The following is a 133,371-nucleotide window of genomic DNA, read 5'->3' as shown; positions in this document are numbered from 1 at the left end:
GTCTTGGGGCGCCGACCAGCGGCGCATTGTTCTCCACGCCGCCGGCCGCCGTCGCGTGCCGCCGGCCGGCGCCGACGCCGAAAATCCGTCGGAAATCCGTTCCTTGTGGTTGGGCCTTTATGCTAATAATTCTAGTCATAAGGTTGTGTTCAGATATTAGACAGTTTTTAGTTTAGCGTGGTTACCGGAATAGCGGGCGTACCGGAATAGCGGGATCGAAGTGCGCATGCGCAGAACGCTAACCGACCTATACCGTTTACCGTGCGCACGCTATTAGAGAGTTTTAGCTTGTCCGGTAATCGGGTAAACGCGAGCGGGCCGGGCGTTGGGGCGGTTTGCCGGAACCGTAAACGTGAGCGGCCTGCATGGTGCTACCACCTGGTGGCGCAGAAATCAAACAGACAAAAACAGCTAATATTGCAGTAACCAAGTGTATTCTACTTCGCTGCTGGTGTAAATGTTCGACAGTGGCGTAATCGTGTTGCCGCCGAACCTTTACACCAGCAGAGAAGTAGAATACACATGGTTACTGCAATATTAGCTGTTTTTTTGTCTGTTTGATTTCTGCGCCACCAGGTGGTAGCACCATGCAGGCCGCTCACGTTTACGGTTCCGGCAAACCGCCCCAACGCCCGGCCCGCTCGCGTTTACCCGATTACCGGACAAGCTAATCTCAGAGTTAACGTTACCGTGTTAGCGTGGTGCACGTAGTGTACGTAAAACATGGCGGCGGTCCCGGTCGCCCGCTTCGAACTGAATTTGGCATTGTTTTTGTAGAATTCACTTCGTTCGTAGCAAATGACTGCGTAAACGGCTTTTGCTTAGTCTCATGCCGCTTCGACGAGAGAGTGTTATGGCTAATCTTGAGGAATTTTCGAGATCGCTTCTCGTTTCGAACGCGCCTAAGCCTAACGAGAGAAATTTTTTCTGAGATGCGAGCGCCATCTGTCGCTAAAGTTGGGAGATAGGCGCGACGACGACATATGGCCTCTGAGATGGGAGGATTTCGGAGGCTATGATAGACAGCTTGTACTGCTTGTCTGTTTCGTTGCAGATCGACGGACATGGGAAGTAAAAATACAACGCGCTCCTGGCTTCCATTGCGCTGCCTATCGCACTTTCCGGACGCACACACACATAGAATTAGGTGCCCTGTGTATGCGAAATTCAAAGCGTAATGGAATAGCATCCCGCACGTAAACTACGCTATCACGCTATACTAAAACTCTCTTTCTGCAAAGTTCGTTTGCGGAACGGTAACGCTATTTCCCGTAACCCCGCTATTACGCTAACGCTAAACTAAAACTGTCTATTGTTATATATCGTTTAATCTTTATGTATGTTATGTCTTCTCAATAACTGACCTTTCGTCAGGAAAAGATTTCTTGATTGTATCTTTTGTAGTAAATCTTTTACACGGCGTTACATTGCTTTTTCTTAGATGAGTACTTATGCGACGTAATACGCACAAAACACATGTATCTCCCTAACGTGTTTAACTGAATCCGCTTGTCGCTTGGCTCAACCAAGAGACGCCAGTCTCTTGGCGGTGCGAGGGGACTCAGACTGTAAAACTTGCAAATGCAACAAGCTTTTGAGGTCACACGAAGTTCCCAGTGTAATTGGAGATCACAGGAAGAGGCCTTCGTCCTGCAGTGGACATAAATATAGGCTGATAATATATATATATATATATATATATATATCATATTGTCACGTTTAATGAAGAGGCCACTTCTAAAAGAGGCCGTTAGGTATGTCCGAGTCGCCAAAGGGGCAGCGCAGCACCGACAAAAGACCAAGGCGCTAGCTCGTGCACAAGACTGTCCTCGTCTTCTTCTGGGAGCAAGTGGCACAAGCGCGTGGCATTACCCCTCCTCCCAGAAGAGCATCGACTCGATGCTAAACAAAACATGGACGGGCAGAAAGACTTGTCCCAGGAGAAACGTAATGGTCCGGAAACCACGACTATTGTGGTGTGCGATATGGTTTTAACCGCACTACGTGCACAATCTCGGGCCGCGGTTGTCGGCGTCGTGCTGGCTGGGTGCCGTCAGGAAGGACTTCACAATTGAGGTCACTCACTCGCCGAAGCACTTTGTAAGGGTCGAAGTACCGACTGAGAAGTTTTTCCGAAAGGCCTTTACGGCGGACGGGGGTCCAAACTAGCACTTGGTCACCCGGTTGGTACTCAACTTGTCGGTGGCGAAGGTTGTAGTGTCGCACGTCAATACACTGTTGTTTCCTGATGTTCACGCGAGGCAGTTGGCGTGCTTCCTCGGCACGTTGCACGAAACGCTCAGTGTCTTCATCAAGATTGTCAGAAGTGTCACATGGTAACATGGCTTCTAACATCGTCTGCACTTCACGACCGTAAACAAGAGCAAAAGGCGTGAAGCGTGTGGTCTCTTGCGTAGCGCTGTTGTACGCAAACGTGACGTATGGTAGTACTTCGTCCCACGTCTTATGCTGCATGTCTATGTACATCGACAGCATGTCGGTCATTGTTTTGTTAAGCCTTTCAGTCAAGCCATTTGCTTGAGGGTGATAGGCAGTCGTCTTTCGATCGGTGCGTGGTGTAACTCAGCTGAAAAACTTCTTCAAGCAGCCTTGCCGTAAACGCCGCTCCTCGATCCGTGATGACACAGGATGGGGCGCCATGACGTAGTACAATGTTCTGTACGAAAAACTGTGCAACCTCAGAAGCTGTGCCTTTAGGAAGAGCCTTTGTTTCAGCATAGCGGGTTAAATAGTCCGTGGCGATAATTATCCACTTGTTTCCGGAAGTAGACAACGGAAACGGGCCCAGGAGGTCCATGCCGACTTGATCGAAGGGCCCTCGAGGCGGTTCGATAGGATTCAGCAATCCCGCAGGCTTCACATTCGGCGACTTTCGGCGTTGGCATTCACGGCAGGTTTGGACGTATCGTTTAACACAAGTGGCGAGTTTCGGCCAGTATTACGATTTTCGTACCCTGGCAAGGGTTCGAGTGAAACCCAAGTGGCCAGAAGCAGGCTCGTCGTGGCATGCGAACAGGATTTCATCACGAAGCTCTGCGGGTACGACCAAAAGATAGGCGTTGTTGCTGGCAGCAGAATTCTTCTTGTGTAGGATGCCCTGCCGTAAACAAAACGACGACAAACCGCGAGCAATTTGCGGGGGCAGAGTGACGTTGCGGCCTTCTAGATGTTCAATTATGGGGCGCAATTCACAGTCTGCTCGCTGCCCTGTCGATACGTCTGTCCCGCTTATGGCGCCAAGAAAAGCTCTGTCGTCTTCGATGTGTTGATCGGCAGATTCAACAGGTGCGCGCGACAATGTGTCGGCATCGTCGTGTGTGCGGCCGGACTTGTACACGATGGTCACGTCGTATTCCTGCAGGCGCAGGCTCCACCGTGCCAGTCGTCCAGAAGGGTCTCTTAGGTTTGCCAGCCAGCATAAGGAGTGATGATCCGTCAGGACCTTGAATGGGCGGCCATAGAGGTAAGGTCGAAACTTGGCAAGTGCCCATACGACGGCAAGACACTCTTTCTCCGTGGTAGTGTAATTGGACTCGGGTCGTGATAGGGTGCGACTGGCGTAAGCTATGACCCTTTCGTCGTTCGCCTGCCGCTGTACGAGAACCGCACCCAGACCGACGTTACTGGCGTCGGTATGAATTTGTGTTTCGGCGTCCTCGTCGAAATATCCAAGAACCGGGGGTGATGCCAGGCGATGTCGAAGCTCGGCGAAAGCTGCTTCTTGTTCAGAGCTCCAGAGGAACGGCGTGTCGTCTCTAGTGAGACGAGTAAGTGGTGCAGCAATTTTAGAGAAATTGCGTATAAAGCGCCGGTAGTATGCGCACAATCCCAGGAAGCGTCGAACGCTTTTCTTGTCTGTAGGAGTCAGAAAAGCAGCTACAGCGGCAGTTTTCTCGGGATCGGGACGGACGCCTTCCGCGCTCACGACATGACCAAGGAACTTCAATTCTTCATAACCGAAGTGACATTTCTGAGGCTTTAACGTGAGGTTAGCCGATCGGATTGCCTCGAGCACTTGCCGCAGTCGCTTAAGATGTCCGGAGAAGCTGCCTGAAAATACGACCACATCGTCCAGGTAGACGAGACAGGTTTGCCATTTTAGGTCAGCGAGCACCGTGTCCATCATCCATTGGAAGGTTGCCGGAGCAGAGCACAACCCGAACGGAAGTACTCGGAACTCGTAAATTCCATCCGGAGTGACAAAGGCTGTTTTCTCCCGGTCACGCTCGTCTACCTCTATTTGCCAGTACCCGCTTTTCAAGTCAAGGGAGGAAAAATACTTGGCTCACCGTAGCCGGTCAAGAGAGTCATCTATGCGCGGCAACGGATAAACGTCCTTCTTTGTGACGTTGTTGAGTTTTCTGTAATCAACACAGAAGCGGAGAGTGCCGTCCTTCTTCTTCACCAGGACAACCGGTGACGACCCCGGACTGTTTGAAGGCTTCGATGACGCCATCGTCAATCATTTCCTTGACTTGTTGAATTGCTTCTCGTTCTTTCTGCGAAACACGATATGGCTGCTGGTGAATAGGACGTGCATCCTCGTAAGTAATTATCCTATGCTGCGTGATGGGTGTCTGACTGATTTTCGACGATCGAGCAAAGCAGTCCTTGAATTCACGCAACAGTCCCCGCAGTGCCGTCTTATTGTCTTCCGACAGCTCGTTATTGATGTCGATATCTGGGACGCATTCTTCATCGCTGTCGCTTTCTCGACACGCGAAACACTCAATGACGTCCTCCCAGGCTTCAGCGTAAGCGACGGCAGTGCCCCGGAAGAGGTGTCGGTGCTCATTTGTGAAATTGGTGATCAAGACGTCAGCTTGGCCATCCCTAACGTCAATGATTCCTCGAGCCACGCTAATTCCGAGTGTAAGTAGAAGGGAGACGTTACACTCTGCGAGGACTTCGCCTTCACGTATGCCCTAGGACGTTACCGCAATCATTTCACTAGCACGAGGTGGTATCGTGACGCTGTCGTCGGAAATTCGAAGAGCGGCTGTGCGGCGGCTGGCATCTCGTGTCGTCGCTTTCTTTGTAGAGATCGAAAGACATATACATACATATATATACATATATATACATATATACATATAATATATGTATATCATATATATATATATATATATATATATATATTGTCACGTACGAGTTTGTACCGCTGTGGACAAAATGACGTTGGTTGGGGAAGAGGCTGAAGTGTCTCGGAGCTTTTACGTATATTTCATTTTCTAGTGCCTGCCCACATAAATTTAATTAGATTGCTTTGGGTGCCTGGACATAAAGGATTAGTCATGAACGAAATGGCTGACAGTCTCGCGAGAGCGGCCCTCAGTGGCCCTGTATTACGATTACTTCCTACAATAGCTTACCTAACGACTACTAGATTCAGGAGATATTCAATTATTCAAGACTTCTTGAACCCGGCTGTAGCTAATTTCTCAGAATATCGACACCTCCTATTCCCTTGGCCCAAAAATTCCTTTCACACCAGAAAAACTGAAGTCATCTTTACCCGATTACGTTGTCGGGTACCAATATTAAACTTCTATCGTCACAGGGCTGGTCTGGTGCCCTCCCCTCTGTGCCCATTCTGTGGAGAAGATGAAACAATACATCATTTTTTTCATATTCTGCCGACGTTTTTCTTCTTTAAGGAAAAATATTCTAGAATCAAAATTTGCACAGCTTGGTTTAAGCTTTTCTATTCTAAACATCCTTTCTTTAGGAGCCTCCTCTCTTGGAAAGTGCCACAGGGATATTTGCTCAGCCGTGGAGGAATTTATAAATGCTTCAAATAGATTTTCTTGAATTCTTAAATATTTTATTTTTGTTCATTTTCTCCATTTAGCTTTACCGATTTTAGTATTAAAAAAGATTGCCTAATCCCACCCAAATCTTGGCCAATCCCCCGCAGTGGGTATGCGCCATCAGATAAGGCATACCACACCATACCATACCATACTCGGTAGATAAGGCATACCATACCATACCATACCTCGGTAGATCCACGGCGTTCGTGCTGCGTGTTCGGCTCTAGGGGTTGCGGCCACGAATTGAGTAGTTACTGACTCTTTTTTGCTTGTTACCTGTTTTTGTAGCATATTTGTTATTTAATAAGCTCTTTTTGGCTAAGCAGACCAGACAGATGCCCTTTTCGTCACCAGGGCCCGGGGCTTTCCCCTGGTCCGCCTCTATTCCCTCGCAGGATTTACCTGTGGACTTGTTTCTGCGTAACGGCGTCAAATCAGTGCCCGTGGCTATCGTCCCAACCAATGATGGCATCATACGGATGAAGAACCCGAAAGCGATTCAGGCGGAACTGCAATCGGCGACAGCCCATTTCCTGAATATTACAGAGGTCCGCCAGTTCGGCAGAGGAGGTATTCTTTGCTTTTCTCCAGACCAGCCCTGTGTACAAGACCTTCTAAAGTGTTCCACGTTTGCCTCCAATCCGGTAAGGGCATTCATCCCACCTCACTTGGCGTGTGTGAAAGGGCTTGTGCGTGGCGTTGATGTCAACATGTCACCAACAGAAATATTAGAGTTGTTTTCACCAGCAGGTGCTATTTCAATTTATCGGTGTGGACGTGTCGTAGACAAAAACAAAATTCCTACTGAATCGGTCATTGTAACATTTACAGGGACAGATAGGCTAACAGAAATCAAGGCATGGCCCCTAATCTATCGAGTGGAACCTTTATCCCCTCGTCCTCTCCAATGTGTAAAGTGCTGGCGCTACGGACACACAATGAAAGGATGTAGGTCTGCTCCTAGATGCCGAGTTTGTGGTGAGGAACATAATTCCAGCGAATGCACCAACAAAGAAGAAAAGTGCTGCCTCTGCAGTGAAGGCCACTCTGCTGATTATTTGAATTGCTCAGCAAGGGCACGAGAACTACAGATTCTAGAAATCGTTGAGCGAAGACGTTGTTCTCGTCAAGAAGCCATAGCTGAAATGCAGGCTAGAACACAGGGGTACGCAGCTGTCACAGCCCGTCATACAATGTCCACGGAAGCGTCTCTTTCAATTTCAATTGCCGATGCTGTCGAAAGGGCAATGGAGAAGGCCATGGAGCGCCTAGCTGGAAACCTTTGTGAGTCCTTGTCACAAATCTTAGCTACCCAGATGGCGCAGATATTCGGCACAACAGCACCTATCAGTATAACTTCGCAAACTACTGAGTGTTCACGACCATCAAATGAAGAGGTAGCTCCTAAACTCATATCCCAAGATGATCAAATTGCTGGTCAATCTGTTGATGCAAACAAAAATCACAGTGAAAGCATCAATGAGGAGGCACAAAGCTCAGAGGAAATGGACATGGACCCCCGATCGCTAAAACGTTCAAGATCCCCTTTGTCGAAAACAGCCACTACACTTAATTATTCACTCAAAGACCAAAAAATACATGAAAGAAAACCTTACAAAGAACGATTTCTTAAAAGACAACATTTTAAGCAAGGCAGTTACTGAGTCAATCCTTTCGCAACCATAGGATTCCTCAAAATTCTTCATTGGAATTGCCGATCCATTCACTCTTCCGTAACAGATTTATAGTATTTGGCATCGAAATTCTCCCCGGATATTATTGCACTACAAGAAACATGGCTTTCAACACATCAACCTTTTCATATAAATAACTTCCGATCTTTCCGATTGGACCGTCCTACGAAAGGCGGCGCCTTAGCCTTCTTCATTAGTAATAGAGTTAGTCTTAAGGTGAAGATTTCATACAAACATATGTCCCCTGAAAGTGAAATTTTTGCCTTAGATGTAACCTTACCGGGCTGCCTACCATTCTCTTTAGTAAAAGTATACTTTCCTGCGGGTGTGCTCGATCTTTGGATTCCGCGTTGACGTCATGGTGCAAGGATAAAATCCTTGTGGGAGATTTCAACTCCCATCACACGTGTTGGGGTTTTCGAACAGACCAATGTGGAAAACGCTTGTGGAATTGGTCAACAGATGATAATATGACTTGTCTCAACACTAGAACTCCTACATTTGTTTGTAATCGATCGCACTCAGCCTTAGATTTAAGTTTCATAAGTTCATCTCTCACTAGTTCATCTTGGGCAGCCTTGGACTGTGCCACCAACAGTGATCACTGTCCAATAATATTTGAAATTGCTTGCCCGTTAATACCATCGTGCTCTCAGATCCGAGTATTCGTGAACTACAATAAATTTAAAAATGATTTAAAAGCACATTTGGCCCACCATTCTGAAGAGCGCGAAGAATCCAAACCTATGAAAAGTTGTGCTGTTATCAAACGATCATACAAAGAGGCTGAATTTATTATTGAGTCTGCCAAGAGAGCCTCTCATAGTCCTTGGTGGAATCCAGACTGTACACGAGACTACAGACGAAGAAAAGCAGCTTGGAAGCTACTCTATAACCAGTCCCCCAAAAATTGGGCTGATTACAAATTTTACGCCGCTATATTTAAACGCACAGTCGCTCAATCAAAAGAAGATTATGATAGGAAACACTTTGATTTCCTTTCAAATCCCAAAAACAAAAAAGCGCTGTTTAGATATATGCGAAATCGCAAAATTCTGCCACCACCAATTAATATTGATTATGTAACTCTGTCATCTGATGAAATGACAAAATCCCTAGAACAGATTGCGAAAGGCCTTGAGCGTAGATTCATGTCATCTATGTCACAAAACTTGCAAAAACCAGCCCTAACGTCAGACTTTAATGAAGTTACTTTGCCTGAATTAGCTCAAGTAATTCGAAACTTACCCGTGTCAGCTCCAGGTCCTGATGGAATTACAGTGCATATGATAAAAATTTTATTCGAACTATCTCCTTCTGATCTCCTCAGCATTATAAAATATTCTCTAAACAACGCCTGGATACCATACGATTGGAAACTAGCTAAAGTAATCCCGATACCTAAAAAACAAGGATTAGGTTACTCCATAGAAAATATCAGACCTATCTCTCTTACTTCTAATATAGTTAAACTCATAGAGAGTGTTCTACATTACAGAATTACTGTCTGGATGTCGGATAATTTAATATTAAATCCAAATCAAATAGGCTTCAGAGCTGACTGCTCTATATGGTGTGCCCATGCTGATTTAGAGAGCCGCATACAACTCGCTAGAAAAAGAAGACAATATGCCGCTTTAGTGACATTAGACATAGCTAAAGCATATGACTCCGTAGAACATTCAGTTTTACTGAATGTACTACGGAATCATAATGTCCCAAATTATATAATTGCGTGATTGGCTGAATTTTTGAGATCAAGAGAATTTCATTGCTTTAAGGATGGCTGCTTTTCGTCTAAGTTCAAACAGACTCGTGGTGTCCCCCAAGGAGCAGTCCTATCTCCAATATTATTTAACATATTAATGAGTTCTATTCCAGCCAGTCAGGACGTGCAAGTTTACGTTTATGCAGACGATATTGCATTCTTCGCCGCCGACAACTACATATATTCTTTATACCAAAAATTGCAGAGATACTTGAGTATGCTTGAGGTATGGCTTCAATCAATTGGCATATGTCATTAAACGTAAGTAAAAGCGCAATATTGGTGTTCCCACTTATGCATCCGGTTTCTATATCCATATTTTACAATCAAGAAAACATTCCGCAGGTTGAGTCTCTTAAATATTTGGTATCATTTATGACGGAAAACTCAACTGGAGTCCACATATAGAAAACGTGGCATCTAATGCTCAGCGTGCTTTAGGTTTACTACGCAGACTGAGCAACCGAAAATATGGGCTACGTAGGCAAGCCCTCTTAATGATATACAAAATGTACATGCGTCCAATATTGGAATTCGGCTGTGTATTGTTCTCGGGAAGCCCTGCTTATAAAACTAAGCCTCTGGTTCTATTGGAGCGTGAAGCCCTGCGCCTGTGCCTCGGACTCCCTAGGTTTGTAGCAAACAATGTTCTTTATCAGGAAGCGCGCCTACCAACATTGCCCTGCAGATTCCGCATCTTAACGATACAAACATTTCTCAAATTTTACAGTTCTCCAATTAGACGATCTGAATATGTATTTATAAACGATCCAAACTCCTTCTTTCTTGCTAATTGGCCACGTTTTCACACCCCACAGGTTATTTTTGTACAAAAGCAATTAGACAGTTTGAATGTAAAAATTCGAGACGTTATTCCATCATATGATTCAAATCAGAATTTAAAGATTGAATTAGATGAAATTTTCGCACAGAACCCTAAGTTTCATTCAGTCCGGTTATTAAATAATATGTTGCAAGATTACCTTGCACACGTACACACAATTAACATAATAGCCACTGACGCTTCCGTGAATGACGAAAAGGCGGGCGTAGGCATTTTCTCGCTTTCGCTTGGCTAGTCATTCTCCTTCAGACTACCAGATTTCACTCCTGTATTTGAAGCTGAGCTCCTAGCAATGATTCTAGCTTTGCGGAAACTCCCTTTAAATGAATCCAGCGCGTTAATTTTAACAGATTCCCTTTCTGTCTGTACTGCGCTTACAGCTTCAACAAATTCACCGGCTCTAAAGACGTTTCTAACATTAGTCCCCCCCCCCCCCCCCCCCAGATGAATCTTATGAAATTATTATGGGTACCAGGACACTGCGGATTACATTTAAATGAAATGGCCGATTCATTAGCGAGAGCATCCCTGAATGCAGGGGCGGATCCAGGTTTTTTCTGAGGGGGGGGGGGGGGGGTCAGCTTCTGTCAATGATGATGATGATGATAGTAGCCTTTATCATTTACTGAAATTCACCGTTTCTGCTCACGATAAACCCGCGTTTTATACGGCTAGAGCAACACGTGTAGCCCGCCGTGGTGGCTCAGTCAGTTCAGGCATTGCGCCGCTGAGCACGAGATCGCGCGATCGCATCGCGGCCGCGGCGGCCGCATTTCGATGGAGGCGAAATGCAAAAACGCCCGTGTTCTAGCGTTGTAGTGCAGGTTAAAGAACCCCAGGTGGTCAAAATTAATCCGGAGCCTTCCACTATGGCGTGCCTCATAATCAGAATTGGTTTTGGCACGTAAAACCCCAGAAAGAGGAAGAAGACCTGTAGCGAAGCCAGACATCGGTTTCTCCGAGCTTATAGGAAAAGGACGTTACCCAATACAGCCACGTGCTTGGCGGCTGTGCCTGATAATGCAGGTTGTTCAAAACTAAGCTTTATGGTTTTCTTAAAATTAGGCACTGGGAGGCACGCGAAGACCACCTGTGCAAATAAGTTATGTGGCCAGGGGGCACAAAGTGAGATGATAATTATCGCTGTGAGCAGCCCAATTAACTAAAATTGAACATTTATTTTTGTCGACTGCAGTAAGTGGGTATGTTTGTATTGAAAACTTAGAGGCAGTCGTGTTTCTACACAGTATCAGTCGGAAGAATTATTCTAGCGTGTTCGTGCTCCGAGATATCCGACTCCAAATTTCAATTGCACTGCGCAGAGTTATCGACTCGACGCGAGAGCGGTTTATGCTTTGCGTTGCTGTGGAAGGGAGGCATTTTGAACATTTTTAGGGCATTGACATTCTGATGGGTGAAGTGTTGTCATGAGATTTGTGCATGACAACACCAAAGTTAAAGCGGCAGTATGAAATATTCGTTAGCATAGCTAAAAAAGTTTCTGCTGTTGATGGTGCAGTTGTTGCTTTTGATTTCAATAAAACTTACGATACTTGGAAATCAGCAGTCACTTTATTTGCGTAGCCCAAACAAGGACCATGCCCGGTCGTCTAGTCACCATTACGCACGCGCACTGCCCTCCGGCTTCTCCGCTCGCGCCATTGTCTCGGCATGGCAGCTGCCGCCATCTTTACAAGCTGCGCGGTCGCATGTTACGACAGCGGTTACGGGTTCTTCGATTTCTTTTTATTTCGCCAGCCGTGAGGGGAATGGGGGCAGTTATTATCTTTGACAAAGCCTTCTGCTCTGCGCCCAATACCCTCTACCACATGATATGGGAATGTCAACAAAACCCATCGACACCACCCATCACCGGACCAACCGTCGAGCAGTGGGAGGCCCAGCTGACAAGCCCGAGCCCTGAAGACCAGCATCGCCTGGTGAGCAGGGCCAAGATATCGGCTCAGGCCCACGGCATCCTGGACTAGGGACGCCGCCCACCTCGGACGATTTTAGCGTCTGCTCATTTCCCTAAATAAAGTTTATTCCTCCTCCTGCCTCCGCCGCGTTGTCAGACCAAACGCTGCACCCAACAGCCGCGCCACATCAGGGAGGAGCTTTGCGCTGATCCTCACTCTCTTGCATGCGTAATCATGCGAACGACAATTAAAATTTGGAGTTGGATATATCGGAGCAAAGACATGCTAGAAGAATTCTTCCAAGTGAAACTGTGCAGAAACACGACTGCCTCTAACTTTTGAATACAAACATACACACTTATACTGCAGTCAATAAAAAGTTAATTATTCAATTTTAGTTAATTCGGTTGCTGACAGCGATAATTATCATCTCACTTTGTGTCCCCCTGGCCACACAACTTATTTGCGCAGGTGGTCTTCACGTGCCTCCCAGTGCCTAATTTTAAGAAAACCATAAAGCTTAATTTTGAACACCCGGTATATCAGCCTGTATTGTTTCTTAAAACAAAATTTGGGATGGTCTGTCGCAGGTTCGTTATAAATGCGTAAGCACGGGTCCGTCTTTGGAGTTCTGTTGGAACACCTTGATTTCCTTAAGAAGATTCTTTGTGTTCGGCTGAGACACCTCCGTTTCAACGCGGCAACCACTACGCTGGTTGTTTACGATATGCGAATCTCCGCGTATGAAGACTCAAGACGCCACCTACAAGAAGAACGATGTGGCGTAGTAGCCGTGAGCGCGAGCCAGCGTCTTCATGTTATGTTTCCCACGCGACGTCATCCTTTTACACAAGGCGCGCATCTGCTCCCGTTTCTCTAACCACGCGACGCCATCCTTATAGGCCCGCGCGCTGGCGTTGGCCGCTGACGTCACTCTCCCCCACTTCGCAGCCCCTGCTCGAGGCTTCGCCCCGCTCCGCGAGAACGCCCACTCAGATAAACGGATCCGGTGGGCTTGAGCATCCTATGCTTACTGTACGACGATAAAACTGCGAAGTTACAATGAAAAACTTGTAGCGTACGAACGGTACTATATGCTTCTATTGGATGTTGTCAACGTGTAACTGTGATCACAATGAGTGCTACAGTTAAAAAAAAAGTTGTCTATGCGTAGTTCTTAGTTTAGCTGTTAGTTGTTATTATTTATATATGAACAGTTCAGCAAGAGATCTTTCATTAAGCAGGTTGGTCGCGGAACCGATGACAGCAAATGAGCCAACCGACCACACCCGAATGGGGAACTAAGTTGATCAGGCGCGAAGGCGCTCGCGCGGACATCGGCGTGCTTGGCAAAAGGGACGTCCCCTCGTTCATTCGACGCCACCGACGGGACGAGTAAGGCACGGCCGGCGCCAGGAGGTCCAAGGTGGTCATGAGAAAAATTGACTACGGCAACTTCGCGACACCACACCCCTACGGAGTGCAACTAAGCTTGTGAGCGAGCTACCTTTACTTATACGTGGCTGATACCACTGGTACTCACGAAAAATAATTTTGAAGAATTCTGGTGGCCATATTTTTTTTTTGACAGGGCCATCCCCCTATCAGCGAGGGGGCGATACAGAAATCTGAGGGGGGGGGGGGGGTCAGGACATCCGGACATCCCCCCTGGATCCGCGCCTGCCTGAATGGACCGATACTATCGGTCCTTCCAGTGGTGGCACAAATAACAGCGATCAGATATCGGAAATATGCAATTCGTAGAGATATCATGGAAACAATAACATCATGGACTGAATTTCAGCACCTAAAATTTCCGTGGAAAATTCATTGGTGTCCATCAAGACAATCGGAAGTCATCCTTACAAAATTACGTTGCCGTGTCCCACCATTAAATTTATATTTACACAGGGCTGGTCTGGCGATATCGCCGCTGTGCCAATTCTGCCTAGAAATAGAAACCGTAGAACACTATTTTTTAATCTGTCGTCAGTATAAATTACAAAGAAAAAGACTTCTTGAAATACCGCTTGCTAAATTAGGGTTAAATTTAACATCAGAATCAGTACTCACTTTCGGTGCCTCGGTATTGGGCTTAAGCCACAGGAATGTATTTGATGCTGTTTGTGGTTTCATTCAATCAACAAAACGAATAAAATTTTAAATTCCCACTTTTACAGTTCTCTGAGAGATATTTCAGTTTTAATTTATGGCATTAGTATTATAAATTATGCAGTTCAGAAAAATTAATCTGTCTGTTGTTCTGATTACTAAAATGCACATTAACTGTAGTTTCAGAATGCATATCTAAAAGTTCAGATGCTCAATTCTTGGCCAATCCCCCGAAGTGGGTACGAGCCATGTGCTGAGGACATCATCATCATCATCATCATCATCTCGGTAGATGGTGTCACCCTGGCCACAGAGCTATAACCCTCCGTATATATTGTAAATACGTATATTTTCTCCCCGTAACATTTTGGTGGAAGTGCGGGGCAATCTCGCCACAAGCCGGCCCTGGATCTTCGCAGCGGGCGTCACATCGGTTCCGCTGTTATGGCTACTGACGCTGCCTCCGACGCTGACGCTGCCTCCGCCGCTCAGACACCGGCGGAAGTGGTACTAAGCCAGCTACGTCACCCGGGAATCTTCACTGGCACTGGCAAGGTCGACGTCGAAGACTGGCTGACGTCATATGAGCGCGTCGGTAAGCACAACATGTGGAATGCCACACATTTGCTGGCCAACCTGATCTTTTACTTGGGAGGAACCGCGAAGGTATGGTTCGAGACGCATGAAACCGAAATTACAAGCTGGGACTCCTGCAAGGAAAAGCTACGCGATCTTTTCGGAAGGCCTGTGGGACGTCAAATGGAGGCCAAGCAAGAGCTAGCGTCTCGTGTCCAGACACCAACCAAATCATACGTCGCGTATATTCAAGACGTTCTGGCTCTCTGCCGTAAAGCGGACGCGGACATGCTAGAGGCCGATAGGGTTGGACACATCTTGAAGGGCATCGCAGACGATGCGTTCAACCTCCTGCTTTGCAGGAACTGCTCAACGGTTGAATCCATCATAAAGGAATGCAGGAATTTTGAGCAAGCGAAGAGCAAACGCATCGTACAACGCTTCGACCGACTTCCCAATACGGCTGCCACTTCCTCCTGCAACGACCCTCCGGCATCACATCCGCCTGCCACGCCAAGCTTGACACAGGTCATCCGCCGCGAACTTGAGGCTATGGCTCCAAGTTCTCACTGTCCCTATACGCACGACAACATGACCATCTCGCTCATTCAAGCTGTTGTCCGCCAAGAAATTGCCAACATGGACATCCAGTCTGCCGTCCGCCCACGTCCCACCCCTACCACTCCTGTCATTGCCTCTGCTGCACCTCGCCAGTCGTTCCCGAGTCGATATCGGAACCCATCTGAGTGGCGAACACCGGATGACAGGCCGATTTGCTTTGCTTGCTCCCGGGTCGGTCACATCTCCCGCCACTGCCGCAGTAGCCGCTGGTACTCCTCGCCTCGACCATACGCTGATCGCCGCTTCAACCGAGACCCTCGGTCTCTGTCGCCCCTTTCTGAACCATACCATGCCGGCCTGCCCTCTCGGGGAAACACCACTAGCCGCTCGCCCTCGCCGCAACGCCGTCAGTCCCGCTCGCCTACACCTCGACGCCCCTCGTCCCCGTCCTACGCGGGCCGCTTCTCGAGAAACTAAGCAATGCAGCCCCCGGAGGTGAGGCTGCGTTGACGACTCGGACTGCAAAACCTCTGCTGACCTTTGCTGCTCGACCGAACCTTGTTGAAATTTTTGTTGATGATGTACCCGTTCAAGCCCTCATCGATACTGGCGCTCAGGCTTCGGTTATGCGATCAGATCTTCGTAGCCGTCTCCGTAAAGTCCTGACACCTGCCGAGTCGCCTGCCGTCCGAGTGGCTACTGGCAGTACAACAACCGTGATGGGAATGTGCGCCGCCCATGTTACCATTGCCGGTCGTCCTGTGTTAGTCCTGTTCACTGTACTGGCCGAGTGTCCCCACGAAGTGATTCTTGGAATCGACTTCCTGACTGCTCATTCAGCACTTATCGACTGTGCAACCGGCACCCTTCGCCTTGAACTGCCCCATTACTTTGCCGACCCGACCGAAGACCACAAGTCCCGACTTCGTTCTGCTGAATTTGTTCGCCTGCAACCTGGTGCTGCGACCTACGTCCTCATGTCGCCTTCTCCTCCACTTCAAGATGGTCCTTACGTGGTGTCCCCACTTTGCGACGTTCTCCTGGCACGCCAAATCGCACTACCCAGCTCCATTGTCACTCTTGTTAACAATCGAGCGTGGCTTCCCCTTCTGAACTTTGGTTCGTGTCTGCAAGTACTTCCTGAGGGTGTATCTCTCGCTTTGCTGTCCCCTTTGGAAGAATGTGGAGTAGCTGCTCTTACGCCCGAACCACGATTCGACACTGCTGCAGCTTCCGACCGTCCTACTTCAAGCAACGACAAGTTTACGCCCATGATTGCTACTGACCTACGGCCTGCTTACGCCGACGCCCTTCGCCGTATTCTGATGACCTACGAAGACATCTTTGATTTTGGAAATCGCCCGCTAGGTCGCACCCGTGTCGTCACCCATCCCATCCTCACTGGTGACGCTCCTCCTATACACCAGAGGCCCTACCGTGTGTCAGCAGCTGAACGCCAGGTGATCCGAACGGAGGTGGACAAAATGCTCTCCTAAGATATTATCGAGCCTTCCTGCAGTCCGTGGGCGTCACCTGTCGTTTTGGTTAAAAAGAAGGACAATACCTGGAGATTTTGTATCGATTACCGTCACCTGAATAAGATTCCGAAAAAGGGCGTGTATCCGCTTCCGCGTATTGATGACGCGCTGGACTGCTTACACGGTGCCAGTTATTTTTCATCGATTGATTTGCGCTCCGGCTACTGGCAAATCGCAGTGGATGAACGAGATCGCGAAAAGACCGCCTTCGTCACCCCAGATGGTCTCTACCAATTTAAAGTGATGCCTTTTGGACTGTGTAATGCCCCTGCTACCTTCGAGCGCATGATGGACTCTCTTCTGCGCGGATTCAAATGGACCACATGCCTCTGCTACCTTGATGACGTCATAGTTTTTTCACCGACGTTTGAGAGCCACCTTCACCGACTCTCAGCTATCCTTGATGTTTTTAGACGTGCCGGCCTACAACTCAATTCTGCAAAATGCCATTTCGGCCGCCGCCAAATACGAGTACTTGGTCACTTGGTTGACGCTTCTGGCGTCCAGCCTGATCCTGACAAAGTTCGTGCCGTTGGGGAGTTTCCCCTTCCGCGTTCTCCTACCGATGTCCGCAGTTTTCTAGGGCTGTGTTCCTATTTTCGGCGATTTATCCAGAACTTTGCCGAAAACGCTCGTCCTCTCACAGACCTTCTGAAAAAGGACACCACTTTTCGTTGGGGACCCGACCAGGCTGAAGCATTTTCAACGCTTATCAGTCGCCTTACCAATCCACCCGTGTTGGGTCATTTTGATCCGCATGCCTACACTGAAGTTCGCACTGATGCAAGCGGCCATGGCATTGGCGCTATCTTGTCCCAACGACAGCGGGACACCAATCGCGTGATCGCGTATGCTAGCCGTCTTCTTTCTGCACCAGAGCGAAACTACTCGATAACAGAACGTGAATGCTTGGCCCTTGTTTGGTCCATTGCTAAGTTCCGCCCTTACCTGTTCGGTCGACATTTCACCGTCGTGACATATCATCATGCCTTATGTTGGCTATCCTCACTCAGAGACCCGACAGGCCGTCTTGGCCGCTGGGCTTTACGCCTTCAAGAGTACACGTTTTCCGTGTCCTACACATCTGGGCGGTTACATAAGGACGCCGACTGCCTCTCCCGCTACCTTGTCGACCCACCGGATGGCATCGAAACCGATACAGATACCTGCGTTTTGTCGATCTCCGACTTCTCACGCATCGCCGACGAGCAGCGTCGTGACTCATATTCGCGATCCATCATCGAACGCATTACCTCGGAGCAACAGGACGCTTCTCTCCGTATGTTTGTTCTCCAGGACGGGACCTTATATCGACGCAATGTGAATCCTCTGCTGAACTGCTCCTCGTCGTTCCCCAGCATCTGCGCTCGACAATTCTCTCGCAGTTACACGATGCGCCTACCGCTGGTCATTTGGGTGTCTCCCGTACATATGACCGTGTGCGCAGACGATTTTTCTGGCCTGGGCTATATCGCTCTGTTCGAAGCTACGTCGCTGCCTGCGAACTTTGCCAACGCCGCAAGAAGCCTCCATTGTCTCCCGCTGGCCACCTTCAGCCTATAGATATCCCCAGTGAGCCATTTTTCCGCGTCGGCCTGGACCTCCTTGGCCCATTTCCTACCTCATCCTCGGGCGACAAGTGGGTGGCTGTTGCGACGGACTATACCACGCGTTATGCCATAACGCGGGCCCTCCCTACAAGCTGCGCAACTGATGTGGCTGATTTTCTCCTCCATGAAGTCATCCTACATCATGGTGCCCCACGTCAGCTACTCACCGATAGAGGCCCCTGTTTTCTTTCTAAGGTTGTCGACGACCTTCTTCGTTCTTGCTCAACGTCCCACAAGTTCACGACGGCTTACCACCCACAGACAAACGGACTTACCGAGCGTCTCAACCGTACACTTACGGACATGATCTCCATGTACGTGAGTGATGATCACCGGGATTGGGACTGCACCTTACCTTTCGTGACGTTTGCATACAATTCGTCGCGTCACGATATTACTGGTTATTCCCCGTTCTATCTACTATATGGCCGTCACCCTCTCCTGCCTCTTGACTCACTGCTCCCTTCTGACGCCACCACTATACCACGTTCTATGCTCACGACACCATTGTTCGCGCGGCCGCAGCACGTCGTATTGCCCGTGACCGTCTTCTGGTATCTCAGACTATCCAGAAGCACCGTTACGACAGTCATCGTCGGGACGCTCATTTCAGCCCTGGGTCCCTTGTTCTGCTTTGGGTACCCTCCCGTCGCGTCGGCCTTTGCGAAAAACTGCTGCCACGATACGTCGGGCCATACCGAGTTCTTCGCCAAGTCACCAGCCTCACATATGAGATCTCACCTGTGAATTCAAAGTCCTCTACCACCCCAGGAACTGATATCGTGCACGTTTCGCGACTAAAGCCCTATAACTCGCACGCTGATTCGACACGGTCCCTAAGAAGCATCGAGACGATGCTTCTGCCGCCGGGGGGTTCATGTCACGTACGAGTTTGTACCGCTGTGGACAAAATGACGTTGTTGGGGAAGAAGAGGCTGAAGTGTCTCGGAGCTCGGTAGATGGTGTCACCCTGGCCACAGAGCTACAACCCTCTGTATATATTGTAAATACATATATTTTCTCCCCGTAACAATATATATATATATATATATATATATATATATATTGTAAGCACATTTCACGTACTTCATCGTTCTCATTTGTATATAGCCATCATCATCCCTGTTTCTCTTCTTCTTCGTGTTTGAGCCTCGGCCGTGCCGGTGGAATAAACGGGTCTGCCAGTGCTGCCTGTCCTGGTCGTCTTCCGTCTTTCAAAGTGGTGGAGGCGCGTCAAGATCCCTACCCTCCTGCGTTCCTATATATATATATATATATATATATATATATATATATATATATATATATATATATATATATATATATATATATAGGTGAGGTTCAGAAAAGTGATCAGGCCCCAGACACCCCCCGGAAAAATGAAAACTTTCCGCCCATGTCTTCTGCGGCTCTTACTGAAACATGAAAACATTCAGCTGGCGCTGAATGTTTTCATTTTGCTATAGTTTTGTTCGGGACTCTTTAACAAATATTTTGGGTCCCGGAGAGTGTCTACGGTGCATTGCACTTTTCAAGAAAGTCTATCAATCTGCGACAAAATTCCTAGGCCCAGTGTGCAAGTCTGGGCACCATCAACTTCGCAATCTTCAAACTTTCGTTGAAGATTAGTGGTGCATCTGCTTGCACCAATTCATGACTTGCCGTTCTTTGACAGGCTTTGCGACACGCGTAATGTATACGACTGAGGAGTGCTTATTTAATTACTGCATAAAATTCGACGCGCACAACGTTCCATTTCCTTTTTGCTGATTACATGCTGCTCGCTTTTGGTACGGCAGGCGCCGCACGTGCACCTAGGGTACAATGGGTAGAAGTATTGAAAGCAGTACATCTTGTCGGTATGTCATATTTTGGCCCAAAACCATCTCAAGTGAAGTAAAGGCTATATCCTTGCAATCTGAACTTGATTGTAGGGATTTCAGGCCGTTAAACGATGAGACGAATAAATAATGAAGACGTACGCGATAAGCCACCAACGGTAATGAAGTTTTTTTTTTTTTTCTGCGGCGCAACTTATTTGCAGGAATGTTTGTTGCAAAATATTTCGTGCTGCCCTTGCCTCGCATGCTCGCAATGCAAATTTGATAACGGTGGCGAAGGTATTCGGGAAATACCACTAAGTGATAATAAATGTGCGGGCACATCTCTCTAATCATAGAACACCTACGTATAACAATTTAAGGCATGTAGCTGCATTTTCGGCAAGCCAAATAACGCTAGGGCAGTGTCACTTTTTCAAGAAACTGCATGCCTTGATAAATTTTTTCACACAGGTGCGTAAAGCAGGAACTCAATGTAAGGCGTATGCCAGGCGTCTTACCTCGCCGTGACGTACACAAAGTCACGTAGCAGTGCGGCATTATTTTTATTTTGCTCAATCAACGTACTTTTGCTCCTTTTCTTAGTCGTACAAAGTGCATACCCACGCAAACATCGCAGCTTGGCGCGAGCAGACGACAGCAAAAGTGCGGTGCAGATGAGGTAACTAGTAGCGCCATAAGGCTCGTAGTGGCATAAATATGAGTTAGAACAGGCGCGCTGGCGTTGGTCAGGTCAGTAGTACTATAGTGCCTAGAATATACATATAGTAGTACGAGTAGTACAGTAGGTCGTGGTCCGAACTCTGGGACTGAATAATCGGACAGGCCAAGTGTCAGCAAAAGGCGCCAAGCAGTGCGGCAATCGAAGAAGCCCAATGTAATGAGCGCGTCCGACTTGCACATCATGCGTCCGACGGAGCGCGTTGACAGGTGGAAAAAGTTTTGGCAAAGTTGCTAGCCAAAGTTCTAACCATCACCGTAGTTGCGGCTAAGCCCTCCTAACGGACGGCGTGTTGTTTGGTACGCTCGTTGTGCGACGAGATCCAATGGGACGCCCTCACTCCGTGGACATGCTGGGCGCTGTGTGCCAAGTGCTCTGCGGTTGAGTTCAAGACGGCGTAGCGTCTTTTCGGGCAATGGCATCTACCGCGGTCGAGGAGGCTGCAGCGCCTGGCTCTTCCAAAGCCCGCGGCTGCACCGACCTGCCTTGGCTATTCGCCCTCGCCGCCGTCCTGGGAGCCGCTGTGTTTGTGGCGTCGTTCGCCCTGGCGCTCGGCGACCCCCGCCGTCTCGTGAACGGCTGTGACAGTTTCGGCAACGTGTGTGGCGCGCGCAACGCTCCCATGGGACGCTTGGCCTTTTCCGGCATGGACGCGACCGACAGGCCGTACCTCTTCTACCTGGATCTCGCCGACCCGCGCAGCTCGCTCAAGATATGCGTCAGCCGCTGTCCGTTCCGCGCGCTCCGCACCATGGACGAGGTACGATGGGCGCGCGCGCGCATTCTTCGATTAAGAGATGATGAATGGGCGGACTCGACTTCACATGTAGTTGAGTTGTTATGGATCATATAAGTGTTCTGCAGCGAAGGGTCTTGCGACGTGTGTATCCTAAGCACGCACGCACACGCTTATGGGCGCAGTATGCACTGGGTTTAGAAATCCGCAGGTGCCTAGGGCGGATCGAGCGAGCGCTATTCCAGTGACGTGCATGTAAGAAACATATTGCAACACGGGAACAGCACTTGATAACAGAAAGAAAAATGAGTGTTTCACCATGCCACTACAAGCTTTCTTCGTGTTCCTTCTCGTTGTGTGTCTGTTTCCCATCTCGTGCAATAAGTATCAGCCACCAATGAAGACACTGCAGTTAAGCACATGGATGTAAAGAATATATAACTGAAGACATGAAATGCGTATTCTGGGAGCTACCCGAGCAGACTGGAACCGCACTTGAGCAGGCACTCGCACTATTATAACCTCAAACCTAGAGCAAGGGTGCCCAGCCCTTGAGGCAAAGCAGCTTCTCAACAGGCGCATTGATGTCATGGTTCATTATGCAGTTCTCCGCACTATCTTTCAGGGCACCACGATTTAAACTTAATTCGGGGAGAAGTGATGTAGATGACTATCCAAACCGCATTATTTTTCTCTTTACTGGCCTTTTTGCAAAAGAGGCCAGATACATGACAAAAACAGGGTTGACTAGCACAAAAATGCTTCGCATTAAAAAGGAAAAATGAGATAAATACAGTCAGTACAACTGAAATGCTCATGATGAGCAGGCAAGGACAGTGTCAGTTGAAGGGATCGAGAAAATCTGTTCGTCTTGTCAGTTCATAACAGAAGTGATCCATGGAATGCAGCATCTGCTATTCCAGATGCACCCAAAGGTTCTTGACAGAAAATAATAATTGAATAAGCATTACAAGCAAAAGACATATACTTATCAAGGGTGCTGGTTTGGGCAAGTTGGTAGCAATCCATAATAAATCGTTGCGCACAACCTGAAAGACGAAGGACTAAGGATTTGACGAACACAAGTGCAGACTTTCAACTGTATTTTATTTGCAAAATAAGATGTATTATGTACATGGGCGAGACCCGCCACGGTTGCTTAGTGGTATGGTATTGGGCTGCTAAGCACATGGTCGTGGGATCGAATCCCAGCCACGGCGGCCGCATTTCGATGAAGCCGAAATGCGAAAACACTCGTGTACATGGCGTGCCTCATAATCAAACAGTGGTTTTGGCACGTAAAACCCTATAATTAAATTTGTTTAATTATGTACATGGGTGATGTGCGTAAGCAGGGATAGACATCCAAAAACGAGACAACACCAGGATCTTTAAACAGGCGTGATGAAAAGGAAAAAAGCAGAAACAGAAAGGGATACTGTAACACGTGCAGCATGCTCCAACAGTTTCAGACTACCACTGATCTGGAAGGAAACAGTAGATCAGTGGTGGTTTGGGACTGACAGAGCATGACGCTAGTGTTACAGTATCTTTCTGTTTCTTCTTTGCGTTTTTTTCTTTTTCATCACGCCTGTTTAAAGATCCTGGTGTTGTTTTGTTCTTGGGTGTTCATCCCTCCTTAGGCACGCCATACATCGCCCACGTATGTAATACATCCAATTTCACAAATAAAATTTAGTTGAATGTTTGCGTTTGTGTTCGTCAAATCCCTAGACCCTCCATGGCGGCGTATTGACTTTGGTGTTGCGCTGCTAAGCCTGAGGTCGCGGGATCGAATTCCGGCTGCGGCAGCCACATTTTGATGTGGGCGAACTCCAAAAACAGCTGTGTACCGTGCATTGGGTGCACGTTAAAGAACCCCAGGTGGTCAACATTAACCCCAAGCACTATGGCGTGCTTCATAATCATATCGTGGTTTTGGCACATAAAACGTCAATTTAATTTTTCAAATCCCTAGTCCTTCATGAAGTTCGTGCCCAACAACATGTATTTAATTTTCGTGATAGTAGCAGGTTCATGTGAGCAAAGAAATTAATGGGGCTAGTTGGTTCACATTGATTTTGAGAATGTGCTGACTTAAAATACTAGTAACACAAATAACTGAGACAGACACACAGGTTCCCAGGACAAAGTGCAACTCTAGTTGCTAGTGGCGCCTTGTCCTTTGTGTTCGTCTCAGTTATTTATGTTGTTCTTTTAAGTATGTGCATTCTCAAAATCAAGTAGCAGATGTCAGTGCATGGTTGGACCTTACTGAATTAGCGGTTCATGCTAGGCTAATTTTTAATGCATTGGGTGTGTGGGAAGCCTGTCAAATTTTCAGATATTATTCTTCATATTTCAAAATTCAGCTTAACCAGGTTTGTCTGAACGGGAGTCTACTATAGTTTTTGTGGTTTTTTTTTCGCTGTCTGCTAGTTTGCACTTAATGGTTTGCAATGGCAAAGCAGCGCAAAACAAGACATGGGTCTTGCACAGTGTATCTTGTTATGGGTGCATCGCACACTGGTGCAGTGGACACCTGTGGCAGTTGTTGGTTATCTTAAATGCAACATCTTGCACCGAGGGAGTGATGACGTGAATCTCGTGAACAGTCAAGAGCAGCAGGCGTGGAATAAAGTAAACAGCTGAGTGCAAATACATCCGTATTTAAAGATTATGCAGGTCCATGCACATGTTAGAACCTATTTGAAGTGAAGCTTTCGTGCGATAGTTAATGAAATGCAACAATTTTGCCCATTTCGTTCCAGCGTATTTGGCATAAAGAAAAGTGGCAGGCGAATCTGCGCTAAGCAATGTGACAAATATTATGTTGACTTCTGTTTTTTATTTATTTTATATGTGCCAGACACTTGGCTGATTGCCTGTTGTGGGTATGGTGCCAGTTGACAATGGCACGACCGCCCACTTCTTAGTCCATTGTGGGTATGTGCCAATGTATGGAAACCATCATCATAATCAAGACCATCTGAAAGAGCTGGTTAAGTACACGTGTTTGTGGCTTAATGGGTAGAGCACAGGGCTGCTACGATGGCGGACCAATGTTTGAATCGCACCGCCGGACACGCTTCTCTCTCTCCTTGTTTTAAAGAGTGAGGTTCAATTTACTCAGCGAGAACTTGACCAGCGACCGAATGACCGACCGACCGGCCAACTCAATACCATGATATGGCAGGCAAAGAAAGGTTCACGTTAATAGATTACACATTCGTCTGGGCACTGCCAAGGGCTCTAAAAACGCTCTCGTAGTGCAGTTTACATTCGGTTGGACGAAATCGAGTGCTCGGAACACATTTGTCAGTTTCGTTCGGCAATGCTGTCCTCCTGATCGGAGCGCTTGGAGGCACCTTCAAGTTGGGAGCGTGACCGAGATGTGACAGAAACTTAGTCACGTGGCTGCTCCGAGAGCAACTTCAATGATGAAGATGCCACTGTAAAAGCAGAAATATGTACAATTTTAACAACCAAAAAGTTTATAAATCAGATAGAAAAATCATCATTAAAGCAAAGTGTGGCAAAGCATTCAGACATTTTGTGGTACAAAATGGGCTGGAAAAAAGAGATGGTTGGGAAACACCTGTGCACTATGAGAAAGAAAGATGTGTGCTATAGTAGTAGTATAAAATTTATTTTGTCCGAGATGGAGTTTAGGGAGGAAAGGAGTGGGAGGGCCGTCCTCTTCTTCCTCAGGCGGCAGCCAGGCCTTGCGCATTGGTGGCGTTTTCGGCCATCTGGACGACCCGGAGTTGGAGATCCAGGTCTGAGCTGAGCAGTGCAGTCTCCCACTGCTCTAGGGTAGTGATGGGAAGGGGAGGCAATAAGCTAGTGGGTTTTCTGGTCCTTATCAGGGGACATGCCAACATGATGTGATTAAGATCGGCTCTACCTGCGCATAATTTGCAATCTGCTGTATATAGCCCAGGATAGAGGTGACTGTACGTCACTGGGTTTGGGAAAGTGTGCGTCTGTAAGAGGCACCAGGTAACTGATTGCTTTTTATCTAAATTTTTGTGAGTGGCAGGGTAATGCCCCCTGCCCTGGTGGTAGAATAGTAGAATTTCCTAGTAGGATACCATCCGGTCCCTGCCTGAAAGGTGGAGGGATTTGAACTGCTCATCGCAAGAGGTTGTCGTGTGGCTGCGGATGGCCAGTTCTCGCGCCACACTGTGAGCAGCTTCATTTCCCGGAAGACCGGAGTGCACCAGTGCCCACACGAGTTGCATCCATCTGCGCCGGGTCTCGGGTACCCTGGCCAGAATTTTAAGGGCTTCAGGCGAAATGCGCCCTTTCACGAAATTTCGTATAGCTGTCTTTGAGTCGCTGACTATGAATTTCGGCTGCAGAGGAAGCGCACGCCAAGGCCATTGCGACTTCCTCCCCGACCTCCAGCGAGGTTGTAATAACTGAGTTTGCAGCAATGATTTGATTTTGCTGATCTAGTACAGTTGCTGTCATAGCGTCTCGGTCACGATACTCGGCAGCGTCTACATAGGCCACGTCCTGAGAGTTTGCGAAGCGTTTTTTGTAAGGATTTGGCTCGTTCCTGCCTGCGCTCTTGGTTGTGCAGAGGGTGAGTGTTCTTAGGTAATGGTGGGACGTGTATGTGTTTTCTTAACTCTGTGGGAATGTCCCGCTTTGGTCCAAATTGGGCGTTGAATGTAATCCCGAGTGATTGGAGAATGTGTTGTCGGAGAACACAAGTCTCTCCAGTTGGGCAATTCTTTGGGCTTCCATGAGCTCGTGAATGTGTACTCCTGTAGCCTCAAACTTTTCGTTTCCGGTTGTAATTGGTAGGTGTAGAGAGCCTGCTTGGGTATGCTCTCTTGATCATGAGGTTAATTTTGGAGCGGTCATCACTCTTTAGTTGCAGGAATGGGGTAGCGTACACTATTCTGCTTATGACAAAAGCTTGTACCAATCTGAGTAAATTAGTTTCTTTCATGCCTTGGTGTCTGTTGGTGAAGCGCGAAATGAGTCTTGTTGTTTGATGTACGTGCGAGTCTAGTGCCTTTATCACTTCGTTGTTGTGTTCATTGGCCTGTATTCTGAGTCGAAGGATCCTGATGCTCGGCACTATTGGGATGTCCTGGTCGTTAGCTTTGAGCATGTTTTGAGGGGGTGTGGTGACAGTTTTCCTGCCTCTGCACGTGGGTCTATACAGAAGTAACTGACTTTTGCAGGGAGCAGGAGAGTTCTTTAGGTGTTACGTATTCTGTGACAACTTCGATCGCGCTTTGCAAAGTTTCTTGGATTTCTCCGTCACTCCCTCCGGTTACCCAGAGTGTCACATCGTCTGCATATAAGCTGTGCTGTAGTTTAGTGATTTTAGCTAGCTTGCTTGGCAATCCTAGCATGGCCATATTAAAGAGGTAGGGAAACAGGACCGAGCCTTGGGGTGTCCCTCGATTCCTGAGCGAAATGCTCTCCGAGGTTACCCCACCGGTGATTGCGGCTGTCCTGTCTGTAAGAAAGACTTTTATTGCGATAGCAATTATATGGACACTCAAAGAGGATTTCTGCCGTCGGCATCGCCGTCGCCGTGAGGTTCCGTATGACGTCAGCGGTGATAAAATAGTCGCCGCACGCCGGATGCTTTATGTGCGAGTCAAAGGGTGCGAGGGACGTGCGCTTTCACGGGGAGCAAACGCACGGCGGAGAACAAATGCGCCTTCTGCGCCGTGCTCCCTGAAGGGCTGCAGAATTGAGTGTCTCTTTCCTCCTTTACAATCACCATATTTATAGAGCAAACGCGACTTCCGTCGCACGAAAGGCCGTAGGGGAATGGAGGGAGGGGAGACGACGTTTAGCTGCAGCACCAAATGCGTATTTATATGAAAACAATGCGAGGCGAGAAGGTGGTAAAGACTTGCGACGCTGCTCGACGAGTTTCCCATTCTGATCTCGTCGAAAACCTCCCAGCCACCCCCAGAGGCCCTGGCAGCGGTCACCAACGCCGTGCACGTTCGGTGCGAATGCTGGCAAAACGGAGACGGCGTTGACAACAGTTCTGCGCATTGCTGGTGCTGCTTCATGTCCTAGTTTATACAGCTGATAAAACTACTATCCTTACTCCGTATAGCTCTCTGCTAAGTTGCTATCGCAATTGATGCTTCACCTTTCGGGTGAAACTGCGACATTTTTTATATAATTGTATGCTCTGGAGCTAACATGGTTCGTGGTGAACATTGTCGAAGGCTTTGGTTAGATCAAGGCCAAGAATGGCCCGGGTATCAAGTTCTGAGCTGTGATCACCGTCTATTATTTGGTGCTTAATTTGAAGCATAATGTCCTGCGTGGAAAGCGTGGGCCTGAATCCAATCATCGTGTGAGGGTACATGTCGTGCGCTTCCATGTGTTTGTTTAGGTGAGTAAGGATGATGTGTTCAAGAAGTTTGCCTAGGCAGGAGGTGAGCGAGATGGGTCTTAGGTTCTGTAGCTGCAACCTCTTGCCCGACTTTGGTATCATGACAATTTTAGCTTCCTTCTACTGTTGAGGGATGTGGCCAGTCTCCCAACACTTATTGAGATAGTTAGTGCTTCTATGGAGTCATTGTCCAGGTTCCGTATAGTTTTGTTTGTTACACCGTTCGGACCCAGAGTGGAGTGCATTCGTAGACCCTGTATGGCCTCGTGGACTTCAGCTTCTGTGATCGGTTCGTCGATTATTGGGTTTGGATCTCCCGTGTATGCGGGTAAGGGCATTTTGGAATGGTTTCCGATGTATAGATTCTTGAGTTTGTTAATTAGGTCTGTGTCTGATCTCGGGTAATTATGGATTATTTTGCTGAGATTATGCCCCTGCATAGTTTTACTGCTCTCCGGATGAAGTAGACATCTAAGTATGCGCCATGTTTTGGCCATGCCTATTTGTGCTTCCATTCCATCACATGCACTGTGCCAGTTTTGGCGGGTTAGCTGGTGAGCATAGTCTTCAATTTGTTTGTTTAAGATCGATATGCGTTTACGTAGGGATCTATTCAGTTTGTGTTGTTTTAGTCGTCTTTCCAAGCTAGCTTTTGCTTCTAACGTGTGGAGGAGCTTGGCATCTGCCGCCTGGATATTAGCTTCTTCTGGTATGGTTATGGTCGCCTGCTTAACATTTTGTTGTAAGCTGTCAACCCATGCCTTAATGTCTATAATCTCAGGAACGGCAGGTTCATTTTTGTTTGTTTGTAATTGCCTAAAATTGGCCCAGTCCGTGATGTGGATTCGTTTGCCAATAGGTTTGGCGGGTCCCGTTCGGATTGCGGTGGCCACTATGAAGTGGTCACTGCCCAAGTTTTCTTCGTGTTGAACCATGTGGCGTGTGACATGTTTTTGGTGAAGGTTAGGTCTTGTGTAGTGTCCACGCAGACGCTATTTCCTGTGCGGGTGGGTTGTGCCGGATCTGTGAGCAGCGTGAGTTGCTCCTGCTGCGCGTCTAGCCACAATTGACGGCCTTTGTGGTGATCGGTGCAATAGCCCCATACAAAGTAGTGTGCATTGAAGTCGCCTAGTATGACAAGTGGTTGTTCGTTTGCAATTTGTGCTGCTTTCCGGAATAGATTGAGGAATCTGTTGCTGTTTGGGCTTGCTGTATACGTTGAGCACAAACAGGCCGCCAGTTCCTCGCTTTGCCGTAGGAATAATTTCCACTAGGACGTATTCTACCGACACAATGCCGGTCTCGTGTACGAGTGCCGGTATGTTTCGTTTGATTAGCGTAGCGATTGGTGCTTTGCCTGTGCCCAATACATCGGCACAGAAGGACGCATAGCCTGATAATTTGGCCTGTCTCTTGGAGGGCAATTATGTCTGGAGCTTCGGAATCCTTAGTTTGTAGGAACTGCTGAAGATTCCCTCGCTTGCGGCAGAATCCCCGGCAGTTCCATTGCCATATGACGTACATAGTGCTTTTACCGCTATTCCAGGCTATCGTTGGTCGGGCGGTTGTAAGGCTTAGTTACATTATTGGGCCCTACGCTGGGCCTCTGTTGGGCGTTTTCGAGGACCGCGATTCTGGCATTGTAATTTTTGGCAAGGTTTGTTATAGTGTAGAATGTTTTATGCATTAAGTATAAACCGCATTCACGCGATCTTGCGCGCGACAGCGACAAGCGACGCGATGGAGATGGCTGTCGCGGTCGCTCGTCGCCTACAAGTCGCACTGCATGCGAGCGACGACTTTGAGCGACGTCTCCCCGGTGTTGCCGGTATGAGGGCAGCAAATACTCGCCGAAACTGGCGTGACGCTTGCTTTATTAATTTAAGTTGATGTGTTTTAGAGTAAAGAGCAGCATAAATATTTCTAAAGGTCTTGCACTACGTTATTATCCTTGCACGTATCAAAATCTAGTCGTTTGCTCATTCCGTGCGACAATCGGTAGTACTTGACTGATGTATATCCAGTTCCGGCTTCGCGCTATTGGCTAGTCGCTTATAGCACTTCCGGGCGACGAGCGACGAATTCTAGATTTCTAGAACCGAGCGATTGAGCGAAAAGACCAAGCGATCTGTTAGCGCGACGGCCCGTTTCGTCGCTCGAAGCCGTCGCTCGTCGCCGTCGCGCACAAAATCGCGTGAATGCGGTTTGGGCTTTATCTCGAATTTGATATCAATGGCCCTGGTGATTTCCTCTATGATCGTGTCTTCCCTGATGTTATGCTTAGAGGTGCCAGGGTGGGCGGTTGTCCCTTGGGAAGGAGCGGATTGTTCTACCGCTCTGCGTTTCGCGGGTAGGCTCTTGGTATCGGAATCTGGTTGCGCGTATTGTGTGGTAGGTTCTGCAACTGCCGGAGGTGCATCTATCTCTATATGGGTAGTTTGTGGTTCTGCGGGTACAGCTGCTTTTGGCAGTGTTGCCTTCAGTTGGGCTACCTCGGCCATGAGGGCCTTATTCTCCGCTAGTAGAATTTCGAGCATTTGTTTGATTTTAGTGAGCTCGCTGATGTGAGATGAGGGGAGCGTGGGGTTTTCTTAGTGGGTTCAGACTGGGAGACTACATTTGCTCAGCTCACCTTGTTGTTATTGGTTGAGGTCTTGCTTTCTTGTTTAGCTTGGGGTCTATGTCCCGATGGGGATCTTGATCTGGGTGCCTTGCGATCGGCGGCAGGGATGGGCATTGGTCCGCCGTTGTCTGCTTGCCGCCTTGAGGTGGCAACGATGGGTCTCTACCACCGCCGCTGTGGTTGTGCAAGGTTTGTTGTTGTTGCCACTGTTTTTCCCACTGGCGCTGTTTGATGAGGAAAGGCATCTGAAAGCGTCTCTGGCAGCTCTTGTCTCCCGTGGGGTGATCTTTACCGCACACCGCGCACTTAGGGTTGCAGTTGTGACTGTCCGCGGGGTTGTGGGCACCAGTCTTTGCACTGTTTCTTGTCGGGAGTAGGGCACACGTCCGCGCGATGACCGATCCGGCCGCAGGCTCCGCACACTTCGACTTTTTCTTGTGGAGGTAGCAGCGGTACTCGGCACCTCTGTAGTAGACGTAGAAGGGTACCTTTGGGCCTTCAAAGATGATGATAAGTTGGTGTTGTCCATGCGCCGGGCCTGCAGGATGGTGGGGTTTTTCTTGCAGATGAGACTTTTGGTGATGTCCTCCGCAGTGTCGTAGTCCGGAATGTTGTGGATTATGCCTTTGTAGGTGTCTGCCGGTGGCGCAGTGTAGGCTGTGGCTTCGTAGTGCGTGTCTCCAATTTGGAGTTCCCTGATGCGGTTGTATTTCTCAGCATTTGCCATTCGCAGAGTGGTGATTGCTATGACATTTTTTTCCACGCAGGAGCGATATATGTAATCTTCGGCCTCTGCAATCGGTACTGCTGCAGCTTGCAGTACTTCATCTCGAATTTGCGCATCACTTAGTTTTGAGACATTTAGCCCATCGCGGGGCCGTACGATGATCTTTATATCTTCCGTTGGCAGTTGTGGCTGTTGTGGCGGCTTCGGTTTCTTGGTGGTACGCACTGACACGCGCTTCGCCAGCGCCAGTTGTTTTGCTTGTTTTATCAGCCATTAGGCTGAACTGTGCTCTATAGCTCTACGGCTCCTATTGCGGTGGCTGGTAAGCCATCCCGCTTCTTTAGTTACTTCTTCAGGTGCAATAGTTTCTCCCTCTACTTCAACGACGTCCATGCCTTAAAATGAGCTTACCCGGTAGGTTGGTGGGGTGGTTGACCCGCCCTCGGTGCGGCCTTGAGGCGTCCGGCATCGTGCAGCTGCGGCGAGGCGATGATGCCGCAGTCTTGGTCAGGGCTGGCTGTCGTTCGGTGTGCCCGAACGGGTTTTCGGCCATAACGGCCCTCCAGGTGGGCCGATGATGATGAAACTGGTGTCCAGTGAGAGCCTATAGCTTCAGGGACCTGACGCCGTAGGAATTTTGGTTGGAACGTAGTTTGCACACCACGAAAATTGGTTGTTCACGGATCTCATGCGAGGTACGTTCGCTCTGGTTCGCCCCATGTGTGGTATACTATAAATTATTAATACCAAGGTTCTACAGTGGCAATCCGGCTACTTGTAAAGCCAGTACATCACTATCAACTAGAGGTGGACGAATATTCCAAGTTTCGGATAATATTACAGACTCACTATTAGTATTTGCGTTTGAAAAACTATTTGATATTTTTTGAATACTTAGAACCAGCCAGATATTTCGTAAAGGCCAACTGGTAAAATCTTGTTACTGTTCCCTGTGTGCTAAACAGTTTCGTAAATTATCAAAAATCAAACAACAACAAAACCTTTTGAAGCAATGCAGAAGCAAAATTGGTAATGCAAGCTTTGTTTTCGATTTCGTAGTGGTAGCCTACATGGAAACCCATCATTTTTTTTTTCTTTTCATCTGTCATTTAATGTTCTTGGCAGTCTAGTCGGGTAATAGTTTTAGAATCAGTGATTCTTTCCTTCTAACAGGTCTTTTTACATATGTTTACGACACATAAGTCCTTCACAGCGTTTCCTTTTCTTTTGTTTTTTTCACAACTTCATTTTTTTTTTTGCAACCAGTCGTTTAGCATTTTTGAAAAGCTAGTTATACAGCAGCCATTCATTCTTATTGAAATCTTGTTTGCAGCCAGGCCCTAAAGATGTTGAGAGGTTACTTGTGCAGTTTCTTAAATGACAATGAGTAATCTCTTGTTTAAAAGTGATCCTAAGTGTCCTTGATGGTTAGCCGCCTTTTTTTTTCACTTCTCACTTATATCAAAATAAATATTCCTGCGGCAAATGTATGCATCTCCGTTTGACTATTCAATATTTGATTCGGCATTCAATACTCGCTATTCAATTCACATTCAAATAATTTGATATTCGCCCACTTCTGCTTTCAACCATTGAAGCAAGATTTCTCAGTGATGATCTGTTAGCAACAGTGGAATTCACTTAGATCCACTTTCTAATTGCAAAAGGAAAAAAACAAATATTTGCAGTAGTAGAATTGGTGCTATATTTTTTAAACTGCTGCAAAAGGCTAATCTTGCTACATGCTGCTGCAAAAGCCTCATTTTGGCAACAAATGCTGCATGTCTGCTGCCAATACTCTTGCTGGTGTTCTGGTGGTAATGATTGTGGTGTGGAGGTGTATTGTAGCTACAGGCCTGGTTATCGACGCCGGCAATTGCTACGCCTGATCATCTCTTGCAGTGTCACTGGCATACACATCTGGCAAATGCACGTCTCTGAGACATTGAAGGAGGCTTTATAGTGAACACTTCCTGAAACACAAGGTGTTGCAGGCAAATCTTCTGTAGGCTCCAAAGAAGAGCATCTCTACACCACCATAGCTTTGGCACAATGGCAGTGTGTGTTTGATTCTCATTGCATCAAGTACAGAGTGGTGAATCGGTATATCCCGTCTTGAATAACCATGCTGACAGATCCTGTTCTTATCTGATGCAGTATTGAGGCTTCCTTTCAATGAAACTGCATGGTTACGCAGGGCACGTGTGGTAAGAATTCAAAGTGACAGAAAGTGTTTGATTTTATGACTCAATTGCTCTCTGGGACTTTGTGAGAGTTGTGCACATGCACTAGCTTTGCCATTTCCAGCAATCCCAATGCAAGAGGAGATCCACTGAAACTTGAGTGGATAAGTGAAGTTGTTGAGGATGAATGGTAAACAGAAACTTAGTTGCTTTCATAGGGCAGCAGCTGTTGCCATGCCCCCCATAACTGTCGATGAGACCAAGCAGCTCTCGGGGAGGATATGCGGCTGAGCAGTGGTCTGGCATCTGCTTTGACAGCTTGGTACACTCGGAGGCAATTTGGGCAAGTTGAGCGACTGCTTCTCCAATCGGAATAGAGTCCTTTGAATGCAGCCTTGTTATGCCTCAGCTGCAGGTATCTGCGAATGTCCAAGGTGGGTCCTGTTCAGCGCTGCATTAAAATGTCAACGTGGCCTCATGGAGAAGAAAACAAATAAGAATCTCTGGGATAATATAAAATCATATACATCCTGATCTCCTAAGCCCCAAATTGTTCCTCTGACATCCAGAGTGGTGAGACACTCTTGAAGGAGAGCCAGGAGAGGTAGCACTTGCAAGCTCTCTCCGATATAAGGAGTAAAACTACATGTATATATCCTTCTAAGACCCCTTGTACAGTACCTTGCACAGTGCCTTCAACATATTTTTTCGAAATCCACTCGGAAGTGAATACGCAAAATATTCACTCTAGGTATGAAGTATGGTGCATGTGTAACTGTAAAGAAATGGTTTACTCATATTCTTGCCATCCTCTTTCGAGAAATTTGAAAATAAATTGGTCTAGGCCTCTGTGTATTCCCAGGCGGACGAAAGCAACCTCAAGGTGTGTTTCCAAGTCACTGGGATTGCGTGAAAATACCGGATGCAGTAGCAACATGGGAATATGCTACTCATCGTTCCATCTTCATTTCAGCGTTTAAGCAATGATAATTCATTTTTACCACAGCAAACATAGGAGATCATGGAGATAGTTATTTTTTTCTTGTGCAAGCTTTTGACATCTAACCGCACTATTCAAATTTTAAATACTGTTTTTAAAGTTCATAACACTACTTATGTCCCATAAGATATCCATAGGATAGTCTCAGGAGGATATTAATGTAGCATGCAGGGTGAGGTTCCACCTTCTGTGCACAATCTCCCATTTTACTATTGCCACAGTTTTGTGAAAATGTTTTTTTTTTTTTTTTTTCACTCCAGAGCAACACTGACAGGAAAAAATAATGGTTCAGGTTAGCCACCTTTTCTGGAACTTTTCATCCATGCATTGCCTGCACTTCTGGCTGAACTATGCTGTTTCATTTGCAAATACACACCACCATCTTCCCATGATTTTAAAAGCAGCCGCACCATTAGTACGGTGTTCAGCATATTGCGTCAGGGGGCATGTTGTGTTAAGGCGACATTATTTGCCCCGAGTTGTTTGAGTGACGCCCCCTCGCATGTGACGTCAATGGGGGGGACTCCGCTGCCGCACTGTGCGCACGCTCGCTACCTGAAGGTAACTTGAAGCTGTCGGCCATCCTACACAAGTTCTTGAAAAGGAAGTCTGCAGGTTTTTTAACCAGTATGTACGGAATGTTCCGGGACACTATTCCCTGCGAAATCTAGCCGAGTAGTCATCACCATGCTCAGTGTGGATTGCTCTTGGTGTCGTCTGCTAGTCATCAGTGTGTATACGTGCGTGTACGGCGTTGGCTTCTCGCCATTGCTGTTCTGTTTTCATGGCGCTCTCACAACTATTTCTCGGCCCTTTCTTGACAATCAACTGCGGGATTTCGCCTTCAGCTACGGCGCTTGCGCTGTAATAGCATGTTTGTTCAGCGCGTGCTGCGTATTCGGTCGCCCACTCTGTTTGCCACAGACATTCCGATTTTTTTGCTGCTGAACGCGTCAAGCATATCATGAAAGAAGTTTGGTGCCATTCTCAAGAAACTACGTGGTCACTGCGTTACGTTAATGCATGCACTGCTTTAGCGGCATTGCAGCAAAATGTGATCTGGAGCATCTGATACAAGGGCAGACAAAATTAGTGGGTCAAGCAAAGTCTTGTGCTGCAGTACTGACTTTTCCATAATTTCTAATTAAAATGGATTACGTTGCACATCTTGGCTCTGCATGTTAGTTGGCGCAGCGTAACCCTTTGCTTCCTTGCTCCTACAGTGGGCGTACACATTCCCCCAACTAGATTCATCCAGCAATGATAATTAGTGCTAACACAGACAGGCGTCAACCTTTTCTTAGGTCCAATATATCTCGCCCTGTAAGCGGGTCATACCTATTTGAAACTAAAACAAGAAAATTTATAAGTTTAGGTTTGCTGGGAACTATACCAAATAAATTGCTGGAGCGCTAAACACACAAAGAAAAAGAAGGAAGAGGGGGAGAGACAGACGTATAAAGGCGAAATGTTTACAAGCCTTTCTGCGTTTCTTTAACATATTTTTATTATTACGCTGATAAAATAATGTTTTCCGAGTGGTTCCGGTAGTCTGAAAGTGCACTGAACAGAAATAGTATTATGCTAATCTAAACAAACATATATATTCTTTTTCTGCATTAACAATTGGTGATGATTTATTTGCAAGAAAATAGTGCAAAGCATGCTTGACACTTGAGAACGATAATGCGTGATGCCCCAGTAATATTCAAGGTGAACTGTTTCTCAGTGAAATAACAAGACTTTTGTTGTCAGAAAAAGTTTACAGCGAGCAAAATGTGAAATTCGCATTCAACTACAACGCCGCATTGTCATGCTTGTGAGCCCTGCGATCGTGCTTCTTTTCCGAAGCTGCATAGACTCTCATTTACTGGCTCGGCGCCATGTTTTGTGACTGAGTCACGAAATCGTGTCCCTGCCTGCGAGAGATGGGTGTATGAAAAATAAAAACATATATAACAAATAGATTCTGAGATTTTACGCGCCAAACCCATCACATGATTATCAGGCACGTAGTGTAAGGACCCCCTTCCCCAGTGCAGGGTAGCATACTGGGCTCAGCCTGGTTAACCTCCCTGCCTTTTCCTTATGACTTTTCTCTCTCTCTGGAATAAATTTGACAACCTGGGGTTCTTTACCATGCAGACACACGAGCGTGTTTGCAATTCGCCCCCATTTAAGTACGCAGCCACGGAAGAGTTCAAATCAGCGACCTCGAGCTAAGCAGAGCAACGCCAGATCCACTGAGTGATCACATCGGGCGGTTATATGGAAGATACATTTAATATACAAGGTGTCTTTGTCTTCATAATGCTGGCACTAATACAACTAACACTAAATATAAATACTGATGGTAATTGGAGAGCGTCGATCGTGCTACGCGAGCACACAGTTAGAGCATGAGCAAACACAGGAAATTGAAGCTGTTGTAGTTGGAGCACAGCAGATGACAAAGGCGAGTCCCCCATCTGACGTCACGAGAGCGCTGTTCACAGCACCCCCATCGGTAGCGCACGAGGCCAATTGCATCGCATGCGATGTGCAGACTTGCCAGAATGTGATGTGCTCAAAGTACCTGAGACAATGGAAAACATATACTTGTTGCTTGTCCCCAGTATGATTGTGAATGGTGGATATTGATTGCTTCGTTAGTGCGAATTAACAACAGGTCGTTCAGTAAAAAAGTGTTACTGGGTCATTGACCAGACATATCAGTGAACCGAGCCGTCAAGGCTCTCTCGAATGTTTGGTTAAAGAGACACAAACTATTTTGACGATTTTGTACAAATGCATTGAGTTGTTAGGGTAGTCCTTGTTATCATTAAGTGACGCATTTAACGCTCTACGTAATGCTTGTAATTTACTATAAGCTTTTAAAAATGGACATGGCTACCGATCACAGTGCCGCCACTCCCGAGTTTTCAGCGACCCTGTCATGTAGTGAGTGCATGTGATGTCAGTCAGACGAGCTATCTGATTACCCGCCGTGGTTGCTCAGTGGCTATGGCGTTGGGCTGCTGAGCACGAGGTCGTGGGATCAAGTCCCAGCAACAGCAGCCGCTTTTCGATGGAGCCGAAATGCCCATGTTGTATTCCACGTTGAAGAACCCCAGGTGGTCAAAATTAATCCAGAGCCCTCCTCTATGGCGTACCTCATAATCAGAACTGGTTTTGGCACATAAAACCCCAGAAACAACAAGAACCTGTGTACGTACTTAGGTTTAGGTGCACGTTAAAGAACCCCAGGTGGTCCAAATTATTCCGGAGGCCCCCACTATAGCATGCCTCATAATCAGATTGTGGTTTTGGCACGTGAAACCCCATAATTTCATTACCAGCTATCTGATTACCTACCCATATTGCATCATTGATAATTTTTCCAACTTTATGGTGAACAACTGTTGTTTGTAATAGTTGGAATGTTGGTTATTTGTCTCTATAAAAAGAGAATATGCAACGACAATTTATCACTACACTCAAGCACTTTCGGCACACAGTAAGTGTCGCCTGCTTAATTGTGTTACAATGTTCTGCGTGTTGGCACGAGCTTCGTCATTGTTGGTCTCAAGCTTTCTTTTCGTGAGCACCATGGTTCGCCCAGGGTACATAGTGGGCTGCTGGTCTGCAACATGTCAAGCTGCAACATCGTCTCCCTCTGCAAGGCGAGCCGAGTAGTTTGAGCGAATCGGGCTGTTGGTATCCAATTGGCGTCGGAATCCATGCGTTTGTGGCCAAACGCCGGAGGATTACTACCACAATAGAGAGATTTAGCATCTCCAGTATACCAGTAAGTGCAGGCGAACTGGGGGTTGTGCCTGATAGGTAGAGGCAGAAACGTGAGCGGCCTGCAGGGTGCAAAGCTGAACCAGACTAACCCAGAGCAGTAACCAAGTGTATTCTACTTTGCTGCTGGTGTAAATTTTAGGCGGGAGCGTAACCGTGAACTCGTTGTCTCTTTAAATGTTATGTTTTACACTTGTCTTGGTTACAGCAATATTAGCTCTGTGTTTGGCTGGTCGAGTGCTGCACCACCAGGTGGCTACACCTTGTTGGCCGCCGACGTTTACACCTCTGCTCATCTGTCAAAATGCCCAGCTCGCCTCCATTTACCAGAATACCGAACATGCTCGGCACTGCGACAGAATGCTCGCAATGCATGCTGCCCGAATAGCTCTCGCTGGTTAGTGGAGAAGTCGGAGAGGCTTCGCGCGCCGACTCCAAGACACCGGAAGTAGACAACATGACGTCACATCATTACACAGAGTCAGTGAAGGCGGAGCTTAGGCCCGATCGCTCGGCGAACTAGTTGAGGAGGAAAAGCATGGCTAGGGAGGAGGGTAACTCGTAATTGTCGTAGCTCTCTTAATAAGAGATGTTTCATTTAAATTGTGGCGCATCTGTTTTAATGTAGCTGTACTCTACGGGTCTGCAAAATTTGTCCAAACCGTTTCAGGGACCGTTTAACTCAGGCCTAGATTCAAGGCTGTGAAGAGGCCCGTCGAGCACGATCGTGTATGTAATTGCGTCCTACTGCCTGTCCTCCTTGGTCCCCTATTTATCTCCTCTTCCCTTTCCCACTGAGCAGAGCTGCAGGTCCTCTCTGCGTTTTCTCAATATAGTCTCCCCACTCAATCCCTCGGTAAATTCACATAGATTCCAGCATTGATGTTGGATCTGCATAATTATTTTGAAAACTACATGCAGCCTGAACAAACAGGCTTTCAGGGCAGCTTAGCAGCAGTGTCAAATTTTTTGTACAAAAGAAACTCATACTGCTTTTCTGTAATCATTCTTTGGTTATACAAATGAACTTGAACCAGCTCGAATCATTATTTATTTCTCTTTGGAGTTTAACTAGAACTCAACTATTGTTGGTGAACCGAAATGTAAAGTGGAACAAGAAAAGTTTCGGTTAGACCCTCTGGATGAAACGCAGTTGATGTCCATGTCATGACGGCTTACGTGGGTATGCTGTATATCTGGGGCAAGGTAACATTGTGAGACAACTGCGTTCTTTTTTCCATCTTCCCAGCAATGTGCAAATGCATGTATGAAATTCTCGGTCTGTATGATAACCAGATCAAAATGTGCTCAAAGCAATGTAGAGTGTGTTCCAATCCTGGCCAGCATTGGGGACTGCCTATGTCCACAGCTATGAAGACAGTTATTGGACCATAGCGCTTAGGTGACCCAGGCAAGCATGGACGGAAGAACGGCTGTTCTTGTCGTTCTTCCTTGTCTGCGTCACCTAAGCGCTATGATCCCAATAACTGTATCAAGCCAACTAGCCCAAAAGTGTGTAAGAAGACAGCTTTGAGCCCAAGTAATGGAACAGATCAGGAACTGCATGAAAGATGTCTCCGCTACATGACGCCACCTCGCGTTAACATTAAAAACCTAAGAAATGCACATGTCACTATAATTAACACTTCATGTGCGAACGTCTGAAAAACACAAGATAGGTTATATTAAGCGCATTAGGAAAGCGAGACTACATTTTGCTGTGAGCGGACATCCTTCCCGTCGAGTTTGCAGACCTTCTGCTCAGCTGCGATCTTGTTTACACAGAGCAAACTAGCCTGCATCGATTCTGACTTTGACACTGTTTTCGTGAAGCTGTCACTTTTGCTGGCTTAGTCAGAATTGGAACGAGACTTAAGATGGCCGCTGTTCACATAGCTGTCTATTTAGCCAACTATGGCAAATATTGGAACACAGCCAATGTGATGAAAAGCAAATAACGTGCAGCAACGTTTTATCCTGAAAGACCCCATTTTTCTCATGCAGGTGCGTCGTTTTGGTGAAGAGACGGGCTCGTCTCTGTGCCGTTATGATGTGGCAGCCAACAACCACTCTGCGTTGTCCAATGCAACAGTGCTGGACCTCTTCAACAAGGAGCAGCAGAGCACGGGGCTCGGCCCCTGTCCGAGACTTCCGGTACCATCGAGCAAGCCTATGCGTAACCGCTGTGTTCCGTACGGCGCCAGTTTGGATATCTTCCACAGTATCTATGGATATCTCAACAGTGCCGACAACCTTCAGCAGATTGTCAGCGATTTGTTTGCTGCATGGCGCGAGGTATGCTCTATGCTGTCCTTTGCCTGTGTCCTATCGTTTGCAGCGGTCTTTGTACTTCAACGATTTACAGAATTGGCTGCGAAAGTCATCCTTATTTTGTCTGTGCTATCCGTGATTGCCGCAGCAGCTGTGCTCTGGTGGACTTACGTTGACATCAAGTTCCATCTGGACATGACGCCATTTGAACGCCTTCTCGAAGAAGCTGCTAAAAATGAGCGCGCATTCCTCATTTTTGCCGTTGGAGTGACGCTGTTGGCCACAGGATTGCTGGCTGTTGCAGTAACAATGCACAAGCGTGCTCGGCTGGCAGGAGCGTTGTTCCACGAAGCTGGAGACTGTATTCGTCACATGCCCTTTCTTTTAGCACAGCCTGTGTGGACTCTGTCTTCTCTGGTGGCTCTCTTTGCAACGTGGACGGTTGTCTTCCTCCACCTGGCCACTGCAGACCATGCGAGCCGTGAAAATCGTCCCATTGCAGCTTTTGCTGGTGGCCCTATCGATGCATCGAATCTGACTCGTGTTGCCGAGCTGCGACACTTCACTGTGGTTGCCTATGACCAGCCCTCGTGGGTTCGCTTTGCCTGGTGGTTCCAGCTGTTGTTCCTCCTCTGGGCGGCCGAGTTTATGCTCGCCTGTCAGCAAACCGTCATTGCCGGGGCTGTTGCGTCCTGGTACTTCTGCAAGGACCGCAGAGCACTAGTGTGGCCCCTGGGGCGTTCTGCGGCTCGCTTGGTCCTCTACCACCTTGGATCCATTGCCCTGGGCTCACTCCTTATACCAGTGTGCAGGATACCGAGACTTGCACTGCTGGCCTTTCAGCACTGGACTCGCGGGCGACGAGGCCGCTGCAGTGGGACTGAGCTGCGGTGCTTCAACCGTTTCAGCCACAATGTGTACACCGTGGTTGCCATTCGTGGAACATCTTTCTGCTCGGCTGGTCACACAGCCTGCTCCGTGCTTTCTGAGAGCTCTCTCGGTCCCTTGGTTCTCAATGGCTCGGGTGACTTCTTGCTGTTCCTTGCCAAGTGCCTGATAACATCTGTCGTCGGGCTGCTGGCCGTGGTGCTTCTTCGCGACAACCCCGAGCTTCAGCTGTGTGCTGTGCCTGTGCTAGCCGTGGCAGTGTTCTCGTGCTTTGTGGCTCACTGTGTGCTGTCCCTCTACGGAATGGTCATGGACACACTTCTGCTGTGCTTCTGCGAGGATGTGCTCTCCTGGGAACTCGATCATCGAGAGTTGTATGCTCCCGACAGTCTTCACAGACTGCTGCTGGGCGACACTGCATTGCTGCGTCCTCTCCCTGCACAAATGTCGTGTTAGATGATCATTCTAACTTAATGCAGAGAACGCACTGGTCTAAACTTGATGGCATTTTTCTTTTTCACTGTTTTCATTCAGAAAGAACAGGGTCAAACTTACTCAACTTGTACTCTCATAGGCATACTTGCACCTACATACAGTTGAACCTGCTTATAATGAACATGCTTACGCTGAAAATAGTTTGATATACCAGGGAATTCAATATATCTAAACTTGCCTATAATGAACATAAGCAAACTTCTATGATGCGTTTTTTATATACTCAACTACCAATTTTGCGGATGTGCCCAGTAATTTGGATGGCTCGCAGCAACCCCACCCACGTACTCCATTGAGCCAATGTATAAAAATGTCTGAAATTTTGGGTGCTGCAGCCCTTCGCTGCCAGATATCGCGGACCGCAGGTCCAAAACAACAATAATTGAAACCACAAGCACCGCCATTTTTATTTTCTCACAGCATCGTACTTGCACTCTCGCACGCTGATCCGCTAGGAGCCCTAGCCACTGCGGCAACTCTAGGGCTACGTTCACTACCAAGTGTCTGGTTGTTCAGCGTTATGTTTTTCATTGAAAGAATTTGCTGCAGTCAGCATTAGCCCCAGCTCCTTCTTTGTCATTCTCACTGTCAGCTTCGTAGCACGGAAAGTGCAGCAAGGGTGAAGTATTGCATAATTCTAGTTCCAGAAAGTCAGTTTCGCCGCAATACAGTGTTGTTATACGGTCAAGCATACTCAATATATTGCGGTGAAGCATACTAAGAGCTGAAAGGGGCCGTACGTGCACCCGCCGTCACCTGTCACAATACAAGCAGCCATACGCATAAGTGTTACTGGCAGGCCTTCAGAGCTATTTGGGATGTGCCTGGGATGATTTGAGCTCTTGGGGGCAGTAAAACGCATGCATTCATTTTTTTCGTACTGCCTGATTTTTCAGACGCTTTTGCAGCCTCTAGGGAGTCTGAAAAAATGGACATTGACTGTATATGGATTTGTTATCTCCTGAGGAGGAGGAGTCCTTTTATTGAAAACAACTGTGCAATGATTTTTGCCCGTGCATCCTACTGTTTTTTATCTTCACTTAAGATCTCGGTGCGCGAGATAGCGTTGACCTGCTCCAATCCAGTTCCCTTAGTGTCAGCACAGTATTAATGCACACCAGAAAGTGTGGTGTACTACCTCTAGGCCTACAGCGGCTTTAATTATTGCTAACTTATTGCTGCTTTCTGTAAGTTAGCTTCTGCTTGTGTGCCAAGTCCACGTGTGTATGTATCTCTTAATCCGTAGTGTTTAGACGCAACCAAAGATGGAAAAAAAAGAATCGGGACAGGAATTCCTGTCCTGATTCTCTTTTTTTTTTTTCCTTCCTTGGTTGCGTCTAAACACTATGGAATAAGATGAACCAACTAGCCCAGCAACAAGCCCTGATATCTATCTCTTAAAAGTCGCGCTCAGAGCAAGCATAAAGAAAAAAAACTCGGTGCAACTACATCTGCTGCCCTTTCCCTCATTGGAGTCATGTCCAGAGATTTTACAAATTTCACAAGTTCACAGGTTGGCTGGTAGGCTGCATCAGGCATTTCTTGGCATCAGTGGTGGTCTTCAGTAGCAACGACCCTATGCAGTACATTGCAGCTGCAGTGTGGCTTCATTGCACCTGCACAGTGTGCTGACTTGGAAGCTGGAATACATTACGAGGCACCTGGGCTGTCTGCCAGTCTCGTGTAAAATTACAATTTACAAAATTTATGTGAACTTAGTGCTGCATATTGTTGGTTCTCTCTGAAATTTACAATATGCCCACGCATCGCATGCTGAGATTACCATAATATCCCGGGTCATCGCCCGCGCCCCCCCCCCCCCCCCCCCGCCTCCGCCTCCTGAAATTCATAGAAAAAGTCGAGTGGACCTTGTCTCGGGGACCAAACAAAAAAATTGGAAAAAGCTAGAAAATATGCATTTTTGTTTGCATCTACGCAGCTTCACAAGAGATAGGCTCAACTTTTATCATGGGATGTTATCTTGCTCGCAAGACTCGTGAAACAATGTTTTACTGTCTGTAAAATCCACTGCTTGCGTCACGCAAGGGCAGCTGCAGTTGAGCACAATTCGAAGCCGTGACTGCGATCAGCCTGTGCCCAAAAGCGAATGCAGTACGAAAACAAAACAAAAAGGAAAACATCGACTAAAAATTAGAAAGGAAAAAAAACGAATGAGTAAATGGGCAAAAGCCGAGGGAGAAAGGCATCCAAGTTACAAGCTAGCAAAGTGACGAGCACCAAAAGCAGACAAGGAAGCGAGTTGTAAGCAAGCAAAACTGTATGCATGCGTGCTTGCGATGTGTACACAGTGGTGGCCGACTGGGTGTCTGGGCGGTGTGGATTGCACACCGCTCTACCTAAACCAAGCGTGACAAACCACGAACGGCTGTCGTAGAAGAAATGGAAGAAAAGGTTTGTGTTTGGTGTTTGAGAAAACCTTTATTTACTCGTCTTCCTCGTCAAAACCATCAAAGGCAACATTGCTTTTTGAATCAAGAAGAATGCTGAGGGTTTCGTTCTCCAACTCCTCTCGGTGCTCCGGCTCCAGCATTGAAGCTAGGGGTGGACGATGACTCGGTGGTTTTGACAATTGATTTTTTGCCTAAAGGGGAGTGGGCGATGACTTGGGGATATTATGATAGGCGTCCAAGCTGCACATTAAGTTGTGCAAAGTCTTAGGCACAACGTGAGATTACTCATTGGGTAATTTGCCTATTCCTCTCACAATTGTTATTAAGATTTAGAAAGCTGAAGCTCCGCAACATGCTGAATTTTTGACAGACGGTTCTCACATATCATGTAAAACTGGTTTGGGAATTGATATTTTTCTCTTTCTTTGTTCAGTTGCACAGAATATAAATTTGTTGTTTCAAAAGCTAAATTTGTACCAAGAAAGGTTGAGCAGTATGATTGAGTTGTAAATTTCTTACCGCTTATTAGTTTTCCTGCAGCATTTCGCAGCAGTCGGGCAACCTTCCCTGGGCCGGATGTCAACTGTTACGCACCACATCGATACTGGCTCCCAATCGCCATTGCGGCAACGCCCATATCGTGTGTCGGCTACGGAACGTCGCGTGATTAATGAACAAGTGGCCGATATGCTCCGCCGCGAAGTGATCCGACCTTCCCACAGTCCATGGGCATCTCCCGTCGTCCTTGTTACGAAGAAAGACTGTTCTGTACTGTTCTGTAGAAAGACTATCGGCGCCTCAACAAGATCGCTCGTAAGGACGTTTACCCACTTCAGCGAATCGACGACGCTATTGACAGCCTACAAGGAGCAGAATTTTTTTCATCTCTCGATCTGCACTCAGGGTATTGGCAAGTACCTATGCCAGTTGATGATCGACCGAAGACAGCCTTTGTCACGCCCTACGGCTTATACGAATTTAACGTCATGCCATTTGGACTTTGTAATGCGCCCGCAACTTTTGAGCGTATGATGGATACCGTTCTGCGCGGCTTGAAATGGCACACGTGCTTGTGCTACCTTGATGACGTCGTCGTTTTTGCTCTGGACTTCTCCACGCATCTTCAACACCTCCGGCGTGTTTTGACGTGTTTGAGAAATGCCGGCCTACAACTGAATTTAAAGAAGTGCCGATTTGCAGCGCGGCAGCTGACGATACTGGGTTACGTCGTTTTCAAGGATGGAATTCTCCCCGATCCAGCCAAGCTTCGTGCCGTCGCCAAATTCCCTAAATCTACGTCCATCAAAGAACTGTGAATGTTCGTAGGTTTATGTTCTTACTTCCGACGCTTCATTCAAAATTTCGCCGCCATCATATCACCTCTGACAAAGCTTCTGGATGCAACGGACCCTTCATTCGTGGTCGTCAGAGTGCGAGGAAGCGTTCGCAAATCTCCGTCGTTTGCTGATGACTCCCCCAATTTTGCGTCACTACGATCTGACGGCCCCTACAGAGGTACACACAGATGCCAGCGGTGTTGGCCTCGGCGCTGTCCTTGCGCAGCGCAAACCTGGCTTTCCTGAATATGTCGTGGCCTATGCCAGTCGCACCCTTACGAAAGCCGAGACCAAATACACTGTCACGGAAAAAGAATGTCTGGCAATCATCTGGGCTCTTACTAAGTTCCGGCCTTATTTGTATGGCCGCCCATTTGATGTCGTCACCGACCACCATGCACACTATGTTGGCTGTCATCGTTGAAGGATCCTTCAGGTCGTCTTGCCCGCTGGGCACTTCGCCTGCAGGACTACGATATCTGCGTGCTGTACCGTAACGGATGCCAACATTCTGATGCCGACGCCCTATCACGCTCTCCCTTGCCTGACGACAATAACTGCTGCTCACTATCCCAGCTAGCTGTTTCTACAATCGACCTTGAGGCTATCGCTTCCGAGCAGCGCCAAGACCCGTGGATTGCCTCGATTATAGACTTGCTTGCTGACCCATCACCACAGTCAACCACTCGTACTTTGCGTGACCGTCAGGCTCGCCATCTCGCGGTTCGCGACAACCTGCTTCACCGACGCAGTTATGCCACAGACGGGCGCCAGTGGTTGTTAGTAGTTCCTCGCAGTCTGCGCTCCGAAATCTGTGCATCCTTTCACACCGATCCACAGTGCGCACACTCGGGAGCTTTCTAAACCTACCAGCACCTTCGACAGTGCTACTACTGGCGGGGAATGTACAAGTACGTTCAACAGTTTGTTCGCTCCTGCCCCGACTGCCAGCGCCGGAAATCTTCACCCCAGCTCTCGCCGGCTGGTCTGCAGCCTCTACGCTGCCCTACCCGGCTGTTCGGGCGCGTTGGAATTGATTTGTATGGGCCACTTCCCTTGACGTCGGCTGGTAACCGCTGGGCTATTGTGGCAGTAGATCACCTCACACGATACGCCGAAACCGCCGCTCTCCCAGCAGCTACAGCGCGCGATGTTGCTCATTCCTGCTTCGCCGATTCATCCTGCGGCATGGTCCACCCCAGGAATTGCTCAGTGATCGCGGACGTGTCTTCCTGTCGGAAGTGGTTGAAGCCATCCTTAAAGAGTGCCACGTTATTCATCGCACAACTACGGCGTACCACCCTAACCAATGGCCTCACAGAACGCTTCAACCGCATGCTTGGCGACGTGCTTTCAATGTACATCGCCTCCGAGCACACGAACTGGGACGCCATTCTGCCCTTCGTCACCTACGCGTACAACACCGCTACTCAGAGCACCACTGGCTTTTCACCCTTTTTCTTAGTATACGGTCGGCAGCCGTCGCATACCATCAACACAATTTTACCTTACCGGCCGGATGCATCCGAGGGCTCACCTATTTCTGCCACGTCACGGCATGCTGAAGAATGCTGTGACCTCGCACGTGCCTTTACTTCCAACGACCAAGAGCACCAGAAGAGCACTTGCGGCGACTCCACTTCCGCGGTCACCTTGCTTCCTGGCGCGCTTGTGTGGCTCTTTGTCCCGTTCACCGCCCCTGGCCTCTCATCGTAACTACCCCCGAAGTATGAAGGCCCTTACCACGTCGTCGAACACGCATCTCCCGTGAATTTTGTTATCGAACCAGCGCCGTCGTGGACGAGACATTGTCCACAACGACCGCCTCAAGCCATACTACGATCCTGTCATCCTGACAAGCTGTTAGGTCGCCGGACGGCTCCCTTATCACTCCCAGGGGGAATTGTAGCGAAGAGAGACGCTAGTGGGCCCAGCGCTTTGCCTCGCAACGGCGCTCGTGCTTGAAAGCTGTGGTTCGTTTGACTGTCGACGCTGCGCTGCTCCAATCTCTAATATTAAACCCTTTATAAAGACTAATTATGTAATTCGGGCGGCAAAAAATAATGGGAGTATCTCCAAGGGACGGCAAACAACATTGGCTTGGTTCTGTCCAGCTACGTGACATTTGCATATTTTTAAATCTTTGTGCACCCTGTATAATACTGCTGTTCTCTCTGCAGATGTGTGCCTGATTTTCAAATTTGTTCCATCCTGGCTACCGAATTTTTTTTACAATGCGCGTGCGGTGTATATTACACGCTTGCATGTTTTTATTCGTCTTTGCATTGTGGGAGTGTATGAGAGCGTAAGCTTCTGGGATGGTTATCCCCTATTAAAATTAATCGAGCTGCTCCATGCACAATTTTTTTATTGTGTCTTTGCAAAATAAAAAATAAGAAGTCTATGAGATTACTGTGTGGTGGGTGTAAGTGTATTTATGGACAGGCTGTACATTGTGCAATACGCTTACATTGGCAGATTCTCATATGCTATTTAAGAAAAAAGAAAGTCACCTTTTTTTTAGATCCTACAATTAAGAGTCACTCAGTCCTCAATGGACGAAAGCCAAATGAATAATATACACGGTCTATGTTAAGTGTAATTGGAATAAAAAAGACATTTCCTCAGGTTTTCATCAGTAAACTGTAGTGATGCCGTAATCCAAGATGCCTGCCTTCGTCCCGCCTAATAAATTCCCATTTGAAAGAGTTTTTACATAGCTATGTGCATTCTCATCATAAGTTCTAGCCATGAACAGCTACTTTGCTCTAGTGCGTTGCATATCGCAAGCTTGCGCAGTTTCATTTCTTCATTTATATCGCGGTCACACCGAATTCCCGCAACGATGCTTGAACGGTTTTCCGAGTGTAAATGGAAGCAGCGATAGGCATGAAATACAACATTTTCCGGTGCTGTCACTATTTTCTTCTGATCGAGGGGTAGCACGTGGGCTAACGCTTTTTTATATATGCTTGGATGAACGGCTAGACCAGACGAAACCAATTGTGCGTGCGAGGGTAACTTCAGTGGGCTTTGAGTGCTGCCTGATCGATCCGTGTTCACATCATCCAGGCCCTGCACAAGGAACCTTCATGTTAGTGAAGCATTAAGCCTGGTACACTTATCACTTTAATGTGAAATAACAAATTTTTTTCGCGCTTTGAGTTTTACTCACTCCAATATGAACGAAATTTAGGTGAGGCAGAGCAATGTCAAGCCACCAGCGCCGCTAAGCTGGGACCGCTGACCGCAGCGCCATCCTATCGGCTCGCAGCAGAGCTACTTGGTGCGCCTGCGCGCTGCTGAACATAATCTGGACGCTCGCAGTGTCAACACCTAAATGTTCTTACACCGTGGTGTGAAACGATTCATGGCTCTCGGTTCCAGACCTTGGTGCGAATTCTTTTACGCAACTTATTTTAGATTTTCACTTGTACCGCTTTTTGCTCAAGGACCATTTTCTGTATCCAAGTTGAAAGGGTGGCACAGGCCTGGTTGGTTTCTTGCAAATTTGACAAGCTCCTTCTGGGCCAGGCATGTAGCAAGTGAAATATCTTCAGTGACCGGCAACATTTATTAAGCCTTAGATAGCTCATGGGACGAAAATTTCACCGACCAGCGTTATGGCACCAAAATTGATGGTACCACCCACGACTATTAGTGGGACTCGAACCCAAGAACTTTGGTGTTCATTATAGCAAAGTTAATTAGGCACTTGAACCCACAACCTTTGGTGGGAGCAGAACCCACGACGTGTGGTGTTAAGGCACAGTTCATTAAGGCATTCGTACTTACGACCTTTGGTGGGAGTCGAACCCACTTGGATATGGGCGAATCAGCCGTAACTCCAAGTCGGATTCCAACTGACATCGTGAAGGCTGAGTCAAACCCACTACCTTTGGTGTTAAGGCAAACTTAATTAAGATACAGTGAATTAAGGTAGAGTTAATTAAAGCACTCGAACCCACTACCTTTGGTGTTAACTAAGGTAGATCAAATTAAGGCACTCGAACCTTGTTGGGGGAAAAGTAATAGGAAGTAACAATGCATATAGAATGAAAATGTGCAACCAGGACCTGAGCAGGCTGCGCTACAAACGTCCTGGGCATGTGCCACTCTTCTCTGAGCGTGCGGCAAGCAAGCGAACAATTCTCAGCGTTCACAGGCACCGGTGCACCACGATTCTTGCCTCGGCAGTGCCACTCTACGACTCGGCGCCAAGAGAGGAGCCGCGTTTCTCAGCGTTGGCACAGCATGCATTTCGGAAGCCAGAAGAAGGCCTCACTGCGCTAGATGGTACCGAGCATTCTTAGGAAGTGCGAAAGAGTCCCGCTGCAGCACACGCCTCATACATGACTCGTTTCGATGATGGCAATACGTTGCGTCGCTATATTAATTCAATGCATTACCACTGACAGTCGTCGTGAGATGGGTTCTGCCACAATTTTTCCGGCTCCACATAAGCCTGACAAAGGGCAGCTGTCCCACTAAAACAGGAAAGCAACAATGCGAAGGTAAGTGTCAATGCAAAAATAAGCGTCGTACATGGTGTGCCGACTACATGTGGGAAGTTATTTACAAAATGACCTTTTCCTGTGAGGCCTGCTACGTAGGTTAGAGTGGCAGGTGTTGGAACTCCAGACTGAGAAAGCACCATAACAATGTACAAGATGGGAAGGAAGTGCTTGAGTGTTGCTGCAGCAACATCACTGCAGCAACACTCATGACATGGGAGGAGGACCGTATCATAGCACTGTCAAACAAGATGTTTCTTGGGCATGCACATGCAGTGATGGATGCTCCTTGCCATCATGCTTTCTCGTTTCTTTTTGTAGTTTTTCTGTATTTTGGCGGTTTTGGGAAATTTTTCGGGGTTCTCGGGACTCTCAATAAAGTTGTTCAATCAAATAAAAAATTCTGTATATATAAGTGCCGTCTCGAAGTAAGGAACAGTTGTTATAAAACAGCGCTCACCCTCGTGCCTTCATTAAACGTTACGCTTCATAGAAAAATGATGCAGCACCAACTAGCGCAATCAGGCAGAACAAGCGCTCATTACAAACCACACTAAAACCCACGCAAGGACACAGGTTGTGCACTGGCGCAGGACTGGCGTAGTAGTCTATCTTGCAAGCAACACAGTCACCTTAGGGAAGGAATCAACACTGCTAGGGCCAACTTAACAGGAAGTTGAGAAAAGTCACGTAGAACTGCTACTTTTAATGATTCTGAAGATGCAAGAAATGAGGTGACACTCTCAATGAACAACTGGCGCCCGACGTCAACCGACGGCCGTCCTCTCGGCGACACGGAGCTTGGCCGAGCGGCTCCGTGGGTTGCGTTCCAGCTCTGTTCTCGACGGCAGCTGGAGTGGACCCAATGGCTGCCAGTGGCACTGCCGCTCGGACACCATCTCCTCCGCACTGTGCCACACGGCCGCATTGCGCAGCCGCTGGGCTACGTCCACTGGCTCACTCACATCCACACCCTGGACACAGAACAGCACACGTGAGAAGCCTCAAACACCTCAAAATACTGGCTTAATGCCTTTCCTAGCCAACTCCAGATATCATGGAACTCTGATGGACTGTACAAGCTGCACGTGTGAACCTTAACATCTCACACATCACCCACATGAAAAAAGAATGAGTAAAAACAGCTCTGAATTCAAGGGAAAATAACAGCGCCGTGTTGATGAAAGAGCCTTGCCCACGCTTGTATGTGTGCTCCTTGCATTTTGTCATCCCAGTTAGCCAATGATGAAATACCAACTATCCATCGTGATACAGGACTCTACAATTCAGTATGTGACAGTGAACAATGGACATCTCCTCGGAACTTTTTGCAAAAAAGGGTCCTTAATGTCGAGCATCTTCCCTGAAGATACTAGAGCAGTTTCTGGAAGCTGCTCTGTCCACGAGACATGAAACAAGCATTCTGAAGATGCTACGTGCAAAATGGCTGCATCATAAAATGGCCATGTGCCAGGCAAGGTTTCCACCTTTGTCGGGGAAAAAAATTTGGCAGGCAACTGTAGTGTAAATGTGAAGCATTGTGTGAATCAATGCAGCACGAGATGTCGACGTGTGCTCGGCAGGTGGATCCCAAGTAGTCCAGAGATGAGCTTTGTTGTTTTGTTGCTCGCCACCTAGCAGCCACGCCGAGAACCAGCCAATCCAGGTTCAGGCTTGAAGCAAAAGAGGGCCTCCTATCACGGCATGCCCGGAATGCCTCGTAGTTCTCAAATCGTGATGCCACGGTGCACAAGCCCGAAAAATAAAAAAAATAGATGTCTAAAAGACTTTTGCTGTGTACCATTATTCATGTCATCACGGTGGAAAGACTGCAATGTATCTTCACCTTTATTCCCTTAAACATAACGGGTGGGGTTTACAAATCTTGATTGTTCTAATTAGTAGCCACATGTGTTCAATGAAGAACGCTAGTATGAAGCTTATCAGCAAATGCCGCTGAACAGGTGATTTCGGCGATGTGACGGGGCAGGCCGTTCCAGTCGGTTGATGATAGGCAAAAGAAAGATGCAGAGAAGGTTGTGGTACGGCTGCGTGGAGGCGTTACTTGCAAGTGGTGTCCAGTACGCAGGGAATGGTGAGGGGCCAACAAATACGGTGCATGATGAAGCGAGCTGCAATAAAACTTATGAAAAAGGATTAACGAATCAATGCGATGCCAGGATTATAGCGTGTTTTATACAGCCTGTGCTTTTAGTAGTGATACGCCGGTGTTATAAGAATACAATGAATGAATTAACCTTGCCACACGATTCGGAATTCTTGCGAGGGCATTGATAAGGTAAGTTTGATGTGACGACCAGATGGGGATGCATGTTCAAGCTTCGGACGTACGAGTGTCTTGAATGCTAGTAGTTTAACGTGATGCGGTGCGTGACACAGACGGTGTTTTAGGAATCCCAATGTTTGGTTTGTGGAAGCAGTAATGCGCATTACATGAGCAGACCAGTCTACCGTAAAAACCGGACTATAGGTCGACCCCCAACGAACCAATTCTAAAAATGAAAAAAATCTTTTTCAATGGCAAAAGTACCGAAAGACACCCTTACCTTTAAACAAATGCGACTCAGCCGGTTGCACAATGGTGACAGTATTTATTTAAATGCTGCTCCGTACCGTGATGATAAGGTGCTGACAAACACGCGGGTCGATGGTCACACGATACGAAGCCCACGGCAACCTGGCGGGTTGCCGTGGGCTTCCGCGTACTCAATCGCCTTTTTCTTCAAGGCGACGGTGAATTGCTGTCGGCTTCCGCTCATTTTGAAACAAAATGTGAAAAGCAGCCTGAATGCAATGGCGAAGGTGGCTGTTTACTTCATCTGCCCATTGTTGCAAGACTTCCGTAGTTTTTCCGCCAATGTCCGGCATATAAGACGAGGGTCGACTTTTCGCAATGGTTTCTTGAAAATAAGTTCGACCTATATTCCGGTTTTTACGGTAAGTCATATGAAAGGGTGACACCGATATATTTAAATGTGTCCACTTTTTCTAAGGTGGTATTAGTAATGTACGGTAGGTATAAGGTCTCATGGCGGCGAGTGAAGCACATTATTTATTGGGGTTAAGGGTCATTAACCAGTCGTTGAACCAGTCTTGCACTTTGTTAAGGTCATCTTGTAAAACATTGTGGTCAGAGTCGTTAGTAATTATACGGTAGATAACACAATTGTCAGCGAACATATGGATTTGAGAGGAAACATGGAGAGGAAGGTCATTAATATAAATAATAAAAAGTAGGGGGGCCTATAACGCTACCTTGTGGGAGGCCAGATGTTATAAGGAGGGGCGCGGAAGTGTAATTATTGACATCTACTGACTGTCATCAGTTAGTGAGAAATTCAATAATCCAATTTAAGATGTCAGGGTGCAGGTTCAGCTGGTAGAGTTTCAGTAATAGGTGTTGGTGGGGTAACCTGTCAAATGCTTTAGCATAATCTAGAAATATAGCATTGATTTGGGTGTTAGCATCGAAGTTAACATTTAAGTCATGGACGAACATAGAAAGTTGCGTTTTGCATGAAAGGCCCTTACAGAAGCCATGCTAGGATGGATGGAAGAAGTTGTTAAGAAAGTGCATTATTTGGGTGAAAATGACATGCTCCATTATCTTGCAAGGTACGCTAGTTAGGGAAATTGGTCGGTAGTTAAGAGGTGAGTTTTTATCACCTGATTTGTAGATTGGAACGACCTGCCCTTTCTTCCAGGTGACGGGGATGCTTCTTCTTTCTGGGCTTTTACATGCCAAAACCAGTTCCGGTTATAAGGCACGCTGTAGTGGAGGGCTCCGGGTGAATTTGACCACCTGGGGTTCCTTAACGTGCACTACAACGCAAGCACACGGGCGTTTTTGCATTTCGCTTCCATCGAAATGCGGCCACTGCGGCCGAGATTCGATCCCGCCAGACAGGGATGCTAAATGAGGATAAAGACTGCGTGAAGATTAATTTGAAGTATGCTGCACAGATGTGTTTAGTATTTGTCATGGCTTGTCACCCGTTCGCCATCGGCGTGATGTCATCGACGGGGTAACAAGCCGGTTGGTCGTTCAGTACTCAAGCGAACACAGTGAAAGGGTCAGAGTCGGGAGTAAACAAAAAAATAAACCAAGATATTTATCGACTGACAACAATAAACAAATTAATAAAATAAAATAACAAAAGAAATGACACAAGAAAACTAACACACCTGAACTTAATATAGCTTAGTGATGACGACAAAGAAATATGACGAGCAATTAACAGTAGATATAAAAATGAAACGGTGCAGATCAAATATACAAGAATACATTTAACAGTAGTTCACTCAAAGTTCAAAAGAAAACAAACGATGTCACCCGCGTGACCGGGCAACAGCAGCAAGTCCATAAAATGTGAAGTCGGTGAGCAGAGCTTTCCCAAAGAATGCTAGCGAGCTGATCTTGTTGAGCTGGATGCGATTGCTTGGCTGGGTTTCCCGGGAGTCTAGATCTGACGACTTCCCTGAAGCAGGTTGAGCTAACTTGAGAACTACCGTGAGCTTCATTGCAGACATTGTTTTGTCATCTTGTACGTCAACTAGGTACTTAGACTTTCGACGTGGCTAGGCGGCCCAGGCGATACTGGACGGCACTAGCCCCTCGACTGCTTCTCAGCAGATTACAGGCTCAGCTTCTAAACTTCTTAGCAGGGACTAAAACCTGCACTTAAATAGCCTCTCCTTTCCCTAGTTGCCTAGGTCAGGGAGCGGTACATAGGGGTGACGGTTCACCTAATTATTTCATGACTCCTCCCAAAGATCTTGGCCGCGCCCCTTTTAATCAGGGGTGAGGAAACGGGTGATTCCCCTCACTGTCAGAGGTCATGCCACACAGACACACACACACACCACACCCTTGGGTCCGTTGACAAGCACCAGAAGCAACAGCGGCAGCCGCCCACATGGCGCCATATTCTCGGACAATACATACGCTGCTAGCAATTTGTGGGCACAGTACAGAGACATTGCGTATTTTGGGGATTCCGGAAATAACTTGACCTCTCCCATTTCAGCAACCCACTCAAGGCACGAGCGGGGAAGACACAGGGTTTTGTAGAAAGGACTCTCGAGACATGCGTCAAGGTTGTGGCAAAAAAACAAACTAACTAAATCCCCCTTTTTTCAGCCGCTTGGCCGAGTGACTGGCAATACCCATCTTGCTCGGCCGTTCCTACACCCACAACGTTCTGGCGCCCATTAATCGGCGCGTCGCTAACTCGAAACCATGCTGCACCATGACAGTATTTTTTAACAGTTTAGAGTTGATGCCGCCCACCCCTGATGACAAAAGCTTTAGCTTATCAATTATTACAGTTATGCCATGTTCAGGGGATTCGATGGGTGACATAACAGATTGCACAGGAAATGGTGGTATAGGTAATGGAGCGTCAGGTTCAGTGGTGAATACCGATGAAAACGCAAGGCACTCTCTGGTTCAGGGATCGCTATATCGTTGTGGTAGGCGATAATGATAGCGTCCGGTAGCTTGGGGTTTAGCAACTGCTAGAATTTCTGAGGGTTACTGCTTAGTACTCGAGGCAACATATCATGGAAAAAGGAGTGCTTTCCGTAGCGTATAGCTGAGAGATAAACTTTCTCTGCCTCGTAATATTTGCCCCCATGCCACAGGACAGTTGTGTTGCTTTGCGCAACGAAAAAAAATGTTTTTTCTTGTTTTCTAGGGCTGTTAATTTTTTTGTAAACCAAGGTTTATTGCTGTTAGTCCATACTGGAATAACTGGAATGTCGTTAGTAGCAAGCTCAGCGATTTTTTGTTGGAAGATCGACCAATTTGTGCGGTTGTGGAATTCAGCATCGAAAGCAGGGTAGAAAGAAATAAGTTCGTTGTTAATCGCATCGTAGTTGCCTTTACCATATAAGCTTATTGTTTTATTCGATTATTCTTGTTTTGGAAAGGTAAAGTTAAAGACAGTGTGAATTACTTTGTTTGCTAATTTCTTGGAGATAAGACATCGCAGGCAGGCTAGACGGATTGCTAGTTAATATAAGATCTAAAATGCTGGCAGAGTCCAGCACCATGCATGTTGGTTCTAAAACTAGCTGGGTTAAGTTCATGTTACGGCACAGTATCATTTCATTGTTTCCCGAAAGAAGCAGACGACGCACCATCAGCGAGCGACATGTATAAGAAACTTGTGCATTGGGAAAAGATGACGAACACTATGCTGGTTTGTTTGAAACATTTCACTCGGGACGAAGTCTTCGTTCACGGTGAGTAGACCAATGCTTTCCTCTTATATATCTTAAAGATCATTGCAAAGTTTACTTTCGTTTAGGCAGTCGCTTTAATAAATTATAGTGAAGTACACTTAAGCTTCATTTGGTTTTGTTAGCTTAGTTTTCTGCCCCAGCATCAGTGTTACTAAGGCTATAGGTAGCAGGAATACTCTCGCTAATCTACTTTTGTCTGCAGACACGGTGGCAGAAATGACAACTAGCTTGGGGGGGGGGGGTCTGAGCTTGATCATGACACACATTATGCCGCGAGGAGAAGTACCGTTTCGATAGCATGCTTTATTTAGTGGTGCAAGCTGTTTTCTCATTCAACATGGTGGGTTGTCAGTTTATTAGCTCCCAATAAATTTAGAAACAACTGCAAATAGCGGTTGTTCCAGCTTTGGAGCATTCGACTTGTGCACAGTGCTGCCAGTTTGCTTCCCGACACTGACCACAAAGCTAAATTCCATTACAACTGGCTCAATACGTTTCAAAGTTATGCATTTACACAAATACAAGTGACCTTGCTCAAAAGGAAACCCTCGCTAAATTTCGGACACCTGCTGGGAGAAATGCAACTTCGCCCGATTGCTTATTATTGTCTTCTCCCGTTTCACTAGGGTTTGCAGTTCTCTGCTGTGTTCCCAGGCCCTACCGCGAACACTGCGTACTGTGAGCACGAACAAGCGCCAGTCATCAGACACAAACCACCTCAGCGCAGAGATCAGCTAACTATAAGAAGAGAGGAGCACCCTGCCTCACAAACAGAAACTCTCGTTTGTGTTTATCCCAAGACCAGGTAATTACAGTTTTTAGTTTTGTTCGATCAATGCACAATATGCGTATTTAGCTCCTGAAAGCACAACAGACGTTTCTGCCAATATATATCGGCATGAGTCGCAGTAGGGAGTTGTTTTTATGAAGGTCGAAAACTGCCACATGTCATACCTGGAGCAATGCTGTGAACAATTGCTTGTACCTTTTTGGAGAGGCCCGCTAAGCACAAACATTTTCCTTCTTTAGCCTCCAGCTAGCTTGAAAGGCTTTTTTTGTCCTTAAAGAAATCTGATGCAGCTTGCTAGGCAGGCCGGACATTTGCATGCACAGCACAACTATTTCTGTAGTTTTGTTGCTGAAATCCTTGAGATCGATCAAAATGGTGTGATCGGTAGCAAGGACAACAAGGCACCTAGATTCGACGACACCAATGAGAAACTTGAACACAGCACCAAGCAAAAGAGCTGCCATGACCGTGAATGTCATAGCCATTTTTGTTTATTTGGACAGTGTTGGCATCACAAGTGACCGATTCTGAAGTTGCCAATTGCCTAGCGTTATAAGATCAACCGCAATGGCATACAAAGAACAAATTTAAGTTGTATTTGGGGGCAATATCCTCGTGCAATCATTTCTGGTTATTCATCGTCTTCCGAGAGACCTTATGCATCTCATCAAAAGGCCATCTGTCAGCTGGAACCGTGTGCTGCAATTGTCAACACAACGTGGTGGCCATGGTGTAGGTGCTGGCACCTCGAAGGAAGAAAGTGGTTGTGCCGATGGGAAACCAGCCAGGTGGCAACCCTAGTAGCAGAAGTTCTTTGTCTGGCTGATGACACGAGTCGGCTCTTGATACGCAGATGGCATCATCATAGTCATTATACCAAAGGCTCTAAAAGGCACATTCAGGACACGCTACAACGGTCCCTGGATGCGGTTACGTAATCCATGTGCTTCGCGTGCTCCTTGGAAGAGGGCAAGTTATTTCTGTGCACAATAGGTGGTGAAAGCCGTACTGTGCTCCGCAATGAAGAACAGTGCACGTCCCAACCATGTGGGCCCTTCCCATGCATTGCAGAAGACGCCTTCCGAAACAAGGTGCTCCACACGGCGGAGCGCATATCCATCGTGGGGAGGACATGCAGCAACAACACAATGCTTTGCAGGTGTTTAGGCTCAGACAGGGGGGGGGCCTAGGGGCCCGGGCTCCCCCGAAATTATCATCTTTCAGTGCTTTACCGAAGATAATTACTGGAAAGTAGGTGCCTTCCTCAAATAGTCAAGGCCTTCAGCAAGTGGGCCCCCTCCCCCCTCCGAAAATAATTCCTGGCTACGGGCCTGGGCTCAAATATCACATTCCGTATAGTATCGAGAAAAACGGGCAAAATCAGCTTGACACAATCGTACGTAAAAGCCACCGGGTCCTATTAATGCATGGCATGCAACTGCTCAGACAAATGAGAAGGTGTTGTACATTAGAGGAGCTCATCGGCGTGCACAGAAGACAGGCTCATGGGAATAAATCGGGCAAGAGAAATCATTCACTCTCTAAGCTTCGTATGCACAGCCAGCACAACTGTGCACTACACCACCAAAAACAGCAGCACTCCTAAAGCACTGCACCCATTCTGGAGCATATGTAGCCACAGAAACACGCCACATGCCATAGGCAAATGGTGCAATGCTCACAAGACCAACGTATAGCTCACTTACACACCAATACCAATGATTTGGCCTCGGCAATAGCTGTTGGAGACAGCAGTGGCACAGACCTTCTTATTGAGTGTGAGTCACCCACTGGGGCATCCCCACAGCAGTCAGAACCAATGAATGTGCGTCTAAACGAGCCACTCACACATCTATATTTACAGACCTCAGTATGCATGCAAGATCAAGACCGAATTCCCAACGCACAAGCGCTGGGTACCAACAGGCGCCTAGGCCACAATAGACTGTCGGGAGCCAGCCAGTTTGCTCACACTACACAACACTGGGCACCTGGCCCACACCAGGCTACAACTCTTGTTACGTATTTACCTAAAGGATAGAAGGACCTTTCCCAACATCAGTGCCAAATGGATTCGGTTGAGGACTTGACTCTTCTATAGCCAAGCTGTTATCATCAAAAACCTATGCTTCACCAGTCAAGTTCCCTTTTCCCTCGAGGATCTCTTCACTTCAATGAATCTTAGCTTTAACATGCACCTTTTGTATGACTCACATCTGTACTTGAAATTCTCACTATTTCTAGCTCAAGTTCTTAAAACCATCTTTTTCTCTGCGGCCCCAATACCTGTCACCCAGACTCGTGACATTTCACTCCCCTTTCACAAAACTTACTACACGAAAGCATGCACTCGCCATTACTGACTCTTATGTGTTGGACTCTGCCAAAGCGGCACAAATGTAACTGGTTTGATTGTTGACATCCAGGTCTGATCCCAGCTGCAGATGATTTTTTCGTGCATGGATGCCTGCATTACATCAATCAAGAATCGATTGAAGGAAAAAAGTGACTAATCGGATACGATCCTTGGTTCAGGTTCAGTCCAACACCCTGATTTGAACATCATACCATTAAAGATGCAGGGAGTCTTATGTGAATTCTTAAAGGCAAGCCAGCCTCACAAGACTGACACGAGCAGAGACAGTGCTACCTCACATACAACTCTACTTCAGAAGATTGCAGAATGCACTACATACACTGTACACAGATATGAAAAAAACACCACAAAATTGGAGAAATGCAAAAAAAGCATAAATTGACAGACAAAATGTCGCGCGATTTTCTGCAGGACCAGTCAGTTTGTTTAAGCATTGTTTCTCCTGAATCTTTTGCCTACCCGAACACACTCGCATGTCACTCAGTGTGGAGACAGTGGCACAACAAGCAAAAGGCACTGTGGCATTTCCAAATACCTGGAAATGCCTCTTGACGATGCGGTCCTCGAGCGAGTGAAAGGCGAGCACTGCCAGGCGTCCACCAGGCCGGCGCAGCCATCGCCGCAGCAGGCACAGGGCCCAGTGCAGCTCGTTGAGCTCGTTGTTGACCAGGATACGCAGCGCCATGAACGTCTTGGTCGCCAGGTGGCTGGGACGCCCCAGGGAGTCCACACTGCGAACGCTGCACAACACAATTCCCTGGCACCGAGCTTGCTCCACAATTTTCACACAACAGTGGCCCCTCGCAGTGCACTCATGACAATTTGTAACACCCTCCGGGCCAATGGCATTACAGAGGGCTATAAAATTGGCACTAAAATGTACAAGTTATGAAAAGTTCCTGTTGGTACAACTCTAGCTAAAGATACATGTTTTACGGCAATAGTGTACATAATATAGTTTCTGTTAACTTCATTCGTTCAATAACCGATAAAGGTTAGGCAGCAAATGCACAGCAGATGAAAGGGAAAATTTGTCATCCACCAGACAGTGGCTGAAGCTACAAAGGGTTCCTTTCATGTGTGGCAATATTGCCGAGTCTGACTAAAATAAAAATTATTTGAAAGTTTGTGCAAGTGCGTGTGCCTCTGCCCTCTCGTTCTTGTCTGTTTTGTGCAGTATCTTTTTCCTCAGCATTATGAACCAACTCGCCCAGCAACAAGTGTTGTGGGGTTTCCCTTTCAGTATTCTCCCTACACCTCGTGGACTTGTGCCGAACAGAAGACAAACAACAACAGGTGATGTGTCGCCTGGGTGGTTGGCTGGGGCTGCAACCGGTTCAGGAAGGTGGTTCCAGTCGAGGTATGCGAGATGTTTGATCTCCTAGTGAGACAGCAATTGGGCCGATCATCACAGGTGCTGGCATGTAGTGGCCGAGTCTGTGGAAGTTGTGCCACCTGGTAAGAGTGGTTCCAGAGTGGCACGTGCCTGCACATGAGTCTCTTCTTACCCGGCACAGAACAAATTTGACAGACTCAATTAAAGGCCAAGTGCAACAAAATTTGGACCGCACAAAGATTCAGCGACCATGCAGAGAGCAGCCTCCGTGCGAAACAGCACATTTAAAATACAAGTGAATGTGCAGCTGCTTGACATGACCACAGCTGTGCATTGAAAAATCTCAGAGGTGTCACACTGGCACCACCGACCATCAGGTTTGTTTAATGGCTGCTAATAATAAATTACCAGCTCTGCAGTTTTGCCAACATTCAGGGGTGGGACTGCCCAAAGTAATTTCGGAGAAATTTTTGGAGCAAGTAAAATTGCATTTTGGAGCAACTTGGACCAGAGTAAATTTCATTTTGGAGCAGTTTGGAGCAGGCCAATCTGAATTTCGGTGGAATAATGGAATATGGCAGCACACTTCGAAACCACGATGAAACAGACAAAATCAACACAACACAGTGGCGGCACAGTGTTTGGTTTCCTTTAAAACCGAAAACATCGGTGGAACAACAATCGAACTATATATACCCGCGCCGACATTCATGATGATAGCGGAAAATTTTTTCAAATTATGCGGTCCAATCGACGCGCTAACATAATTTCTTGGTCACCATTTGTCACCGCAGACCCGGAGAGCCGCAGTCAACCCTGGGTTGGTATAACGTAAAACTATTCCAATCTGTCTTTATTGCGATATCAATTATATATCACTGGGCATGGCAAAAGCACCAGGACAATGCATCTGAACAATCCGTTCTTATTTTTCATCCAGGCCGTGCTTCTGATGAGCGCCGGCCAAGAATTGTCCGTGGCTTACTATCAACTTGCTGCTCTTCAAGGGACGACATTGCAGCATGGGCACCATCGCAACAACTCGGTACAATCTCTGGCTATCGACACTTCGGGCCTGCGCACAACGGCGACGTGGTTCGAAGGACAGGAAGCGCCCCTATCGGCTACATCACTTCTGCTGGGCTACATAAAAGCAGCCAAGAGGTGGCAACTGTTCAGTGGCATGGCGAAAGCACCAGGACAATGCATCTGAACAATCCGTTCTTATTTTTCATCCAGGCCGTGCTTCTGATGAGCGCCGGTCAAGAATTGTCCGTGGCTTACTATCAACTTGCTGCTCTTCAAGGGACGACATTGCAGCATGGGCACCATCGCAACATCTCGGTACAATCTCTGGCTATCGACACTTCGGGCCTGCGCACAACGACGACGTGGTTCGAAGGACAGGAAGCGCCCCTATCGGCTACATCACTTCTGCTGGGCTACATAAAAGCAGCCAAGAGGTGGCAACCGTTCAGTGGCATGGCAAAAGCACCAGGACAATGCATCTGAACAATCCGTTCTTATTTTTCATCCAGGCCGTGCTTCTGATGAGCGCCGGTCAAGAATTGTCCGTGGCTTACTATCAACTTGCTGCTCTTTAAGGGACGACATTGCAGCATGGGCACCATCGCAACATCTCGGTACAATCTCTGGCTATCGGCACTTCGGGCCTGCGCACAACGACGACGTGGTTCGAAGGACAGGAAGCGCCCCTATCGGCTACATCACTTCTGCTGGGCTACATAAAAGCAGCCAAGAGGTGGCAACCGTTCAGTGGCATGGCGAAAGCACCAGGACAATGCATCTGAACAATCCGTTCTTATTTTTCATCCAGGTGAGCGACTATCGCCAGATTCACAGCTACCGTAGTACCAACCCATGTCTGTTAATTTTGCCGTGCCCACGGCCGCTGCTCGCAGTGTTGACAAATGTGTATTTATATTTTGTAGATCTTATCTCATGTTGCGGGGATATTGAATCTAATCCGGGGCCGTCTACGGATGAAATGCTTAAGAACATAATGCATGAAATACGTGAGATCAAGGTAACCATGAGCTCTTCCAAGTCAGCGGCTTGAAGATAAATTGAATTCTATTGATAAGAAAGTGGACGATATCGCAGTCACTGTCACCGAATACACGTGTAAAGTTGATAAACTACAAACAACCATTGATCATCAGAGTCTTAAAGTGGACGAGTTAGAAAACAGAAGCAGACGGAAAAATTTAATTCTTTATGGGCTACAAGAAAAGAAGGGTGAACAACACCAGGCTCTTGAACAGGAAGTTTCTAAGAAGATCCTTGAGAATGTACTAAACGTTCCAAATGCTAATATAGAGCGTATACATAGGCTTGGGAGGCCATGCGAAAACAAGTGCCGCCCAGTCATATTTAAATTAGCTGATGGGAGGGACAAGATAAAGATTCTTAATAACTGTGGCAGTCTGAAATGGACCCCTTTCAGTATTTCTGAGGATTTTTCGCCTCGTGTCCAGTTATTGAGAAAAAAGTTGTGGGAATACACAAAGCAAAACAGGAACAATCACGACAAAGTGATTGTGAACTTATGATAAGGTAAAAATTAACGGCAAGCTACTCAGGTGGGATGACACACTCAACAAGGCAGTCCCCTTGAATGGCAAGTGACCAGGTGCCGTAAACACAACGTGCAACATATCAAAGTGAAAACAGAACAAGAAATCATTGGGAATGCTCCTGCCTCCACGAGAGCTCACTATGCTATGTGCTGATGCTAGGAGTATAACGAATAAAACTGTAGAACTAGAAAGTTTACTCTTGGCCTTTCGTCTGGATGTAACACTCCTAACTGAAACATGGCTAAGCGAAAACATCTCGGATGCAGGCATAGTACCAAGCTCTCACATAATGGTCAGGGGGGTGGCGTAGCAATTATCTTAAAAAAGGGAATTGACTTCACTGTTATTCCTCATGAGACGAGTGTTGAAATGGTCTGAATTCTTGTTCATTTGTGTGAATGCAGCCTACTAGTCGGTGTAGTCTACAGGCCTCCCAGCGCTGACTTTTCGACACTTCAGTCACTGCACAAATTTCTTCAAATAAACACCAAACGCTACAACAAGCTTATCATGTGCAGCGACTTTAATCTACCTACAATAAACTGGGAAAAACTGTGCTCACTACCGCCTTGTGCGCAGTCTGAAATGTTGCTTGAAATTGCGTGCTGCTTTAATCTCACACAGCTTGTGCAGATACCAACACGTATCACTTCCAGTTCCAACACCACACTTGACCTTGCTTTTGTTTCTCAAGCCATTCATGAAACGGGCCCTTCTGTGGATGTTTTACCGGGAATATCCGATCACAAGATAATTCTCTTCAAATGCAACTTTACGATAGCAAGATCGCATGAACCTATGAAAGAATTCTTAGATTTCAATAACGCCGAAGACGAAAGCATTCTCGACTACTTAGAACAAGATTTTGACATTTTCTGCCAAAAACAAAGACAAGGTTTCCTAGGCGTCAATGAGCTGTGGCTGCACTTTAAGAGCGCTGTGCACGAATGCATCAAAAAATATGTTCCTAAAAAGCGAAAAAAGATCAACCGAAAAAGCCCATGGATTACTCGTAAAATCTTGCACTTAAAGCGTCAATTAAAACGATTATCATTGTCACCTTTTTACTTGCTAGGGAGCCGGAGAGTTGCGTACATGCACTACTCTCGATGGAGGAGACACGACTGGCAGCACAGCAAACAAGGATTTAATATGTACAAGGACGGCAAAAGCACAAGGCACACAAAACTCAAATCATAACTCAACAAAAATGCTCGCTCAGTGAAAAATACAAAGCTTAGGCTAAATACAACACTACCGGCAAATATTCTGTTTCGGTTTCGGAGCCTAACTCCGCCTTATAAGTCTCTAGGTCAGTCCTAGCACCGACTCGTCAAAGTCTGACCACCCTGGCCCCAGCCTAATTGCGTCGCAAAGCAGAAACGTGGGCTCTTACAGACCGTCGACTTGAAGGTCCTCTCGTCGGGTCCAAGTCGTATCCATTCGTGGCGTCGTTGCTGCCGTAGATACCGACGACTCGCGGTTCCGTTGACCTGGCCGAGTACGTGGCTGGAGCTCTGGTAGCTGCCGCTGACGTGGCACTTGTCGGGTTAGGCCTCGCATTTTGTTCGTTCGGGTTGTCGTTGATGCCGTAAATTGCCGACGACTTGCAGTTCCGTTGACCTGGCCGAGTGCGTGGCTAGAGCTCCGGTAGCCGCCACTGACGTGTCACTTGCCTACTGAAGTGTTCTTCACCCTCCGACGATCTACGTGGCGGCTCGGTGCCCCGGTGATTATCGGTTGAACGGGCTTGGCCGAGGAAGAGGGATTCTCGAGAAGAAGACCGGAACCACCATGAGCAGCAGTGGCCGGTCCCAGGAGCTTCGCCCGGACGTCTCCGAGGACTACAGCTACGCCTGGGCCTTGCCAGCCTCACGACTTCGTGGCCGGGTCCTCCGCTCTCCCGTCGTCAGAGCATGGCTGACGAGGCGACCTTCCAGCTCAAGAGCCACGTCGATAATACCGCTTCGATGCTTCTCCCTCGCGGATTACATCTCGGTTCGTGTGCCTCGAGCGCTCGCGCCGTTCGGAATGCTCCGTGAACTTCTTCGTCCTCTTCTCTCGCCACGGGCAACCTCTTACATATGACAATCATGCTATCGGTCAAGCCATTCTGTCCTGGCATCACTCAGAGCAAATCTTAGAACCGAGTTAAAATCAAGTAAATACCATTTCTTAAATGTCAGAATGCACAGCTTTCTAAAAAAACAACTCAAGGAAGTTTTGGATGCCTATGTCGAAGTGGAACAGTCTTGTAGACAAGATAAAATTGAATGATGTCAAAGTTACCGGCACTCAGCGCATTGCGGAAGCTTCTAACAAGTTTTTTTCGTCGGTATTTTTACGTGAACCCACCCAGGAAGATGATGCTCACTGCGTTGGTCTCAAGCTTCCAGATCTTGTCATATCTGAGGAAGGCATATTTTCCTCACTCCTAAACTTAGATCCAAAAAAATCTGCAGGTCCCGACGACGTACCTAATGCTTTTCTTAATCGGTTCACCGAATGGTCCGCAAAATACCTGTTCATAATATTTAACGCAAGCTTAAACGAAGGGGATCTACCGAATGACTGGAAAGTTGCCAAAGTAGTCCCAGTCCACAAAAAGGGAGACAAGCTTAATGTATAAAATTACAGACCTATCTCTCTACTCTGCACCTCTTCTAAGGTAATGGAACACTTTATTTCTAAGCATTTCAGTTCCTTTTTAGAAAATAACGACTTCTTTAGTGAGAGTCAGCACGGATTCAGGCGTGGCTTTTCGACCACTACACAGTTACTTCACATGACTAACGAAATACTGGCAATCTTGGGCCGAGGTGGGCAGGTAGACATTTTTTTTAGATTTTGAGAAAGCGTTAGATCGGGTCTCACACAAAAAAATGATGATGCAGCTAAAAAGCATCATATGCAGCGAACAAACTTTGCGTTGGCTTGATTCGTACTTGACGCATCGAAAACAATTTGTCAGCATAGGTGCTTCGAATTCATCGCTTGCCTCTGTGCTTTCGGGGGTTCCACAGGGCTCGGTATTAGGGCCACTTCTTTTTCTTATTTACCTAAATGACCTGGCTTGCAAATTTGCCGTGTGGTGCCGCTTTTTTGCAGACGACTGTATTGTTTACTCGAGCATCCGATCTGTGGATGACCAATCAAGCTTAACTGACTATTTAATATCAATACACGACTGGTGTATCCAGTGGCATATGACTCTAAACATCTCGAAATGCGCGCACGTGGTTATTACACGTAAAGAAAATCCGCTAATTTGCACCTACCAGATAAATCATATGGATATTAAACAAGTAGAGGAATTCACATATCTTGGAATTACAATTGACTCTAAGATGAGCTATAACGCTCAGGTTCGGTATGTTTCCTCGGCAGCAACGAAAAAGCTATGGTTATTAAAGCACCGTTTAAAAAACTGCACCAGTGCTACCAAATTAACCGCATATAAGACAGTTATTAGGCTAATACTCGAGTATGCAGATATTGTCTGGGACCCTCACACAAAGACTGGCATAGACATTATCGAAAGCGTTCAAAAAAGAGCTCTTCGATTTATATACAATGCTTATGATTGGCGCATTTCAGTCACCGATTTAAGATCTGGGCTTCAGACACTAGAAACTCGTCGCAAAATGCACCGTCTACAAACAATGTATAACATAGCTAACAACCACACTAAAATTAGATTTCACAACTACATGCAATTTATTACATCGCGACTGACCAGAGGTAAGCACAATCAAACAATCTTAGTGCCACATGCTAGAACAAACGCATATATTTCATCTTCCTGCCCAAAACAATTCGCGAATGGAACGTCCTTCCGCAAAGTGTGGTCAATTCAACCACTCCCAATTCCTTCTTATCTGCCGTACAGACGTACTTGTAATGTCATGCGTTGATCATTTCTTTTTTGCTTGTGTTGGATATTCTGATGTCTCTTTTATTACGCCTTTTCTATTGGCAGCAAATGTGATGGCGTCATCGTATTTCTTTGCACTGTATATTACAATATGTTTGCCTTGCCTATTGGGCTGTTTTTTTGTTTGCTTGTTCCCTTTAGGAAAAAGAGTTTGAAATCACGATGTTTGTACCACTCCTGCCTGGGCTTCCAAATGGAAGCCGGCAGTATTGTGAAATAATAATAAATAATACGGACACTCTAGGCGCATTTCTGCCGTCGTCGTCGCCGTGATGTTCCGTACGAAGTCCAGGGGCGATAAAATCGTCACCGCGCACCGTATGCTGTATGTGTGAAAGCATGCGAGGGTGAACGGACGATGGTGGCTCAGTCTTGCGCACGCAAGGGAGGACGGTCGCGTTTGCGCGCGAGGCACCGTGGGGGGCGTTCTCCGGTGGCTGCTGCGTATGGCGCAGCAGCGCGGGCCGTCTTGGAAGCGATCTGGGGTGGGGACAGAGTGCGAGTGCTCATAGCTTTGTGCGCGCTCTGTTTTCGCCGCTTAGCTCGAGTTGAAGCGAGAGGCAGGTCAATTCGCTCCCTGCTGCTGACACGCTTCCTCACTCCAGCGTACAGTTTCCTTGGTCATCGAGTGAGACGTGTTAATGTTTGCTTGCGTTCGCGTGACACCATGCCTGTTAATTTAGTAAGCGAATGTTTACAAGTTTACACGGCCGATAAAACTACTGTCCTTACTTTGTATAGCTGTCTACTAATTTGCTATCGCAATCGCTGCTTCGCCTTTCGGATAAAACTGACTTTTTATTCCAAATCCTCTATTACCCCTTCGTGATATGTCAAAATGTCCCATACGTCGCCGACGTGGGCACAACAACAGATTGGAATACTTTTAAGGTATACTGGCCCTGGGGACAGAGACGGCCATCCGCTGAACCCGCGGCAGCGTGCGCCACCCTAATGCCCTAAGCCTACTTTTCGATATTTTGCATCTCAGCTAGGGAGCGCCGCTCGGCCCACTCAACCGTATTCTACTACACTCTAAATACAGCCGCCCTGGCCGTTCCGACAGCAGTGACGACAGCAGCGACAACAGCTGAGAGTGGTCGTGCACGCGCCGGCCACTTGCCGGAAGCGCCGAGAAGTCCAATGTGAAAAGCACTGAAATCACAAGAAACTGCAGGAAGCGCCGTCGCGCAGTCTGCGGAATGTGAACGGCCGCACTCTTTTTTGGAGAACGAATCCGCTGGCTGTTCGTGGCCACTGCTGGAATACACGTGCCGAAGCCGCTCTGGCGCAGCGTGGCACAATCTTCTGTGTTTGGCGCAGTTTGGTGCAGAAATCTACGTTTGTATCAAAATGGTGCAATTGGCACAGGAGTCCCACCCCTGAACATTGCTTCAGTAGACTACTCATCTTCAAAACTAATTAGCCTAACGGAGATATCACTGCAGGTGGCCTTTCTAAAGCTGTGGCCAAGTTTGTGCGGCCGCCTCGCTCCTTTCACCTAGCTGCAACAATAATTGCTTTTCCCACTATCCTCAACTAACAATTGGCTCTGCTTAGAGCACAGGGCACTAGCATTTCTGTGTCAAGAGCATAGTGTTTGCTTCCACTGTGAGCAAATGTCATCAGCGTTTTTTACGTTATCTTAATGATTCCATGTTTATATGTATTTTATTTGTGCCGCTGATTACACAATGTACATTTTCATTGGACCTGAAACTAGCCTCGGCTATTGGTTAAAACATTTTTATGCATACCTTGCAAATGTTAATGCGGAAATAAAAAAAGTTGTCGCAGTTTCACCTGAAAGGCGAAGCATCAATTGCGATAGCAAATTTGTAGAGAGCTATACGGAGTAATGATATTAGCTTTATCAGCTGTATAAACTTGGACATGCAGCCGCACCGGCAACACGCAGAACTGTTGTCGACGCCGTCGGCGTTTTGCCCGCGTTCGCTCAAAATGCGTGCGGCGTTGGTGACTGTTGCCGCAGGCTCTGATATAAATAGGCACTTGGTGCCACAGCTAAACGTCGCCTCCCTTCCCTCCCCCTCGCCCACAGCCTTTCGCGCGTCGGAGGAAGGCGCGTTTGCTCTACATATATGGTGATTGTAAAGGAGAAAAGAGACGCCTACTTCTGCAGCCCTTAAGGGAGCACGGCGCAGAACGCGCGTTTGTTCTCCGCCGTGCGTTCACTCCCCGTGAAAGCGCGCGCCCCTCGCGCCCTTTCACTCGCACATACAGCGTTCGGCGCGCGGGGACGATTTCATCTCCATTGACGTCATACGGAACCTCACGGCGACGGCAGAAATCTGCTTTTGAGTGTCCATATAATTGCTATCGCAATAAAATTCAATTCAAACTGCAAAGGAGAAGTGCTCACGTGTCATCCAGGGCCACCTCAACAATGCGTGCCAGCTCAGTGGTGGTACGTAGGCTCTTCATCAAGAAGCGAGAGTCCACTATGGCCTGTGCCACCTGAAGGGAAGAGAAGGTGGCATCAGCAAGAACAGAATCCCTTGTTCGGAAAGAAGAAGCGATGGTACGCATTACAATCAATTTTGGTTACTCGCTCTCGTGTCGCCCCTTGATCCTGCCAACTTGCTGAAATTTGTGTGATGTAAGGCAAAGGAACATTGCATAATTCAGTGACAAATTGCTGCCTGTTCTAGATCTCGCACATTGCAGGCAACTGTTGATGCAGCATGCTGTTTGGTCTACATAGAGGCGACTGCAGAATGTGGGGACCTTGCTTGCCACACCAATCTCGTGCGAAATGAAGTGGTGTTGCTTGGGGACTGCTGAGTACTTGACAATATGGTTGTCTCGCTCGAGTGATGACAGACATTGTGGAGGGTGCACTGCCTGCCTGCTTCCGTCCCCTTGGAGCTTCTCTTGCACAGCAATGACTCGACAAGACCTACAGAAACAAGTCTGGAAAACCAGCACAGTTGTTTGCATTGCTTCATGTGCACTGGTGATGCAGAATAGCACTGCTCCAGTCTGCCAGGCCATGCAACACCGTTTAGGTGCCCCGATGTCAAAGGTTGGAGTTCAATGCAGCTCCAGGTTACATGCTTTTTAATTTGGCGTCGGCTGCCTTAGGCTTAGTAATAAAAAATAAATTATTCAGATCAGATTGGAATCTTTAGTGAAGGGGTTAAGTAAAAGCTTTACAGTCAATGGCGTTACATACTGTCGTGTTTACTTTCATTCTATGCAATGTGTAATCTCATGCTTGTGTTAAAGGGGCCCTGAACCAGTTTTTATCCAAGTAATGCATTTGACATTAAAGTACACTATTTCAGAAGTACTTTGCAGTAAAATGTACTTCAATGTGTTCAATGCCTTGCACTGCGAAGGCTACAGCAAAGCAGGGTGGTGCCCACAACGCTACGCCCACTGAACGTCACCGTGGTGCGCAGTTCAAATTTGATTTTGGATGTTCAGATGCAAGCCACTACTTTCGATTTTGGGTGCCTATGACGCCCTAAACTCAGATGCTATCCTTCAGCTTACGGTTTAGTTCATGGTGTCTCATCCCTTTGCTGTGCTAGTGTACTAGATAGCCACGCGCAGCTATTCTCGCACCGAGTGCCTTTTGCACTTATCTCTACAACAATAACACAATTTCCGAGGGTCAAACAAACTTCATCTTCACTTGTGTGACTACGTTGGCAGCGCGCACATCGGCTAAGCAATGGATGCCGGGCTCACGTTAAATGGATTCCTAATGTAACGAGCTTCGACCACGATGGCGACACACCTCGAGGGTGTGCAACTTAGAAAGCAGACGACCCGTTCGTCAAATGCTGGGGCTCGATGCTCGAGTCACGTCACCCACAGATCAGTGCACGCTGTTGACGTCAGCGAGCGGGCTTGTGGTGGCACCTCGCGGCAGCCGCGGTATCTACGCTACGCTGCAGACACAGCTACATGCAACTGTAGTGGCTAACTATGAGCACAAGAAGAAAGGAAACCGAGGATCTCATTTTTTATTAGTCCATATCATAAGAAGCCAACAAACAAAGACAGCATAGGGAAAATTGCACGTACATGCAATGCGAAGACGTGGGTTCGTGCCCCGACTGCTGCCAGGGGTCTTTTCATGCACTTTCATTTCCATTAATTTATTATTTCTTTAATTCAATTAATAAGTACATGTAATTTCCCCTATGCTGTCTTTGGTGTCTTTCTTTGTTGGCTTCTTACATGACTAGGTGCACAACAGGCAAGTGGACGTTCATACTCATATGCTCCGGTCTGGCCGCGCTGTGTGGTGCGGACTGGTTTGCCCTGCACCAGCTTGACCGACGGATAGTAGCCACATACAAATTGCGCATTTTAAGCAATAGCTCAATACGAAGTGAAGTCTGCCAAGGCGTCTAGCCAGGAGTAGCCGGAGCACACGATGGCAAGCATACATATGGTCTGACCTTAAGTTTCACATGTTTCGAGGCTAGTTGAGTGTTCAAAGCTAATCGAAGTTAGTGAAACCCGACGGCTATGACACTGATAAGCAGTGTGGCCAAAGTTTCGTTCCTGCGCAGGCGGGCACGGCTTAGCGTTAGCAGACGATAGTGTGAAAGTCGTACTTCCAGAAGTACATCATTTTTCATTGAAATTTCGCGCTCCACTTGAAAGCTCCACACGCCATGCACTACTGCAAAATTTGGCTGAGATGTTCACAGCAGTGTATGCCATCCGTGGGCTGTGTTTTTCCACCAAGCCCGACGGGTGGTTCACGACCCTTTTACTGCACTCAAGCTATGACGGAACGCGAACACCAAATCAGGTGGGTGCACATGTGTCAGAAGGCTACGCAGTGATGTCACGGGGACGAAGGCAATGCTAGTCAAGTGATGAATGGATGCGACGATAGGTGTGTGCACAGAGAATCTGGCCATATTTAAGGACGCTGTGCCTCGCGGTGCCACACATCCACTCTGGAGGACAGGCTGGTGTGCTTGAGAGAAACCGACATTATATGTGGACAATGTAGGTCTTTTTTTTTCTTGTGGTAACCAGAGGTGCAGTCATTGGTACTATGTCGGTCAGCATGCAGGTGTTATAAAACTCCGTTTTCTGGTATACTTGTACTCGGCGCTTGCACTTGTAACATTCATATATACAGAAATATATCCGCCAAGATATCAACTCATCGACCCAGCAGCAGACGGCAGCAATGCTAAACTTGGGAGGTTAGGCAAAGAATACTTTGCTATAATATGCAACCCCACATTGCACAGGAAGTCTAGCAATGCTCTGTGATAGTAGTAATCTTGAATTTACATGCAGAAGTCACTGACGAGGCCAGGAGGGACATATGTTGTGTGCCTGGACATAGCAGGTTGTACACACTGGCAACTTGAGCCAGGGTTGGGACAAGTGGCATCATCACTGATCAATTCTCGCAGGCGACAGCAGGGGTAAGGGCCACGTATCCTCCACCCTTGTGAGTTTACGGAGAAGGCAATTTTATAGGCCTAGGCAAATGGAGTCTGGCACAAGCGGCGGGTATGCGCCTCATGTGCCGAGTCCTTGTACACAGTGTAGGTGTGTCATTCTGATACGTGGTGGCTACACAGGTGCAAAATAAGGTCAAGGAACTTGCTTTGCCCTTTCATTGAGAGATCCTTGGTGCAAGGAGCGAGAGGAGAGTGTTCCACTGTGCCGTCATCATCCGAGGTTGCAATGAACACCGAGGAGTCATCCAAATGACAGACGACCCAGCACTTCTTGCAATGCAGAGAGAGTGGTGTCTCACAACTGCGCAGTTTCACATTCACGTACCTTCCGGTTTGAGCAATTACAGCACCTCTCTTTGGAACAGGCTTTTCTGATCTCTCATAGCTACGGCCTTATTCTTAATGCAAAGACGTTTATTCACAGGGAAGTACGTTGGACTCTTGGTGCAACTGTTGATGCCAAGCATGTGCTGTGGTCTTGTGGCATCACGATCTTCCATTGCATTTGTCCCAGCTGGAAAGCAGAGCCATGACACAGAGTCCTCCAGGCGAGATGAGAAGTAGTGTGTGCTGAGTCGACCGAAGCAAACGGTTTCACAAGCTTAGCATTGCAGGTCATGAGGTACAGTGAGAGATTCCGTGATGCATAGGCGACCAGCAAACATGAAAAAGGGCTGTGCTGTTTCACCTGAACTCGGGACAGGAAGCAGCTGAGAGTGCGTTGGCAGACTCAAGATGATGACACTCATCAGCATATTTGGTGGCCATTGAAACTGGTGTGTACTCAGAGGCATTGGGTTGGTAGGGGAGCAGGGTGCAAGATGGCATGATGGAAAGCCCATGGTGGCTATGTTGCAGGTGAGAAGTGGGAGGACCAAGCTTGCGTGATTTAAAGCCACAGACATACTTAGCACGTCACTAAAAGTGTAGCTCAAGCATTTGATTCAAACCATTCTTCAAACCTTTTGAATGCATGTCACAATAAGTTCGATCCTGCAAAGACCGTGCAGTTTACATTTTGTTTGTAATTTTGAACACAGTACTTACTGCAAACTGCCTCCCAGTTTTTCTTGTTGGCCTTACACGCAAGCATCTTGCATCGCAGCTCGATGTGCGTCGTGCAACCGGGCCCAAACAGCAATCGCCACAGAGAGCGATAAATCAACCGTGGTGCAACAAGCGAGTGAGTGGAGCTACCGCATACTTTGATTTGGGCTTGTTCTGCTAGGGGCACTCAACGAGGCAGTGAAATCTCGATATAAACAACTTCAGGAAACCCCAGCAAATTGTTCCCAATTCTGAAAGGTCCTCGTAGTGGAAGCCCCAAAATTAACCATTTCACCCATCAGCTGTCACCGTATCCACAAAAACGTCGCTGTTGGCTCTTTGCCCACGCTTTTGCAATTTGCCTAGATTCCACCATCACGCATCATCGCATACAGAGTGGCTGGCCCAAAAGACGCTGAGAAAACCACCTACAAAGAAGAAGCTCTGCGTTGTCTATAAAGCACACTGTTTCTTTTTGTTTGTTTGTTTTTCGTATTGCTAGCCATCGACACTGCAACTGTCTCATTCGAGGCGCACACCTCAACTACAGTTAAACCTGCTTATAACGAACCTCCATATAACGAAGTTTTTCGATTCCCCGCCGTTACTCCATAAAAGCACATGCATTTGAGACCTCTATGTAACGAAGTGGCAACGGGAGACCTCCTCGATATAACAAATTTTCCCCTCCGACCACCTAGAGATTTCGCCCCAAATTTTGTCATTTTTGCGCGAGCAGCAACCGCAAGCACCTTCTCCTCCGCGATGGAAAAGTCAAAATGGCCGCTCGGGCCGGCGCGGGGTGGCAGTTCGCAACGTATGATGCGGAGACGGTCCCACAGTTGCGACGCAATGGCGGGTTACCAATGCATTGAGTTCTAAGGGAGCTGTGCCGGGACCGGTCGAAAACGACGTAACAGCCGGGAAAACGCAGCCCCCGGGAACGTAACAGCGAGGTTCTACTATAACACTATACGACGCTACACCGCCATCGTGACGCTCGCTCTTCATTTCCGATGCCTCGCGCTTGTGCGAAACGACACGCGTCCACGCATCCGGTACCTGGTGTCACATTCCGAGGATGAGTGCTTTGACGAAAACGGGTGCGTGTTAGAATCGAGTAAATACGGTAAACGTTTATTTTTCGAATTTTCGTGCCGAGCCTGCATATAACGAAATCCTCTTTATAACGAAGTTTTTCGGGAATTTGTCAATTTCGTTATATCCAGGTTTAACTATTCCAAAGTGTAAATGACACCGCGAGAATACTGTGACCATGTGACATCTCCGCATGCATAGCTAGTACGGCCACAGAAAGAAGCAGGAAAGAAGGAAGAGATGGGCCTCCATTGTTAGGAGCAGGGTGTCGGAACGAAACGTTTTTCCTTCTGGTTTTAGTTTCATTCCACTGAAAAAGTTCCGTTTCAGTTCTGCTCCAGAACGAAAAAAACAAATGATCCATAACGGTTTAAAACAGTGTTGGTTCGCATGGAAAAGCTTTTGAAGCAAGTAACAAAAAACATGGTCTTAACTTTTCTCAATAAGTGAATTCTGAATAGTAAAAACCAGTCAAAAGACGAAGGACAGAGAAATAGACGTGGCACACACGACGAATTCTGAATTCTGAGATCATGCTCAGTGCCTTCAGTCAAGGCACTGAGTATCACCTCAGAAGCAGCACGTCATCGAGTGTACTCGTCGTAATTCGAGACCGCTGTTCCAATCAAACGAACTTAAACGAACACAAACGAAGTATAAAACTTTGGTAACAAAGCGTGGTACCCGTAGAAAATGAAACGATAAGCTCTTAGCGCGTGAGCCCTGGGTTTTCCTACGATTCCAATCTGCTAGTGCACCGAGTGGCAGGCTTAGATTAGTGGAGCGCTCGATTGGCTATCGCTCGCACTATGCCTGCCTAAGCAATACGCACTTATACGGACCCCTGAGATACGCTCCAATTCTGACATTGCCCGACGTCGGTTGTTTTGGATTGCTGGCTTGCCCCCCCTTGAACTGAAAATCCATGAAAAATATTTTGGTTTCACTCCAAAACATAATAAATAACACTCCGGTCAAAACTATCGTTTTGTTTCCTTTTTAGTTTTTGCTTTCGTTCCGTTCTGACACACTGGCTAGGAGGCTGGGCAGAGCATACGCTCGCAAAACCTGATGCATCGTGGCCTCTGCATAAGTCCCCTTCCGGCGTTGACACGGAAATGAAATAATCATCGTTATTCCGAAATGTTCGTAATACTGAAATATTTTTAGATTAAAACTATAAGCAGTCAGCAGGGGATTTCTATAAAGATTGTTAATTTCAAAAGTTTGTTATTGTGGTGTTAGTAGTAACGAGGTTTCAGTGTATCTATAAGTGTAATTTGTTATTTGTGACAAACATAGTTAACATGTCATTTTTTTACAAAATTAGTAGGCCATTGTTTTTATTCGACTTTTGTTGTTAAAGTCTGTACTTTATTACTTGAATAAAGGTTTTGAGACCCCACTGATGCACAATGAGTAGCAGCCCATTGGTATCGATTGCAGTCTGGGATGTTTATTGATTCAAATTGTACAGCGGCGATATTTGCAAACGAGGCGGTCGTTTCCTTTAGGCAGCATCGTGCCAGTTCGTTTTAAAGCAGTTTTCTTTTGATAACAATAATAATTCAGTCAGTTTATGGGTTCGTCGTTCAATAGGCACCACCAAGAAATGTGTTTAAAAATGGTGAACTTTATCAGCTGTGCCGTTTCACTGGCATAGGCACCGGGCGGCCGTTGTAAGGCGCCAGCAGCGCGCCGGCGATATGCTGGGGAACAGCGCCGCGAACGGCAGCTGTAGGAGCACTGGCATGTGAAGCGGACGACGGGACGAAGGCGCTCGGTGCTTCCAGTGATTTGGTACTGCGGGGGTTCTAAGGGCTGACGCACCGGAAAACGCATGTTCGTGTGTCTGCTCTTGAGAAAAGTCGTCACTTGTACGAGGCAGATCACATTCGTGGCATCAAGTAGTATATAAAGCAGAAAACGAGCGCAAATTGCGATGCAAATGCACCACGCGAACGGAGCTCCGCGGCAAGCTAAGACGTGGAACTCCAGCAGTTATATTCCAGATGTTATTTTGCTGCGCGCGTTAACATTCTCGCGTATTTAATCATGTAAATAGGCGAAGAACACAAAAATTATGGACAAAAAAAAAAAAGAGACGTGCGTCTTCCTTATTCTGTTTCTTGAGCTGCTTCGCCGATCGCACATGTGTCAGTACGTTCCCGTTCTCTGTCCGTTGTAGTTCTTTTATCTTTGCAATGCTTCCCCATTCTTAATTGCTTATAATGTAGGCTCCCTAATTTTATATAGCTTAGCGCGACGGGAACCGTCAGTGGTGGCAAGTGTGAACACGCCACTGCGTTGGCGTTCGCTGTCGATGCGCAGCACAGTCGTGTGCTAGACGCAACCAGAGTTGAGAATTGCTAGGAAGGAAAATGTACATTAAAGGAAGACTGATACACTGAGAAGACGGCAAAATGACTACAAATCTGAGTGTTTGCCTTCGGTGCCCAAGCTCCGGAACAGTTACACTGTGGAGGCGAAGACAGGCAAGTGGGACACGAAGCTCTTGCGTATGAACGGCTCTTTTATTAACGTTAGAACAACTAGACCATAGCAAATTAGGGTCGGAAATGTACAGTGCCCAGCGATTGAAGCGCTGGCAGCGCGCGGCTGCCACCGTTTTTTTTTTTTTTTTTCTTTTAGCGCCACAGCTAGGTGAGCGCCGTGGGACCAAATGCAGTCATAATGCGTTACGAAGGTTCTCGCTTTCACTCTGCACCACAATGCATCAGTTTGGCGTCCCCAGCGCTTACAGCCAGTGCAAAAAGCGCTGGCGACCATGCGATTCGAGTATCGCGTTTCAATTGCTGAGCACTGTACGCGCAGTTGGCTACAGACCGCACATATACAGACTTTCCGCCTGAAAAACGCGATGCCGCGATGAACAACGATTGAATTGAATGGCCTAACCAGCTTCAGTGATGTTTCAGTAACTGTTGGTGCACCTAAAAACGCAACATGTTTGATCAGACTTGGTTTCACGGCAGCGCCTGCTGCGCGTGGCCCGGCCGCCACATGCCATTACATGGGCGGCGCCGCCGCATGAAGGCGCCACCGGTCCAAATTCATCCCGCGCCCGGTGCCTATAACGGCTGCACGGCTTCCATCGTTAATGATGTGCGTCTGGCCGCGTAATGATAAGTTGCTTGAAAAAATTTGCTAGCCAGCGCGAAAATTCATCGCTGGTACCGAGCACAGTCTGCTTGAAGACTACCCACGAAAGCTGATTAACCTTGCAGCCTCTGGGAATGTGCACCAGTGAGTAAAAAAGCAGTGCTTCGCATTTTCAACTTTGAATTCCTTTGCGTGCGAGGCGGATAAGGCAGATTCCTGCAGTCATTTCTTAAAAATGAAAAATAATAATTGTGCGTTTATTGCTCTTCGAAGGGAATTCAAATGAGGCTCTTGTTATTTTCCCACACTGCTAAAATTCCTAACATGGAGTACAGTATAATTAATAGTTTTGGCTGTTCCTGCATAAACGATCCAGACGTGATAAATTCACTGCACATTAGTGGCAAATGTACTTCCGGTGATAGATTTAGATTAACTGCATTTGCGACATGATAAAATGACTGTTTTTATTACTAGTATCTGACAAGAACAATTGTCATCTAATTGAGGCTTGACTAAGCACAGCACACACGAGGACACTGTTGAAAGAGATGCACATGCAAAAAAGTGTTGTGTGTGTGTGTGTGTGTGCGCTTTTCTGTCATGGAGTGTTTTGTGCGCTGTTCTTAGTCACACATGAATCACAAACTCACCCACACTTCCACCATAGTAATTGAGGGTCTTCTTTCTTTCAACTCCAGCCTGCAAGACACTGCTCATATTTGTTCATCCCTTTGGACAAGGGCCAGGACAGGGCGTGTTTCTGAACACTTCAACTAGAACCATGATTTGTTCATTTATTGGACTAACTTGAGTTTCACCATTTTTTGCTTGCACGTTCGTCACAGCTTCGTCATTTCTCTTTTCAGGAAGACGGACAAAAGAGAGATTATTGTTCTACAAGCTGCCCATGCCAAGCCATAAGAAACTCCACGGTCCTCATAATGCCAACAGGTCTTCTTGAACTGTGTGCCTCACCATGAAATGCTTGCAAGTTTACCAGAGAGAGAAGCGTGAGCCCTATTAGGAAAGCAGCAGTCTACAGTTTTGTATCATGTCGAGCGGGAATGCTAAAATTTGACATACAACCTTAGTTGCTTTTAAGGGCGTTTAATGGCAATCGGAGAAGTAACATGTTGAGTCCCAACTTTTTTTTTTAGTCATTACAGCCATGACGACCAGAAAAGAAACAATGTAGCAAGCTCCTACTTGCTAATGCACAAACTCTGTCATCTGCTCTTTGCAAATCAGCTTGGCGGGCATTACCACCTAGTATCACATGTTCCCTCACAACGATAATTTGTTATATTTAAATGCAAAAGAATTTTAGAACGATCAAAATCACTCAATGCAATTTTGAGAAAATGATTCCTCATGTTGAATGAATCTCTGGCAGTCACTCTTTTGTGGTTTAAAAAATCAATAACCAGGCTAGCAATGCACCGTAAGGTAAGAAATACCTAGAAAAGGCAAGCTCACAAAATCGGCCTTTTCCACATTTCACAAATATGACAAATCACTAAAAACTATTTTTCTTTCTCTTCAAATTGCAGATGACAAACCTGAGCCCAGTGTGTTCCCAAAGAGACTTCGAAATATACTCAGAGTAAGTTTGGCTTAAGCATTCAGCCAATCAACAGTGGACGAGCAAGGGAAGCCTCAATGTGGGAACTTGTCAAGGCCCTCACAAAAATCTTTGCTTCTTGAAGCTCCAGGCTTCCCTTGCTCACCTCTGTTACTCAATTGAAGTGTTCATCTCCTTGCAACCTCTCTGCTTTGTTTGAATATAAACGGATACTTTTTTTTCTAACTTGAAACCGTAAATTGAATTTTCCAAGGATCCGCGAGCATTAACTGGGCTTGCTTGTATGTTTATTTAGTGTCCTTGCTTATTCACACAATATTTGCGGAAGTCCTTATAAGCACCGTTGTCTCCAAAACGTTCCTTGCTTTCTATCAGTACTCGACTTGTGTCAAAGCCTTTACTGCCGCACCTGAACACTAAATGTGCAGCAGAAATATCAAGAGCAGACAATATGTGATGTAAAATTTAGCATAACGTTTATTTTTTTTCCTGTACTACGTCCCTCTCGCCAACGTATATTGAAAAGAATGGGACACTGCAGCTTGAGCTTATCTTGCTGACACTACAACGTTTTATGTTACTTTTTTATTCTAGATCAAATCGTTGAATGCACACAATATACGCAATACAAGTATGAGCGTAGCCCAGCATAAATATTCTTGTCTGAAGCTTCGTTCTCCCTGCTTTAGCAGCACGCCAAACACGATGAGACATCTTCGCTCTATTTCACCTTTCGGTCCCATTAAATACTACATGGCTATCTGTGTTTCTGTAGGTTGTACACTCAGTGACTGGAAGCATTAACTCTTTCCCAACCATGGGGAAAATAGGTGTTTTTTGTATGTTACGGCAGATGCTTTCTTCTGAAGGAACTGTTGCACTCAATATTTAATGTAATAGTATGTACATAAACAGAAAGCAACATGAATGCACTTTTCACGAATAAAAGTTTTATTAACGAGATGTATGTCATAAAAAAGATATAAATTGTGAAAATGAAGATTGTGCGATAAAATTGAACAAAGTGTGTAATGACACACTTGTATCTACTAAGAAAGAAATCTAATGAAAATTATGAGATATACAAAATGTATTGTCGTCTATTAGACACTATCTCCGAAAAAATCAACATTTTTTATTGAACAGGTATCTCGCTTCAAAAATTTAACTGCAAGCACTACAGTTGGGCGTGCCGGGCTGCGGCCGCCGATGTTCCGGGCTGGTTTGCGTCGTCGTCGCTTTCAGACTCAAAGTCCGACGAAAAGTCAGCGTCCTCTGACTCGCTGCTATTCGATGTATCGATAAGATCAGCCGCAGAGGCAGCAGAATCGCGATATCTGCGATCTCCTGAAGCGCGCACTCCGTTTCCGGAGCCGGACATTTTGCGTTCTGCATTGACGATCGGAAAACTTCGAAGCGCGTTTAAAAATCACCGCTTGGCGGGAAAAAAAAGAGAACTCCTTAGAAAACAAAAATATAGCGGCGCAGAAGGTCTCGAAAGTGGCGTTTCAAACCATCAATAGTGGGCGGCCATTTTTTTTTTCTCCTTTGACGATCGCGAAACTTCGGAGCGCATTTAAATATCACCGCCTCGTGGGAAAAAGGCGAACTGCTTAGAAAACTAAAATCTAGTTCTCCTCCTTTACGTCCGATAGCGCAGTATGTCCGTGAGCGGCGCGGAAGGTCTCGAAAGCGGCGTTACAAATCATCGATAGAGGGCTAACCATGCCCAATGGGCACGGTACAGGAAGAGTTAATTTGACCTCTACGAAATTTGTGGGCACCTACTGCTTCATTCATCTTTAACAATAAACAATGTAAGCTTACTTGTCTGAAGTGCTTTTTGCCAGTTGAGGCCTCTCGGTCACCTAGCGACATAATAAAGATATCTGTAGTCATGTTATAGTACCGTACACACGAACACCGTTTCGACAGCGGTAACAGAACGGCTAAAATGAGCAAGCCAAGAGGTTGACCAGCCGCTTTGCTACAGCGGCCATATTGCTCACTACGTAATGATGATATTAGTTTTGATCTTGACAGTGCCATCTCTCAATCGCATACTTTAGTTCGGGACACCACCACTACTCTTTATTTCCGTTGCACTGTGGAAAGTACACTTTCCGTTCTCTAAGCCTACATAGGTGTTCTGTGCCACACTCCACTGTGTAAGGCATTCCAATTACACTGTGATGTGCCAATTCAGTTTGGAGCTTTCTGCGTACCCATAACCTTTCGCCACCCTGTCTAGTTAGTAAGATCAAGAACAAACTTCGCGAAAGCATTCACGGTAGTTGCCAGCATGTCAACCCTAGACCCAATCATGGCTTTTAGTCACCTGTCCAGCCTGTGATGTCGCTCACGATCACCGATACAGAATAGTAGCTTGCTGGGCTAGTTCGTTCATTGCAACTTGTGTAACAGTGCGAAAAATAACAAGAAAGGGACAGCGCTCTTTTCACTCTGTCTTTATCGTCGTCCCTTTCTTGTTATTTTTCACGCTGTTACACAAGTCACCGATACAGTTGACTGGTCCGAACATAATGGAGGCCAACTTACCACGACGACTACTACGTCGGCTGGCTGCAAACTTCTGTCATGGCCATACCATGCAGCTCGGCCTAAACAGCAGCGCTTCACGAGGATCCAGTTGCAAAAGTTGCTGCTTGGTGCAGAGTCAACCAAAATCTCAGTAGTGGCCGTACGCCGTTTTAAAAGCCGTGAAATTGCTTCGCCAACAAAAGTGGGAGATAGGCGACATATTTAACAGTGGAACGTTTGTTCATGGCCGCCATGTCTGCAACATCTTGTGCATTACGTTTGAAAAATCGAGCAAGACACCATACAGCATCCGAAATTTCAGTCACCATTTTACACTGTTCATAGAGGACAGCAGCCTGCAGTCTTGTAGGCGCCAGCGCGATCACTCGCTGCCGCTTGAAAAGTGATGCTGTCCCGTTGCCTAAGCAACCAGCAGGCGGTGGAAGGTACTGAAAACAGACAGAAGCCACGGAAGAAACAGCGGTTGGAGAGGCTTCGCTCAGTCCACCACTGAGCGAAGTGGAAAGCACCATGGCGCTTTCGATGGTGCAGAGAAACGGCGCTTTAGGACTTGGTTCTGTTGTCGAAAGCCCGAGGAACTCCTTTGGCGCAGGGTGGGTGCACATTTTGCTGAAATGTAGCAGGACGTAGCAGCCTCTTGGTGCTACACGCAAGCCCAACAACATGCAAGTATGCACCATTTTCTTCAGCATGCCTGTGACCTTCTTGCGTTCCACTGTCTTCACCAGCGCACTACTCGATTGTCTCCAATTCTGTGCACATTGCCACACTCTTTCTTGTGTGGAGCCATTGCTTGTTGCAAGAATGCCACAACATTCACGAGGAGAAACCAATGTGGTGCTCTCAACTTACTCATCAGTGACACAATACCATCGTTACTAAATTATTTAGTACAGTTTCAAGTTTGCCTAATCTGTGCTCCAATTGTGCTAAACAAACAAAACGGCACAGATGTGAGCTTGAGGAGGTCATTCTATCTCAAGCATTTGAGCAAAACTCATTCTATTACGACTTCTTTTTTTTCGCATAAACAGATAGTGATGAGCAGTGCAATAGCACCTTTTCTGCACTCGGTTGCTGGAACCAGTCGGCTGTGACACATGCACAGCTGTGTACACAAAACAATCTTTCTGCATGCATTGCATTATCCACAAGGAGAATCAGCCGATTCAAAACATGCGTTCATACTATACCTTTTTGGCACGCTTCTCCTCTCCATACAACTTGAGTACCTGCACCAGTGAGTCGTAGTCGAGGGAGTTGACGACATCAGCGGCGGTCGGTTCGTCGGGAAACCTGCTGGGACACAGGCAGAGCAGGTGCTCACACACGAGAAGCTGTGAGCATGCCAAAAACCAAGAACACAGCAGTCAAGTGCAGCTGAAACTGGCATAATTGCGCAGAAACAAAACACCACCACACAAGGACGCATTATCAGGACAGGCACACTCCTATCCTGTCAATGTGTGCCCTGTGCAGGCGTGCTTGTCTCGTGCAGAAAATGGTGCTAACAGAGATGCACCAACCAGCTCACCAAGATGTCCTTGTGAACTGCACCTGTCTGCAAACATGAGGAGGACTCCAATGTTTCTCTTCACCCAGAAAGCAAAACAGTGCAATTCATTCAAAAAACAGACGTGCTTCAGAATGAAGAGATCCTGCAGCACTCTTCAAACAAGACAAACAGACCTGTCCAGTAGCTGGACACAAGCTTACGAGTCAAATGTTGTTCTCACACTTCTATTTCCCTGGAAGCGCTGCCTGCCCTCTATACTGAAATCCCTGCAGCCCCTTATTGCGATGGTCAATGATGGTCATTGACCATCTTTTGACATCCCAACAAACTTGTGGCGCTGTCAAAAGCAGAAATGTGTCCCGCGACCTTAGCTCAACAAAAAAGACCCATCTTAAAAGCAGGGGCCGTATTCTGAAACGTTCCACTTCGGCGATAGTTCGCCTTTCGCCTTCAGGCGCGCGCTGACTGGCTGGTTGAGCAAAATTGGACGTCGGGCTCAATGAGCAAATCAGCTCATCCAATTTTGCTGAAACAGCCAATCAGCACATGCCTGAAGGCAAAAGGCAAACTATCATCGAACGTTTCCGAATACGGCCCCAGAATAGACCACTCGAGATGTGCATTCCCGGTCACCTGCTCTCTCCTGAGCTGTATCCTATGCTGGTGTGTCTGCATTTGGTTCCGTTTCCCCCCCGATAGGACCCACATGTACCGCTCTGATAGTGCCTGTGCGCATACAGTGCTCTTACAATGAATACGCCGTTGTTTTGTTTTCATTTTATATTTAGTACTTTCTCAATGGTAAGTGCTACATAGACATCAACTGCATTTAATGCATCAAAGATTATTTCTCGTTGAATGTTCACAGCAGGTTAGAGGTTTTATCCCTGATAACCATTCAATGGGCAAAGTTCTTTCAGTTGACACAGAGGAGTTGTTTTATACCATGCCTCCTATTATTTCTCGGCAATTTGTATTTTTTTCTCACTTTGCAGTATATGTGTATGCAAAATTTATATCACATTACGAAGATGTGGTACTACCACTTGGTAAGCTGCGGAGTCAAGGTCAGTCTTTCATCTGTGATGAGGATGGCAAAAATAGATATTTTGGGCAACAAAAAGCTTGCTTTTTTTGCCAACCAGTCAAAGATGTTTCAACCAGAACTTGCAGTAGTAGTTCTACAACTACTGGAACTACCGTAACAGTAATTAGTGTCGCTCACAGTGGGATGATGCTTGCATGAAGAGCATAGGCAGAGGGGAGCTTCGTTTGCCTCTCACTTGAACGCGTCTGTGAAACTCGCCTCTGGGACACGCAGGAAGACAGCGTGCACGAAGCCGTGCATGGCCACCTTCGCGTTGCACCTGCAACATTGGGTGCATATGTGCTCAGCCAAGCCGACAGCTGTGGCTGGCCGGGCTAGGAGACCCCTTACCGCAGGAAGACAGTGCAGTCACCATTCTTTACCCTCACACCCACAGGATACTGTGTGAGGGAATCTCATCACACTTCATACGAAACAGGACGACGAGAGGCTCTCATTGCTAGACTGCTTCGCTTCGGTGGAGCACGATTTGGGAGGTGCGTGCACAAGCTGCAACGTGTAATTCAACCAGTTGACCACCTGTGCCTGCGGCAGTCGACATTCATTGCCTCTGTCAACCTTCGCGGCGGCAGCGAAATTTTGTTACGTTGAAACTGTGCATAAGCACACTTCGTTATATGTACCTTTTGCGGTCGTGTGTCGGGCCCACGCCGCCATGCGAAAATATTGGCTCCAGTCACATGTCGGGAAGCACCCGACACGCGCGTTTGCTCACATTCTCCGTTTATTTTAGTTTATTTGGGTAGGTTGCGCCATCTCTCGAGAGTGTTTTCAATTACAAATTGCAGTTTTTTGTTGTCAACAGTAGAGGGGAGCACTTTTTGCAAGAGACTTGAAGAGATTTTTGCCCGCAAATTGTAGCACGTACTGCTGACCGGATGGCAACGTTTTCTATGCGGGCATTTTATGGATGGGACTTGTGCAGCCACACTTCAAATATAAGAATGCGAATGGCAACAGCAAAGACTGTGCTGTGTGCAGTGATAGAAAGACGAAAGGAAGGAGACTGTCTTCTACTGCAAGACATGCAGTGCAAATCCTAGCCGCCACCCCGGCGACTGCTTCGAGCGATACCGTACTAAGCTCAAGTACCACTGACAGCCAAGGGTATAGAGAAATGTTTCTCAAATAAATCCCCTAACATGTATTTGTGTACTAGAACATTTCTTCTGCATGGCTAGAGCATTTCTTCTGCATGGTGCCCAGAATGCGCAGAATGGCTTCTGACCGGAACGCAAACTGGGTAAAAGGCAAAGGGTTAAAAGGACTGACAGCTGGCCAGAATGTGTCGTGAGACATTGATGGAAATGAAATGACCATGATTTATAGTGATAGAACCCAGCACACTGTTCGTGATTTAAGTACAAATTATAATTTTAATTTAGCAAAAGAAAGTCTCAAAACCCGGTAAGTAGTGTGACCTGGCGGTGAAATCAATTGTTACTTGGGATGTAGTATACAAGATTACTGTCGGCTGCCATTAAGCATACTTATTGCTTAAAACTGCAGTTGGTATATTATTAGATTGTCATGAGTCAGACGTTGGCGGTATACGAAAAAGACCACGACGAAGTTCGCGGAGCGTTCCGAACGGCGCAAGCGCTCGAGGCACGCGAACCGAGGCGTAATCCGCAAGGGAGATGCGATGGAACATTATTATTGACGTGGCTCTTGAGCTGGAAGGTCGTCTAGTCAGCCATGCTCTGACGACGGGAGAGCGGAGGACCCGGCCACGAAGTCATGACGCTAGCAAGGCCCAGGCGTAGCTGTAGTCCTCGGAGACGTCCGGGCGAAGCTCCTGGGACCGGCTGCTGCTGCTCACGGTGATTCCGGTCTTCTTCTCGAGAATCCCTCTTCCTCGGCCAAGCCCGTTAACTGATAATCACCGTGCTACCTGGTCGCCATGCCGAACGACGTAAGGCGAAGAACGCTTCGCGAGGCCTAACTCGGCGAGTGACACGTCAGCGGCGGCTACCGGGGCACCAGCCACGTTCTCGACCAGGTCGACGGAACCGCGAGGCGTCGGCAATTATGGCACCCGCAACGCTTCGAATGAGATCTACGTGGACGCTACAAGAACTTCAAACCGACGTAAGAATCCGCACTTCCCTGATTGCGACGCAGTTAGGCCTAATCCAGGGTGGCCAGACTCTGACGAGTCAGCGTTAGGACTGACTGAGAGACTTTAAGGTGGAGCTAGGCTTCGAAACTGAGATAGTTCTGTTTATGTAGTTTGTAGTTAATCTGAGTTTGTTGTTTGAGTTCGAGTGAAGACTTTTGTTGAATTATAATTTTAGTTTTGTGCGCCGCGTGCTTTTACCGTACCTATTAAATCCTTGTTTGCTGTGCTGCCAGTCGTGTCTCCTCCATCGAAAGTAGCGCATGTACGCAACTCTCTGCCTCCCAAGCGAGTAGATAGGTGACAAAATATTGGTGAGCCTGCCAGGATTGATACGGCCCAGTCACCGATACTCGGGAGTTGCAAAGATGGAGTGGGAATGCTTGGCGGCGATAGCGAAGGATTTAAACCTGTCAAAAGACGAGACAATGACATTTTTCGAATACACTCGACAAGAAAAAGAAAAGGAGCATGAACGAGCACGCGTGGAGCATGAACGAGTGTGCGAACAGCACAAAAGCGAGAAAGAAATTTTAGAGTTAAAGATTCGACTGGCAGAGATGAACGCCAGGTCTCGCGAGGGGTCGATTTCCCCCAGGTCGGCGTCATCCGACTCGACTTCGCCCAGGCCAAAGCAGATTTGCCCAAGGAAATTAATGGCTCCGTTTGATGAGCATAGAGATCATTTGGATGCGTATTTGCATCGCTTTGAGAGAATAGCGGTCGGGACGTCTCGCCCGGACGTCTCCGAGGACTACAGCTACGCCTGGGCCTTGCTAGCATCACGACGTGGCCGGGTCCTCCGCTCTCCCGTCATCAGAGCATGGCTGACGAGACGATCTTCCAGCTCAAGAGCCACGTCGATAATAATGTTCCGTCGCTTCTCCCTCACGGATTACGCCTCGGTTCGCGTGCCTCGAGCGCTCGCGCTGTTCGGAACGCTCCGCGAACTTCGTCGTCGTCTTTTTCGTATACCGCCGACGTCCGACTCATGACATAGATGCATATTATGAAGTAAAGAAAGTCCACACTAACGAGCAGGTCCCACAGTGCATAGCACGTGCGAGTAAATGCCCAGAGTCTTCTTGTGAAATGCCATCGAATAGTTGTACCGTAAATGAGCGCCAATATTAGCACATGCATGGCTATGGCAACACGCTGAACTGCGTGTACCGTGTAAAAGTATCATCTCGCTTTCGAAAACTTGGCTTGGCACTCTTGACTGGTTAATGACCAAAGCAGTTGGACAGGAAACCATGAAAACAGGTAGCTATTATTATAGAGATAACCCTTTGGAAAACATGAATCGCAAGAACATGGGCTTTATAAGTAGACTAATACTTGCTCACAGCTACGGCCGCACTTGCAGTCTGCTGCCCACCAATCTGGATATAACCAACTCTAGGGGGCCATGCCAAATCGTTTGTTATTCTGAAAGGTCGTTATAGTGAAAGCCCCAAAATGAACCATTTTGCCCATCGACCCATCAGTTGTCACCGCATGAGTTATATCTGAAAATGTCGCTGTTGGCTCGGCTGTGGTGGTGGTGCTGCCACGCACCACCACAGTACCGTATATAGAGCGGCGCACGCAAAAGAGACGTTGAGGCCGAGAAAGACATGGACGAAGAAGCTCCATGTCACCTATAAAGCGTACCGTTTCTTGTTTGTTTGTTTTTGATAGTCCTTGCCATGGACACCACAATGGTTTCGCTTGAAACAGACACCTAAACTATTCCAAAGTGCAAGCACGTGCAAGTGGCACCGTCCGGAAAGTGTGGCCTTGTGGCATCCCTGCGAACATGGAGGTTATATTTCTCCACGCACGTAGCTGGTACAAGAAGCGTGAAAGAAAGAAGAGGCATGCACAGAAACAATGGTGAAAGAAAGAAGGAAAGCTTGTCTGGCATGCGCTGGCAAAACCTGATGCCTCCGCAATAGAAAAAATATATCCCTCCCTTTCTGGCGTTTTTTTTTTTTTTTGCCTTCGGTGCCGTCTCGGTTTCACGAACAGTGGTGTCCGCTCTCTGCTCCTTGTCTGCTAGCCTACTGTTCTGGCTGCCATAAAGGATACACGGAAAATTAAGAATCCCCTTATTTCTGAATATTAGTTCACACTACTGAGGCGTCGCTCACGTGACATGAAAATTGAATAATGATGGTTATTCTGAAAACTTTGGTATTCTGAGATTCGTTGTACTGAAATATTTTTAAGTTGCAACTATAATCAGTGAGCAGGGGAATTCTGAAAAGTTTGTTAATGTGGTGTTTGTAGTGGCGAGGTTTCACTGCATATGCATCTTCAGCTACAAATGGCACAGTTTGCACACTACTACAGAGCATGCATGCTTTTAGGATCCAAGAATGTATTTAGTGTTAGGAAGCCCCCCCCCATGTTCTCTCGTCAAGTCTAACATATCTCACGAAATAATCACCTGCTCTCTCTGCTTTTCTTTTGATAAGCGCAAGCCACTACAACTGTGCCACCGCAATGCAACTCAAGTGTTCAAGCAATTGTAGTTGAATCAACAGGTCCTCCCTTGCGATGTCTTAGCTCAGCCAATGTTGCCATTTCTACTCCAATCTCGGCGCAATCCATCTTCGCATTTGAGAAGTGCAGTCTCGGCCTGTTTCCAAACACATTACAGTGGAATCTCGTTGACACGATTCTGCATAATATGTTGTTCGGGATAATATGCTTCTTTTCTTTTTCCCGGATATGTCCCACAGTAGCAATCTATTTTCGTATGGTTATGGCGATCACGTTTTCACCTGAAATTGGATAACACGACTGCAGAAGGTCTTTTACTTGTATTTTTAAAACTCGGAGCTTTATGTTCCAATTAACTTAAGCAACGTTCCAATGACCCACGAATGTGTTGAGCCCCAGCCACACTGAAAGAAAAATGTACGCGGCACGCTGCCGGCGGTAAAACGCTGCTGCGGCAGTGCGGCCCCACAGAATAGCGGTGGACTGCTGCTCAGCTCCTTAAGGAAACAGTGCCTTCCTTTGTAGCGTGAGCTGCACTGGCTGAGGTTGAGCAGTTTCACGTGGCTCCTGTTCTTATTTCTGGGGTTTTACGTGCCAAAACCAGTTATGATTATGAGGCACGCCGTAGTGGAGGGCTCCGGATTAATTTTGACTGCCTGGGGTTCTTAAACGAGCACTACAACGCAAGCACACGGGCGTTTTTGCATTTCGCCTCCATCGAAATGCAGCCGCCGCGGCGTCATGCTCGGCAGCGCCATGCCTTAGCTGACTAAGCCACTGCAGCGGGTCCTGGAGAGCCATGTTGCACATGCGCGAGGAGCAGTGACGTCACACAGCGCACAGCTGGTGCGCCGGGCGTTTGCTCTGGGCCCGGCGTATGCGCTGGGCGTTTGCCAGTGTGGTATAACCATGGAGAAGGAGAGCGAAATTGCTGCTCAGCGGCGCAGAAGAGCGGAGAAGCTTAACTCATCGGATCCCGAAGTAGTTGCCTGGCAATTAGCGATTGAGCGTAGGAAGAACGAACAGAAGAAGGCTAAACGTGCTGCGGAGACACCGGAGCAAAGGGCGAGGTATCAAAAGCCTTCCTAGAAAATGGGAGAAGTGCATTCGTGTGAGGGGAGATTATGTTGAAAAACAATTTTTTTTTCAAGTTCTGGCAGTTTTCCTGACATACGAGTTGCAACACTTTTTGATCACCCCTCGTACAACTTTTGTGCCCCTGCAATATGATGGGAATGAAGCTAAATCATTCCTAGAACAATGACAAAGGCGACGCAGCTCCGTGAATGCCTACAACAACCTAACGCCTGCAGGCTTGTCTCGTGCGTGTCAAGTACTCGTGCACAAGGCCCGCACCGGTGCTGCTCTGACGCCGGATGTACTTGTACGCTGGCGTGCACACAAGGAAAGAAGACGCCTTCCAGGCAACACTACGGAAGAGCTACCCCCAATACAGACAAGTTGCCCAGCGTGTAAAACAGCAGCTGCGCCAACCATCTGGCACTTGCTGTGAGAGTGCCCAAATATATGCTGCCCTCCGACGAAAGCACCAGGGGCAAGTGGCCAGCTTCGTGTCCTGCGAAGCTGGTCCTGTGACCAGTGTCCTGCGAGTGCTGTTTGCCTTTGCTGCGGAATCGAGAATTCTCCACATGGTGTAACCATGCGGGGAGGCATTTTTCGGTGGCTGGCCCTGTCCTCATCTCCCAATTCCCCAACTCCATCCCTCTCTAAATAAAGCTTTACAGCTTTACCATTACCATTGTCAGGTTTGGCGTTATTTGCCAATTATCAGATTCTGAAATCTACAGAGTCACTCTCTTTCAGTAGTTCAGTACAGCAGAGCCAAGGCTACGCAACCCGCGACAGCAGATTCTTGCACAGCAAGATGTAGTGCCACAGTTTGGAACCCGCTGGGCAACTAAATGGCCTTGACAAGTGACCTTGTCGGCAGGTGTTTACTTGGAAGCTTCTCTGCAGGTCGCAAGGTGGTTTACTGCGAGATTTCACCTTGCTCTTTATTGAACTATTTGTCGAGGCTCTGTGATACTGAAAATAAGTTCTCCACTTGTTCATATGAATACTTGCAAATAACAAAGACATTAATGCAACGCTGCCGTACAGACATTCATTTGCATTTGAAAAGCAGAAAAAATTTATTGATTTGGCAGTGGCTACGTTCATACTACAGTCAGCACCAGCCACAACACCACAAAGGATTCCCTCCTGAGTAGTGCTTCATCCTTCGCAAAAAATTTTGTCCGCAGACTTTCTTGTGTGGTATCGTTTCAAGCTGCCCTTTTACGCGAAAAGAACGAATAAGTTGGCGTTGAACATGCTTAGAACAATGCAGGAGTGCAAATTTTAATAAGGGAAGTGTCAGCGAGTGCACCGTGTACAAGATGATGTTTACAAGAAGGGTCAAGAGATGACGCCACCATCCCGTGCGAAGAGCTGGCTGAGTGCTCCACCTGAACCCTCCCCTTCTGTCGTCTCTGCAACCCTCCTTCTCTTCTGTATCTCGAAATATCTGGAAGACGCACGCCTTTTTGGCGTCAGTGAAAATATGGAATAAATTTTCTGCTGCTGCTATCACAACAACATACAGTGCAGACCGTTTATAACGTAAGTCGCCGGGGTCGCGAATATCCGCACTATAAGCGGTACCGCACTATAACCAAAGCAACAATTTTCAAGGCCCACACATATGCAAAACATGTGCACCAAGCCGTCACGCGTGTGCGACAGTCGAGGAATGCGGCTAGAACGTTTGCATTCAATTTACAGTCGAATCTTGTTAATTCGAACCAAATCACGCGGCTGCGCCTCCAACCGGCATTGCGCCGGCACCGCCATAGAGTAAAAGCTTACGAGAGACTCCTCAATGTCACGTGCGAAAAAAAAAAAAAAAACGAAAGAAAAAACGCGGCGGAAATTTCACCCTCTCTCAAATGGCAAGGTCGCCGATTCTGCGTTGCGCCGGAACATGCGTGTACGTGCCGACGTCTCAGCCACGCTACCGTAGCCACGCATAGAAAAAGGCAGTGAGCCCTTCTTTCTCCTTTATGCTTCCTCTACTTTCTAGTCATGTGTTGACCTTGCACGCTGCGGCTGGCTACGGCACAGAGGGAAGCAGCGGCGCTGTCCCTGGCCGGCCAACGCCCGCTTCCCGATAACGGCAGAAAACGAAACTTCGGAGAGCTGGCGCCGGGCCAGCTGTAGCGGCGGCGCCTGCACAGCGGCGGGCGCGCACGGTGACAGTCGAAAGTGAGGGAGGGCGAGAAGGGCCACCGAAGCGGCGGAGTTGCCGAGGCGAAATCCGCTTCCCTGCAGCCCTCCTCCCACACATTCCGCGGTCTCTGCGTGCGCCCTTCCCCGTGCCGTGCCGGCGCCGCCCGCTCCCTGAAGTTTCATTTACTGCCGTTATCGTGAAGCGAGCTAGGCCTGCCTTGGCAATTTCATGGCCCTCGCTCGCTATGCGCGCCGTGATACAGTTAAACCTGCTTAAACGAACCTCCATATAACCAATTCCTGGATATAACGAAGTTTTTCTATTCCCCGCTGTTACTCCATAGAAGCACATGTATTTGAGACCTCTACGTAACGAAGTGGCAGCGGTTGACCTCCTCGATATAACGAATTTTCCCCTCCGACAACCTAGACATTTCGCCCCAATTTTGTCATTTTTGCGCGAGCAGCAACCGGAAGCACCTTCTCCGCCGCGATGGAATGCAAAGCGAGCGCACGTGTGCGTGCGTGTGCGACGCGGGCCTGCATCCCTCGACCCGGCGATCTTGCCATCGCCGGCGTGACCTTTCCCCCTCCCTTCATTCAAACCTGATCCTGCCGCTTGCTGCAGCTGGCCTAGCCCGCCAAGCCGGCACTCTCTCCTTTTTCAGTTGATGTTTCCGATGCGCTGGTACACGCTGTGACACATCACACTCGATGAGCGCGGACACCCGCTGTCAAACGCTGGCGGCGTGTGGAAGCGCCGCTGGGGAAGCGAGCGAAGTGGCCTTCGTGCTGTTGTCTATCGCTTCAACGCAAACTAAGTGCCGAGAACACACAGCACGCACAAAGCTATGAGCCGCCGACGCACCTACACTGCTAGACTATGCCCCAACGCAGATCGCTTTTAAGATACGGCCCGCGCGACCGCGCGCCGCCCCGTTATCCCTCCCCCCTCGCTCCCTCGCCGGTGCCTCGAGCGCAACGAAAGAAGGCGCGCTTCCTCCCTGCTTTTCTTGCGCGGGAGAGATTTAGACGCGGTCGTCGGCTCCCCTCGCACGTTTTCACCCGCACATACAGCATACGGCGTGCGGCGACTGCATTATTGGCGCTGAGCCGTGCTCCCTCAAGGGCTGCAGAAGATAGCGTCAACCTTTCCCTTTCCACACGAACCACTCACTGCATTATCGTCCTTGGACTTTATACGGAATATCTATGAGCCAAAACCAATTTTAGGGCCACAACGCATCATAGACACCATCTTTATGTAGCAAATACGGATCTCAAGGGCCATACTTTTGCTAGTGGAAATCGAAAATACGTCATAGTCGTCGCCCCCGGCACTTTGGGTGGCCAATGCCATCGTCAAGCTACCAAGCCAAGCGACATGAAAAGTCAAAATGGCCGTTCGGGCCGGCGCGGGATGGCAGTTCGCAACGATGATGCGGGAACGGTTCCACAGTTGCGACGCAACAGAGGGGCTACCAATGCATTGGGTTATATGGGAGCTGTGCCGGGACTGGCCGAAAACGACTAACAGCCGAGAAAACGCAGCCCCCGCAGCTCCGCTGTTACGAAAACGTAACAGCGGAGTTCTACTGTAACACTATACGACGCTATGACGCCATCGTGACGCTCGCTCTTTGTTTCCGATGCCTCGCGCTTGTGTGAAACGACACGCGTCCACGCATCCGGTACCTGGTGTGAAATTCCAAGGATGAGTGCTTCAACGAAAACGGAAAACGGGTGCGCGTTACATTTGAGGGTGCGTTAGAATTGAGTAAATACGGTAAGCGTTTTTTTTTTCTCGAATTTTCGTGCCGTACCTGCATATAACGAAATCCTCTTTATAACGAAGTTTGTCGAGAATTTGTCAATTTCGTTATATCCAGGTTTAACTGTATTTCACGACTCGCACTCAAGATTCTGGTTTCAGCCTCACTGGCTTTTCGTTCGCACCACGTGCCTTTCTCCACTTCGTCTCTCTTTCTTCCTCGAGCACTCCTTGGGGCGCCCGTTTGAGGGGAGCATTCGCCGTCTCCGCTGACTTCTGTACTCCCACTGTAACCGGTATTTCGTTTCCCGCAACTGCACTATAAGCGATACGTGTATACAGAGAGTGCTATAGGAAAATTAACGGGAGTCTGAAAAGACCGCACTATATCCGGTCCTGCACTATAAGCGGTTACGTTATACGTGGTCTATACTGTATCTCGCTGCGCAGTTGCTGTCTTAGTAGATGCTGCCGCCACCTGTGCTGCAATGCTCGCCATGCCATGATTCAGTTTCGGTTTGGCCGGTGACGTGTACCGAAGAGCTGAAAGAAAGATTGCCGCTTTACGGTCGGGTGCTTGCGGCTTCGAACGCTTGCGGCCACACTTCTGTGAAAAGCTTCCGTCGCAAGCACCTACGGCGTGCCTACTTGCAAGTCCTGGATGACCAAATCAACATGTTGCCCGGTGCCTGTGTTCGTCGCAACGGCATGAGTGAGTGGTCGACGACTTCGGAAGCCTTCCACGTTTCCTCTAGGGTGCGTTGAGCTGTGAAAGACACTTAGGATGAAGGACGCCATTAGTGTAAAACTGAGACTAACATAATCGATTTGTTCATCGACCGTGATGCTTAGGTCATTTGCCTCTGTCATTTATATGTCTGCATGTAAGCTTGTGCCCTGTCCATTGTTATAAAGTAGTTTTCTACGTGTACTGTCTTTCCCTCTGTACATCTGAGACCTTGGGCCCACAAACCACCATCCCAGCCGCTAGTAGATGACAGGACGCATAAGGGCAACTTTAATCCCCCTGATTGGTCGAAGAGCTTCCACAGTGCTGCATGGAACTACTGAAATAGAGTATAGTCTTGCGACGGGTTGCTCGGTACTACAAGAAGAGACCGATGTGCGTCAACGAACAGCATCGGCAACGAGGCCGCCGTACGGTGTGTCTCAAAGATAGCGGCCTTGAACAACTTTGTTGCTATCCCGTGCATTCGCTTTCGTCTGCAAGGCACTTTGTTGGCTTTCGGGCTGCTGTGAATACATCTGTGTCGATTTGGTACCAAACCATAATTTTAGTCGCCAACACCCGATGAAGCAGTGCCAATTAAGTCTAATGGCGTAGGCAGTGTAGCCGTTGTGATAATGGGATGTAAGCCATCGCGAAATGCTTGCTGCTAATACGTTCGTATGGGTGAGTCATCAGTGATCGGTCTCAAGATCACGTGTGTGGGTTGGATTGACGGCTGCTGAAGCGGCGCGAAGTTTGTCGCCGGATATTCAACACAATCCGCTTGCCTATCAGCGGCCAACTGGCCTGATCTTCACGCATGCTTTCGCACTTTAAGAAATGCGCGCTGCTATTGTTGCTGTCTCCTCTGTCTGCATCGCATCATCATTTCGATCGGCCCTATCGACCCGAACAAGCCTTGTGCTGACAGAGGCAGCCACGGCTGACGCGGCACCATTCTGCTGATTGCGTTGTTTGGGCGCTGTGTGTGCAATCCCACATCAGGCGGATGTCGAGGAGTGCTCGCAGTGACAAAGTCCGCTACCATGTCAGCAGGGGCGGCTTGTCCGTGGTGTTCTTTTTGCGCCGAAAACAAAGTGAAACACTTGCTTGGGTGGCATCAAGCACGAGGGGCTCTGCAGCGCACGTGACCTGTGCAGGTCTCCACATCGAATAGTAGATCTTCGATTCGCGAATCGAATTATTCGAATGTTCTCTATTCGTTACTTTCAGATATAGCGCAGAAAGGTACACATACACACGAAAAAAACACAACAGATGCGGACGTCTGTCAAACGTATGTGTAATTTTTTGCGCTATATATCTGGAAGTAAATATGTTAGACCAACTAGCCCAACAGACCGGTCCTTCTGAAGTATGTTCCCTATTCGATTTGGTAATATTCGGGTATTCGCACACCCCTAGACTGTTTTATCATTGCTGTACAAAATAAGAAAGCAACCAGAAGGTTCAATGCTGGGCTTGCAGTCTTAAGATCACTGTTAATACCCTGTCATTATGACATGCATGCAGCGGGGCATTTAAAAAGTAAACGATGAGAGTGGACACCGGTAGTGGGCATCAGCTGGGCTTTGTTCACCCTCATCAAAGTATGGCCGCCATAACCCCGAATCCACCACAGCAGCTGCACCGTGGAGCGAGGAGGCCTAGACTCCGCTGCAATCTCATTTGTGCAGTTTCATGAACAGTCTGCAAAAACATTCACAGACGAGCAGGGTGTCTTGCAGAATGCCGTATTCAAATTATTTCGAAATTTTGACAGTGAACTAAATTACAATAAATGAGGCGACAAAATGCATCCTGCATGGTTTAGTTCATCCGATGTTATCTTGCACTGTACAAACTTGAGCAGTCGCCGAACAATGAATGTCACTGAAGCCAATAAGTTTCCACAAGGGGACTGACTGGTCCTTGGTCAGGATGACTGCTCACCTTTTCAAGTTTCCATCTATATTTGAACTTGTGTCTTGTTTGGAACGCTACAAACTTGCCAGCTAACCGAGTTGCCACTGTATAATTGTTATCGTTAACACCCAGAACAATATGTTGCATTGGAATCTTTTGGTACTACATAGTGATGCTCGTTTGGTGACCACATTAATAGCTTGGCTAGTTTGTCCCGCTAGTCTGAGGCTCGCCTCGAGAAACCAGAGCCCACGCTCAGAAGACCCGAGGTGGTTCCCTCGCACGACAGCACCTCAGTGTCACGTAAGCTGTGCCCACAACTTGACGACCAAGGAAGAAGCCATTGTGTGTGGTGGGGATTTTTGAGCACTTGTATAGGACAAACAGGCAGCTGCAGCGATGATCAACCCCATCGAGTCACATTTACCAGCACAGTGAGACTGTTGAAGCGGAGAGGTGGCCATTATCAATGGACCGTTTTAGATGGAAATGAATGAGAAGGCTCGCCTTAGTGACAGGTCTGTAGTGAACGAAGGTTTCTAGGGAAAATGTTGCAATACTGCTCAAATGCAAAACAATCTGTGTACTCTCCTTCATATGCATGCTGCGCAAACTTGAGCATTTGCTTTTCATCAATGCAAGGGATACAAAGACTGCCACTTGTGTGATAGCACGCATTTTAACGTGACAGCGTTAAGGGCCCCGTGTCCGGCATGCGATGCAGGTGGTGGAGCGAATCCCCAACCACCCCGACCGCACAGGCCCTCCACGTGGTGCAAGGTGTTGGTGAACAAAAATTGAATTTCTCACAGTGAAATCCGTCAGGAAAATGGTTAAGTACGACTTTACCATTCGGCGTCGGATTTGCCGTCGGACTGTTTACCAATCGACGTCGAATTGCAATTTGAATGTACGAGAAAACCTAATTCTGCTACGAGGAAACTCCAACACAAACCCCTTTTCCAGCATTTCTACCAGACCTACAGCCATGCGTTGCAATGTGAACTGATCCCGATAACGCTATCACGTTCTACTCTTAAAGGCGAAGCTTAAGCGTCCTTTTGTTTTTAGTTCTTTTTCATTTTGTCATATGCACAGCAAAACCACAATAATTCGCAGCAGCCCAACATCGTGACCCGTGATCAGGCCTTCCGTAGACATGCTTCACATGTTTGTATAGCTCCGATGACAATGCTAAACTTAAATGTGCATTTCTATCATAAGGAGTGATATCCAAGGTGGTTTTCCAAGTACAGCCGAATCTCAATAATTCGAACTCGAAGGGGCCCGAAAATATTTTTGAATTAAAGGAAGGACTTTTGAAGTATTCGTACACCATAGCACGACGTACGAACGGTGTGAGTCGTGAAATATCGCGGAGTGCAAGCACATAGCGAGTGAGGGCCACAAAACTACCCATGTCGGCCAACGCTCGCTACCCGATAACGGCAGAAAACGAAACTTCAGGGAGCGGGCGGTGCCGGCACGGCGATAATCGCGTGCGGGGACCGTCGAAGGTGAGGGAGGAGGGTGGCAGGGAAGCGGATTTGGCCTCTGCAACCCCATCGCTTCGATGGCAGTGGATTCAATGGCTCCCCTCGCGCTCCCTCTCAACCTCCTCACCTTCGACTGTCTCCGTGCACGCCCACCGCCGTGGTGGCGCCGCCCGCTCCCTGAAGTTTCGTTTTCTGCTGTTGAAGTGAGCGCGTTAGCCAGCGTGGGCAGTTTCGTTGCCCAAACTGGGCCTCCACCGTTGCTTCCCTCTGCGCCACAGCGTTGGCTGAGACGTCGGTACATACATGCGTGTTCCAGCGTGACGCAGAAACAGCGACCTTGCCATTTGAGAGAGTGAAATTTCCGCCGCGGTTCTTTTTCTCCCTTTCTTTTTTTTTCTCCGCGCAGCGTTGAGGGGTCTCGCCTAAGCTTTTCAGAGCAATGCCGATTGGAGGTGCTGTCATGTGATTTGGCCCGCTGCCGAGAGCATTGTCGGTGCGCATGTTTGAATTAACCATCGCAAATGCTTTCGCGTTGGAATTACCGGGCGTTTTCACCCATTGGAATACACATAATTTTGACGGGACCACAGCGTCAGTTCGAATAAACCAGAAGTTCAAATTAAGCGTGTTCGAATTAACGAGATTCGACTGTATCTGGTACGGCATGCACTCTCTGCGTCAATGGCAGTGTGATGCAATAGTGATTTTTCTTGATTTCTTGATTCTGCTAAGACTAGAATATGAAAGCTTGTGATGAGCATCTAGGTATAATTCCTCTGCACTCGGTTTGCACCGACAGTCTCTCACAGATGAGGACATCTTCTCGAGAAAATGCGCACAGAGTCACCCGACCCACTACGGTGCTGCCTGTTGTGGGCTCCAAAATACAGTAAAACCTCGTTGCTACGAACACCACATTAACAAACTTTTCAGAAATCCCCTGTTGATTGCTTATAGCTTCAATGTAAAAATTTTTCAGTACTACAAACTTCAGAATACCAAGCATTTCAATATAACGATCATTATTCACTTTCCATGCCATGTTAACACCTCAGTACAATGAATTAATGTTCTGAAATCTGGGGATTCTTAGATTTTTGTGTATCCTTTATGGCAGCGAGAACAGTAGGCTAGCAGATGACAAGGAGCAGAAAGCGGACACTGTGGCGCATGGGTTCGGAAAACCCGAGGTGGCTTTGGAGAAAAAAAATTTGCGAGACAACTTTTTTTTTTAATTGCGGAGGTGAGGATGCATCAGGTTTTGCGAGTGCATGCTCTGCCCAGACGAGCTTTCCTTCCTTCTTTCAACATTTTTTCTGCGCACACCTCTTCCTTCTTTCGCGCTTGTTTCTGTGGCCATACCAGCTACACGAGCGGAGAAATGTAACCTCTGTGTTTGCTCCACATACAGTAGCCGGCGGATTTTTCGGACTCCAAAAATTCGGACTTGTTGGATATTCCAGACTTCATGGATGTACCGTCAGGATTCCCATAGAGCTAATGCATTTTCGCGACTGATTTTTCGGACGAATCTAAGTGCCAATGTTCTATTTTCCAGACTAAATCGCTCGCTCCGAGCCACGCTACCCGATCTTGGGGACCGCCATGTTGGATTTTCCGCTTGTGTGGCCGGGCTTGGCTTCCAGTGCCCCCTGTATAGCCTTCAAGATTAGTAGACGCATGCTATCCTCTGGCCTCTGCGCGGCCATGCCCGCTCTTCCTTGACCGACAAAACGTTCCAAAAAGCGGCACTTGCTTTTTTTTTTCCGGTCAGCTTAGCACTATCGTCATAATCACCTTAGCGGAATCCATTTTTTTTTAGTTTCGGTTGCACCGTACGCTGTGCGAGGGTGAAAGTTGTGAGGGTCTGCCGGCAACCGCAATTTAATTTCGCGCACGTGAGAGAGGAAGGCGGCCAGAGGCGCACGTAAAGCCCCTATATATAAAAAGTAGCGACACTTTCCTCCTCCGCTTTCCCTCCTCCTCGTTTCTCCTCTCTTTCGCGCTCCTTTTTGACCGTTGCGCCGCCTACACCGCTTGAAACACGTGCACTTGTTTATCTTTCACTGCTGATCAGATTCGACGATCGCCGACTGTGTTCGCCACTATCGTTGTGCTCCTCGCCAGTCGGTAGACGCTTCTCGAGCGAAAATGATGATGGAGCGTGATCGTAAACAAACGCAGCCAGCGCCCGGCGGCGCGACGGTCCACATGATGCCATTAGGCCAATACCGACGCGGCGTCGGCTGTGCGAGGAGGTGGCAGCATTCTTCAAAGCGTGACGCTACATTTTATATATAGGGGCTCTAGGCGCGCGGACTTCGTTCCTCGCGGTGCACGGGGAGAAGGTGACGGAGACAGTTGCGTGCAGCTCTTGCGGTTGCTGCCGACGGAGCTGGTACGAGCTGCCGCGCAGGCACCGTATCTTGAAAGAGATCTGCGATGGGTACAAAGGGCGTGCGCCGAGTGCCAGTAGCTTCGTATGCGCTGTTTTGTTTTTTTCTTTTTTTCGACGTTCGCATTGAAGCGAGAGAATAGACAGCGCGAAGGTCAATTTGCCCGCGGTAATCGAGCGAGATGTATTCATGTAACCTGTGCGCGCGTGACACCGTGCTTATTTAGTTAGTAAGCGCAGATAAAAGTAAAATCCTTAATTCGTATCGCTGTCTATTAGTTTGCTATCGCAATTGATGCTCCGCCTTTTGGGCGAAACTGCGACATTGTTCTTAAGCTGCTCTAAGCCTCACAATTTTTTTTTCTCGGGGGGGGGGGGGGGGGGGGGGCAAGTTTTTCAGGCTGTTCGGTTTTTTGGACTGCTCGATTTTTCGGACTATCTTTCAGTCCCCACAAAGTCCGGAAAATCGGTCGGCTACTGTAGTCACATATTCTGGACGGTGTCGTTTATGTGTGCTTGGACTTTGAAATAGTTTAGGTGCCCACCTTGAGCGAGACAACTGCAGTGTCCACGGCAAGGACTGCAAAAAACAAACAAACAAAAGAAACACTGCGCTTCGGAGGTGACCTGGAGCCTTCTCAGTGTTAGCGTATCTTTTGTGCACGCCACTCTTTCTATACGGTGCTTCGGTGATGCGTGGCAGCAGAATCTAGGAAAAATAGCAACAGTGTGGGCCGAGAGCCAACAGCGACGTTGTCATGGGTAGCTCGTACGGTGACAACTGATAAACTGATGGGCGCAATGGTTAATTTTGGGGCTATAGCAACCTTTCAGAATAAGAAACAACTTGCCGCAGTCCACTGAAGTTCAAGATTTCACTGCACAGATGCCTCCAATCTGAGAGTCTGCGTGACATGCATACATGGGATTCTTTATCAGCTACAGCAGTGGCCTTTGAAAGACACACACACGTGCTGCCCCAATATTATGGCAAAGCAGGGCAGCCATTACTAGCTACCAACTGCACCTTGTGGCAGCTTTGAAACTACGCCTGATGACATAGCACAACTGCATCTTTTAACTCTAGTAATAGTATTGCATACGGTTATGTAAACATGTGTCCTGCATGTGTCACACCTAAACGGGCATTCTTGTGGATGACTAACTCATATGGAGAGAGGTAAGCTGTGCTTTGCAACCATTTTCTATGCACTCGGGCTTAATTTCAGTGTGCTTATATAAGCAAGTTAGAAGGGTGGGACACATTCAACTAGATTCTGTTCCCCTATTTTTGTCGCAAAGGCACACATGACAAAGGAGTAAACATTTACCACATTACACAGGCAACTGAGTGCTTGCAACAGAAATAGTACGGGCTTTGCGAGTTGTATCACAGTGAAACTTGGAGCAGCCTCTGACTTGCGTGACCTGCCTCTCTGTAAATGCGAGCGAACAACCATACGGGTGCACTGTGGAAGTGCGCACATTCAGTGGGTTGGCCCTTGCCTGGCTGCGTCCATGCGCATGTCGAGGGGCCCCTGGCGTGCCAGTCCAAATCCACGCTGGGGGTCGTCCATCTGCATGGAGGAGCAGCCACAGTCGACCAGCGCGCCATCCAGGCTGCCCGGTGACACTCCGTGGAGCTCCAGCAGGGGGCCCAGCTCACTGAACCGGCCCAGCAGGGGCACCAGACGTCCCGCACTGCAGAGCACCACGATTAGGAGAACAGCACCCGTCCCCAATAAGGCACGCGCGAGCAAGTATCAACGTAATCGTAACCTTGTAAGAATACTGCTGGGCAATCACTGAAAAAGGTGAAATACTGTGCATGCCGAGATAGAGTGGGACAGCAATCCCACACCATTTATTGCTTCAGCAAAGAGAGCACTGCCTCGTGTTATACGTTTTCGTGACAGCCGATTGGGTATCGAGTCTGACCTTTGCAAGACTGAAGTGTCCTCTTGTGCAATAGGACATTCAGATTTCAAATTTCTAAGTATGAATGTTGGCAGCATCATAAGAGATTTCAGAACCACATTTGCACTTCTTTCAGTAAAAGCAGGACGATAAGCGGCTTTCACAATTTGCGAGGCGGGCTATCGGCATCACTATCACTTCTCAGCGTTGCTGGAGGAGGGACTCATTTTTTTAGAGGCTGCTCAGATTGAAACATTCTGCTTACAAAATATCTACGCACTTTTGGAAGTAACTGCTGCAGGTGTAAACACTACCGAGGGTGAGCTTTTCGTTGCGCCATAAAAAACTGGGTCCATAAATATCGGTTGTCAGTCCCTTTAAGGAAGACGTAGATGGTGAGAGAGGTGTAGAGCTTTGCGGTCAGCGAGAGTAGTACAGTTTCAACCTAGAGACGCGAACGACATCGGACAGGTGTGGGCGTCGGGGATGGCGAGTGGTGCCTTCTCCTTCAGGAATCACTTCGTATGTGACGTCACCGATCCTATTAGGTCCAAAGTAGCGGCGCAAAAGTTTATCCGACAGACCACGCTGGTGGATCGGTGTCCACACCCATACTTTGCCACCGGGTTGATAAGCGACGTCTCGGTGACGAAGATTGTATCGGTTGGCGTCACTGTGTTGTTGGTAGCGGATACGCATTCATGCTAGCTGGCGCACCTCTTCGGCTCATCGAGCGAATTCGGCAGCATCACTGACAACATTAGAACAGTGGGTGGGTAAAAGCATTGTGTCCAACGTTCTTACAGCTTCCCGGCCATGCAAAAAGCGAAAAGGGGTGAAGCCGGTAGTTTCTTGCACGGCAGTATTATATGCAAACGTAACATATGGGAGATTGTTGTCCCAGTTTTTGTGGTCAACATCAACATACATGGAAATCATATCAGCGATCGTTTTGTTTAACCTTTCTGTGGGCCCATTCGTCTGGGGATGGTAAGCAGTGGCTTTGCGGTGAACTGTACCACTGAGATGCATATCTTCTGTGAGCTGCGCTGTAAATGCTATGCCCCCAGTCGGTTATAACCACTGTTGGAGCACCTTGGCGGAGTACGATGCCGTGTACAAAGAAGGTCGCAATATCATTAGCAGTGCCTCGTGGGAGAGATCGGGTTTCAATGTAATGTGTAAGGTAGTCTGTGGCAACAGCAATCCAACGGTTACCAACCCTCGATGTGGGGAATGGTCCAAGCAAATCTATGCCAACTTGCTGAAAAGGTATCCTCGGAGGATCAACGGGATGGAGAAGTCCAGCGGGACGCACGGGTGGTGTCTTGCGTCTCTGGCAGTCGCGGCATGTCTTCACGTACTGCTTTACGTCACAGCGAAGGTTAGGCCAGAAGTACTTTTGGCGTATGTGTGAAAACGTCCGTACGAATCCCAAGTGGCCCGAAGATGGCTCGTCGTGAGAGGCCCGCAGGATGTCGTCACGTAGTGCGGACGGCACTACAAGGAGGCAGGCGGTTGCGGTCGAGTGAAAACCCAATTTATAGAGGACGCCATCGCGGAGAAAAAACGATAACGTGTGGACAAACGTTCAAGGCGGCTCTGGTAGACGGTTCTCAAGGTAGTCGATGAGTTCTGAATCGTCGCGCTGTTGCTTGCTAATGTCTGATACTGTGATAATAGAAAGAAATGCATCTTCATCAACGTCAAATGGCGACGGTTGAAGTAGGAGCTCGCGACAGGCAGTTGGCGTCGGTGTGTTTACGCCTGGACTTGAACCCTATCGTCATATCGTATTCTTGCAAGCGAAGACTCCAGCGTGCAAGACGGCCAGATGGATCCTTCAGATTGGCGAGCCAGCACAATGAATGGTGATCTGTCACAACTCGAAACGATCGGCCATACAAATACAGTTAAACCTGCTTATAACGAAACTCTATATAACGAATTCCTGGATATAACGAAGTTTTTGTATTCCCCGCCGTAACTCCATAGAAGCGCATGTATTTGAAACCTTTACGTAACGACGTGGCAGCGGGAGTCCCCCTCGATATAACGAATTTTCCCCGCCAACAACCTAGAGATTTCGCCCCAAATTTTGTCATTCTTGCGCGAGCAGCAACCGGAAGCACCTTCTCCGCCGCGCTGGAATGCGAAACAGCGGCGGTGCGCTTGGCGCGCTCGAATTCACGGTGCGAGAGCGAGCCCACGTGTACATGCATGCGAGCGTGCGCAAGGCGGGCCTGCATCCCTCGACCCGGCGATCTTGCTGCCGCGGGCGTGACCTTTCCCCTTCCCTTCATTCAAACCTGACCCCGCCGCTTGTTGCAGCTGGCCCAGCCCGCCAAGCCGGCACTCTCCTTTTCCTGTTGATGTTGCCGAAGGAAAAAGAAAAAAAAAAACGTGTATTTTTTTTTGTCAGCGCGCTGGCTGCGTCACTCTCTGGTTACTGCGCAAGTCTCTGCACTTCACTTCACTAACTTGACACTAGGTGACACTATACGACGCTACGACGCCATCGTGTCGCTCGCTCTACCTTTCCGACGCCTCGCGCTTGTGCAAAACGACATGCGTCCACGCATCCAGTACCTGGTGTGACATTCGAAGGATGAGTGCTTCGACGAAGAAACGCGGGATATTGACCTTGTCTGCAGTTCGCTTTAAAGATAAGCTCGTGCGGGTGCACACTTTTTCCACATCGCAGATCACTTTCAAGATACTTTCCTTGAGTTCAGAGAAGGCCTCTTGTTGGTCCTGCTCCCAGACAAACGGAACATTATCCTTTGTTAACCGCTTCAAAGGTTCGGCTATCCTTGAAAAGTTAGCCATGAAGCGTCTATAATATCCACAAAGCCTTAGAAAATGGCGGAGTCCGTGTTTGTTCGAAGGTGTTGGAAATGAAGCAACAGTAATGGTTTTGTCGGGGTCTGGTCGAATGCCTTCGTAGCTGACGACATGGCCTAAAGATTTGAGTTCGTCATACCCAAAATGGCATTTTCAGCCTTTAAAGACAGGCCAGCAGTGCAAATTGCATCAAGAACTGCTTGTAAGCGCTGGAGGTGCTGCTCAAAAGTTTCTGAAAACACAACGATATCATCTAAATAGACAAGGCATGACTGCCACTTGAGACCTGATAGAACCGTGTCCATCGTGTGTTGAAAAGTAGCAGGCGCAGATCACAATCCGAAAGGAAGGACCTTGAATTGGTAGAGTTCATCAGGCGTAATAAATGCGGTTTTCTCACAGTCACGGTCATCAACCTCTATTTGCCAGTAGCCGCTGCGAAGGTCCATCGATGAGAAGTATCGGGCATGTTGAAGGCGGTCCAAAGAATCATCGATGCGAGGAAGAGGATAAATGACCTTCTTCGTAACATTGTTAAGCTTGCGATAGTCACCGCAAAAACGCCCCATTGTACAGTCTTTCTTTTTCACCAGAACCACAGGTGACGCCCATGGACTTCTGGAGGGCTGTATGATGTCGTCGGTGAGCATTTGTTGGACTTGAGTTCGGATGTCGTCTTGCTCTTTACGAGAAACACGGTAGGCACGTTGGCGCATGGGTCTTTCATTGGGATTTGTAATAATTCTGTGCTTGGTAATAGGCGTTTGGTTTACCTTCGATGTTGAAGCGAAACAGTCCGCAAAAGGCTTCGAATGCTAGCTTGTTGTTCACCTGATAATTTAGAATTCAGATTAATTTTGCTGTTGGCCGGTACGTAGCAGTTAGAATCTCCACCATTGTGTCCTACAGTTAAACAAGCAGGAGAGTCACTGACTGGCACCAAATAGGCGATGGTAGTTCGTGGGGCGAAATGCTGGTATTCACGACTGAAATTGGTCACTAAAATCTGAGCAGTTCATGACAACAGCTGCAAGATGTCTATGCAAACCTGTCGAGCCAACAAGACTGACAGATTGCCTTCAGCGATTCCGGGATGGGGAGGATCGTCATCTGTTTCCATGGTGATCAACGTACTACTCCGTGGTGGTAAAGTAGCGCAGTCACCCGACGCGTAACACCGTGGACTGTGGGTGATAGTCGTCCGAATGAGTTGTGTGTTCGCTGGAAAAAGTGACAAGCAACTCGCGAAGGTTTACGATTGCGCCGTACTCTCAAAGAAAGTCCATGCCAAGAATGACCTGCCTAGAGCACTCTGCCAGTATAATAAATGAACCAACAAATGTGGCGTCACGAATTTGTACCCTCGCAGTGCATTTGCCGATCGGCGTGAGAACATGACCGCCGTGGCTGTACGGAGCTTAGGCCCTAGCCACGGTGTCGTCACCTTGCGAAGTGCAGTAGCCAGTTGTCCGCTCATAACAGAATAATCGGCACCAGTATCAAAAAGAGCAGTTACCGAGTAGTTGTCTACAGAAAAGAGTATGTCGGCTGAAACAGGTTCACGGTTTGCAAAGAAAGGTGCCGAAGGTACAAAGTCGTCATCGTCATCGGTATCGTCGTCGTCGTCGGGGTGTCGCAGCGGAGGATCTTTCGAAGTGCGTTGGACAACAGCCCCACCCACGAAGGTCGCTGTTCTTAGCTTCCCCGACTTGGGCTCGTGGGCCAGTTGCCCACAGAAGCGGAGGATGTAGTATAGCGACTAGGGGAAGCCGATCGACGAGGAGGTGGTGATCGTGACTGGCGCCTCTGTGGAGATGGAGATTGGGTCGTTGGCAAAGACTGTTCAAACGCTCAGAACTGCGCGTACGGCGATGGATGGTGACTGACCAGATATTGCTGGGTTTCTCTTGGGTGCTCTCCCTCACGTGGGCGACGAGCGCCAGAGTGATAGCCTTGGAGTTCTATTCTTTGGTAGTAGCATGCACGGTACGAGTGGCCCGCTTCACCACAGTGGAAGCAGAGTGGTTGATAGATGTGCGACACACGTCTGTGTCACCTTTACTTGGGAGTGTGGAGAGTTGCGTGCATGCGCTACTCTCGATGGAGGAGAGACACGACTGGCGGTACAGCAAACGAGGATTTAATATGTACAGGGACGGTGAACACACGCGACACACAACACTAAAACCACAACTAAACAACTAAAGGCACGCAAAACTAGACATAACTCAGCGAAAAAGCTTACTTAAAAGAACTTCCAAATCTCTAACTAAATATAACACTACTAGAAAACGACTATCTCATTTCCGGAGCCTAGCTCCGCCTTAAAGTCTCTCGATCAGTCTTAAGGCCGTTTCACATGGTGCGATTTTGCACTGCGATTATTGCACCGGAAGTGCGATTTCCGTCGCATGCGACGAAAATCGCAGTCGCAGGGCCGATTCTGCGATTTTCGGCTGCGACCAACCGGTTGGTCGCAGCGTCGCAGCAATCGCGATTTTTCCGTCGAAATTGCGCCGAGAGGTATTTCGCGGTCTGTTTTGGAAAATGGCGGCGGTCGCTCAACGCAACGTTTACAGATACTTTTTTGTTTATAAATATTGGATCAACGAGCCTCGAACAGTGCAACTAATTGAGTGGAGCCTTGGATTGCGCAATCGGTACGTAACATCAGCACCGACACGCGAACAGTGCAGATAAAAACTCGTAGGTCAGATTCGGTTCGGTGATTTCTACGAGTTTGTTGACACGCTACGTTGCTAATCTGGCGACGCTGTTTTTTAGGTTGGCTTCGGGTGCTGATAGTACGTACTTTTGCGTGATTTTCCGTTGTTCACACGCGCTGCGAGTTGGTAAATACTACGAGGTGTCCCTCACGGGAAGGCATGGCCTTCGGATGTCGTCCCAATTCTCTGGTTCTGGAGACAACTCGCGATATACGAAAACGCCACAGTTTTATCGCCGTATGCTTTTACGGACGGAACAATTTAAAGAATATGCAACTACGGACAAATGCTGTGGTCGCGCGTATAGCGTGACCAAATGCTTGGTCACGCTATACGCGCGACCATTTAGTTGCAGTCGGTTGGTTAGGGCTTTCATCCGCATTTCCCCCAATGAATTATCTCATTTCAAGGTTCTGTTACTTCCGCTGCGAGACGCAAAGCGAACGTGCAAACTGGATATCGTAATGAATGTTCTACAATAGCATATTTCACGCTTTGACTCGGAATAAGCAGTATTGCCAATTTATTTTCGAAGCAATATTTAAACAGTTTTTTTCTCATTTTTCTGATGCATCATTTTTCTCCTGAATAAAAAAAAACAATAAACCTTCAGTGTGTTGCAGACTTCGTATCCTTACTGCATCTGTATTAACCCTCACATTAAAAGGTAATTGCACATTTCGCTTACTTCAGTGCATCGAATTACTTTTGTTTATGCTGGTTGTAACATATCGCAGTACTCAAAGAAACTACTTAGCCATAAACATCCTTGCCTTTTCTTGCTTCTCTGTCTCTACTTCCTGTAAAACACATGCAATAATGCGAAAAGCAGGCGAACACCTTGTTTTTATAAGCAGTAGATAACTCATTAAACAAAAGCAGATCAAAATTGTGCAGTGAAGTCAGCCGGTTGCATTCCTTCGTATGAATGATAGCATTTTTTCAAGTGTGGGTGGGTCTTGCATGTCCACAGCTCATAAAGTGTGCAGACTCATCACGAGGCGTAGGTATAGCCCATCAAGATGGAGGCAATGTTGCTAATGAGTCTGCCCTTACATGTATTACTGCATAAACTCGTATAACCATATCCCATCATTACTCAATCGAGCTTGCTGAGTCATATTCACCAAAATTCTACTTATCCGAGCTTGCTCTGACTCATATTCACCAAAATTGTACTTGGCCGAGCTTGATCTGACTAATATTCACAAAGATTCTACTCAGGCAAGCGTGCACCGAGTCATATTCACCAAATATCTACTTAGCCAAGCTTGCTCCGACTTACATTCATCAAAATTCTACTCAGGTGAGCTTGCAGTGAGTCATATTCACCAAAAATCTACTTGCTGAGCTTGCTTTGACTCATATTCACTAAAATTATACTTGGATCAGCTTTCCCCGACTACCACATGACAATATTCACTAAAAGTTTACTCAACTGAGCTTGCTCTTACTCGTATTCACCAAAATTCTACTCAGTCAGGCTGAAACGAACTCAGACTCACGGTTAGTTCGAAGTCTTAGTGAGCCGACGTTTGAGTGAGTTCACCGTGCTATGTATACATTACATTATGTGACCTGTGCGGTGAATAAGCAAACATTGTCTATGAGTACGTGTTGCATTGGGTGAAATAAGGACAACTGTAAACACTGCAGTTAGTTTTCACGCAACTGACCGTTGCGTGAAAGCTTCGCCTCATGTCGATTCAAGCAAGTGCATTGGACCTGCATCATATTTTTTGCCAATCTTGCTGTCTGTCCTAACCATTACTGGGTGGCCACATTTTGTACATTTCAACACAAAGTTTAATAAATGACTGTAGTGCAATATATTAAAAAAAAAAGATGCTTGCATCACTGCACGTATAACAACCAGAACATGACACAAACACATGCACATAAGATGCACACAAATGATAAATGCATAAACAGATGGAATCAGCTAGCCACCACCTATTGAAAAAAAAAAAAAAAAAGCACAGGACTACGTATAACCATTCCCCTTGCCAGGTACATGGGCGGACCTATGGGCGGACCTTTCTCCTATAGGAGAAACACACGTGCAACCTAGCAGTTACCTCGAGGTAGCAGCTATGGACGCTTTTGCATTCGCAGCTGGCCACTCAACCACTCAAGTGTGTTCAGTGTGCACTTGTACTTAGGGACACTTTTGTATTGTCTGTATCTCAAAAATTTAATGTGGCTCCTCAAAATTTTGGGAATATTTGGATTCTGAGGCTTGCAAAGGTAAATATTTTTGTTCCATTTTCGTTCAAGGTGAAGGCTCATACAAAAGATATTGTCAGTGCCCCTCACTTTCTCTCAGAACATAAGTAGTCTGTTATTGAGATTCTAGCAGCTTTTCAACAGCAAGAAAGGGAATCAGCTTCCCCTGTTTTCAGCATTGGGTTAATGCAGGCAATTCAGGGAGGCATAAAGTTTTGCTAATACAATCGGTTCGGGAATACCAGATTAGACTGTACCTTGACATTTTCCTTGCACTTTCTTATTTTGGTCAAATAACCCAGTTTGAAATGGCTCCAGTTAGCATGCTCTAACATTGGTCTAATATAGGTTAAGTACATGACTAGCTTAACAGAGTGGGATGCTGGCTTTCATTTCCAGGAAAGGAATCATAGCACCTGCTCCAGTTGCATATGTTTTTGGTTATCAGGGGTATTCAGCCTCACTTTAAGGATAACGTGCTGAAGCAGGTAGAAGCACAAGCATGCCATTAGCGGATAGTTTCGATAGCTTCTTACCTTACACTTGCCACCATGAATACAAATTTTTAGCGTTCGATTTTGTTATTAAACAAACAAACGTACTCCTAACAAGGTATTTTAATGTTAGCCGTGTGGCTACGCGGCTGCGCTACGTACTGCAGCATATTAACTTAAGCTTCTTGATACAGATTCACAGCATACTAACAGCGCAAGAAACAGGACGAGAAAATAGACGACGCCCATGTCTGCCAGAATGATACGATACTACGTACACAAGTGACTGCAGCTCCTAAAAAAAAATGTGGTGTCGGCTTTTACGCCTTTCGAAATATTCAGAGAGCACTTGTATGAATAATTACAGCACAGGCGCCGAGACAGACGAGCCAGGCTGGCGCTAAGATAAACGTTCACAACACAAATTCCATTGCACGTTCAGTAATTACACACAGATAATTTGCGGCTTTGTTCAGGGGCACACGTGAGCTTTTGGGTTGGTGCTTGCTGCTAAGTTTGGTGCAAGAATATTGCTAGGAGCAGGAACCACTAATGCGCAATCACGAGCAATACACACACATCCGTTTTTCAGAAGCTGGCGTTAATCACGGGTAGCGCGAGGGTCTCTGCGTTGACATGACGACTCCGCCGAATCCCGAATACTGCATATGCGATGACAACACCTATAGGGGCTTGTTGATAGGTCCTCTTGTAATTTGTTTAACCGCAGGTAGAACGACACAGGCATAAAACACACACGAGACAGCACACAACGCTGAACGACCACCTGCGAACAGCTGTTTACGTCCACCATTTCTCCTCGTATTGAACTTCACAAACCGCTGTTGCGCACTCCAAAACAAACTAAACTTTGAAGCGTTTTTAAATTACAAAACGCATGTATTATTTGGTCCTAATAAAGAGAGGTCAATTATATTATAACGCGCACGTCTTTTTAATTACATTAAACGAATTTACGCGGCGTGTGCGACAAAATCTGGCAGCAAGCAACCCTGGGCGTCGCATAATCGCATTGTTGACATCGCACCATGTGAAATGGCCGTTGCGAATTTCGCATCTGCGAAAATCGCACCATGTGAAACAGCCTTTAGCTTTTCTTGCCAAAGTCTGGCCACCTTGGCCCCGGCCTAACTGCGTCGTAAATCGGAAACGGGATCGTCTCTTAGAGATCGTCGTCTTGAAGTTCTCGTCGCGTCCGTGTCGGGCTCGTCCGAAGCGTTGAGGATGTCGTAGGTGCCGACGCCTCGCGTTGTCTCTTTTGTCGGCGGTGAGCTCGTCGGCTCGTCGGTGATGAGCTCGTCAGCGATGGCGCTCGGCGTTGCTTAGGCCCACCTGGATAGGCCTAGCATCAGGATGCGTCGCAATGTCTTCGTGAGTGCCGACGTGGCGTCCCGAGGAGATTTGAACGTGCCGGTCTGCTGCAGAAGGGGGATCCTCTCTGGGGTGCCTGGTCCTGCCGTGAGAAGCTGCAGCCCGTCCAAGAGCTTCGCCCGAACTTGCCGAGGTCGACGGCCACACCTTGGACGGCCAGCGTCGCGGACTCAACCAGACCCCCAAGTCTCCCGTCGCCAGAACATAGCTGGAGATGCGACCTTCCTGACCCGGTGCCACGTTGAAACTCAACGGACAGCGCCGTTCATCCCTCAACTATGCCTCGGTTCGTGCGCCTCGCGCGCTCGCGCCGTTCGAAACACCGGGCATCGCGTGCTCCTCTTCTTTTTCCCGCCACAGGCGGCCTCTTACACGTGACAGTCTGACTTTCGCGTATTGATTCGGGGGCTCGTGGACTTGTACATATTTGTACGTGAAGCTTGGCCCTGGAAGTGGTACAGCGGTTCTTCAGAAGAAGGCGGGCTACGGTTGTTCACGGGCTGCGCAGGTAGCCTCACTGCTTGCGCATAAGTCAGTACGGGGGCGGCTTCAGGTCTGGTTTGCACGAATGGCTGTGCCACCTGGCGGACTTCTTCGCGGACGATATCTGTGAGAGATGTTACGGTCAGCTGAAATCGCCCTCCCTGTAGTCTATCGAGCTCCTCACGCACGACACTACGCACAAGCTCTCGAAGCGCATCGATGTCACAGGGCAACGAGAGAGAAGATGCCGATCCCAGGCTGATTTGGCAATTGTAGACCGAGGAGCGTTGCTGAAGGGCTCGCTCCATTGTTGTCGCTTCACTGACGGACTCAGCTACTGTAGCTGGAGGCCTTCGCATCAGTCCAGCAAACAGCTGCTCTTTCACTGCACGCATCAGCAGGCGGACCTTCTTCGCCTCTGTCATGTCAGGGTCAGCACGCTTGAAAAGTTGCAACATGTCCTCTACGAACATGGCTGCGCTGTCATTCGGCTTTTGAACCCTACTCTGAAGGGCTTGCTCTGCTCGCTCTTTTCTTGCGGGACTGCTGTATGTATTGCGTATCTGCCATTGAAATTCTTGCTAGGTGGTGATGGATGGCTCATGGTTAGCGAACCATGTTCGGGCAGAGTCCTCTAGGGCGAAGTACATGCTCCTTAGCTTTTTCCATTCATCCCAATCATTAACTTCGGCCAGACGATCGAAGTCATCGAGCCAGTCTTCCACGTCCTTAAAAGGGTCACCATGGAATGGCCGCGGCCAGCGTGGCGTGTGGAGAACCAGCGACGTAGGAAGCTGTCCCGCACCGTATGTCTCCTGTGTCTGGCTTGCGGTTATGGTCGACATCCTCGGCAGATCTTGCAGGCCGTATTCCAGAGGCAGTCTTTGAAGCCGTCGGCTTTTGCGTAGGTTGTCCGCTTCCAGTTCCTGGGGGTCAGAGTACATAGACGCGTACCCAGCACCTCCCCCAGTTTGTCACAGACAAAACCACAAGAGACTTCGGTCGAAGCTATAGATCTTCTTTATAAAGCTGTCCTGGCACCTTCGTCAGTCTTCTTCGGGGAGCACTCCAACATGCCTAGCATGTTGCACCGAATTGCACCTAGCGGCGGTTCATTTGTGTCAAGGTCGTGGAATATAATCAATTCTTATGTTCTAAAGTTCCTAACACCAAATTCTTTCAATACTAGTCAACATGGTTTTCAGAACAGCTTGTCCTAAGGCTATCTGAGGGATCACCAATTCTTTTTAGACTTTGTGGTTCTGCCATTAACTGGCTTGCATTTGTTCTGTCAAAGCAAATGCTTGCTGCAACAAATAAAAGGTCTGCGATGCCAAGGTTGGCCCGCACTCACGGGTACTGCTTGGCCATGTCCTGCGCTCTCCTGTACGCTACTGGGTCTCGGTCTAGGGCGAACACTCGAACACCCTTGGCAGCTGCCAAAATGTGCTTGGTGTGTCCGCCTGCTCCAAAGGTCAGGTCCACAAACGTCTGCACAAGAGCGCTGCGGTCAGACTGGTCCCACAACTGCTGCTTCAGAGTTGATGCAATGCCACATATTTCATGTATTCGTTGGGCCCACAAAAGCTGCTTGGCACATTTTCAATCATTTTTGCATCCAATGTCACCATCTTAGTAAGCGCAAACTAAGGCTACTGCAGTGGCAGAACACTCAAAAGACTTCCTCTAGCCGCTCTTGCAGCATAAGAAAATAACCATTTGTGCAGACATCGTAGCAGGAAATTCGGGCAACTAAATGACACAAAAGCTGTAGAACTCTTGAATAACTTAAGAAAAATATCGAGACAAATATAGCACAAGCTTACCTGTAAAAAGAATAAAACATGTTCCAAGCTACTTATAGGGGAGTGGCTTTAGCGAGATGACAGATTACACACAGAAGGTGGAATCTCATCCAGCACGCTACATATAGTAGGGGTGGGTGAATATTGAATAAGTATCGAATATTACACACTCACTATTTGTATTCGAAAAAGTGTGCTTTTTGAATACTTGAAGCTTACCAAATATTTTGCCACAACAGAATGTTAACCCCTTTCCGTACCGGCACATTGTCCACTCTCCAGGTGGATGTGCACATAAACGCGAAGCTGGCGAGCTCAGAGGTAGTTCCGCCATCCGTTGTGTATCTCTAGAAGCATATTTTCTCATCTCCCTGGGTTTTTGTTAGCACACTGCAAAATGCGTCCATTCGTGGGCGTGGCTGCGTCGAGCGAAGTGCGCATCCGCCAATCAAAAGGGTGGCCCCCAGAATTTGTCCACCGCTACTACGGCGATTCTCTGTTCAAATATTCGTGCCATATCGCAAGGATCGCTCTCACACGTCTGTCGTACGTTTAGAGCAGGTTTCTTTTTTTTTTTTCTCTTTTTGACCCTGACACGACAGCACTACCACGGAAGCACGTGCGCTGGAAGGAAACTAGGTAGGCGACAGAAAACATCAGAATGTGAGGACGATACTCAGAGTGCATTTGCCATTGGCCGAGTCACTTCTTTCCTGAATAAATGAAAATAAACTGTTGCGTTCATTTTATAATATACGAGGAAGAAAAAAAGGCACTCAAAGGGTAAGTTATTGTTAGGGTTTTCCGTCTTCTATTAACGTATCACAAGCAATCAACAGTCACACAACAACAAAAGTTTTTGAAGCAATGCAGAAACAAAATGGGTAATGCAATCTTTGTTTTCAGTTTCGCGGTGGAAGACAATGACATGCTGCGATTTTTGCTTGTTGTCTGACATTTAGTGCTTTTGGTCGTCTTTCAGGCAGCAGTTTCATCCTTTATGCTTCAACCGGTGATGTTTTCCTTGCAATGGGCCATTTTGCATGCGTTTGTGGCACAGAGGTCCATCAGCAGCTTTTTTTCTTTTTCCCTCATAACTTGGGATTTTTTTTTTCCGGCAATCATTTCTGTAGCATTTTTGAAAGCCTGTCACACCACAGAAATTTATTCTCGGAAAACTTGGTTGTAACCAGGCTCTAAGAAGTTGAGAGGCTATTTGCACAGTTTTTTTAATCACAGTTCGTCATCTTGTGTTTAAAACTGATCCTTGCTCCTTGGTGGTTAACTCTCATTTTTGCCCTTGTCAGGGCAGGTGTGGTACCTAATTATACTGAAATAAATATTCCTACCATCAATTTATGTGTCTCCGATTGACCATTCGATATTTGATTCAATATTCAATACTTACTATTTGTATCGTATTGGAAGTTGATATATGCCCACCTCTAATTATATAGTTTTGCTTCTTATATCGGAAAGAGTTTGAGAGAAGCTCTTCTGGGGGGCCCGTCTCCGGATGTCGGAGAATTCCTTGATCCTTTTAAATGGCTACAACGGGCCAGTCTCCGAGTGCAGGCTCACACTGCGGTCACCCCAATGACCTTCAGAGCTGCTGCTGGGAGACTAACTGGTGTGACCGATTCAGGGGCAAGGTTGCCAAAATGGGTACTATAGTGCAATGCTCACTTTATTTTGTTTCCGACAAAAAGAAACAGCAATTTATTGTGTCATGTGCATCTCACGAATATTTTGCTTGAGCGTAGTAAAAAAGTTGTCGCAGTTTCACCTGAAAGGCGAAGCATCAATTGCGATAGCAAATTTGTAGAGAGCTATACGGAGTAATGATATTAGCTTTATCAGCTGTATAAACTTGGACATGCAGCAGCACCGGCAACACGCAGAACTGTTGTCGACGCTGTCGGCGTTTTGCCCGCGTTCGCTCAAAATGCGTGCGGCGTTGGTGACTGTTGCCGGAGCCTCTGATATAGATAGGCACTTGGTGCCGCAGCTAAACGTCGCCTCCCTTCCCTCCCCCACGGCCTTTCGCGCGTCGGTAGAAGGCACGTTTGCTCTACATATATGGTGATTGTAAAGGAGGAAAGAGACGCCTACTTCTGCAGCCCTTAAGGGAGCACAGCGCAGAACGCGCGTTTGTTCTCCGCCGTGCGTTCACTCCCCGTGAAAGCGCGCGTCCCTCGCGCCCTTTCATTCGCACATACAGCGTCCGGCGGCGCGCGGCGACGATTTCATCTCCATTGACGTCATACGGAACCTCACGGCGACGGCGACAGCAGAAATCTGCTTTTGAGTGTCCATATAATTGCTATCGCAATAAAACACAGTTCAACTCTAGTATCGTGGCCTGCGTTCCTGTCCCACTTTAGCACTAGTTGGAAAATGCCTACCTGGTCTGGCTGAATGCCGAGCGATTCGATGACCTCCTGCAGCATCACTGGAGTGTGGGAGTAGCCATTCTCAGTGGTACACTGGTGGCGCCGTGCCAGCAGCATGCAGCAACATCTCTGCCAAAGGAATGATCACAACACCCGGCTGCCTTCTGCATGTCGGACACCCTTCATTTTCTGTTCCAACCTTGTGCTACAATCTCGTTGTTGACCAACGTCATTATCTTGCACATTGAACACTCTTGCATGTTTGGCAAGCGTTTTGTTAGCAAGGAGGATAAGCAATCTTAAGACTGTTTATGCGGGGCCTACAGACTGATCTTTTAATAAGATCTGAATAAGAGTGATCTTTTTTTTTAAGGCTGTACTCTTTATCTTTCGATGGCACCAAGGACGACGAGCCCAACTTGTCCAAATCAGACTTTCCAGTGCTTCAATCGGCGTGAACGAGTCATGCCTGTCTTCACATCCCACCACCACCTACTGCTGACATTGAGTGCAGTATTATACTGCAATGTAGATTTGTCCGATCTGCTTAGAAGGTACGCACGTGGCGTGTCAGACAAGATTGTTTGTGTATAACCCTTTTTTTTTATTTCACCCAGCAGATATATTGTAAACAATTTATTTTTGTTATAGAACAGCGGTGTTGCGTATGTGAGGAGCCCGACACGAATACAGAAAGTATGTTTATTCCTTAGCATCTGCATCGGACAGAGGTCTACATCAGAGAAGTGAGAGCAGGCTCATGAAGTAGGACCCCCAAAACATGGTGGCAGGCAACTTGAGTTCACGCCAGAATTATAAACAACAGCTGAAACGGCGTCTCGGAAATGTCTACGTGCCCAGCTGGCGCAGTCGAGTGGCACGTGCTCAGTTGGCGTGAAAGAGGTTCATTGAAGAGTGTCACAAGCCCAAGTGGGAGGGTGTCACCAGCACACACACACCAGTCCCCATGATCGTATTAAAGCATCGCCTTCATTCACACTGCTCAAGTGTTAGCAGCATTCATTTTAGTTGTTTACATCTGCAGATTCATCCACGGAGGAGGATGATGCTTGCTTGCAGGAAATAACCACAGTAATCAGCTCTGGAAGGTGCTATGCCTCACTCCAAATGTGGCGCTAGTACTACATGCATGCTACAGTTACTCTTTTTGTTACCCCACATATATTAAAATTAATCAATGGCGATCGTCAATCATCACCATTCAGCACGTTAAAGCCATTTCTCAGATACATAACACCATCCAGTAGGCAGCCCAGGAAAAGAACCTTCAGGATCCATTTGTTTTGTTTTTGCAGCAAAAGTGTGGTTCTTGACACAACTTCCAGTAAATTGAGGCATGCAAATTTTCCTGGGCTTTGCCCTTTGCCACGTCAAAACAAAATATGCGGTTCACAATTATTGTGCACCAACATTAAATTTTTGTGATCACTGCGCCACCAGTAAGTCAGAGAATGAAATTACTCACATTTACAAAATCACTGCGATGAAGTGTGACGCCAACCTCGTGCAGGTTCTTGGTTTTATGAAATAAATGGCGCAAAATTGATGCAGTGCTTACATAAACTCACTTGGTAGTGACCCAGCATGTGTGCTAAGCATGTGCTGTGTATGTTTATTGGCACCCCTGTAAAATGGTGCCACACCAACAGCGTTACTGCACTCCCACTTAGCTTAAGTGTCCGGGGCTCAAGTGTCCATGCGCCACGTGAAAGAGATGCATTCCAACCCTGGAAGCTAGTGCACGGTCAATCACGATTTTTGTACCTCTTGGTGAATAAATAGTTGTTATCCCAGTATAAATATACAACTAGTGACGAGCGTGTGGACCATGGATGCAGGACCAGCCTGGTGAAGACATCAACCCCAGATGCAAGCAGGCAAGTGATTCTGCTCGTGCTTGACAATAACGGAACTACGCAACCTTCCCGCACGAGAGTATAGATATGGTGAAGGAGTACAGCAACAAACAGTCGTGGCTCTCGCACACGGAACAGCTAGACGCGTTCGTTAATGCAAATGGCATCGAAGACGACGAAAGAAAGAAGTGGATATTCTTGTCGAGTGCTGGCCCGCCCTGCACCAAGTAGTGCGGCAAAGGGGGAACATCTGGTGAGCTGCTGTCTTTCCAACACTGACAAGGCCAGTCAAGTGGACAGCATTCTGTATTCACTGGAAACAAGCTGTAAACCCCGTCACAGTAGGTCTCCATCCTCGTGGAAGACACACAACTCAAACAGTGTTCGCTACCCCGCCTGATGACGTCAAGCTAAAGTGGATTCATCCATTCCTATGCTTGGTTCCGTAATAGTGGACTAGGCAAGACTCTTGGTTGTCAGTTGCCCAAACTTGTCTGGTAGGTTAGCAACATTAAACCCAGGGCAGGTGAACAAGGCAAAACTGGTATAAAATGCAACCAACCACACAGTGCAGAAAGTGTTGCGAGAAGACTGGTTTAAACCAGGTTGTGCAGTAGTCGAAGGACCTCCAGTTCACATAAAGCTTCGACCCAACGCTCAACCGCAGTCGGACCGAACCCACTCTGTACCTTAATTATGCACTGCGACAGAAAGTGGAGCATGAGCATTGGAAGATGAAGGAATCATCACTTTGGTTGATCACTCAGTATGGGCATCTCCCATATTATCAGTGCTGGAAGCAGACGAAAAAAAAGTCAGGATTTGCCGAGAGTACAAGTTGCACGTGAATCCTGCAGTGATTACAACCCAGTACCTACTTCCAAAGATTGACATTTTTCGCATCTTTGCAAGGTGGAGTCAAGTTCACGAAACTAGACTTGAAGGAAGCCTACAATCAGGTAGCTGCAGATGAGGAGACAAGCACACTCCTAGTCATTAACAGAGGCCTCTTCGCATAAAACTGCTTAGCCTTTGGTATGTCCTCAGCTCGAGCAGACTTCCCTAAAAAAGAATAGAACATACTCTTCAAGGACTCCCAGGAACCTCTGTCTACCTGGATGATGTCCTCGTGACTGGGAAGACTAATGCAGACCATCTGCAGAATCTCCAAAAAGTCCTGCAAAGGATCAGGTCTGAAGCTGAAACAGGAAAAGTGCAAGTTCTCTAAACCATCACTTGTGTACTTGGGTCATGAGATCAGTGCAGCTGAACTTCAGCCTGCAAAGAAGAACACAAAAGCCATCATCGAAGCAATAGAACCCAGAGACGTGGGGGAACCAAGATCCTATATTGGACTCCTTTCAAACTACGGAAAGTTCCTACCCATCATGTCGACGCTGCTAGCACCCTTGTGTGTGCTGTTACAGAAGAACACCCATTGGAGATGGACAGATAGAGAACGAGACGCCTTTAACGAGAGCATGCTAGCCATAATGGAAGCCAACTATGATCCATCAAAGAAGCTTGTGATGCCTCACCCTACAGTGTGGGTGCAGTGCTGCTGCATCGGTAAGATGGGGTGGAATCGCAACCAGCATTCACTTCTCGCACCCTCACGTCAGCAGAACGAAGCTATTCACAGCTGGAAAGTGAAACTCGTGCCATAATACTTGGTGTCTTACAGTTCAGAGACTATCTTCTGTGCCATTGTTTTGTGCTAATGACTGATCACAAACCACTGGTGGGGATCTTTTGAACAGACAAGGCAACTCCAGCCATGACTGCATCAAGAATTCAATGCTGTGCTCTTACCTTTAGAGCCGAAAACTACAGCATCGAGCACCACCCGGGACGCCTCAATGGGAATGCAGATGCCATGAGCAGGCTGCCGCTGAAAACGTACAAAGCTCCAATAGAACCACCAGAGCTGCCAAATTCAATCTACAAACACGAAAAGCAGAATATATCAGTGAAGCAACTGCAAGACCTCAAGAACAATGACCATAGCCTAAGCCTCTATTGGGTGAAGGATGGTTGGCCACAAAGCATGCCAGACAAGTCGCTACACCCATTCTGGAACAGGTGTGATAAACTGAGTGTGCATTGGAATCTTCTCTACTGGGGAAACCATGCGACTGTGCCGCCTCCTGCCCGCCTGCGTTATTCTTAAGCTGCTCGATGAAGCGCACCAGGGTATGGTCCTCATGAAAGGCATGGCAAGATCCCTCGTCTGGTGGCCTGGTATAGATACCAAAATAGAGTACTGCTATCGACAGTGCCCAGAGTGCCTTCAGCATTCTCCAATGCCACATAAAGCAGAATCAGTGTCCTGGTCAGAACGGCAGGAATGCTGGGAGTGCTTGCACATGGACTACGCTTCGAAGAGAAAATGCTTTTTGTGGTGATTGATTCAAAGGCACAATGGCTCGAAGTGCTCATTGCGCCAAATGCCACTGCTGAGCAAGCAGTGGTACACTGGCACAAAATTTTTGTGAGGTTTGGATTACCAAGGTGTGTTACAGACAATAAAACACCATTTACTGGTCAGCCCTTCCAAGAATTTGTTGAAGGAAATGGAATCAAGCATCTTCAAACTGTTCCTTTCCATCCGGCATAAACTGGCTTGGCAGAAGGAGCAGTTTGCACATTGAAGGATGGCCTCAAAAAGATGGACTGAGGAGACCTCAAGCTCCGGAATGCTGGGAGTGCTTGCACATGGACTACGCTTCGAAGAGAAAATGCTTTTTGTGGTGATTGATTCAAAGGCACAACGGCTCGAAGTGCTCATTGCGCCAAATGCCACTTCTGAGCAAGCAGTGGTACACTGGCACAAAATTTTTGTGAGGTTTGGATTACCAAGGTGTGTTGTTACAGACAATAAAACACCATTTACTGGTCAGCCCTTCCAAGAATTTGTTGAAGGAAATGGAATCAAGCATCTTCAAACTGTTCCTTTCCATCCGGCATAAACTGGCTTGACAGAAGGAGCAGTTTGCACATTGAAGGATGGCCTCAAAAAGATGGACTGAGGAGACCTCAAGCTCCGGCTCGCTTAGTGGCAGCTCATGTACCACAGCGGTACGTCCACATGGAACATCCCCAGCAGACCAGATGCTCAGTTATCCTATCAAGGTAAGGCTCGACTTTCTCATTCTTATGAAGGGTGAAGAAGAGACTATTACACATGCCAAGCAGTGACCCAGAGCTAAGGAATGCAACGCAGACCACACTACAAGATGGGCAATAAGGTCGTTCGTAACTCTGACAGAGGACCAAAATGGTGGCTTGGTGACACTGACAACACCAGTGGGGCAACTATGGTAACAGTGTCAACTCCACAAGGTCACGTACGCCGCCAGTGTGACCAAATCAAGCGACGGTCGACACAGGCTCCAAACCAAGTGGAACCGCAGTCGCAACAAGCTGTGACCACGCACCCAGTCACATATGTGCACCAGCGTATGTCATCTGACCACCCAGTGGAGACTGGAGGGACAGTGCAAATCGCAAGAACTCCCTCTCGAACTATCTGAAAACGTAACCTTAAGAAAGGAGGAGTGCTGTGTGTGTTTATCTGCGCCTCTATAAGATGGCGCCCCACCACCAGCGCGACTGCAGTGCTACCACTGAGCGCGAGTGTCCGCGCTGCGGCGCATGGCCGATACTGAGATTTTGATCCCAAATATACAACAGTGTGCCCCTCATCCCATGGTTCTCCGGAAGAGCTAATTGCATGGGCTCGTTGGTGCGAGAACACAGAGCGAGATCAAACAAAGACAGCGACAGAAAGAACGCTCATGTTTGGAAAAGCCGCTTGCCTTTTCTTTTTAGAATTATTTATGATCGCTTCAATTTCCGCATTAATTTTGGAGAACCCACACTCCCGGGATAACCAAAAAGGTCCTGCAAGGTTGCTAGTTCACCTTTTTTTTTCTTTTTTTTTTTTTACCCAGATCAGCTCAAGACGTTTAAGAAGCAGAAATTGCGTAACAGCCCAAGCGAGAATTAACCTAACCCATTACATGCACTCTCAAATGCGGACATGAGCAGAACAACAAGAGAGGCTTCTGAAAGCATCCTCTTCGACGTCACAACCCAGAAGAGACATGTATACATCGTTCTGAGTAAGCAGGGTGCCCCACTGCGTCTCCAAGCTCCCACGGGCGTTCACCGTACCGTGCCACACAACACGTACGTGCACAATAAAGATGCATTTACAACGCGACAAGCATACCTGTAACGCTGACAGCCTCCGAAGCGCTTTAGACATTGTAACAGCAGGCAGCAAAATCCACACGACAGCTTTCGAAGATCACCACAGTCCTGAGCACTTCGGTACCGGCCCAGTTGTAACGTTGGTACCGGCCCCCACGGCCCCCTACCTGCCGTTCCGTCTGCTCAGCCAAACCCCCTTTAAAGACCTGACTGTCGCCCCCGAGGGCTCCGATGTCGCTGCGCATGCGTGAGCTGAGAGAAGGTGAGAAAACAGAACAACTCTCCTTTGCCGGATGTGACGTCACATTATTGTTTGTTTTTTGCATGGAGGAAGGAAACAAAACAGGAGAGGCCCTGACGTCCCTTTTTTGAAGCCGGAAGTGCAGCCATGTTGGTGTGCCACCTCTCCTTGCGCCTCCAATCAGGGGTTCTGCAGCTCGCCGGAGCAGATGGGCGCGAACTTTGAACTTGCATTGTTACGACCCCCCGGAAGTGTGTGCTCCTGACGCGCGTCAGAACAAAGCCTACAAAACTTCTGTAGCAGTTTGAGTGAAGCAGACGCGCTCCTGTGTTTTTCCGTGGCACGTTGAAGAAGACGACGAAGACCCGCGCCGTGATTGCTTGAGTGTATCTGTTGCTGGCCGACACTCCGACTCGCAGACCCAAAACACAACTTTCAAGCTTTTACACACCACACTCCAAAGTGAGCTTTTCTCGCGAACAAAAGGTGCTGCGGGAAAGTCACCGACGGAAAAATCTCATCTCACTTTTCAGAGACCGAGAGCAGCAGCGAAAGCTTCAGAGCGCGGTTGCCATGGCAACGTTGACATTTGGGGTACCCGTCCCAGTGCTCCTTTGCGAAAAACAGCACGTGACTTCCGCCACACCTTCTCCAATACGTTCGTGCTGGCCAGGGTACAGTGTACTAGAATACCTTGGGTAGTGGAAAGAGCGCGCAGCGCGGCCCATGGGAGAGCTGTTGCCACTTCTGTTAACCGTCGCGTGTGGCGCTGGCGTCAAAAAACCGAGGAGATCGCGGCTGCAGTAGCGGCTGTCAGTGACGTTGCGTACACAGTTTCTGCTTCTTTTACCGCGTTTCCAACAGGTTAGATTTTCTTGCGCTATCGCAAAATTCCGCAAAATGTATTTTAACAGCGTCTTCTGATTTCCACCATCTTTATTTACCGTGGAATAATAATCGGTGTTCTTCAAGGCAATTGGAAGTTTTCTTTACAAAATTGAGATGCCATATACCGCCTCTAAATTTTTACTTACACAGGTCTGGTCTCGCTGTGTCCCCTCTATGTTCTTTTTTCAATGCACCTGAATCCACTGAGCACTTAATTTTTCCTTTCGTGCCGCCGATTTTTAAGAGAGAGAGAAAACTCTTAGAAATTTCATTTCGAACACTTGGGCTATTATACTAACCTCGCCAACCATTCTCTCTTTTGGGGCGACTTCACTGGGACACAGCCACAAGGGCCACATGTGACGTGGTTTGTTTGGCTCCGGCTTTTTGCTCACTTTTCGAATGTTTATTGAGCATGTGTCCTTGAACTTCCAACATTTTTGGATCCGTGAGGTCAAGAGGAATACGCCGATACCCGACTTTTATGAGTGGGTGGACTTTTGTGACATTTACTGCCGTTTTTCTATGAACCCCGACGTGACTGTGTGTTGACCCTAATCGCGTTAGGGTTAGGCATCGCTCGCCCGCCTCTTCTTTTCCACGGACTTCGTGATGATGGACTGTGAGGTGGAGGGGGAGATTTTAGCTCCTGAGGACTTTACTAAAGACTCCGGGTGGCAGCTCGTTGCAGCCAGACGTTCTTCGGCGAGAAGGAGAAATGCGGCTGCCAACCAGATTGGCGCCAATGTGGTCGAAGTTCAGCCTAATCAGATTGTAGATGGCCGTTCCAGAGACGTCAAGGCTCTGCTTGGTCTGGACCTCGAGAAGGCTTTCAACAATGTGCTCCACGCCTTTATCGTAAAGACCATTTCATACCTAGGTCTCGGTTCCAGATTCCACAGCTACGTCAGCTCTTTTCTAATGGACAGGAAGGCCAAGCTTCGCATTGGAGACTTCTGCTCCGGAGATGTGCCCCTTGGAGAGGCATCTCTCCGAGGGAGCTGGGTTACCCTCCTGGGCACTCCTCAGGGCGCTGTAATCTCCCCCACACTATTTAACATCTGTATGACTGGTCTTTCCGAGAGGTTGGCATGCGTTGAGGACGTCAAGCACACCATCTATGCTGACAACATTACCATCTGGTGCACTGGGGGATGCGAGGGCAGACTCGAAGAGGCCATGCAGGAGACGATCGACGTGATCGAGGAGTATCCCCACCCCACTGGACTTCAGTGCTCCCCCGCCAAGTCGAAGCTTCTTCTTTACAGAAAAGAGAAGGGAGGAAGACCCAAAGATTGGAAGCCAGTCTCCGAAAGCAGCATCAGTCTTCACACTTGTTACGGAGGGGTGATATTGAGGGTCGACGTCATTCGGGTCCTGGGCATGTTTGTCGAATTCAACGGCGGGAACGGAACGGCTCTCCGCAAGATCATCGCAAAGACGGTCAACGCTTTACCGCCTCGTTCGCAGAATCGCAAACAGGCATGCATGCACAGAGGCATGTAGGAAGCCAATCTCCTCAGCCTGATCAACGCCTTCGTATTATGCCACTTCACGTACACGATTTCTATGCACAACTGGCTCAGAGCGAAGCGAGACAAGCTCAATGCTCTCATCCGCAAAGTAGTCAAAAGGGCTCTCAGGCTACCCATTAGGACCCATACCGAAGATCTCCTCAAGCTGGGGTACACAACACTGCCGAGGAGATTGCCGAAGCCCAAGAACGCGCGCAACCCGCTCGCCTGACCACCACAGCGGCACAGGTAAACGCATCGTTGAAGAGCTGGGTTACCCTCCTGTGGTATCTTCGAGGGTCAGTACCATGATCCCTAGGTGCATTTGAGACAAGTTCGAAGTGGCCCCCGTGCCTCGAAACGTCCATCCCGTCCACAACGAGGGCAGACGCAAGGCGAGAGCAGTAGCAAATCTCAAACAGATCAATCAACAAGGCATCAGAGCACGCTTCGTCGACGCCGCGGAGTACAGCGATGGCAAGACCTTTGCCATCGTCGTGGTCGACTCCAGCGGCAAGCTTTCCAATAGCGCTTCAATTCGCACTTAAGACCCCGAAGTCGCCGAGCAAGCCGCCATCGCCCTTGCCCTGCTAGACGGTCGTGGGTCTGAGATCTATAGCGATTCCAAAACGGCAGTTAGGGCTTTTCAGAAGGGTCGCAAGCTGCTCATCTTCTTAGCGTCTCCAATCCGGATGCTCTCACACATCATTCTATTCACTGGTTTCCCGCTCACGTAGAGTCGGTGGAGGGTGCTCCCCCGAACCTCAATGAGTCTGCTCACAAGGCTGCGCACGACCTCACTGACCGCGCTTCCTCTGTAAGGAGAGCCGACACCCCTCCCCCCTATGGCCACAGGGATGCTCCCGCTACTCACAAGGTAACAAAGTTTTTCTATATGTCCAGGACATGTCCTACATGTCCATTTCCACCCCCTCACCCCAAATTGAATAGGGCGCAGGCTGTTTCGCTTAGATATTTACAGACCGGCACATATCGGATCCGTGTCTGGCCGTTCTGCAGGAAGTTTACCCTGACGTATATCGCGACGACGCCTGCCCGTCCTGCGGGCAGACCTCCACTCTAGCATACATGCTCTGGGAGTGTGGGTCGAGATACCCCAAGTTCAGCAAGGATGAGTGGGACTCGCTTATGCGTAGCCCCACTTTAGACAAGCCAATTTTGGCTATCCGGCGTGCCCGCGACCGGGCCAGTGGGCTAGACCTGCCGGTCCCGACGTGGGACTAGCCGGGTGCGCAACGAGTTCGCGTCCTCGCCGGACCTCTAATAATAGTTATTTCACTCACAGCTACAAGGGTGCTTTTCTTGGAGTTTACAATGTCATTAGAGACACAAAAAGAGTACCTTGCTGAATTTCTAGAATTATCAATTATTCCTATTATTTCACTTCTTTATGTTAAAATTATTTTATCTTAAAATTCTTCATGGTATTTTTCTAATTGCTGCTACACAAATTTAGTGTTTGTTTAAATTCTATTAAACATAGTTGAAACTGCCTGCTTCTTGGCCATTCCCCCGTAGTGGATATGAGCCAATGTTTGGGAGATGAGATGATGTTGCAAGAGCGGGTACCCCGGATTTCGTGAGCTCAACGGACGGACGTCGTTGTTTAAAGCCCCGAAAGACGAAGCCAAACGAAAGCAGTGGAATAGGCATTTGCACCGCAAAGACAATTAGGCCACACTAGGAAAGGTCGGCGGTTTGCGACTACCCGTCTGCACTTCATTGTAAGGGCTTTTAACCGCGCCAGGCGCCAGAAACGAGAACCAGCTAAGCCGCTGCACATGAGCGTGTTTGCTTGGTTTTAAGGGAACCTTATTCCGTTTCTTTAAGCTTTCATGTGAGCAGTTTACGTACACCAGCTTTGAACAAATTGTGTTGTGATTATATCTGATGCACTTGTCTTGAACGAATAATTCTAAATAAACTTGGTCTGTAAAAAAATGTTTTTTCTTCAAGTTTGTATTTATATATTTCAGTATTACATGAAATGATAGCTTCGTCTTGTGTTTGAGGAACAAGACGAAATCGTAACAAAAGAAGAGAGGTTTGCCACTCCAGGGACACGATACTCCAAAACATTACGCTGCCGTGGTGGCGTAGGGGCTTTGGTGTTGCGCAGCTGCTAAGCCCGAGGTTGTGGGATCGAATACCGGCCACGGCGGCCGCATATCGATGGGGGAGGAATGTAAAAACACCTGTGTACCGTTCATTGGGTGCAGGTTAAAGAACCCCAGGTGGTCTAAATTAACCCGGAGTCGCCACTACGGCGTCCCTCATAATCATATTGTTGTTTTGGCAAGTAAAACCCCAGAATTTAACTTAAATTTTACTCAGAAACATAAAAAAAAAACGCGCAGGACACCTGGAATTGACATTAGATCAGTAACACATAATAGCTGCACTTACAATTGGAGCAGTTCTAACGTTTTCACTGCATTATTGGCGATGCTGTCTGTTAGTGCCGCAGAGGCGCGTGCCTGTGATAAGAGAACTGGCGGGAGTACGAAGTGCCCGGAGCGTGCACTTGGAACGTGCTGTTTGCATCTCACAGGGACTGCTCGTACTAACACGCCAGTAAAATGACGCAGACGTAGCCGTTCCACGCAAGTTCTCCTAAGACGACTTCTTAATTACTGAAGTAAGCGCGAAGCTTCAAGCACTTCGTGCCTTGGCGCCGTCTGCTCAGCTGAGGTAATCTGATGGAAGCTTAGCCCTACTGAAGTCATGTTACTTTGATTAATTCGCTCATAAGCTAGTGATGACATTTGCAACGCGAGTACTACGCATATACCTGCAGTAATAATAAAAGAAAACTTCCGTGCTTGCGGCTGCCTGACCGCTTTCGAGCGCTTGCCGGTGCTCGGTTTGGAGCCGCTGGCGCCACCTGGTAGCGTTAACATCAAGTGCCTCACGCGCTGCACGCCGTTCTTTCCACTACCCAAGTATTCTAGTGCACTGTAGCCAGGGCCTCTCCTGTGGTTTCTTTCCTCCATGGTTTTTTGCTTTTTGAAATAGCTACTCTCGAACTCAGACACTATGGTTCGCGCCTCGTTCGCGCGCGCATTGTGAGCATTCAAGTTTCGTTTTTTGCACTTGCTTATAGAGTGTACTAGAATATCTAGTACACTCTACTTGCTTAGTAGCTGAAATTGCGGACATTGCAGGGTTGGGCTTGATGACATTTGTTGCTCAGCTGCCGCGACCCATTTGGAGCAAAGGTGAGTGTCGTGCGATTGCCCGTTCTCCAGCTGACACTTGTAAAAACAACCGGTTGCGCATTTGAGCTGTGACCGATGTGATCTCGAAATTCGAAGGAGCACGAAACGGTTGTCGCAGGTCTCGTTCGTAGTGATCGCAGGATAATTTATTCGTTCGTGCCTTCAACAAGTACTATCACAGTTCCTACGCGTTACCCCGATTTAAAACGAACGGCGGAAGCGTTCACGCGCCGGAAAATGCATGCACTCAACTAGCTCTATCGGTGAATGTCGTCCTTTAGTATATATCTCGTGCGTAGGTCTTTGTTTCTCCATCTCTATGGGATGACTACGCTATGTGTCTCTTATTTACCCATGCAATTCAATTACCTCGCTCACTGCTTGCGCTGACCGCGGTAGGTGCGTCAGAGGCTTTCATTTGTTGCAGTGAGATAACGAAAGCGTATTTCTTTCACTTACAGCTTCTTAGCAACTCTTTTGAGAGCCGTGGAGTTAAATCGTGCAATGTGTACGTTGTGATCAAGCTGTTAAACAAACCCGATTTACTGCTGCTGTCGCTTTTACGGGCACCTTCAAAATTAAACATATATGAGTGTATGAATTCAGCTCACCTTTCTATACACGTCCGTTGCTTTCGTTGTTCGTAGTTCATGTGCGTACCTTTGCAACCGTAATCGACATTGTAAAAATAGCAAGAAGGCAGATGACACAAATACTGTGTCTGCCTTAATTGTTGTCTGTGCTGTTTTTATAATGTCAAACAACTCCACACACGTGCTTTTAAAGCAAAACAATCTTTTTTTTTTGTCTTTTCTCTTGTAGAGGGGGGGGGGGGGGTGGAGGATTTGCTTCTAACTGCGGCAGTGCCGTTGTGTATTGTCCTCAGGAACGCTTGCGGTGTGCACATTTGTCTAATTTGTTTCACTGTGCTGCTGCTGTCCTTACAGCTTCTGCTTATTTCTTTCGGCCGCACCTTATATTTGTTGTCTTTGTCAACATCTGACCTGTTTCTGCCTTGTTGAAAGCAAGTGGCCACAAGTACTGCTTAGTTTGCTCAATCTAAACCTGGTATGTATATCTATTTGCTAAGGGCATGCTTCTGCTCCTTTAAAGGTTGCTTTAACTAATAGTGGTTTGAGTCATCGTGTATGACACCAGATAATTATTGTTCTAAAATGGTGGCAAAGCTTGTCCACAGATTTAAAGTATGGAGATGCTAAACATTAAAATGTTCCAAGTTGCCACAAAGTATTACACGCATTTAAATTTGCAGTCGCAAAAGACGTACTAAAAGTATAATCCACAAAATTTGCTTCGAGGTGTCTTGAGACAATAAATTGTAGAGAAAGAATTCTATTGTGAGTTGCCAATGCTTGTCGTGAGCTCTAGCCCATTTTTCTATGCAGCCACTGTTGCTTCGTTGTCTGTGCTTGTTACTAACAAGAAATTGAGCTCCGTGGTTCCCCTGATTTTTGTCGCTCATAAAATGCAAATGTCTCGACATTGGCAGCCTTAGTGCCTCAAAGTAGAACACGAGTGTTCATTGGCCAGTTGCCTGCCTTTAAGATAATGTTGTATTTAATGTCAGGGGTATAAAGGATACTTCACATCTGCCATCATGGCTGTTAGTTCTGCTGCCTAGCACTTCCAGGACAAAGTTTGGTACACATGTGCAACTATCCAAGAAAATGGACATTGGGACAACTGCTGACGTAGCTCACTTGGTAGAGCATCGCAAGCGCAAAGCAGAAAATGTTGGTTAAACTCCAACAGGCAGCAAGTTGTCTCTTAATGCAAAGCATTATCGTGATCTATTTTCGAATTTCTTAGTACACCTGCCCAGGTAGCTTCATTAATAATCAGTAATGCTCCTGATGGTGGGTATTGAACGCGAGTCCCTAGTGCAGCAGCCCAATTCTTTGCCCATTAGGCTACAGATGCATGCATAGCTCGCCAGATTAACCGCACTGGTTCTCTCGTAGCAGCTAATGCTTTCAGATGTTATGTGACACTCGCAGAGTTTGGGATTCACCCGTTTCAGCTCATATGCAACATATAAAGCAGGTGTTCTGTTTGCTTTGGTGACGCGTTGTGCGTGCAATTGTTTTTGGTTTCTCTATTTTGGTGTATTGTGCTTTGTATTCGATATGGTGCTGGGCATTACCTCAATCACAGCTTCGATGCTGTGCCCAAAGAAAAAAACATTTGTAAGCAGGTGCTCGAGTGACGTGAAGCTCACTCTCCCTCATTCTCTCTTGCAGGTAGTGTATCCAGTTTAGCGCCGTGCACATGTGTGGGGCATTTCCTTGTTCTTATTCTGCTGATGTGTCGTGTTGTACATAGGAGGAAAGCCGGTCCTCCACAATATGGTTGTCAGTGTTGCTGAATACAACACAGTCTTGCTGCCTTGACACGCCACATCATTTGACATGTGGGGGTGAGGTGGCATCTTGCTGTTCCAGTGGCGCACCGACGGGGGGGATTCGGGGGTTGTAACCCCCCCCCCCCCTGAGGCCGACTTAACCCCCCCCCCTTTTGTTTAACCCCCTTTCTTGCCTTACGCATTTGAGTGCTGCAACTAAGATGTACGACGCGCAATCGACTGCACACTCGCAAAGAGCGCATTTTTTGACAATTTTCCGTGAAATAATCGAAATTAGTGCTGTTTAGATGGTATTGGCAAACTGTCAACCCCCCCCCCCCCCCCCCTGGCAGAGATCCTGGGTGCGCTACTGTGCTGTTCCTTGTGGTCAGGCCACGGAGAAAGAATCAGCCATAGCCAAGACTGGAGGTAGAGTCCGCACACAAAGTTCAAGGTTGAACTATAGAACCAGCACGCCCAATAAATGTGTGTGCAAATTTACCTCTAAGCGTGTTTTATGTCAGCAATAAAGATTCACAAAAGGGGCTTGGTCCATGGCCAAGCAGAGTGAGCACGAACAACAACAACCGTCTTCTTTCACATCCTTTGTTGGTGCCTGCCTTTGCCGCTACATAGTAATTAATTAGTAATTAGTTTGCTAAGCTATCCATAACTGAGAACTTGATCGAGCATAGAAAGAAACATGACTATAGGCTCCTGTGTTTCTTATGTTTAAATCACAATTTGTAGGTATCAAACACAGCATAGCATAAATGATACATTGGGCACTGCAACCCTGTGATGTGCACATTGAGTGCCTTTTCGCGTCTTCTTCAGAGGGTACTCGAGATTTCTGGTTGGGTTGCCATAGATGTGTTAGCTCAGTGAATCTTCCTTCCAAGGCATTCAGTTTGTTAAAGTTAAATCGCTATAGATGTGTCTTCATTGTTCAGGTTACTTCTGGCGACACCTGAACGTTCTTGTAGCTATGATGTGATGCTTCATGACACACATGATGCTCAATTCTGAATTATTGTTGGCATGCTTTTTCATAAATGGTTTTAGTAAGATAATTGCACAGGGCGATGCAAAATGAGCCACAGCATATGCTTCACCTCCAGCTTGTTCGTGATCACCGATGGCCTGTAAAACAGTGATTCAGACCAAGCATCGCAAAGAATGATTGTTGCCTTTCTTTCTTACAGGCTGCTGTGTTTCAGCTAAATCTGCTTTTCCTCTGTCCAGTGGCCTTGTCGCTCAATTAGTGCTTGCTAATTTCCATTACACTGCAACCCACTAAAAATATGAAATTTTAGAATATGATGCCTCCCCTCTCTTTCCTTGTCCTTTGACCTTTCACTCTGCTGCAAGCTTTTAGATTTCAATGCTTAAATGATTAATACAATAATTGATGCTAC

General features: G+C 47.5%; 2 protein-coding genes and 1 long non-coding RNA gene across 5 annotated transcripts in view; 2 read left to right on the top strand and 1 right to left on the bottom strand.

Annotated features, from left to right (window-relative positions):
- The first annotated feature begins 21,130 nt into the window (after window positions 1–21,130).
- On the top strand, window positions 21,131–42,124 carry LOC119465092 (choline transporter-like 1). Its single transcript, XM_037725894.2, has 2 exons — window positions 21,131–21,778; window positions 40,460–42,124. Exons 1-2 carry the CDS (start codon window positions 21,434–21,436, stop codon window positions 42,068–42,070), a joined length of 1,956 nt encoding a protein of 651 aa, XP_037581822.1. The 5' UTR covers window positions 21,131–21,433; the 3' UTR covers window positions 42,071–42,124.
- An 8,944-nt stretch (window positions 42,125–51,068) lies between these two features.
- On the bottom strand, window positions 51,069–123,922 carry LOC119465093 (12S rRNA N4-methylcytidine (m4C) methyltransferase-like). Of its 2 annotated transcripts, XM_037725896.2 has the most exons (9): window positions 123,729–123,921; window positions 121,307–121,385; window positions 117,630–117,746; window positions 114,774–114,910; window positions 102,844–103,038; window positions 83,752–83,854; window positions 70,059–70,153; window positions 60,341–60,545; window positions 51,069–51,345 (listed from the first exon to the last, which is right to left on the bottom strand). In XM_037725896.2, the coding sequence occupies exons 3-9, from the start codon at window positions 117,732–117,734 to the stop codon at window positions 51,139–51,141; spliced, it is 1,047 nt and encodes a 348-aa protein (XP_037581824.1). In that variant the 5' UTR covers window positions 117,735–117,746; window positions 121,307–121,385; window positions 123,729–123,921; the 3' UTR covers window positions 51,069–51,138. The 2 variants fall into 2 exon arrangements, with proteins under 2 accessions (XP_037581824.1, XP_037581823.1); XM_037725895.2 differs by lacking the exon at window positions 121,307–121,385 and having other exon boundaries at window positions 123,729–123,922.
- A 5,581-nt stretch (window positions 123,923–129,503) lies between these two features.
- LOC125940270 (uncharacterized) overlaps window positions 129,504–133,371 on the top strand; it is an 8,672-nt gene continuing 4,804 nt past the window's right edge. Inside the window, exons 1-2 of one of the 2 annotated variants that reach the window (XR_007463502.1) lie at window positions 129,504–129,591; window positions 130,539–132,028. This is a non-coding gene — a long non-coding RNA (uncharacterized LOC125940270). Of the gene's footprint in view, window positions 129,592–130,435; window positions 132,029–133,371 lie in introns of those variants that run through there. The other variant, XR_007463501.1, reaches the window with a different exon arrangement.

The sequence above is a fragment of the Dermacentor silvarum genome, chromosome 9 (genome assembly GCF_013339745.2).
Source record: "Dermacentor silvarum isolate Dsil-2018 chromosome 9, BIME_Dsil_1.4, whole genome shotgun sequence".
In the NCBI taxonomy this organism is placed as follows: Eukaryota; Metazoa; Arthropoda; class Arachnida; order Ixodida; family Ixodidae; genus Dermacentor; species Dermacentor silvarum.
Note: the sequence above shows the minus strand (reverse complement) of the source record. Positions and strands in the feature narration are given on the sequence as shown.

Excerpts from the sequence above, each read along its gene's own strand:
- LOC119465092 (XM_037725894.2), top strand. The coding sequence starts at position 21,434 with ATGGCATCTACCGCGGTCGAGGAGGCTGCAGCGCCTGGCTCTTCCAAA. Across the intron at positions 21,779-40,459 it reads CGCTCCGCACCATGGACGAG|GTGCGTCGTTTTGGTGAAGA; the intron begins GTACGATGGGCG and ends TTTCTCATGCAG.
- LOC119465093 (XM_037725895.2), bottom strand. The coding sequence starts at position 123,764 with ATGTCTAAAGCGCTTCGGAGGCTGTCAGCGTTACAG. Across the intron at positions 83,855-102,843 it reads ATGCGCATGGACGCAGCCAG|GTTTCCCGACGAACCGACCG; the intron begins GCAAGGGCCAAC and ends GTGTCCCAGCAG. Across the intron at positions 60,546-70,058 it reads GAGGTGGCCCTGGATGACAC|CGTTCGCAGTGTGGACTCCC; the intron begins GTGAGCACTTCT and ends TGTGTTGTGCAG.